This window comes from Crinia signifera, chromosome 19, assembly GCF_055691185.1.
Source record: "Crinia signifera chromosome 19, ASM5569118v1, whole genome shotgun sequence".
Classification (NCBI taxonomy): domain Eukaryota; kingdom Metazoa; phylum Chordata; class Amphibia; order Anura; family Myobatrachidae; genus Crinia; species Crinia signifera.
This window is the reverse complement of record NC_139226.1, coordinates 131094920-131238929: the sequence shown is the minus strand read 5'-3', so window position 1 is coordinate 131238929 and position 144010 is coordinate 131094920. Positions and strand designations below refer to the sequence as shown.

The window sequence follows — 144010 nt, the reverse complement described above, 5'->3', positions numbered from 1 at the left end:
CAAGAAGAAAGACTGCTGTTTTGTGCAACCAAGAGCGATGGACTCAGCTAAACGAGCAGGCAGTGACAGGCAGGCCGGTTAAGGTGGGCGCTGTGTGAATTAGTTGATTCATACACAGGAGATTGATGTCTGAACACCCCCGATATGTGTAAAAACTTCCATTTGCCCTTATTCAGATCTGATCGCAGTACAAATTTGTTTGGAAAATGGGCAAAACCATGTGCACTGCAGGTGGGGCAGATGTAACATGTGCAGAGTTACATTTGGGTGGGGAGTGCGGAAACTGAAATCTAAATTGCAGTGTAAAAATAATGCAGCCAGTATTTACCCTGCACAGAAACAAAATAACTCACCCAAATCTAACTCTCTGCACATGTTACATCTGCCCCACCTGCAGTGCACATGGTTTTGCCCATTTTCCAAACAAATTTGTACTGCGATCAGATCTGAATAAAGGCCATTGTTGCTATATTGTACACCTTTTATTCCGAAGGGGCCTACACACGGGGGAGATTTGCTGAGCATTCTAAGTGATGCAAGATTGCACAGAAATGTTCCAGTGCTGAGTGATCTATTAGAACACTGGCCCTGAGATTTATCCAGCATGCAGGATATTAATAGCTGGGGGATAGCTATGCAGGGGCCACACATCCATATGGCTGTTACACATACGGCGATGTAGGGTCATTTTCTGAGCAATCTAGTGAGATCGGTTAGAATCTGCCCATAAATGTGTAGGCCCCATAAGGGTCTTTATTTAGTCGTAAGACCGCAATAGCCAGCTCCTGCATCACACTGCTGCCAGGCGGCTTCTCACAGGGGTGGATTTACCAACATGCTGTTTGTCTAATCCACCAATGATCAGTGCTTTTGCTCCTTCGGATTTAAAGTAGCCATTGATAGAAATCTATAGCCAAGCAGGTTATAAATCCACCAATCATCAGGGGCTTCGACAAACCTCAATTGCAGCCCCTTTTTTTTTTTTTGTAACTATATACGTACATACGTTTTATTGGCCATGGTAGCGAACGCCATCTTAAAATGGCTTTAGGCTTCAATAGCTGGGATTTTTTTTTTTTTAGAGGGATCCAGATCATATTTCAGTCCGTATACAGCTTCGCTTTTGAAACCAGATAGTGTACTAATGCATTGGTGTGTGCGGAGGCTTAGTGGAAATTGCCTTGCTTGCACTCTCTTATTTGTCCGGTCAATCGCAGGGCTGTACATTGCTATCATTCTGCCATTCTGACTAACATAGGTGATTTTACTAGCTAGTCAGAATTTGCCTGGAAAATCACACCATGTGTACACTCCTTTTAAACTTATTTAGTACTTATCATTTTGTTTAACAATCTGTGTCCAAGCATGGTCATTTAGAAAATTGACTGTTAGCGGCCTTGAAGACAAACTTATTTACAAACATCCATAAAAAAAAAAAAAAAGTATATCTCTTTTTATTAGGATTTAACTTAATTGATTATAAATTAAGCTAAATCTTGTATCTTTACAAGAGGAACTCTTTCACAATATACTTGTAACATGCGTGCTTTTTACTGTGATCGTCTCCAAGCCGTGGTTCAGGACTACAATTTTTCTGTGAGCAAGTTTTCCCTTCTGTTACCTTTTTTCAGCATTCCTCCAGTTTCTAGGATCGGGTTTCTCCTGATCTGTAGCAATACAGGTACAGCACAGATTATATTGCACCTGATGGTCCCGTACCTCTTTTAATCTGGACTCATGAGGCAGTGGGATGAATTGGGGGGTGGGGGTAGTTGGGCTGAAGAAGAGCTCATTTACGCTGTGAGGTACTGTGTTAAAACAGTCAACAGGTTTACAGTGTTGATCCAATGTCCACCTGGTTCCTGTCGGCCTACTTGCAGCTTAACTCCACTGCTTACTTCTTACCATCTAAAAATTTATCAATTTTTACCTTTTTTACATGAGTTTTTCATGAGTTTTCTTTCAAAACCGACTTGTTCGAACTTTACCATCGCAGTGGACATAGAGAGGAATAAAATAGTGTGCCAGACGCAGCAAGGCACATAGCCCGAAGCATGGCGAACGGACAAGGTACACTTACACGGTGTCATGTCAGCAAAGGCCCTAAAAAAAGTGACTTGTGTTGACTTTTTGATTGTCAACCTAGACACTGTTGGCTTAACTACCCAATCCCCTCTGGTGGTGGTCTTGATATCGCCACTCATTTTTCTATTCCAATTTTGGATTTGTCTAATGCTGTGTACACACTTTTTGCACTATTGATTTTGGCTATATAGTCGTCATCGCACACCAATTAGTGCAAATTACACTGTATTGTGCCACATCCGATGCTGGTGCACAGCCCCTGCTTCAAGAAGCATGGCACCCACACCATCCCCCTCTCCCTGCCAGCCGACGCCGGCACCTTTTCCCTATCCGAAACTAAATAAGTGGCCGCCAATCGCACTGTGTATGCACCCACACAGTGATTTTCATTTGGAGGAATTTGTTACTATATTCTTGAATACGTTTGTCTTCTTCTCATCCAATTACTATGCATTTATTTTACTTCTGGATAACTACGCCTTATATAGTCATGTTTAAGATCAAAAGAGGGGGGGGGGGGGGAGAGAGAGAGTGAACAATCACTCAGTAGTGCTGGCTGGTTCTACCTGGGGATCAATTATCACATTCAATTCTCAATGTTATAATCCAATCATTTGAGTTTGGCTGCTGCCACCTTATCAGAGAGTTTGTGTTTCTCTGTAAAGCAAACAAGAAAGAAGTGTGTGGAAATGCTATATTCCCACTAGATGGCGCTGCCACACTCAACAGGGTTCTTCAATAAGAATCTTTAGAGAAGTGTTTGTACTTTATATTATTTAATAAACCATGGTATACATGATAAAATTAGAAATGCGCATTTCACATATAAAATATACACTCAAATAAGACGTACAACATATAAGTGGCTAGACACGGGCTGGCTATGAGGCTAATGACTGCATGTAATTTTTTATGAGACAATGAAGTTTTGCTGTGAGCAAATAGTTACCAGTCCACAGTGAATAGTCACACTTGTAGCGTGGGTGCAGGTACCAGATCCTATATCTGAGCAGGAACTGCTTAAGAATTTTGCAGTGGATGTCCACTCCTTTGACAGGAGTTCAGCTCCAGGTGCTGGTTCCGTCCCCTTGAATGTCCAAATCCCTATTGGGATATTTGTAATCCACACAGTAATGGTGACTGGCAATAATCTGGGCAGAGCAGGCTCCAGAACGCGTTTCTCCGCCTCTACTTGGTTCAGCGGCTTCCTCAGCTGGATGCCCTGTCTCCTTATCTGCCGGTTTTTATACAGTGTGGTTTCGCGGGCTTCCGCATTTTGCGGGTCACGCCTCACTTTCAGACTCACATTATGGCGGCCATCTTCTTCCGTGACTTCCGCATTCCGCGGGTCACGCCTCGTTCTTGTGCTCGCATTGTGGTAGCCATGTTTCTCTACCTTTTGTGTGTCAAGCCTCGTTTTCAAACGGCATTTGAAATGCGGAAGTCACGGAAGAAGATGGCCGCCATAATGTGAGTCTGAAAGTGAGGCGTGACTCACAAAATGCGGAAGTCGCGGAAGCCCGCGAAACCACACTGTGTATAAAAACCAGCAGATAAGGAGACAGGGCATCCAGCTGAGGAAGCCGCTGAACCAAGTAGAGGTGGAGAAACGCGTTCTGGAGCCTGCTCTGCCCAGATTATTGCCAGTCACCATTACTGTGTGGATTACAAATATCCCAATAGGGATTTGGACATTTAAGGGGACGGAACCAGCACCTGGAGCTGAACTCCTGTCAGGAGTGGACATCCACTGCAAAATTCTTAAGCAGTTCCTGCTCAGATATAGGATCTGGTACCTGCACCCACGCTACAAGTGTGACTATTCACTGTGGACTGGTAACTATTTGCTCACAGCAAAACTTTGTCTCATGAAAAATTACATGCAGTCATTAGCCTCATAGCCAGCCCGTGTCTAGCGACTTATATGCTGTGTCTTGTATGTCTTATTTAAGAGTATATTTTGTATGTGAAATGCGCATTTCTAATTATCATGTTTATTAAATAATATAAAGTACAAACACTTCTCTAAAGATTCTTATTGAAGAACCCTGTTGAGTGTGGCAGCGCCATCTAGTGGGAATATAGCATTTCCACACACTTCTTTTATGTTTAAGATCACTTGCAGCAAACATTAATCCTTTCATACATGAATTCTACTCCTACTTTTGAAAAAAACATTTTTGGTAGATTGTGAAGGTGGCACCTAGAACATGTACTGCTACATCTGAGAGGCTTGTCCTACAATGACTAACATCCAAATGTAAATCGGCTAAAAAGCAGTTGGTTATACCCCTTTCACATTGCCCTGCCAGGTCAGACCCAGGATCTCGATCCTGCTTCATGCGTTTTCACATTACATATTCGGGTTTAAACCTCCTTTTATAATCTGGGTCAATTTGCTGGGTTGGTTGATCCGAGTTATAAGCGTTGGTGCTTACACCTCGACCTGGGTCAACACGTCAACTTGGTTTGATGCGTGTCCCCACACAAAATCCCAGGTTATTTTTGCTAGTGGAAAAGGGGTATTCGCTACACCATTAAAAAGCACTAGCTGAAGTATCCAGTATTGTCCAGTTTTAAATCTTTAAGTTATCCATGAGTTGAACGTACTGTTCTTTAATAATTTGCTTAAAAGCTCTTCCAACACACCCATGAGGTGTCTGCTCAGTGTTGTATTTTATTTTTGTGTGTCGCAGTAGTCCTGATTCCCAGCTTTCCGTTCTGTTCAGAATTGTACAGTATTCCTTTTGACATTGCGAGATGGGTTAAAAGTAGGGATGCCAATCCTGGGGCATTTTTTCAATACCAGGATTCGGGATTGAAAAATGCTCAATCCCGGGATTCCCGTGATTGGCTTCCCTAATAATGAAGAACACCCTGGCCGCCCACATATTTACTTACATTTGCGGAGCCAGGTTGCTGAGTGGGTGGCGGGGCTGATTGGGTGGCTGAGAGCTGGATGCAGCCGGGAGCTGGGTTGGTAGGCGGGCTCATACTGCTGGGTAGCCGGGAAGGCTGGGTGGGAGGACGGACGGCTGAGGCGGTTGTGCCCTGCGCAGCGTGACCTCTGACCTCGGTAGGGGAGAAGCCGGGCAGCGTCTGAGCAAATGCTCAGACGCTGCCCGGCATTAGACTGCGCATGTGCAGTCTAATCCTGAAATCTCGGGATTGGAAACTTCAGTCCCAGGATTGAAATCCCGGCGTTTTGGGGGCCAAATCCTGGGATCTTGCCGCTCCTGATCCCGGAGTTGGCCACCCTAGTTAAAAGTTTTCCTCTGTTAGCAATGTTGCTATTCCAGGGGTGGGATGTAATAGCTTCCGAGTTTGGTGGCTGTGCGGTATGTTGGCCGAGCGCTGAGTTATTTTTAAAGGGGCAATCGCTTACAAGGCAAAACCAAGCCAGAGTTCTGCCTGCAACTGGCACAGCCGCCGAGCTAGGGTGTCATTACATCCCACCCCAAGGCTTTTGGGTACACCTATTTTGTCTTACCACCTCCATTTCTGTCAGTTATTTTAGTTAATTGGTTTGTGGTTATTTCACTTGCCATGCAATCGGGGTCTATATAGATGGTAAAGGGTCAACTTTTACGCATTGACCTATTTATTGTCTATCTAGACATTGTTGACCTCTCATCCGAGTACGTCGGAATGTGGTAGGAGTCTGACTCTGGGATGCTCGTGCCACTGATGGCTATTGAAGCGGGATATTAGATTTAGTGGTTCACGTACTAGGCTGTGATAAGGGATCTAAAGGAATAATGCTGAGACTATCCCCGTACGTACGGTATCGCTTTTCAATATGTACTAAAGTGATTTCTCTGCCTCGTGCCTGTCTGCACTGAGTGATAGATTTATGCTCTAGGGAACTATGGGACTGATTCCTACCTGATCGCTGATGGACAATCTTGCACAGCCCTCCGTTCAGGTAACTGCAACCCAGGTAGAGTGAAATCCCGCCCCCTCGTAAAATCTCGACGATTACTGGCCAGTTGCAAATCCATATGCAAATCACTTTTGTGATTTGTGCCGTCTGTGCATAACTCTGACTTCCACAACTCTGCAATAGAAACAGGCTGCTCGAGGTGCCCCCCCTCCCCCGCAAGCAAGGATATATCTAAGCGTACACATCCCCTTGCATGGAAATGCAGTGATTCACGCAGCGGGGGGTTCGGCCAGCATGTGGCATCTACCTGTGAGCTGTGCACATATGCAGCCTAGCAAACAGATTTGAATCCGGCCCTAGGGAACGCCTGTGACATACACAAACAGCGTCCTTATGTCAGCCCACTTGCAAGCGGTTTGGGAATCGGGTAATTGCTGAATTTTGTCACTTCTTAGCCTCGCGCACACATGCTACAAGATGCGCACATTCACAGTATTTCCATAATCGGTTGCCGTGCAGATTCGCACAGCTGAGATCAGGATTTAATAACCCCCTATAGCAGCACTAAGGGGGAGATGTACTAAGCCTTGAAAAAGTGATAAAATGGAGAGAGAGATAAACAACCAGCCAATCAGCTCCTAACTGTCATGTCACAGGCTGTGGGCAGGATACACGAACATCCGCGCCCCCACTGTGCAGCACATCGCCGGCTACTGCAGAGAGAATTATCCCAGGTGTCCTAACATATGCGATAATTATTGCAGAGCACAGCTTGTTGTGTTTGCGATGTGGCCGGCGATGCGCGGCGGGTCACGGCGGCTCCTCCCTCACCCGGCCGGATGCTGCTGCTGCGGGGCGGGTTCTTTTCCTCCTCCCTGCACCCGGAAGAGGATTTTACAGTGCAGGGCGGAGGAGGTCACTGCTCCGGGCAGCACAGCGCTGTGCTGCCCGGACACAGGTGTTGGGGCTTTCCATGCGGGGCGGCGTGAGTTTTGTTAAGACACCCATTGGCTTCTATGGCATATCGCCAGCTTTTTTCTGGCAATATCCCGCGCAGAGAAATCCTGCTGTGTGGGTTTTCCTGCATATTAAAATGCGGTAAATACCTGATAATGGGGTTTTTTACTGCATTTTTTGCATAGAGCATCCCGCCCTGTGTTTGAAAGATGACCGGTAGGAGCTGATTGGCTGATGCGTTATCACTCAAATTTATCACTTTTCAAGCTTAGTACATCTGACCCTAAGTGTCCCAGCTGGTACTAAAGACTAAGGTCACTTACCATCAGCTATATTGCTTCCTCTCACACACCCATACCTCCCAACTTGTTCCTCTTTTCGTGGGACAGTCCCGTGTCCCACACATGGCTTGCAGTGTCCTGCGGTGGGGGCAATTGGATGCTTCCCCATGTGTACAGCATCTATTCAGTGCTACAGCAGGGCCTCAGCTGGGATGTTGCTATAGGTGCTAAATAAATAAGTCAAATTTTATTGGTTTCTTTGGGCAACATCCCGCCGTGGCCATTTCCCTATTGGCCGCCAATTCGGGAGCCATGATTGGTTCCCATATGGTGGCAATTTCAAAAAAGTTCTTATTGGTGGCTGGATTGGCAACAATTTTTAAACGCCTCTCTGTCCATGTCCCTCCACCCCGCATACAGTCTGTGCCAGGAACCTAAAGGACGGTCCCTTCTCCGGACACCCAACTCTGCAGCTTGGCAGCACAAGGATCAGACAGTGGGTCCCTGTGTTGGAGGGAGCTGTGTCCTGCTAAGGACACAGTTCCCTGTCTTCCTGCTGCTCATACTCAGCTGGGACCAAACATGCTGTCCCAGGCGCCCAGCATTGAGATGCACAGGGCGCCACTGTACACTATCACACTGCTTCCAGCCCTTCGCCAGGCAGTATTCTTATCTGAGCCCATCTGCTGGCAAGAGAGTATTAGTACATTTGTGTCAATATATTAATTTTCACTTTGAATTTAAACAAAAAAAAACTTTATTACATCCACATTAAAATGTGTGTTGTGCTGAATACGCCTGAGACAGAAAACAGTTTTAGCTCTTGACCACTAGATGGTGCAATAACACAACAGAAATGGCATGCTTGGTTATCCTAGGCACAGCCAAATCAAACTAAACCACAGTATATCATATCACAGTGAAAACGAACTGAGGGCAACGTTTGCTCGGAACGGGGAGAGTTTGGGGGGGGGGGGGGGTGTCTGGGCATGCACTTATTTGTGCTTGTGCACACCCCCTGTGGATATGCCTTTGGCGCGTCTCACACGCGCCGAATCGTTAGCAAGGGTAGGGGAGGGAGCGGGCATGGGGCCCAGCGTTTATGCATGAAAATGCTGATTGGTCCCCTGGGAACGTAGGCGTGGCGTTCCCTGCTCAGGAAGAACGGCTGACGTCACATGACCTCAACACCCGCCCCGTCTTCGACGATCATAAATTTTATTTCCAAAAGCGCGACCATGGAATGATTTCTGTTCCCTTCGGTCACATGCGAGGGGATCTTCTGTTCTTGTACACATCCCCTTGCATCCTAGCGAGAGGATGGTGGCTTGCGGGGCAGGCGTTCATTGGGGCAATGGGTGGCGTTTATAAGTGTACACTGTCTACCGAGCGAGTGTGAATCAGGCACTATGTCCAATGACCTTTGATAAAGCTATTGCTTTAGCGAAACGCGCCAGTGACTTGCTGCATCTTCTTTACCCATTTTACCGAATGAGGAGTCCGGACCACCCAAAATCACCTACTCCTCACTGCTGGAGTTCTTAGAAGGTAGCGTCCTCTTGCTACAAACAACAAGCGAACCATCGTCTTCTGCGATACACGTTTAAGTGCTACACTGGATATCACACTACTTACTAAAATAAGAAGCCAGTCCTCAGAAGTGCTAGCTCTGCTCCAATAGGCATGTTGGAACCTTTGTCCATTATTAATGACCTGTGGTCCTGTCCCACCTTATGGATTTTATTATTGGTTTGTCAACTTCTAAAAATGATTCTGCTGCATGAGTCACTATAGCCAGGGTTGCCAACTTTTGAACGCTCCTCTCCGGGAGAAGCCCGGAGAGGAGACTTACAGCAGGAGTTTCGGGGGCGGGGCTTAAGCGTGCCGACATTAAGCCCCGTCCCATGAAGAAAAATGACCCGATATGCTGATCTTCACGGAGGGGCGGGGCTAAATGACGGCGATTATGACACTTTAGCCCCTCCCATGAAATCGGCAGATAGGATCATTAAATGCCGCAGTCAGGGGGGAGGAAGCTGTAATCGGGGGGGGGGGGGGGGGGGGAGGGTTGCCCACCTTTCCAGAGGGCCGGGAAGGTGACCCAATTTTCGGGACCCTGCCGGCCATTCCGGGAGGGTAGGCAACCCTGACTGTAGCATGTGCCATATTTTTATCTTTCCAAACAGTACTTTCTACCAAACACAACATTATGGTTTGTTGTTGTAGTATTCATATACTAGTGTAAAGCTCCTCAAAATGAAGGTTTCTGCAATGTAATGGGCAGCACGGATGGTGTAATGGTTAGCATTACTGCCTCACAGCGCTGAGGTCATGGGTTCAATCCCCAACATGGCTCTAACTGTGCGGAGTTTGTATATTCTCCCCGTGCTTGCGTGGGTTTACTCCGGGTACTCCGGTTTCCTCCCACAATCCAAAAATATACAGATAGGTTAATTGGCTTCCAACAAAATTAACCCTAGGATGACAGTGTGTGCGTGTACATGTGGTAGGGAATATAGATTGTAAGCTCCACTGGGCAGGGACTGATGTGAATGTTCAAATATTCTCTGTAAAGCGCTGCGTAATATGTGTGCGCTATATAAGAAACTGTTTATAAATAAATAAATAATAAATAAATGTATTTTCACATGCTGTGTCAACTCTTACTTTCACTTTGAGCTGTGATAGTTGTTGACCCACAACTCTCCACCCCACCCCCAGTCCCTATCTGCTCCTACCTTAGATCTCTGACTACACAGCTCCCTCTTTCCATATCCAGCACGTTTAAAACAGGTAAGTGTCCCTAAAAAAAAATCTGGGGGCCTTTGCAAGCAGGGGTGAGTGGTGTCACACAATTAGAGCATCAAGGAAGGATTTTCGGTACTTGTTTCCTAGAACGGCGCCCATCGCGGGCATCGCATGTACATCACATGCCATTATAATGGCATGCGATGCGACCGATGCGATGGCCGCGATTTTACATAGAAATGCATGGTAAAATGTAAATCGCGTCGGTCGCATCGCATGCGATGCGACCGACGCGATTACCGCGATTTTACATAGGGAACAATGTTAAATGGCCCAATTGACCCGATTTTACATAGGGAACAATGTTAAATGGCCCACAGACCCCAAATAGCCACCCTGAAGTGTGAAATGGCCCCCCCAATTGTTAACGCCACCCCACGATCAACGTCAACCCGAAGCGTGGCGAGCGCAGCGAGCCCACGAGGGGCGGCGGTACGCGTCCTCCGACCTTTCATACCCCCACTATCCACATTGGAGTGGAGTTGAGAATAGAAAGTGTGGCGAGCGCAGCGAGCCACCGAGCCCGAAGCGTGGCGAGCGCACGCGGAATACATGTTAAGTAATCCGTGTCCCCTCATGGGGCTCGCTGCGCTCGCCACGCTTCGGGAGCGTGTTCCGCGTCCCCTCGCTGGGCTCGCCACGCTTCGGGCTCGGTGGCTCGCTGCGCTCGCCACACTTTCTATTCTCAACTCCACGCTGACGTGGATAGTGGGGGGGTGAAAAGATCGGAGGGCGCGTACCACCGCCCCTCGCGGGCTCGCTGCACTCGCCACGCTTCGGGTTGACGTTGATCGTGGGGTGGCGTTAACAATTGGGGGGGCCATTTCACACTTCAGGGTGGGTATTTGGGGTCTGTGGGCCATTTAACATTGTTCCCTATGTGAAATCGGGTCAATTGGGCCATTTAGCATTGTTCCCTATTTAAAATCGCGGTAATCGCGTCGGTCGCATTGCATGCGATTTTTTGGCCTCATACGATGCGACCGAAGCGATTTTTTTCCCGTGGGCGCCCTTCTAGGAAACAAGTACCGGATTTTCCATATGGGGCATATTCAATGCTGCGGGCGAGCTATGACAGCGTATTCAACTGACCCCCCTGCATATGCCAATTCCTCCTCCCTACTTTAGCTGCGAGCCTCGCTGTTTGGGGGAATCCTCGCTGAAAAGAGAGAGCTGCCGGTGTAGGGGTTAAACAGCGAGAATCGCTTGTTTTCTGCAATCCCTGCTGTTTAACCACCTCGCCAGCCACACTGAATACGGGCCTATGTTTCCAGGACTGCAGGCAGACATTAAATGGCTGGCAGCTTGCTGATTGGAAGATGGCGAGAGCTATCCACGAATCATAGCGCTGACAGTAATGCACTGTATTGAAGCATGTGGATAGATGGCGCAGATGTATGGTATGTCATGATTTTTCTTCATTGGTTGCTGTAAATGGGTGTGTAGAAGCCCCAGTACATTGCTTTACCCTAGGCCTGTGGAGAGAAAATTAATTTGGAGTTTGGTTTTGTACTAATAATATCTCTTTTGTGCCAGTATCTAGATGAGGCCATAAATTAAGCATCCCAAGGATATTCTTGAACAACAACAAAAAAAATAAACCAATTCCATCTCTTATCTTCAATTACAAACTATCTTCGATTTACTAAGCTCCTTTCAGGTTCGCAATCATATCTTCTTTAGTGACAAATTCTACACTACATAATCTTGAAGGACAACTGGGTGGTGACACTGAGTAAGACATTTTGGGATAGTTTACAATATTTTCTCCATTTTTCAGGCTATGGCACTGTGGAGATATTGAGAACCTGCCAAACATGTTCATGCGGAACACTTAAAGTGCCAAGAAGCAACTTGATAAACCTAAGAAAAAAGGTCCTGATGGTGTAAGTGCATGGCAATTGCACGAGTGTCTTAAATTTCCTCATGTACATTTTGGGGATTGCAGTAGATTACTAAACTGTGATAAAGGGTAGAACCCTCTTTACACAGGATTTGGTGCAGGCGTCAGATTGAAGGTACAGTACAATTTTTCTGATGATATTCTAAATAGGAAACGATACTGTATCCACTGCGGGAACTGTGGTGAAGCTGGAGATCCAGAAGGAAGGAATGAAATAAGCATATGTCTGTGCTCTTCTAACAAGCCCACGCGCAAACCACCAAACCCCACGAATTACACTACAGGCTAAATGTTCTATAGACTATGTCAAAGCTGATGGTTCTTCAGCGGTTTCGCCTGTCGGAACCGTTCTATTGAAGATGGGATGTTGCCGATAGCAACCAACCAGCTTCTATCTATTATCTTCTAGAAGGTGCTAAATAAATTCAAAAGTAGAATCTGATTGGTTGCTAGGGGCAACCTCCCATCTTGAATTGAACTTCCATCTTATGTACCCGTATGTTCTGAGCAGTTTACACTATTCGTCTTGTAACAATGGAATGTCATAACTTGAATGATATGTATAAATATTATTCGGATGTATTTCTGTGGTCAGTCCAACCTATTGTCACAAAGCACACACCATTATAAGCAGGTGCCATGAACATAACTGTGAGTTCAGCGTAAATGTCCTCCACAGTCACCAAAGCTCAAATCAACTGAGCATCTGGTCGATGTGGCGAAATGGAAATTCACAGCATGATTGCCTGCTGTACCTCCCAACTATTGTCTTGCGGGAAGTGAAACCTGCCACATAAAAAGGGGGGGGGTCTTGGGTGGGAAGGAGATGACCCTGGGCAGAATGGGTGTGGCGTTGTGCCACAACCCCAGCTTTCGTCATTTTGGGGGAATGTCCTTTCCTCTACGAGCAGTTGGGCAGCCCCCCGCTCCCCTCTTTGCACTGATGCACATTTCATTTCTATGCCCAGGGCCTACAATACTGTTAAGATGGCATTGGCCAGGGTCCAGGACTCCTTTATCAGGCATCCAATCAGGAGGTTCAGGCAGCCATGTTTTACGCTCTTCCCACCCAATCCATCAATACATCGGCTATCATACCAGGTAGATTCGGATCGGCACAGGAAAGGCGAAGCTTGTCGCTACCTCCCCTATTGATGTGGCAAGTTTTTACAATGAAAATGTCTGTTATAAATAACTTCTTTGTATTATTCTAAAAATCAGATCGATATATTTCCCGACTTTATGTCCACCATGGTATGTATGTATACATGTATTTACAATAGCGTGCAAAAGTTTTAGGCAGGTTTGGAAAATATTATGCAAATTAAAAATGTTTTTAGAAACAAAGTGTTAAAAGTGTTGTTTTTATCAATTAATAAAATGCAAATTGAATGAACAGAAGAGAAATCCAAATCCAAAACACTCTTTATTTACCACCATTCATTTTCTCTGTGGAATGCCCTACCATCCACAATAAGACTATCCACTAGCCTCCAACCCTTCAAGCAATTCCTGAAAACTCACATTTGAATAAGCTTAGAGCTTACTCAGTGAAATGCGTCAGCTCCAGCATCCCATCTCTTTTTGGGAACGCCAGAGTTTCCAGCACCACAAGGAATCTGAAGCAGACCCTGAATTATTAACTTCCATCCAAGAAGGTGAATGATTGGTCCTCCGGATTTACTGCCATATTTGCTCACACTCCAGAGGTCTTTCCACCCAGAACATGAAAATCATCTAACACAACATTATGAGTGGACAGTTCACTTCTTGGGACTTTCACCCCTTTCAGGAACCTAAGTATCTCAATGGCCAGAATGGGAACAGGACTCCTTTAACCAAACTGCGAGTTAATGGATGTGTTTTAAGCTTTATATTATTATTTTATTGTCATGCATGGTACCAGATATATAGTTAAATAGCAACCCGCCCCTGCTTCGCTTGGGTACTTCACCGTTATTAGGCAAATGTACTTGTGCAAAGCAGGGGCGGTTTGCTAGTACAGTGTATATAAGTGGTATAATGAAAGTGACAGCAATGGCTCAGTAACAGGGCTGTGACAGTACAGAGGAAATTGGGTCCCCATGTTGGGTATCAGTGACAAAATAAGGCACCCACCCCTTCAGGTATGTGTCATCACAACAGCTACTGTCCCCCTCCCAACGTCTGGGCCTGGTACCTGGGGTACTCACCCCTGCTGTCTGGGAAGGGGAGTCACTCTACAGCCTCTCATTCCTCACTGACACAGTCGCTGCCATCAGCCCATCCACTTCATCCAGAAATGTGCTCCTCTGCCCTGGCCCCAAGCGCCCAGCTGCAGCCAGAAACACCACCACTGTGCCACATGAGCCACGCTGGCCAATCATCTGTGTCCCAGCTCTATCCCAGCAGCGCTGCTTCCCTTCCGCGAGACTGAGCACTGGCAGCAGCCAGAGAGGGAGAGTACGGACTGCGGCTGTTATCAGGTGTGCTGCTGTCACTGGCCCACCCCACTGCTCGCCAAGTCTTCTCAAACACTGCGTAGTCTTCTCCACAGTCTTCTCCAAGTCTTCTCCACAGTGATTTTTCTTGGACTTTATTCAGTAAAATCATTATTGCTCGGCTCCCATACGGGATAGGCCAATATATCTAAACCTTCCACGAGAACTGCACTACAAACATTTGTCCAGCAGTATTCAAGATTAGCTTGTTCAGACAGACAGACAGTCAGACAGACAGACAGACAGACAGACAGACAGACAGACAGACAGACAGACATGCTTTGGGGACTCTCTTTTATACTATGTAAGGATTCATTGGTTAATATATATTTTATTAAATCACCTCATACACCTAGCCAGTTTTGTCTATCACTGTAAAGGGCAACGAAATTTGCTGCACAATATCAGAAATAAATTATATATATCATAGAGTACATTAATGTGGTATATACAGTCAGAATAAATATAACATGCTTTATTATACATATATTGACAATATACTGCATTCCGGAGACTATGTTGTATTCACCCCACTGTACAATCTGGTAGATTATGCTGCATATATAGATTTTTAATAATGGGTCCAATGTAGTGTGTATTGGACCCAATTGTACCACAATTGGATATTATATCATGGTTGTCCTGTTCCATATATATATATATATATATATATATATATATATACTGTATATGTATATATATATACTATATATATATATACACTGTATGTATGTATATATATATATATATATATATATATATATATATATATATATATATATATGGAACCGAACAACCACAGTATAATGCCCAATTGTGGTACGGTGCCTAAACCTTATATATAATCTCCATATATATGGTGATCCGAAATTCAGTGAAGCAAAGAGAAGTTCATCCAATATTTGTTTATTTGGTTCTTAAATGAGTTGTCACAGGCAAAACAGCAGTAAAGAAATGTCCCAACGTGTTTTGTCTAGACAGACTTCATCAGGGGAACAGCATTAAAATCAATATGCATTGATTCTCAAGACAATTCTGATGGAAAAAGCTCCCTTTTCTTTTGGGAAATGGAAATTTCCTCACTCCGAACTTCAACTTAGTTCGCAGAAATAAACTTTGAAAATGTATGTGCTAGTGACATATATATATATTAGAGATGAGCGGGTCCGGATCTCCGGGATCCGACAGATCCGAATATCGCGATCCGAGTCTGGATCCGAGCCGGCTCGGGAGTTCCCGCCTAAATTCCGGACCGAAAACGAGGCAAAACGTCATCATCGCGCTGTCGGATTCTTGCGGGATCTGGATTCTATATCAGACGCACGAGCGCCCCGCCATCTTTACTCCAGCATAGGAGAGGGAAGAGGGTGGTTGTGCTCTGTGCTGTGTGCTGTGCTATAATAATAATATATTATTTTGCTGCTGCTCACTCGATTAGGGTCTGCAGGGGCTGCTGTACACAAGTCCAGTGTACAGGGGCTGCAGTGGCCAGTGTGACAGGGTCTGTACAGCATACCTCCCAACATGACCCTCTCCAGGAGGGACACAATGCTCTGCTTCTGGACTTTCCTCTTAATTTAGGATTGCCATCACCTGTGGTGACACCTTTCTTATTAGTTAACTTGTTCAAAAACAGGTGATGCCAATCATACATTTAGAGGAAAGTCCAGATGCAGAGCATTTTGTCCTTCCTGGCATGGGTCATGTTGGGAGGTATGGTACAGGGGCTGTGTTCAGTGTGACAGGGCTTGTGTCCAGTGTGACAGGGTCTGTGTCCAGTGTACAGGGGCTGTGTCCAGTGTACAGGAGCTGTGTCCAGTGTCCAGGGACTGTGTCCAGGGGCAGTGTCCAGTGTACAGGGGCTGTGTACAGAGGCTGTGTCCAGTGTGACAGGGCCTGTGTCCAGTGTGACAGGGCCTGTGTCCAGTGTGACAGGGGCTGTGTACAGGGGTTGTGTCCAGTGTACAGGAGCTGTGTACAGGAGCTGTGTCCAGTGTCCAGGGGCAGTGTCCAGTGTGACGGCTGTGTCCAGTGTACAGGAGCTGTGTCCTGGGGCGGTGTCCAGAGACTGTGTCTATTGTCCAGGGGCAGTGTCCAGTGTGATGGCTGTGTCCAGTGTACAGGAGCTGTGTCCTGGGGCGGTGTCCAGAGACTGTGTCTATTGTCCAGGGGCTGTGACCAGGGTAACGGCCTATGTCCATTGTCCAGGGGCTGCGTCCAGGGTGACGGGCTGTGTCCAGTGTCCAGGGGCAAGGTCCAGGGGCAGTGTCCAGTGTGACGGCTGTGTCCAGTGTACAGGAGCTGTGTCCAGGGGGGGCCAGAGGCTGTGTCCATTGTCCAGAGGCTGTGTCCAGGGGCTTTGTCCAGGGTGACGGGCTGCGTCCATTGTCCGGGGGCTGTGTCCACGGTGACGGGCTGTGTCCAGTGTCCAGGGGCAGTGTCCAGGGGCAGTGTCCAGTGTGACGGCTGTGTCCAGTGTACAGGAGCTGTGTCCAGGGGCTGTGTCCAGTGTGACGGCTGTGTCCTGTGTACAGGAGCTGTGTCCAGAGGCTGTGTCCATTGTCCAGGGGCTGTGTCCAGTGTGACGGCTGTGTCCAATGTACAGGAGCTGTGTCCAGAGGCTGTGTCCATTGTCCAGGGGCTGTGTCCAGGGTGACGGGCTGTGTCCAGTGTCCAGGGGCAGTGTCTAGGGGCTGTGTCCAGGGGCAGTGTCCAGTGTCCAAGGGGCTGTGTCCAGTGTGACAGGCTGTGTCCAGTGTAAAGTAAGAAAAATAAATAAAAGTAATAAATAAAATAAAAACACATTTTTAGAGGATGATGGAGGAGGAAATAGTGGGAGATCAGCAACCTGATAGAAGTGCTGAAGCTGCTACCACCAGTCATGACAAGGCCGATACCTCTTTGTATTTTTTGCTCTTTGGAGCATTTCTCTTTTTTTGGGATAGTTTATTAAACTGCCACCCTGTCTGCCCCTGCAGTGCCGCTCTGCTTCCAAGATGTGCCAGGTTGGAAGTGTAAGGTCCACATGTATGTGATGCCCACTGCTGTCGCTTAGCTTAGTCATCCAGATACCTCGGTATAACCTTTTGGCCCAACTACAGTAAATGAAAACAATTTTGTCAACTGTGAAGTGATCAAAATTGACTAGAAATGAGTGGAAACTAATGTTATTGAGGTCAATAATACTTTAGGGGCAAAAACAGGCCCCACATTCTGTTATTTTAGCCATTTTTAGCATTTTTTCATAAAAATCCAGATCCAAAACCCACAAGGGTGGTTTTGCCAAAACCAATCCAGATCCAAAACACGAAGGGAGATCCAGATCCAAAACCAAAACCCGAAAAAGTGGCCGCCGCACATCTCTAATATATGTATATATATATATATATATATATATATATATATAAACATGGGGGTTTTGGACACATCCAACACACCTTTCCTTGTGAGGCTATTTACCAATACCAGTGATAAAGATGGATATCTGTGCATCCAGGAATGGTAACAGCAAAAGCAAGAAGTTTCAATACAACCTCTTTCTCCTACATTTATAATAAGGCCTGCAAGTATCAATATAGAAAATATATACATATTTATCTAGCGAATAATATATATATATATATATAGATAGAGAGAGAGAGAGAGAGCGCACTCCATCCGTGTAGCACTCCAGACATTATAAAGAATTCTTCTATCAGCCAGTTTATAAGCAGTGTTTCAATGCCTTAATATAACAGCATTTTCATCAGGCTTATAAAGTCTGGAGTGCTGCACGAATGTAGTGCTCGCTCCCTCTCTCTCTCTCTCTCTCTATATATATATTATATAGATAAATATGTATAAATGTGTATATTTACTTTATTGATACTTGCACGCCTTATGATGAATGTTGCTATGACCTGGCTTAGACGTGTATATAAATGGTATTACACAGAGAGGGAGGGGGTGAGAGAAGTCTCAGACACTGAGAATGTCAGCTTGTGCTATGTACTGTGGATCTGCAGATCTGTCAGAGCTGTTTAGCTGCTGTCTGACAGATTGTCCTATTTATGTGTCATCAAGTGTACTTTTAACAAATTTGGGTCTTGTCTACAAGTAACCTAGAAGGCAGGCTGAAGTACAAGCAGGCGCCAAAGAAGGTTAAATATTATTAACAAATAAAGAAAGGCACATACTTTTAATGGAATGTGAGGAAGAGAAAAGAGAGAGGAGGAGGGATGGAGGTGCCGGTAGGCCGGGCCGTTTAACTGTTCAGCTTCCATTCGTGGTACCTACCTCTACAGACTATGCTCAGAGATGAGATATATGTACCACAGAAGGTATTGGCCCAGGGCCGAACCACTGAAATGCAGACATCAACAAATGGTTGCTGTGTATGCAGATTCCCCCCCCCCCCCCTCATCACCCTCAGCACAGAGTTGAATGCCGAGGGTAGGGGGCAGGGTTAAATTTATGCAAATCCCGGTATTTCTCATCATTTTAGCCCTGCCTCCTCTCCATAGACTCAGGAATCCCAGCATTCGATTGGAACAGGGGTGGGGTTTAATAATATCAGCATCTGTCCCGCCTCCCAAACTGCACGTCAATGTCTACTCACTGGGCTTTATCTGGAGAGAACACTAAGAAGAAGGTAAATACCAGTTATACCCCTTTCACATTCGCACACCCGGGTCACACCCGGGAATGTGTTCCCGGATGCTTCCTGGGACACTACCCGGGAATGTACCTTTTCACTCTGGCCACCCGACCCGGAATGAAGTCGGGTGGGTGGCGTCATGTGGAGGCTTGGCGGGGGCGGCGCTGGGAGCCATTTTCACTGCAGTGAACGGGATCTGGGTCTCGCTGACCCAGAATACCCGTTCACACTGACCGCATCCCATGTCGATTCTGGGTTCTACCCAGGTCAGGACCTGGGTAGAGATCCTGGAATGCTGAACACGGGATATTCGTCCTAGACTCTTTCACACTGAGCTAAAGCCCGGGTTGATGCGCGTTCATGTGCAAAAACCCGGGATATTTTTGCAAGTGTGAAAGGGGTATTACTAGTTGTCTGCAGACTTCATTCATACCCCTTTTAGACATAAGTTCCGCGATGAGCCATGTGATGCATCATTGGTCTGTCACATGGATTGCTACCATTACCAGGGCTATTCCCGCGACTGAACTTGGGTTGGCTGCAGTGTGAAATGCATGATTCAGAATAGCGGATTTTACAAGCACCAGGATGCATGACATGGGTCACGCTGGTTTGCCCCAGCCAATAATCCATGATCTCCACTTGGCATGAAAGGAGTATAACAAAATCCCGCCACTGCTACAGAGCTTTTCTTATCTCAGCCAATAAACACATTTCAGAAGTTATATCTGCTCGCATACATCTCACTGTCAAATATTTACCCATACATTTCCCCTAGACAACACCTTCTTTGTATTGAGATCCATCTAAGGATCTATGACGGTGAGACATGACTTTCTTGGAAGAAGTCTTGACACTGGGACAGAAATTTCTTGTAAGTGCCTAATGGTAACTTTGGATACATTCTGTCGTTTGTTTGGCCTGCCACTTGGAGAATATTATTGCCTCAGTTTTTAAATGGAAAACTGATACTAAAACCACTACACAGCTAAACATTTTAAAAACCACAACAATAACAGTTGTCTGGCACATACATATTTTGCTGAACACAAATAGAAAGGTTACATGAAAATGCTTTTCTATTAAATAATACTTTATAGATTAGAGAATATCAATCTATCTTTAATTGCAGCTGACACAAAGGGGGGTATTCAATGTCGGGGCCCAACAGCCGTGCACCTGTCCTGTTCTCTGACCGAGATTGTGCAGGCAGGAATCAATGTTCCCCGTGCCGCGGGTCAAGAAGGGGGCGTGGCCGTGGGAAGAGGCTGGGAATTGGCGAGCTGTGGCCGGAAGCTCGCCAATACCGGCCGTTCATGCCAGAACGAGCCCTACTGCTTGTGAAGTCGGGCTCGTTCTGCCGAGATCCCCTGTTCAATGCTGTCAAGGAAGACATGTGCCTTAGGTCCATTTGCTTATTTTTATTATTAGTCCAGTGCACATTTTGTACCGTGCATATAATGACTTCTATTTGAAGTGTGTCCTACAGTTTGAAACCCAACACTTGCACATTGCAACCTAAGGCACACTCCTTCACGCCTGTAAAGTCTGATTATCACAGCTCTGCACATACATGTTCATGAGGTGAATTAATATCAATGTGTTTGTGGTGAACTCCGAGCATAGAACGGTGGTGACTGATAACATCAAATATCAGAAAATCCTCCATCGTGCCTTTGGCTACATTTCCTGACGTGAAGAGTTTTCATCATCAGAATGTGACATGTAAAACTATTCTAAAGGCACATTTTTTGATGAACTTTACTCTAAAAGGAAATATGATATTTACAGTATATATATATATATATATATATATATATATATATATATATATATATATATAAAATATTGTAACAGGTTCGCCATTCAGACAGAACACAGCATGCAATTTCTGGTACTGGGAATGTATTTGATGGCATACATGCCACAACTCCACTTTACAGCAACATAAGGTTTATACAAACAACCAACAGTTTTTGGCCAAGCACCGCTCCTTGCGCATAATGTCTCAGTGCCTCCGGGCACTGGCAGTCCAAGTCACTGGCGCTATAACACTTGTCCCTGCTCACTGGCCCCTATCGAGCATCAGCGCCATAGGCACCAAACTGAACAAGGTTTAAATCCCTTTCCCTTCGTCCAGCGGCGTAACTATAAATTTTGCTCCCCCCTGCCATAAAGTTTGTGGCGCCCCCCGGGCTCCTCTCCAGCATGTTTCCCCAGCATGTGAAAGGAGAAGCTGAAGCAGAATACAACGCATCCCAGACCGCCCTAGCATGCCCATCCGCCCACCCATCCTGTACACAGTAGCCAATAGCCAGCTCTGTGTATAGTCAATTGAATCAGTAGGGGCATTTGTCGTCTCTGCCATGGCTGCACCTGGTCTGCGGCTGACTCACCTCCGGTGCTCAGCCAGTGGGCAGCGGCAGGCAGCAGCATGTCAGTGTGTCGAGCGGGTGCCGGCGCCCACACAGACCCCACTGCCGCTTGCTCCCCCAGTGAACCAAGTTCTATTACATGACTTCCCATTGTCGACCTAATGCTTGTGTTGCCCTTTCCAAACGTGTCTACCTTAGGCCTGATGACCTATTCCATGTGTCGACTTAAACTATGTCAACCTTTAGAGGTTGACCTCATGTATGTTGACCTTCATACTGTCGACACAGTGACCATATCCCCAAGCAACATGATACCTTATGCTCATACTGTCATCCATACCCATTGCTTCTATTCCTTTGTGTAACTCGCTACTGCTGTGTCTGATTCGTGTAGCCGTAGACCAACCCTTAGGCTCGATGTTCCTCGGTTTTGGCTGTAGCTGTGTCTGATTTGTGTAGTCGTAGACCAACCCTTAGCCTCGATGTTCCTCGGTTTTGGCTGTAGCTGTGTCTGATTCGTGTAGCCGTAGACCAACCCTTAGGCTCGATGTTCCTCGGTTTTGGCTGTAGCTGTGTCTGATTTGTGTAGTCGTAGACCAACCCTTAGCCTCGATGTTCCTCGGTTTTGGCTGTAGCTGTGCCTGATTTGTGTAGCCGTAGACCAACCCTTAGCCTCGATGTTCCTCGGTTTTGGCTGTAGCTGTGCCTGATTTGTGTAGCCGTAGACCAACCCTTAGCCTCGATGTTCCTCGGTTTTGGCTGTAGCTGTGTCTGATTCGTGTAACCGTAGACCAACCCTTAGCCTCGATGTTCCTCGGTTTTGGCTGTAGCTGTGTCTGATTCGTGTAGCCGTAGACCAACCCTTAGGCTCGATGTTCCTCGGTTTTGGCTGTAGCTGTGTCTGATTTGTGTAGTCGTAGACCAACCCTTAGCCTCGATGTTCCTCGGTTTTGGCTGTAGCTGTGCCTGATTTGTGTAGCCGTAGACCAACCCTTAGCCTTGATGTTCCTCGGTTTTGGCTGTAGCTGTGCCTGATTTGTGTAGCCGTAGACCAACCCTTAGCCTCGATGTTCCTCGGTTTTGGCTGTAGCTGTGCCTGATTCGTGTAGCCGTAGACCAACCCTTAGCCTCGATGTTCCTCGGTTTTGGCTGTAGCTGTGTCTGATTCGTGTAGCCGTAGACCAACCCTTAGCCTCGATGTTCCTCGGTTTTGGCTGTAGCTGTGCCTGATTTGTGTAGCCGTAGACCAACCCTTAGCCTCGATGTTCCTCGGTTTTGGCTGTAGCTGTGCCTGAGTTGTGTAGCCGTAGACCAACCCTTAGCCTCGATGTTCCTCGGTTTTGGCTGTAGCTGTGCCTGATTCGTGTAGCCGTAGACCAACCCTTAGCCTCGATGTTCCTCGGTTTTGGCTGTAGCTGTGTCTGATTCGTGTAGCCGTAGACCAACCCTTAGCCTCGATGTTCCTCGGTTTTGGCTGTAGCTGTGTCTGATTCGTGTAGCCGTAGACCAACCCTTAGCCTCGATGTTCCTCGGTTTTGGCTGTAGCTGTGCCTGATTTGTGTAGCCGTAGACCAACCCTTAGCCTGAGTTGTGTAACCATAGACCAACCCTTAGCCTTGATGTTCCTCGGTTTTGGCTGTAGCTGTGTCTGATTTGTGTAGCCACAGACCAATCCTTACTTTGAAGTTCCCCCATTTTTGGCTGTAAATGAGTACGCAATTGTGAATGATTTTCCGATGGCTCCGGTTGGTGTCTCTTTTTTTAATTTCATGGCAGCAGCTTCACTTGCAAACAATAGAAGTTACATAGCCTAGAAAATCTCAATTGCAAGTGTTTTTGCGTGCAAACATGAATTAGACCCATTGTGTACTTGGTGAATTATGTGTTATTACAAAATATGTAATTATAGATATTTATGGCGTGGAAACAAACGTACTCTACAAGTTACTGCAAACAAGGCGATTTCATAAGCAAAATTTTGTTTTATAGCAGTCAAATAAATGATTCCATTGTATTGCTTGGCATAGATTTGCCCATTTTATTGTCTATTAATTTTTGTTTTCAAATCATTTGGTCTCGTTTCATCATTTCCAGTTGATTCCACATTTCTTCAAGTGTAGTATTGTTCTAGCTTTCTAATTACCAGTGCCATACATTCCTGTACAATCTATCTCTTAGGATTCTAGCACCATAGAATTTACCTTGAAATGTTTGAATTGACTTATATGTACCTGCAACTGTCCGTGCATGGATTTAAAACGTTTGGAAGTTCAAAAAAAAACAAAAACATTTCTTCAATGAAGAGTGTATTTTTGTTCATTTTGGGCAAGTCACATTCCAACATTAACTATGAGTTTTTCTCCAGAAGACGGAAATTCCTGAGTATAGCGTAAGTTTACATATTTCTCACACTGCAAAACCAAGCTACCAATAATAGCAAAAAAGGTGCCTTTTTATTGAAATTGCAAAAAAGGGAATTTCTAGTAACGATACGTATTTTGTCTTTACACCAACAAGAATTACTTTGTACTGTAGTTCTTGCTTTGGCACTGATTCACCATTCTAAAGCCCAATTCTACGCATAGGATTTTATCATAAAAATCTGCACTTTTGAATGCATTTAAAAAAAAACACAAACAACTGAATGAATATTTTTGCAGTGCAACACATAAACTTAATAAATAACAAATTCTAATGGAATGACTAAATCAAGGTACAAGGCATCCAGTCAAGTTTATGGACACCCACACAATACCAATTTCCTTATGGACACCAATATTGGGAATTCTACAATACCCAGAGGGGAGCATCATAGGAACAAGTGGGACTTATAATAAGTATATTTTACATTGTCCTTCAAATACTTCACAAAATTGAGTACATTTTTTGGTACTTGTTTCCTATCTGGGCGCCCATCGCGGGCATCGCGTGTACATCGCATGCCATTATAATGACATGCGATGCGACCGACGCGATTACCGCGATTTTACATAGGGACCAATGTTAAATGTCCCAATTGACCCGCGATGACCACGATTTACCATAGGAAACAATGTTAAATGGATCAATTTCCCCAAATTATCATAGGGAACAATGGGAAATGGGGCAAAAACACCCCTGAACATAAAAATGTCCCCCCAAAAGTAGTTGACGCCACCCCACCATCAACGTGAACCCGAAGCGTGGCGAGCGCAGCGAGCCCGCGAGGGGCGGCGGTATGCGTCCTCCGACCTTTTCATGCCCTACTATCCACTAGGGCGTGGAGTGAGAATAGAATAGTGTGGCGAGCGCAGCGAGCCACCGAGCCTGAAGCGTGGCGAGCGCAGCGAGCCCCGCGAGGGGACGCGGATACCTTCACAGTTATACGCGTCCCCTCGCGGGCTCCCCAGGTGTCCATGGCGACGCGGACACCTGGGAAGCCCGCGAAGGGACGCGTTTACCTGTGAAGGTATCCGCGTCCCCTCGCGGGGCTCGCTGCGCTCGCCACGCTTCGGGCTCGGTGGCTCGCTACGCTCGCCACACTATTCTATTCTCACTCCACGCCCTAGTGGATAGTAGGGCATGAAAAGGTCGGAGGATGCGTACCGCCGCCCCTCGCGGCCTCGCTGCGCTCGCCACGCTTCGGGTTCACGTTGATGGCGGGGTGGCGTCAACTACTTTTGGGGGGATATTTCAATGTTCAGGGGTGTTTTTGGCCCATTTACTATTGTTCCTATGCTGATTTGGGTAAATTGATCCATTTAACATTGTTTCCTATGGTAAATCGTGGTCATCGCGGGTAAATTGAGGCATTTAACATTGTTCTCTATGGGAAAATCGCGGGCATCGCGTCTGGCCCATCGCACCCGATTTTTTATCGGCCGCGATGCCCGCGATGGCCCCGATTTTACCCCCGATGCCCGCGATTAAAATCGTGGGCGCCCAGATAGGAAACAAGTACCCATTTTTTATTATTAGTTTTAATGTATTCCTAACTCGCTTAATATATGCATTTATTAATAGCTAACTGTAAGTTAGTAGACCTCTCTAGAAGTGCTTCTTCTATACACAGGCCTCCTCCTCTCTAGAAGTGCCTCTTCTATACACAGGCTCCTCCTCTCTAGAAATGCTTCTTTAATACACAGGGCTCCTCCTCTCTAGAAGTGCCTTTTCTATACACAGGCCCCCTCCTCTCTAGAAGTGCCTTTTCTATACACAGGCTCCTCCTCTCTAGAAGTGCTTCTTCTATACAAAGGCCTCCTCCTCTCTAGAAGTGCCTCTTCTATACACAGGGCTCCTCCTCTCTAGAAGAGCCTCTTCTATACACAGGCGTCCTCCACTCTGGAAGTGCCTCTTCTATACACAGGCCTCCTCCTCTCTAGAAGTGGCTCTTCTATACACAGGCTCCTCTTCTCTAGAAGTGCCTTTTCTATACACAGACCCCCTCCTCTCTAGAAGTGCCTCTTCTATACACAGGCTCCTCCTCTCTAGAAGTGCCTCTTCCGTACACAGGCTCCTCCTCTCTAGAAGTGCTTCTTATATAAATAGGCCTCCTCCTCTCTAGAAGTGCCTTTTCTATACACAGGCTACTCCTCTCTAGAAGTGCTTCTTCTATACACAGGCTCCTCCTCTCTAGAAGTGCTTCTTCTATACACAGGCCTCCTTCTCTCTAGAAGTGCCTCTTCTATACACAGGACTCCTCCTCTCTAGAAGAGCCTCTTCTATACACAGGCCTCCTCCGCTCTAGAAGTGGCTCTTCTATGCACAGGCCTCCTCCGCTCTGGAAGTGCCTCTTCTATACACAGGCCTCCTCCTCTCTAGAAGTGGATCTTCTATACACAGGCCTCCTCCTCTCTAGAAGTGCCTCTTCTATACACAGGCTCCTCTTCTCTAGAAGTGCCTTTTCTATACACAGACCCTCTCCTCTCTAGAAGTGCCTCTACTTTACACAGGCTCCTCCTCTCTAGAAGTGCCTCTTCCGTACACAGGCTCCTCCTCTCTAGAAGTGCTTCTTCTATAAATAGGCCTCATCCTCTCTAGAAATGCATTTTCTATACACAGGCCCCTCCTCTCTGGAAGTGCCTTTTCTATACACAGGCTCCTCCTCTCTAGAATTGCCTCTTCTATACACAGGCTCCTCCTCTCTAGAAGTGCCTCTTCTATACACAGGCTCCTCCTCTCTAGAAGTGCCTCTTCTATACACAGGCTCCTCCTCTCTAGAAGTACCTCTATACACAGGGTCCTCCTCTCCAGAATTACGTCTTCTATACAAACGCCTTCTCCTCTCTCGAAGTGCCTCTTCTATACACAGGCTCCTCCTCTCTAGAAGTGCCTCTTCTATACACAGGCCTCCTCCGCTCTAGAAGTGCCTCTTCTATACACAGGCATCCTCCGCTCTAGAAGTGCCTCTTGTATACCCGGCTCCTCTTCTCTATAATTAACTCTTTTATACACAGGCCTCCTCCTCTCTAGAAGTACCTCTATACACAGGCTCCTCCTCTCTAGAAGCGCCTCTTCAATACAGAGGAATCCTCCTCTCTAGAAGTGCCTCTTCTATACACAGGCCTCCTCCCCTCTAGAAGTACCCCTATACACAGGCTCCTCCTCTCTAGAAGTGCCTCTTCTATACACAGGCTCCTCCTCTCTAGAATTGCCTCTTCTATACACAGGCCTCCACCACTCTAGAAGCACCTCTTCTATATACATGCCTCCTCCTCTCTAGAATTGCCTATTCTATACCTCGGCTCCTCCTCTCTAGAATTATCTCTTCTAAACATACACCTCCTCCCCTCTAGAAGTAGCTCTATAAACAGGCTCCTTCTCTCTAGAATTGCCTCTTCTATACAGAGGCCTCCTCCTCTCTAGAAGTACCTCTTCTATACACAGGCCCTCTTCTCTCTAGAAGCACTTCTTCTATACACAGGCCTCCTCCTCTCTAGAATTGCCTCTTCTATACACAGGCCTCTTCCTCTCTAGAAGCACCTCTGTGTAGAATTTCTATTTATGAAGGAATGTTCACCTTTCAATTTAGAGAAACTCCTTCTTCTATCTAACATTGTTAGAAATGAAGGGGGAATTTTGTCAAACTTTCCTCCCCATCAATGGCCGCTCACACAAGAGTGGTCTGATGGCTGCACATGGGCAGTAGCGGGGTTGGGAGATTTTTTTTCAAACTCAAATACCGGGATTGGAAAAAAATCACACGGGATTGGCATCCCTAGCTATGATCTATGCCGCTTGCAATATCACCATCAATGGTAACCTTCTATGGCAACCCCACTGATCCCTAGTCATGAGCGGTACCCTGTTCTGAAGAGCCTTGCCTCCTTCTACTCCCCTGCCTACAGTACAGAGCAGACGATGGATGAGTGATACCCATATACCTGGGTCACTGTCAACCAGACTATGATCCATATTACATTGAGAAAGGCTCAAAGGAGGAGATTAGAATGTTTCCCCTGGCAGTGTTGAGTAATCGCGCCCATTACCCGTGGGAAACAAATGTCTGCTTCCTGCCTCCTAAGGTGGTGAGCAGAAATGTGTGAAAAGTGTCCCCAAACACTTTTATGGGTGCCTGACTCTAAAGCAAATATTTGCATATCACCGACAGTCAATATGCAAATGAAGGTGTCCCAAGAACTTTTTTAATCGCGCCTACAGAGTCAAAAAAAGATTCCAGTGATGACTTGGTTTTCTAATATTACAAAGCTGCACCACTGTCACCCGCTCCATTTTTCCATTCTCGTTATACAGTTGTCCTGCACACGCTTTATACTAACCTAGACCCAGTGCAGTTAGAAACATACTAATCATTGAGAGGAATCCTATTGTCATATACCCAATGAATGAATACTCCAGATCCCAGACAGCAAGGGGGGATTTTTTTTTTACATGGGATGTTACAATGGGCAATCAATCAGAGACTACCTATTATCTTCCAGAACCGGCCTGGCCAACCTGTGGCTCTCTAGATGTTGTCAAACTACAAATCCCATCATGCCTTGCCACAGTTTTGCTATAAGGGAGTGTTAAAACTGTGGCACGGCATGCTGGGATTTGTAGTTTCACAACATCTGGAGAGCCACAGGTTGGCCTGTCCTGTTCTAGAAGGTTCTAAATAATAAAGTAGATTCTGATCTTGTCCATAGCAACATCCCATGGGAAATATAATTCCCATCTTATTACATTTCCCCCCAATAGTTTCTCTTCTTAGAGAATTTCATGGAAAGAATGTAGAATGATAAGTAAAGCCTGCGTATGATGCCAAAGGTGCGGGCCGGTGGTTATGAATCATTGACTGTACTGTATGTGTCAGGGGGATTAGCAAGACTTTGTGTATGTGTCAAATTTATAACAGATAAAGCACCATGACCTGGCAGGTTTTATTCAATTGTCAACATATAACGTGAGCGGAGTAGTCACAGGCTTAGCGTAGAAACATATATGTTGGGGCTGTTTGATACTTTGCAACTTTATTCAGAAAGAAATGACACTGGACTGCCTAGACAACGTAAATGAAAAATAAAAGTGTAACCAGCACATAAATTATTTGGAATTACCATTTTTTCAGCAATAAACATTTTATTTTGCGTCTATTGTCTGTGCATACTTGCCTTGAAAACTAGTTTCAGGGAGATTATAATTGGTAATAGAATTTTGCGAAGCGCCCCATTGAGTGTCATGCTCCACCCAAGGGGCGTGTCTAGTTCCGTATATGGAGAGATTGTGAAAAGAGATTGTGAACGTGGCACCTAGAAGCCGGGGTGTGAAAATTAAAATGACTTATATCCAAATGTAGATGAGCCCCAAAGCAGTAAGTAAGAACTATACTTGGTAAAGTGCTGGGAAGTGGTGCTGATGATTCAATGTAAATGTATCTATCTCTCATTCCTTTTTTGCCCAAAAATGTAACAGTGTAATGTGGGATAGGTGGAATGAGGGAGATTGCTAGACCAATGAGGGAGAGAGGGAGATCGCTGCTATGTCAGGGAGTCTCCTGCAGAATGCAGGAGGAGAGGTAACTATGATGTAACAGTGTAATGTGGGACAGATGACATGAGGGAGATTGCTAGACCAATGAGGGAGAGATGGAGATAGCTGCTATTTCAGGGAGTCTCCTGCAGAATGCAGGTGGAGAGGTAACTATGATGTAACAGTGTAATGTGGGCTAGGTGACATGAGGGAGAATGCTAGACTAATGAGGGAGAGAGGGAGATTGCTGCTATGTCAGGGAGTCTCCTGCAGAATGCAGGAGGGGAGGTAACTATGATGTAACAGTGTAATGTGGGCCAGGTGACATGAGGGAGATTGGTAGACTAATGAGGGAGAGAGGGAGATTGCTGCTATGTCAGGGAGTCTCCTGCAGAATGCAGGTGGAGAGGTAACTATGATGTAACAGTGTAATGTGGGTTAGGTGACATGAGGGAGATTGCTAGACTAATGAGGGAGAGAGGGAGATTGCTGCTATGTCAGGGAGTCTCCTGCAGAATGCAGGAGGGGAGGTAACTATGATGTAACAGTGTAATGTGGGTTAGGTGACATGAGGGAGATTGCTAGACTAATGAGGGAGAGATGGAGATAGCTGTTATGTCAGGGAGTCTCCTGCAGAATGCAGGTGGAGAGGTAACTATGATGTAACAGTGTAATGTGGGTTAGGTGACATGAGGGAGATTGGTAGACTAATGAGGGAGACATGGAGATAGCTGCTATGTCAGGGAGTCTCCTGCAGAATGCAGGAGTGGAGGTAACTATGATGTAACAGTGTAATGTGGTCTAGGTGACATGAGGGAGAATGCTAGACTAATGAGGGAGAGAGGGAGATTGCGGCTATGTAAGGGAGTCTCCTGCAGAATGCAGATGGGGAGGTAACTATGGTGTAACAGTGTAATGTGGGCTAGGTGACATGAGGGAGATTGCTAGACTAATGAGGGAGAGAGGGAGATTGCTGCTATGTCAGGGGGTCTCCTGCAGAATGTGGGCGGGTAGGTAACTATGATGTAACAGTGTAATGTGGGCTAGGTGACATGAGGGAGATTGCTAGACTAATGAGGGAGAGAGGGAGATTGCTGCTATGTCAGGGAGTCTCCTGCAGAATGCAGGAGGGTAGGCAGCTATGAGTATGTCTTTTGTGTACATATAGTTGCCCATCTGTGGTTTGCTGTTTTGTAATAATCTACTGTTGAGACTTACATCAACCCAATACTATGTGCAAAAGGCCAGATTAGCAAGCATAAGGAAAGACAAAATCCACCTGCAGTACTTGCTGATTTATCCATTCTTCACATAAATTAACTCTCTCTATGATGTTGTTTAAACTGGCTGAGCGTCAAATAGACATGAAGCCATAAAAAAGCCCTATACTTTTGTGACATGCTAGTGTCAATCATAGGGGGTTTGGTCTCCTAAATCAGGTGATAAACGTATCCTATCAGGAAGTGTTAGGAATCATAGGTGCCGATTCTGTGGGTGCTCAAGAGCCTGAGCACCCACGGAAATTGATGAGCACCCACGGGCCCGAGTCCCGCTGCTGGGCCGCCATATTAACTTGCTAATTTGCAGCTGCAGCACCCACATCGCCGGACCCGCCACCTGGGATACAGTATGCCGGGAAGAGTGTATTCTGTCCGTGGAGTACCTGCACTGTGGGGGCATTTATGTACCTGCACTGTGGGGGCATTTATGTACCTGCACTGTGGGGGCATTTATGTACCTGCACTGTGGGGGCATTTATGTACCTGCACTGTGGGGGGCATTTATGTACCTGCACTGTGGGGGCATTTATGTACCTGCACTGTGGGGGCATTTATGTACCTGCACTGTGGGGGCATTTATGTATGTGGAACTCTGTTGCCGTAATTTGAATATTGGAAACAACTGTGCTCCGTAATATAAATAGGTATTATTTTGTGGCCACACCCCTTTCCCATGAAGCCACTCCTCTATATTTTTGGCTTGAGCACCCACCAGCAAAAACATAAATCGGCACCTATGTTAGGAATAACCAGTATGGGGGGTATATTAACCCAGATCAGGTGACCCCTCTTTCTCTTGCCATCTTGTGGAAGCCCTCCTGCCCACCCTTAATTTATTTCATTTTGATTGATTTAGTTTTACCGTTGGCTATAAGCCAGTAGTCAAAACAGGGCATAAGCGGTCATAGTGGGGCACCACCTTTTGAATGGAAGGCGGGTGTGTCCTTCCCTTGCAGGTGGACAAAGGGCATTCTGATGCGGGAACGTCTATTTGTTTGCCAGAGTAAAGGGTGGTGGGTCCTGCTCAAAGCAGGTTATGCAGTAGTAGTCGGTGGCGATCCCCTCCTCGGTTTTTGTCTAATATCAAGTTGACTGGGCTGGCGTTTGGTAGCACCTTTTTCTTGCCATCCTCCCACACTTAGTTAAACAGGTCATCACATCTATAAATACTTATTGATCTTTTAAACATAGCAGTTAGTGTCCGTGTGATTATTTACTGTCTGCGTGATTATTTAGTGTTAAGCTAGCGTGTCGCAATAAGATAATGGGCGCCGTACAGCTCTACCCATTTCCTTAGTGTTCTGTGATTGGCTGTGCCTTAGGAAGCTAAGTATATAGGTGGCGCACACAGGATCTGCGTACATAGAAACCCGTCTGATCAGCTGAATCATTTTTTCCAGACAGTCGCAATCACACTTGCAGTTGCTCCGTCAAGGAGTTCTCTGCACAGACTGTTCGGAGGAGCGTGGGAGCTCCTCACTTCACATTCTGACGTAACCTGGCCACCAGTTTCCTCCTCTCAGCCCAGGATATGTGTGTGTGTGCATTTGTATGTATGTACAATACGTCTGGATTACCATTCAAAAGTTTGGGGTCACCCAGACGATTTCCTGTTTTACATGAAAACTGACTTTTATTTGTCAAACGAGTTGCAAAATGTATAGGACATATAGTCAGGACTATAGTAACAATTTTATTCTTCAAACTTTACATATGTCAAAGAATGTTCCCTTTGCAGCTTTTACAGCATTGCAGACCTCTGGCATTCTAGCTGTTAATTTGTTGAGGTTAATCTGAAGACATTTCACCCCACTCTTCCTGAAGCACCTCCTGCAAGTTTGATTGGCTTGATGGACACTTCTTGCGTACCACACGGTCGAGCTGCTCCCACAACAGCTCAATGGGGTAGAGATCTGGTGACTGCACTGGCCACTCCATTACACACAGAATACCTGCTGCCTGCTTCTTCCCTTAACAGCTTCTTCCCTTGCAGAACTTGGAGGTCATTGTCCTGTTGGTCAAGCTCTGTCCCCAGGGTATGGCATGGCTCTGCAAAATGGAGTGATAGCCTTCCTTATTCAAAATCCTTTTTACCTTATACAAATCTCCCACTTTACCAGCACCAACGCAGCCCCAGACCGACCATCACATTACCTCCACCATGATTATCCGATGGTATCAAGCACTCTTCCAGCATCTTCTCACTTGTTCTGTGTTTCATAAATGTTCTTCTGTGTGATCCAAACACCTCAAACTTCGATTTGTCTGTCTATAACCCTTTTTCCAATATTCCTCTGTCCAATGTTCATTTTCCCATATTAATCTTTTCCTTTTATTGGCCAGTCTGATATGGATTTTTCTTTGCCACTATGCCTAGAAGGCCAGCATCCCTGAGTTGCCTTCACTGTAGATGTTGACACTGGCGATTTGCGGGTACCATTTAATGAAGCTGTCAGTTGAGAACCTGTGAGGCATCTATTTCTCAAACTAGAGACTCTAATGTACTTGTCTTCTTGTTTAGTTGTGCTCTGGGTCCTCCCTTTTCTTTTTCTACTCTGGTTAGAGCCTGTTTGTGCTGTTCTCTGAAGGGAGTAGTGCACACTGTTGTAGGAAATGTTAATTTTCTTGGCAATTTCTCGCAGGGATTAGCTTTCATTTTGAAGAACAAGAATAGACTGTTAAGTTTTATATGAAAGCTCTCTTTTTCTGGCCATTTTGAGAGTATAATTGAACCCACAAATGTGATGTTCCAGAACCTTATAGTTTCTCTAATGAGCAAACCCATTTTCAGTTGGGCTAACATAATTGCACAAGGATTTTCAAGGGTTTTCTAATTATCCATTAGTATTCTAACGCAATTAGCAAACACAATGTACCATTTGAACACTGGAGTGATGGTTGCTGGAAATTTGCCTCTATACACCTATGTAGATATTCCTTTAAAAAGCGGATATTTTTTTAAAATGTATTTATAGTTTCTTATATAGGGCATACATATTACGCAGTGCTTTACAGAGTATAATTGAACATTCACATCAGTCCCTGCCCCAGTGGAGCTTATAATCTATATTCCCTACCACATGTACACGCGTTCGCAGACATTCTAGGGTTAATTTTTGTTGGAAGCCAATTGACCTACCAGTATATTTTTGGATTGTGGGAGGAAACCGGAGTGCCTGGAGTAAAGCCACACACGTACGGGGAGAATATACAAACTTCACACAGTTAGGGCCATGGTGGGTATTGAACCCATGACCTCAGCGTTGTGAGCAGTAATGCTAACCATTACACCATCCGTGATGCCCCCTTTGCAGCTTGTATAGTCATTTACCACATTGACAATGTACAGAGTGTATTTCTGATTAATGTAATGTTATCTTCATAAAAAAAAACAATGCATCTCTTTCAAAAATAAGGACATTTTTAAGTGATCCCAAACTACCCTTGCATATGCCAATGGGGTGGAAGGGGGGGGAGGGGGGTGTTAGGATAAATTCTACCACATGTTCATAATTTATAATAAGTGGGAACTGGCCCATTGTTCATGCTTTACTGCAATAATAATTTCTTTAAAAAAATGTGTGTTCAGGTGTACTCAGTTCTTAATGACAAAATTAACACCAGTTCAGATTTATCCGTATTTTTGTTATTGGTTATCCAAAACACATGATATTTGAGAGCCAATAACATGCTGTTTCAAAATCCAGGTAATTCTGGGTAAATCCGAACCTGCACATCTCTAATATTTTCTAACCTGTGTATTAGGTCCCAGCACTAGGCTGGTAATATACCAGGGGCAAAATGTAATAGAGGTACATTTTTTAGACATGTGCGATTATTGGTAAAAAAACGCTGCCAAAATTGCACGGTTTCCGAAAATCGCAATGTAATAGGGTGCGATTCGCAGTAAAAAGAGCGCACTTTTGGATGCGCATTCGCACATTTTGAAGTGGCGATTTTTAGTAACACTTCAATTCATATCCAGATGTTTTCCCATTATAAAGTATACAAATCAAACATGTAATAAGGTGCGATTTTTGGTAAACGTTACCAAAAATCACAAAAATATTAGACCAGGTTCTGATAGGCGAATTTGACAGAACCATGCTTTATATCACACTCAGCGCTGGTAACAGTTTCTATAGCGCAGGTTGCTAGCGTCTTTGGCTCAATGCCATTCTGCTCACGCACCCGCTAACCAACGTACGTTTCGCAGAGTAGCTGGCAAAGTTACTCTGCGAAACATACATTGGTTAGCAGGTGCGTGAGCTGTGTGGCACAGCAACACTTATGTAAATTGTATTTTGATTTCTGTTGTTAAGACCAGCGTATGGCCCCACAGCCCTTATCAGGGTAGAGGGTGTCCAAACATCACTGGCGTGTCTCAGATATCCTGGCAGGATAACGTACAGCCTGGACAGGAGAGTAACTTGGCTGCCTCATTATATCAATTCAGACTACTACCCCGTACTCACTTATGCCCATGCAGGTGAATGTGTAACAGACAGGATCAGTAGCACATGTGCATAGGATATTTATTTGACTAGCAGTCTGTGGCAGTTTATGAGGACAGAGCTAAAATTATTATCCATATCAAACGTAGCACGTGCTAGGTTCAACAGTAACAACCCGCATGCAGCTCTGTATTATTTATCGGTTATTACTCATGCCAGACCATATTAGATAAATAGACGACCACGTTCAAGAATTAACAGATATAAGGTTTATTACTAACTACCTTATCTCTGCTTACTCTGGAGTGGTGGCTAAGTGCTTATTCCCTTAACCCCTTCCTGACACAGCATGTTTTTGCCTTCCTGACAGAGCCCTTTTTTTCAAATCTGACATGTATCACTTAAGTGGGGATAACTTTTTTTTGCTTTTACTTATCCCAGTGATTTTGAGATTGTTTTTTCGTGACACATTGTACTTCAAGTTAGTGGTAAATTTTCGTCGATACAGTCTGTGTTTTTTTGTGAAAAATACCAAAATGTCGGAAAAAAATGGAAAATTTAGCAATTTGCAAAATGTTAAATTTTCTGCTTGTGAGACAAATAATCATACCACTCAAAATAGTTAATAACTAACATAGACCATATGTCTACTTTATGTTTCCATCATTATTTCAACTTCCTTTTATTTTTTTTGGACACTAGGAGGCTTACAATATGAATAGCAAATTTTCAAATTTTCAAGAAAATTTCAAACACTGATTTTTTTAGGGACCAGTTCAGTTCTGATGTGACTTTGAGGGACTTGTATGTGAGACACCCCCATAAATGATGCCATTTCAAAAACTGCACCCCTCACAGTATTCAAAACAGCATTTTGGAAGTTTGTTAACCCTTTAGGTGTTTCACAGGAATTAAAACAAAGTGTAGGTGAAATTTCAAAATTTCATTTTTTTTGCAGATTTGCAATTTTAATACATTTTTCTAAGGAACACAGTACATTTTACTAGAGAAATGTGACTAAAAATTGATTCCCCCAATTCTTTTGTTTTCATAAATATCCTATATGTGGCCCTAGTGTGCACGTTGACCAAACCACAGGCTTCATATTAGAAGGAGCACCTACTTGATTTTGGAGCCTCCTTTTTATGAGATTATTTTTTAGGCACCATGTAGGTTTCTAGGCACCATAAGATGCTAAAAGTTAGGAACCCCCCCACAAGTGACCCCATTTTGCAAACTACACCCCTCAGGGAATTCATCTAGGGGTATAGTGTACATTTCAAATCCCCAGGGGTTTCACCAATTGTGGTACAACTGGGCAGTGAAAATGAAAAATTAATTTTTTTACACAAAAATGCAGTTCTGGCTCCAAATTTGTCATTTTCACAAGGAATGAAGGAGACAAAGCACCTCAAAATCTGTGCCCCAATTTCTCCCGAGTACAGCAATGCCTCACATGTGACCAAAAAATACCAGTTGGGTGCATGGCAGGACTCAGAAGGGAAGGAGTGATTTTTGGATTTTGCAGCTCAGATTCTGGTGGAATGTTGATGGGTGCTATGTCGCATTAGCAAGACCCCCGAAGCACCAATACAGTGGAACCCCCCCACAAGTGACCCCATTTTGCAAACTACACCCCTCAGGGAATTCATCTAGGGGTATAGTGTACATTTCAAACCCCCAGGGGTTTCACCAATTTTGATACAACTGGGCTGTGCAAATGAAAAATTACATTTTTTACACAAAAATGCAGTTCTGGCTCAAAATTTTTCATTTTCACAAGGAACGAAGGAGACAAAGCACCCCAAAATCTGTGCCCCAATTTCTCCCGAGTATGGCAATGCCTCACATGTGACCAAAAAATACCAGTTGGGTGCATGGCAGGACTCAGAAGGGAAGGAGTGATATTTGGATTTTGCAGCACAGATTCTGGTGGAATGTTGGTGGGTGCTATGTCGCATTAGCAAGACCCCCAAAGCACCAATACAGTGGAACCCCCCCACAAGTGACCCCATTTTGCAAACTACACCCCTCAGGGAATTCATCTAGGGGTATAGTGTACATTTCAAACCCCCAGGGGCTTCACCAATTTTGATACAACTGGGCAGTGAAAATGAAAAATTACATTTTTTTTACACAAAAATGCAGTTCTGGCTCCAAATTTGTCATTTTCACAAGGAATGAAGGAGACAAAGCACCCCAAAATCTGTGCCCCAATTTCTCCCGAGTACGGCAATGCCTCACATGTGACCAAAAAATACCAGTTGGGTGCATGGCAGGACTCAGAAGGGAAGGAGTGATTTTTGGATTTTGCAGCTCAGATTCTGGTGGAATGTTGGTGGGTGCTATGTCGCATTAGCAAGACCCCCGAAGCACCAATACAGTGGAACCCCCCCACAAGTGACCCCATTTTGCAAACTACACCCCTCAGGGAATTCATCTAGGGGTATAGTGTACATTTCAAACCCCCAGGGGTTTCACCAATTTTGATACAACTGGGCTGTGCAACTGAAAAATTACATTTTTTACACAAAAATGCAGTTCTGGCTCAAAATTTTTTATTTTCACAAGGAATGAAGGAGACAAAGCACCCCAAAATCTGTGTCCCAATTTCTCCCGAGTATGGCAATGCCTCACATGTGACCAAAAAATACCAGTTGGGTGCATGGCAGGACTCAGAAGGGAAGGAGTGATTTTTGGATTTTGCAGCTCAGATTCTGGTGGAATGTTGGTGGGTGCTATGTCGCATTAGCAAGACCCCCGAAGCACCAATACAGTGGAACCCCCCCACAAGTGACCCCATTTTGCAAACTACACCCCTCAGGGAATTCATCTAGGGGTATAGTGTACATTTCAAACCCCCAGGGGTTTCACCAATTTGGATACAACTGGGCTGTGCAACTGAAAAATTACATTTTTTACACAAAAATGCAGTTCTGGCTCAAAATTTTTCATTTTCACAAGGAATGAAGGAGACAAAGCACCCCAAAATCTGTGCCCCAATTTCTCCCGAGTATGGCAATGCCTCACATGTGACCAAAAAATACCAGTTGGGTGCATGGCAGGACTCAGAAGGGAAGGAGTGATTTTTGGATTTTGCAGCTCAGATTCTGGTGGAATGTTGGTGGGTGCTATGTCGCATTAGCAAGACCCCCGAAGCACCAATACAGTGGAACCCCCCCACAAGTGACCCCATTTTGCAAACTACACCCCTCAGGGAATTCATCTAGGGGTATAGTGTACATTTCAAACCCCCAGGGGTTTCACCAATTTTGATACAACTGGGCAGTGAAAATGAAAAATTACAATTTTTTACACAAAAATGCAGTTCTGGCTCCAAATTTGTCATTTTCACAAGGAATGAAGGAGACAAAGCACCCCAAAATCTGTGCCCCGATTTCTCCCGAGTATGGCAATGCCTCACATGTGACCAAAAAATACCAGTTGGGTGCATGGCAGGACTCAAAAGGGAAGGAGTGATTTTTGGATTTTGCAGCTCAGATTCTGGTGGAATGTTGGTGGGTGCTATGTCGCATAAGCAAGACCCCCGAAGCACCAATACAGTGGAAGCCCCCCACAAGTGACCCCATTTTGCAAACTACACCCCTCTGGGAATTCATCTAGGGGTATAATGTACATTTCAAACCCCCAGGGGTTTCACCAATTGTGGTACAACTGGGCAGTGAAAATGAAAAATTAAATTTTTTACACAAAAATGCAGTTCTGGCTCAAAATTTTTCATTTTCAGAAGGTATGAAGGAGAAAAAGCACCCCAAAATCTGTGCCCCAATTTCTCCCGAGTACGGCAATGCTTCATGTGTGACCAAAAATGGCAGGACTCAGAAGGGAAGGAGTGATATTTGGATTTTGCAGCTCAGATTCTGGTAGAATTTTGGTGGGTGCTATGTCGCATTAGCAAGACCCCCGAAGCACCAATACAGTGGAACCCCCCCACAAGTGACCCCATTTTGCAAACTACACCCCTCAGGGAATTCATCTAGGGGTATAGTGTACATTTCAAACCCCCAGGGGTTTCACCAATTTTGATACAACTGGGCAGTGAAAATGAAAAGTTACATTTTTTTACACAAAAATGCAGTTCTGGCTCAAAATTTTTCATTTTCATAAGGTATGAAGGAGAAAAAGCACCCCAAAATCTGTGCCCCAATTTCTTCCGAGTACGGCAATGCTTCATGTGTGACCAAAAAATGGCAGGACTCAGAAGGGAAGGAGTGATATTTGGATTTTGCAGCTCAGATTCTGGTGGAATTTTGGTGGGTGCTATGTCGCATTAGCAAGACCCCCAAAGCACCAATACAGTGGAACCCCCCCACAAGTGACCCCATTTTGCAAACTACACCCCTCAGGGAATTCATCTAGGGGTATAGTGTACATTTCAAACCCCCAGGGGTTTCACCAATTTTGATACAACTGGGCAGTGAAAATGAAAAATTACATTTTTTTACACAAAAATGCAGTTCTGGCTCAAAATTTTTCATTTTCATAAGGTATGAAGGAGAAAAAGCACCCCAAAATCTGTGCCCCAATTTCTCCCGAGTACGGCAATGCCTCACATGTGACCAAAAAATACCAGTTGGGTGCATGGCAGGACTCAGAAGGGAAGGAGTGATTTTTGGATTTTGCGGCTCAGATTCTGGTGGAATGAATGGTGGGTGCTATGTGGCATTAGCAAGACCCCCGAAGCACGGTGAAATGATGAACCTAATAATCCATAGATGTGTGGTATATTTTAAAACACTCCTTTATACATAGGCCGGGTTTGTCGGGGCAAGTGTCACACTGGAAAATAGTTTGCTTTCTTATTCCCTTTTTATAGCAAACTTTGCACCTTTTTTGTGTCCTTCCCTTTTTTCCAGTGGAGGGGATTTCATCAGGAAAATGCTGCCCTGGTACAATACGGGGGCCAGTACTAGAAGTACTGGGGCCCTCTGCCTGCTGGTTCCCAAATATTAGGCCCTTTATGACTTCCTCTTGAAAGTGCATAAATGTCCCCCTCTGGCTGGTAGAACGGAATAGCACGTAAGCGTTATACAGTGCCATCTGGATGATATACACGGCCAGCTTCTTGTACCAGATTTTTGTTTTCCGCAGGGCACTGTACGGCTTCAGTACCTGATCTGAAAGATCCACTCCGCCCATGTACCTATTGTAATCCAGGATACAATTAGGTTTTGAGGTGTGGGTACTGGTACCTCGTACAGGGACGGAGGTGGTACTGTCTCCGTGAATTGTTGTCAGTATAAGGACATCCCTCTTGTCCTTATATTTGACCAACAACATATTTTCGGTGCATATTCCCCTGCTTTCACCCCTTCTCATTACTTGGGCAATGTGCGTTTTTGGGAGGCCTCTTTGGTTCTTGCGCACAGTACCGCAAGCTGCTGTACCTCTTGAACCAAGGGCCTTAAACAGGGGGATGCTGGTGTAAAAGTTATCCACATAGAGGTGATAACCTTTATCCAGGAAGGGGTGCACTAAATCCCAGACAATTTTTCCACTAACACCTACGAGGGAGGGGGGGCATTCTGGCGGTTCAATTCTTGAATCCTTCCCTTCATATACCCTAAACCTGTGGGTGTACCCTGAGGTGCTTTCACACAGCTTATACATTTTTATGCCATACCTTGCCCTCTTACTGGGAAGGTACTGGCGGAATTTAACCCTTCCTTTAAAATGTATAAGGGACTCGTCTATGCAAATGAATTTATCTGGGATGTACATCTCTTCAAATTTGGCACTGAAGTGATCAATGACCGGCCTGACTTTGAATAGCCGGTCAAAGGTGGGATCATCTCTGGGTGGGCACTGTGCATTATCGTTGTAATGCAAAAATTTAAGGATTAACTCAAAACGAGTCCGGGTCATGGCCATACGGTAAAGTGGGGTGCTGTACAGAACATCTGTACTCCAATATTGCCTAATTTCTGGCTTTTTTACTATGCCCATATGAAACACCAGACCCCAAAACGTCATCATCTCTACTGCATCTACAGGGGTCCACCTAGCAAATGATGACGTGGGGTTTTGAGCAATAAACTGCTGGGCATATAAATTAGTTTGGTCCACCATTAAATTTATAAAATCATCAGAGAAAAATAATTTGAAAAAGTCAATTTCTCTGAGACCTGTGGAATCAAATTGGATTCCTGGGATGGCCAAAAACTCAGGAACCTGGGGCTCAAAATTGTCTGGTGGTGGGGTCCATACGAGATCAATTATTGGGGGGGGGGTCTCAGCTGCTCTACGGGGGCGTCTTTGAGGGGGTCCCTCATCACTAGAGGAGGAAGAGGAGCTTAAGATGAATCCTTCAAATTCCCCGCTTGCCTCACTGGCTGTGTCAGAGTCAGAGGCAAGCATGGCATATGCCTCCTCCGCTGAATACATTCTTCTGGATGACTGGGATGACATTTGGGATGACATTTGGGATGCCATTTTTATTTTTGTGTTTCTGGTAGTGAAATGTTTCAACACGTGTATAGTGTAGGGGGGGTACAAACTTTATTTCAATGTAGTATGTAGTGTGTAGTGTGTATGTAGTGCAGAAAAAAAAAAAAAAGGTCCTGCGCCAAAAATTGAGCACAGATGTTGGTCAGTAACATCCGTCACTGAACAGCGCTCAAAGGCAACAGGAATTTGATCAAAAAAATTTGATCAAAAAAAATTTAAAAAAGACCCCACAGCACCCTCAAAAAAAAAAAAAAGATGATCAGTGATGCGACACTGATTACCAGTGAGGGGCAGCAGGTGCACAACCTTTGGTGCAACTGGCAGGTATATATAAAAAAAAAACCCCTGCACCCCCAAAAAGTTGCTGATCAGCACAGATATACTGATCAGCACAAAGGGGGGGGGTAGCAGACACAAAATATAGCACTCTCTATCACTCTCTGTCACTATCTCTCTCTATCTATCTCTCTCTATCTATCTCTCTATCTATCACTATCTATCACTCTATGACACTGCAGCAGCAGCACTGACAGTTATATATATATAAAAAAACCCTGCAGCCCCAAAAAGGGGGGGTAGCAGACACAAAATATAGCACTCTCTATCACTATCTCTCTATCTCTCTATCTCTCACTATCTATCACTATCTATCACTCTATGACACTGCAGCAGCAGCACTGACAGTTATATATATAAAAAAAACCCTGCAGCCCCAAAAAGGGGGGTAGCAGACACAAAATATAGCACTCTCTATCACTATCTCTCTATCTCTCTATCTCTCACTATCTATCACTATCTATCACTCTATGACACTGCAGCAGCAGCACTGACAGTTATATATATAAAAAAAAACCCTGCAGCCCCCAAAAGGAGGGGTAGCAGACACAAAATATAGCACTCTCTATCACTATCTCTCTATCTCTCTATCTCTCACTATCTATCACTATCTATCACTGTATGACACTGCAGCAGCAGCACTGACAGTTATATATATATATAAAAAAAACCTGCACCCCCAAAAAGGGGGGGTAGCAGACACAAAATATAGCACTCTCTGTCACTATCTCTCTATCTCTCTCTATCTCTCTCTCTATCTCTCTCTATCTCTCTATCACACTGCAGCAGCAGCAGGAAGTCACAAGAAGTCAGATCCAGGAAGCATCCAGCACGCTACAAGCAGTGATCAGGTGATCAGGTAAGGTATTTGCAAGGATCAGGTAAGTATTTGCAAGGATCAGGTCAGTATCACGGCAGATAGGCACGGTGACCGCTCTGCACGCAATTCCAGACCGGAATGGCGTCTGCAGCGCAGTCACCGTTAGTTTAAATGTCGCGCCTTGGCTGTGATTGGTCCGTGGGTCCCACGGACCAATCACAGCCTTGGGGGCAGGTGGGGTGAGGTGTCGTCGTCACCGATGACCCCCTCATGCCCCCTGACGCCCGGCGGTGATTGACACCTGTGTTACCGAGCGTCTGATTCGCTGGTAACACAGGAAAACGCTGTGAATGGCTGTTCACACTGAACAGCCAATCACAGCGATCGCCGACGGGGGGGCGGCATCGCAGCCCCCCCTGGGCATGCAGGGACATGTCTGCTGTCAGGGACAGCAGACATCGTCCCTCTGTCACTGCGTCTCTAGACGCAGTGACAGTTTAAAGTCATGACGTACATTTATGCCATGTGTCGGGAAGTACATCCCGACCATGACGTAAATGTACGTCAAATGTCGGGAAGGGGTTAAATATTATTACAAAAGTTTGTAACTGCAACATTGTTATTAACCGAGACAGCCAGTGATTGTTATTGAACAAAAAACAACATTGAAACCACATTGCCTTTCTTCAGCATTGTCACACCAGACCAAAAGTGAGACTCAGCTTTGTGTCATGAATTGTGAAGCTATATAGTTATTATTGTGAAATCATACACACATTTAAACTGAATAAAGTCCACTTTTAATAAATTCATTAAGACGCTGGTTCAAACTCTTTATTCATTATTTAAAGTGTAATCGAATGTGCCACCTGCCCGCCACCTCATTCTTTTAAAACACTGTCATTGTCTTTGTTATATCACTACGTGTTGTGTGAATATAAAATATTCCGCAGGATTTTATATAAGTCAATAAAAGTTAATTTTTAATTAATTTCAGGTGCACCACAACTAGGACAAACTTTTTATTTTTAGCTTGTGCTCATATTTTGTTGTCCCATGGTAGCACACCCTCATCCAATATGCCTATTTAGGTATGTCCACTATTCCTTGAGGGTCCACAGTTTGGATTTATGTCCTGTGCGATTAGGACAGATATGGTGCCAATCGCACAGGATTTCATATCAGTCCAACACATGACATACTGGTGCGCTGCACACATGAACGATCAGCCCTGCCTCGCCGATGGGCTGGTTACCCCGGCAGTGGGGCATACCCTGCACTGAGCCAGTCATTCAAAATTGCTCAAAATGGTCAGGCAGTATACCAGGGGAAACCTCATTGCTACTTTCAGCAGCATTGGGCCCTATATGTTCTACGGATCCTGGTGCAACGCACGTCCGGCACCAGTGTTAGTTCTGCCCTGACATACAGTTCTGTATGCAGGGGAAATTCACGAAGATAGGTGTTCTATTAAAAATGAGATGTTCAATCAGGTTCTAGATAACAGATAGAACCTGATTGGTTGCTATGGCAACATCCCATCTTGCACAGAACTTCCATCTTAGTAAATTTACCCCGCAGTGCCTTCAGTAGTGGCGACACTTTGCAATATGACTGACAATGCTTCTCTGGAAAAAAAAATTTGGTACTTGTTTCCTAGCACGGCCACAATCGTATGGATCGTGTACCTTTAAGTTAAGGTACACGATCCATACGATGGACCCGATTTCCTTTGAAATCAGGTCCATTTGGCCGGCTAGGACAAAATATCGGGGGCATCGCGTCGGTCGGGACCGTTAACAATGGTCCCGACGCGACCGACGCGATGCCCCCGATTTCCCCATAGGCTTCAATGTTAAAAAATATTTTACCATTGAAATCGTGTCGGGAAAGGTAAAATATCGGGGGCATCGCGTCGGTCGGGACCATTAACAATGGTCCCGACGCGATGCCCCCGATTTTTCCATAGGCTTCAATGTTAAAATATTTTTTAACATTGAAATAGTGAAAAATGTGAAAAATGTGAAATGGGCCAATATGACCCATTTCACATTATAGATGTCCCCGTCGTCACCCCACGATAGACGCCAACCCGAAGCGTGGCGAGCGCAGCGAGCCCGCGAGGGGCGGCGGTGCGCGTCCTCCGACCTTTTCATTCCCCTACTATCCACGTCGGCGTGGAGTTGAGAATAGAATAGTGTGGCGAGCGCAGCGAGCCCCGCGAGGGGACGCGTATAACTTCACAGGTATACGCGTCCCCTCGCGGGGCTCGCTGCGCTCGCCACGCTTCGGGCTCGGTGGCTCGCTGCGCTCGCCACACTATTCTATTCTCAACTCCACGCCGACGTGGATAGTAGGGGAATGAAAAGGTCGGAGGACGCGAACCGCCGCCCCTCGCAGCCTCGCTGCGCTCGCCATGCTTCGGGTTGGCGTCTATCGTGGGGTGGGGTGTACGCCGTTAAATTTGGGGGGGTTGGGAATATTTTACATTGAATCCAATGTAAAATCGGGTCCCAGGGACCCGATTTGCATTTCATTAAAAAAAAAAATCGGGTCCAAAATCGGTCGGTCGCGTCGATCGCATCGCATGCGACCAAATCGCATGCGATGCGATCGACCCGATTTTAATGTAAATCGGTGTGGCCGTGCTAGGAAACAAGTACCAAAAATTTTTTCACTGCCTTTCACGGCGGCAGTTACATAGTTTACGTAGTGGTGTATTGAGAATACCAATACAGCACTATGCTGCCTATGTAAACTACGTAAGTGGAGCCCTGAAAATACACAGGGCGGGATGTATTAACATACATCGCCGACCTTCGCACTGCAGCCGCCGCGATGCTGCCGCATATGTACTAACATATGCGGCTAGCATCGGTTTGCGGTGACGGAGACCCCCGCGATACCTGTGATGTGGGCTGCGGGGGTCTCCGTCACCTCCCGGCGGCTGGCAGCGTCCCCCTGCTTCTCCTCCTCCCCACTGAAGCCGGATGTCCTCCCGGCTGTCACACCAGGGGGGGAGGAGATTTTGGAGGACGGGGGGGGGGGGGGAGGTCGCGGACCCAGGGGGTGGCGATACCCAGCCTTGCTACACTCGCCACGCTTTATAGAGTCATCTCCACGCCAACGTGGATACTGGGGGTATGACGTGGATAGTGGGGATACGCAATTAGCGTAGTGCCGCTGGGGAGCAGGGAAACCATGTGATGCGCCACCAGCGACCATACGCACAGCGTCCGCCGCGAATGCCGGAGGAGGGGGACTGAACGCTGCCGTCAGAGAGTGATTGGGGATCGCCGCCAGGAGGAGGGTAAGTCTAAACCACAGCACCCAGCACCCTGCTCCTAGTGCTGCCTATTGTAGTTTCATGGCGCCGGCTACGCTGACAACGTAGCGTAACCGGCCGCCGTGAAACTACACAAGTACCTTTTTTTTTTTTTATAATTGTTCATATACAAAGTGTTATGTATAATTAGAATATTCTCTATTAAACTGGGAATCTTTATCTTGGAGCATTGTATCAACTTGCGTTTAATTATGAGTTGTGACACCTGAACATTTGTGGTTGTGGTTGGTTATTAAGGAATGCCACAGAACTGTTTATTGGATCAGAGTAATAGGTAATTGCATTGTTTTCATTGATATATAAAGAACATATTCATCAGTCGTGACCTAAGGAGAACTTTGTAAGTGTATCTACCAGCTCGGTGGTTTCTTTACACAAATACTTAAAAAGAAATACAATGTTTTGAATGTAAGTGTTGCATGTTTATAAAGGTGTATCTGCCACTCAAAATATCAAATCCTTTTGAATACCATGGTATTCATTTTGACTCAGTGGCGTAGCTATTAAATATGCGCCCCCCCTGCCGCAAATTTTGGCAGCGCCTCAAAATGGGGCGCATGAGAGTCAAAATCCCGATAGTCAAAATCCCGACTGGGTCAAAATACCGACAAGGACAAAATCCCGACATTTAAAAGTCAAGATAGCGTAGTCGGTAAGGGAACAAGAGCGGGAGAAGACAAGAACGAGGGAGGGTCCTTGGATGTGGGTCGGAGAGATAGTCCACTGAGGTAGGCCAAGAGAGGAGCAGAGAGAGAGGAGTTTGGAGGTGCCAGGATCAGCGGGGTTATCCAAGGAGATATTAAAGTCACCAAGAATGACAGAAGGTAGGTCAGAGGAGAGGAAGTGTGGAAGCCAGGCGGCGAAGTTGTCAAGAAATTGGGAGATAGGGCCAGGGGGACCTAAAACTGAACTTCCCTGTGCCAGAAGACCTGGAGCCGGTTTCTATTTTTGAATAGTTTTTATTTGATTTAATAATACATTTTTATTAATTAATAAACATTATATGTATTTATTTACATTATATAATATATATAACCCCTGTTAATGCACAGTGCTGAATGAAAGACACAATCGGGTACGGCAGCAATTAGAAGCACATACATCCTGACTTCCTTATCCAGGGGAAAACCTGTTGTGTTCTATAGTCCTCGCAGGGCTGGGGGTTCATTAACATGGACAATTAATTATTCTGCATGTAATGCGTGTAATATTTATTTATTTATTTGCAGTGTCTTATATAGCGCAGCAGATTCCGTTACAGTGTCTTATATAGCGCAGCAGATTCCGTTACAGTGTCTTATATAGCGCAGCAGATTCCGTTACAGTGTCTTATATAGCGCAGCAGATTCCGTTACAGCGTCTTATATAGCGCAGCAGATTACGTTACAGCGTCTTATATAGCGCAGCAGATTCCGTTACAGTGTCTTATATAGCGCAGCAGATTCCGTTACAGTGTCTTATATAGTGCAGCAGATTCCGTTACAGTGTCTTATATGGCGCATCAGATTCCGTTACAGTGTCTTATATAGCGCAGCAGATTCCGTTACAGTGTCTTATATAGCGCAGTAGATTCCATTACAGTGTCTTATATAGCGCAGCAGATTCCGTTACAGGGTCTTATATAGCGCAGCAGATTCCGTTACAGTGTCTTATATAGCGCAGCAGATTCCGTCACAGTGTCTTATATAGCGCAGCAGATTCCGTTACAGGGTCTTATATAGCGCAGCAGATTCCGTCACAGTGTCTTATATAGCGCAGCAGATTCCGTTACAGGGTCTTATATAGCGCAGCAGATTCCGTTACAGTGTCTTATATAGCGCAGCAGATTCCGTTACAGTGTCTTATAAAGCGCAGCAGATTCCGTTAAGGGTCTTATATAGCGCAGCAGATTCCATTACAGTGTGTTATATAGCGCAGCAGATTCCGTTACAGTGTATTATATAGCGCAGCAGATTCCGTTAGTGTCTTATATAGCGCAGCAGATTCCGTTACAGTGTCTTAATTAGTGCAGCAGATTCCATTACAGTGTCTTATATAGAGCAGCAGATTCCATTACAGTGTCTTATATAGCGCAGCAGATTCTGTTACAGTGTCTTATATAGCGCAGCAGATTCTGTTACAGTGTCTTATATAGCGCAGCAGATTTTGTTACAGTGTCTTATATAACGCAGCAGATTCCGTTACAGCGTCTTATATAGCGCAGCAGATTCTGTTGCGCTTTACAATAGTAGACAATGATAAAACAAACTGGGTTACAACAGACAGACTTGGAGGTAGGAGGGCCCTGCTGCAATCTTACAATCTATAGGGATATAGGAGGGAAACACAAGGATAGGCACCAGTAATAGCAGAGCAGTCCCACCAAGTTACAAGTCCAGAAGGGAAGCTATGTAATACATCAGTGCCTCAGAGGGTTATGGGTGCGGTATATAAATATGATAGGCTTGCCTGAAGAGGGAAGTTTTCAGGCAACGCTTGAAAGTTTGGAGGTTAGTGGAGAGTCTTATTGTGCGTGGAAGGACATTCCATAGGATGGGAGCAGTCTGATGAAAGTCTATACCCCAGCCACATGTCCTAGTGGCCCTGCGCCATCAGTGGGAGTCCCTGAATCTATGTCCCCTGTGCCGGGAGCCCTGGAGCCGGCCAGTTTGGGGTGGTCTGAGTTTATATTATGGGGTGTGTGCCCCCTGTTCTCCTGCTCCAGCCTCCCCCTCCCTTCTCACTCCTCTCATAGGCAATCTCCCAGAGCTCAGCACGGGGGCGACTGAGGACTTCTATTGCCGGTGCTTACTTTGATTAACTGTGGACAGGTATTCCAGTGATGTGCGTGGTCGGTGGTAGGAGGGCCCACACACGTAGATATATGAGATCCATTATGTCATGGCTGCAAAAGCACCCACGATGCACCCATGATGGGTCAGATTCAGATACATCCTATATTCAGCAGGTCCAACGTCCTGATCCGATCTGATGCAGGCCACGCATCAGATCCGATTGCATCTTTAGGCCAACAAATCAGGTGAAATTTCGGACGATTTCACCTGATTTATCGCACTAAAGTGCACGATGAAAGGCGTGTCGTGGGGTGCGGCTCAGAAGTGGGCAAAACTGGGCGAATAATTGGGGTTATTGGGTTGAAAATTAGTTGACAGCAAATTCTTCATGTTGCGAATGAAAACCCCCGCATCGCCTGTTCGCTCGGCCGCCCAATGGATGGCAAATTTCTCCAAACGTGTGAGTGTACTGGAATGGAAATACTAAGGCTGATTGTACATGGGCAAGTCTAGAAAGGGAAAATATTTTAGTAACCATCTTTAGGGGGTTTTGTTTCTACCAGTATGATTTAAAAAATGACTTCTGCCTAGCTAAATCTTGGGGCACATTTATGTCTTCCAGTAACGTATCGTCTAATGTTAGTTGCATACAACAACTCCTTTCTGCTGCTCTTCAGCTGGGAACACACTGAACGATATATCATTCAATCAACTGATATCTATATTGGTCACTGATCGGCGGGTGTATACAAATGATATGTCTTTGAACTAGGTCACACAGAGAAATATCTCATCAGCTGGGCTGCACAGATGATGACCAATATATTAGCAGGAATATTGGTGCATCATTCTTTGTATACCGGTATAGCCAACCCGGGGCAAGGGCCTAATGTCCCTGGAGCTGGAAATGTTCAAGGACCTATTGGAGGAGGTGAGACCAATGCCATGTAGCCATGTACAACCCATACACTGTAAGCCCCAATGTCTGTATAAATATAAAAGTACAAAAATTGCCTAACTGTATATTGGAATGAAATATTAATACTTAGGATTTATGCCCAACAATGTGGCCAGCTGTTATCATCATGCTGCCATGATGAGAGGACTATTTTTTTTATGTGAATCCTGGAGCTTCAGCTCCATCCGCCCCATTGGTAATCTGTCCCTGAGCAACCTGGCCAACACGCGATAGGTCGGCTATCCATCCTGTCAACAAATCGGCAGAGTTATGTAAATGAGCCCTCATCAGTGGCAAACGCATGATAGGTGGTTTCCAAATGTAATCCAAAATCACCCACTCTCATTGGAGTAAGTACGCTAGTCTGGGGGAGCATTAACAGCCCTGAAAATTGGTTGTTTTGTACACTGGATACTGTATGGAATACAGTATTAATATGTAACAGTACAGATGGTCTATAGCAGTGGTAGCCAACCCTAGCCCTCGAGAGCTACCAACAGTTCACATTTTACAGACAACCTAGCTGCTGCACAGCTGCACTCATTAATCACTGACACATTTTAAAAGATCCACAGATAAAGCTAATTAACTCACTTGTGATTCTGTGAGGAGACCTGCAAAACATGCACTGTTGGTTGCTCTCGAGGACTAGGGCTGGCTACCCCAGGTCTATAGTATAGGCTGTTTCAAACATTTAAATAAGATAAGTGGTCAGGAAAAGGTTAAACATATAATAAATAAATACACAAACATAATAGAACCAGTACTGCACTTTCTAAGTTCACAATCTCCCACTTCATGGTAAGGCTCCTGTCTCTTCCTCCTGGCAGCTACTCTCTGGCCATTGCAATGTTTGAGGGCTCAGATCCACATATACAGTAAATGTGGTAGAAGAAGCTGGTACAATGGTCATGTGCGGCAGCTCCGCTTTGTCCCTTACACTGCATGGTGTGGTGGCAGCTCTTGTAATCATATTATACACCAGTGCTATTGTTGTATTCATTTAAGGCACTTCCCAAGAGGAGGGGGTTTCCGGGCAACCAGAACAGTAAAGAAAGTAAACTGCAGCCTGCAGCAGTGGGAGCCCTGGAAAGTGGTATGGCGGCACCAGCGAGTGCCCCTTGCAGTGAGAGGCAATGTTCTCTGACTATGCAAGAAGGGGTGGGTTGTGTATGTGTTTGTTTGTATGTGTGTAACTGCTACTGCTGTGAGTATTGGGATCCCTGGCCAGAAGGAGCCCAGGCTTGCAGCATCCCCAGCTTGTGTGAGCCATCAGAAGGTGAGACCTTGACAATGGAGCCCTACCAACTGAAGCCATGATATGTGGGAGCATGACCAGACACACACATTTTATATACAGTATTTATATACAGGGTGAGGCAAAAAAATAATCCCAGATCCAGATTTTAAAGGTTAACATAAAAGGCACAGTAAATGCTATTAAAAAATGTACTACATCTAAGAATGCATGGAATAGTTTATTTTCAATTGGATGTACTAAACAGGTAAACTGTAAAAGCTTATGGATACGCGTAGAACTAAAAACGTATTTATGTAAAAGCATATGGATATAGTATAGAACTAAAAATATATGGAACTAAGTTTATGTTAAAAAGGATTTATAAATATAGAAACTTACTCTCCTAACTGCCCATATGTAAATTGGCAAAGCTGAGCGCAAAGACCGTTCCCATGGCTGTACCACAGATCTGTAGATAAAAGTGTTCTAAAGGCTTAAAATAATTATGAGAAAGTATGAATTCAATTAAAACATAAATAAAATCCTTATGTGCATTAGTGAGGTTGGGGACCTCTTGCTGGAATTCTTTACATTACTCAATTCCTTTCTCGTGATTGATAGAGAAGGCAATCTACCACTGCTCATATATAACCTTCTTTCCATTCTATACCCATAAGTACTTAAAAAAAAACCTCTGTTGCATCCTTAACCCTTTGAGTGCCAAGTCAATCTGTCAAAATAGATGTTAAAATTGCCAAGCAAACATTTTTTTCATCATAATGACCTGTCATGTTCTCCTTATATAGAAAATATAATCTTTTTTTGTACAAAATATTTCATTTGAATTTATATAACAAATGTGAGCGACTGTGACATTTTTAGCACATATTTTGAACATCTCACACAGAGATATTGGCAGTCAAAGGGTTAAGATATCATGTCAAATCTGGTACATATTTCTTCATAAAAACTTCCACATACTCAGAAATGTTTGATTTAAGTTAATCTATGGATTTTGGGCATAACGTAGACGATGGGTATGATTGGATCGAAAATGTAAAATTATCTGAAAATTGGCAACCCTGGCTAATAATCGGATGGCTAGCCATCGCTGGAAGTACGTGAGCTGAGTGACAGATGCTGGGTATTTGGGGGCAGCATGTCAGCATTTTTTGGGAATGCTCCAGAAAACATAAGCATTGCCCAGCCGTTGGGAGGGAGAGCCACTGATGTATGCAGTGGCCCCCTTCTTCCCTCGGACATCGCAGCACCCATTAGGTTTAAACTTACCAGGCTGCTGCGAACAGGGGAAAACCAATCGAGGGTGAGTGATTGTGAATGGTTTTCCCCCTGCGTGCATGGCTGCAAACATATTTCCAGCTGTGCACAGGGGTAGAGAAGACCCTGGTGGGACAGCATTTACCTGATCGATGGGCTGGGAAGATCTGGTCTGAACCAGGCCCTTTGTCATGAAGAGCTCTTACTAGAATTGGTCTCAAATCTTCTATGAAGTTGTATTGGGATCTTTTGATAGGTTCAGTGGCACACGCAGGGGGGGGTTTCTGATCACCCAGAAACCCCCCTAGGAGTCTAAGGGCCCTAGGCTGAAAACTGAGGGTCCCCTCTTTCCATGGGTACAAGAATTTAAAAAATCGGCCCTTGGGAACCGGAGATATCTGACTTCAAAGGAGTGGTCCCCATCCAAGCCTGTCAATAATTGCTCTTCCCAGTCAGATATTTCAGGTTCTGTCTGACTTAGAGTTTTTCTGAGGGTATATTCCAAAAGCTGGGACTCTCCCCCTTTGATGGACACTAGTAGCACTAGTTGTCTCTACTGTTCCGAGAACCTACTGTGTCTCTACTGTTCCGAGAACAGTGTCTCTACTGTTCCGAGAATATCAGCCTTCCAGCAGATGGTTACTGCTCCAGCTCCACACATCTGGTATGTAGTTTTATATACTCGTTAGCAGATTGCTCTGCCTCATGAACTCTGATCCCCAGTACCATTTGGTAGGTGGGATTCTCTAGTTTTTAATTCCATTAAAATCTAAGAAATCTATTTCCGGGAACTGGAGATATCTGCAGTCAAGCAAGCTGTCCTCCCACCAGAAAATTATGAATAATAAGCCCACTGCACTATACACCCCTCCTCTGCATATTAAACATCCTCTACCACCCTGGAAGTTATGTATCAGGGCCCCTTCATTCAGCCAAATGCCCCCTTCTCGCACCTCATCTCCCACCATCTGTGCAGTAAAGGGGAAATTAGTGGAAATTACTGATCCAGGCCATACATGCTGAGCGGTTGATACAATACCACCTATCACCCGCGGGACATCAAAGCTTCCCCCACTCCTACCATTGGTGTGTGTATAAATATATATATTTTAATTATTATTATTTATATACATTTGGTCTATCTATAATACTTTAACTGTCCCGGCATATACTGGGTCACCTAAGTGTCCATCTCTGTGCTTTGGTCCGCCCCTCTGGAAACCCCCTTCTGAAAATCCTGCGTTTGCCCCTGAGTTTTTCATATGATGAGGGGTCACTCAACAGCAGGATTGCCCCCTGAAAATCGTGTTCCCCTCCCTGCACCCCCGGAAAGGTGGGCAACCCTCCCGGATACCGGCGCCCCCACCCCGCATCTTCCCACAGCAGCGTTAATTTCCCACAATTACTGGCCTTCTGGGGGAGAGGAGGTGTGGGGCTAAAGATGCAAATCGAATTGCGGGATTTGCAGTACTATGGGGTGGGGCTTCATGACATCTACATCAGGCCTCACCCCCTGAAGTGCTGCTGAGAGTCTCCTCTCCGGACTTCTCCTAGAGGAGAGACTTTAAAAGTAGCAACCCTGCTCAGCAGTCTCAGCACCTCCTCTTCATAGTCTATCAGTTTATAACTACTAGTCCTCCTTTGTCTGCCTGTCTAAGCACTAAGTTTGTATTACTGCTAACATTTCTATGTGTTTTTTAATTATAACAGTTAGTATTTACAAGTCGGTTTATTCCCTGCTTTGTTTTGTTTTCTTCGTTCTCAGTTATTCCTGAGACTTTTCTTATGAAGTGTCTTTTTGATGTTAGTTTTCTGCCGAATATCATATTTATTTGTGTTTACCCATTAATGTATGAAGTATTGTACATATGTATAATTTATATTCTTAATTTGCCACATATGTATATTTATATTCTTAAAATGACTTTTATAGTAGAGAAATGGGTACTTTAAGATTGAGGGCGGGATGTTCTAACTTCTACATCTATCTGCCCTACTTCGACGGCTATCGCGTCCATACTAATCGCATATGCACTAACATATATGATTAGTAACGCAAAGGACAGCTCTTGTGATAAGTTTGGACATCCGGGTCTGAGACCCGGGAGTCCTTCTGAGCATGTGCAGAGTCACTGTGCCGGCCGCGGGGCATTCTGGGAGGAATCCGTGACAGATCCCTCACACAGCGCTGCGGAGAGAAGCCCATAGACTTCTACAGCTTATCTCCAGCAACAGATTTCCTCCGCAGTGGTGCCCCGACGCAGGAGCTTTAGTGCATAAGAAAATGCAGTAAAAACCCAGGTAACAGGGTTTTTACTTTATTTTAGCTTTAAAGCGTCTTGCCCTGAATTTGAAACTCTGCTAAAGTATACCTGCGCTAGAACTGTCTGCAATAATTACTTACTGTAGACTCCACTAACATGACTGCCGACTAACGTGGGTGGTCTCTGGTTGACAGACATGGCACAGTGATGGGGAAATGGCACTGTTGACTATGTTATTTTTCCGCACATGCGCTCAGCGTCCGGATTACCATGACGCAAGTGAATGTCTTGAAGGCGGAATTGACGCCCCCTATTCCAATTAGACTATAGAAATAAATATAGCACAGAGGGACTTGTTTATGTACTCATAATGATGTCCAGCTATTGAGAGCAAGAAGAAACGCCTTGAAGAAACCTTGATGCTACCATTTTATGTTGCAATGCATTGAGTAGTGGTGTGGATGTTTATGCTGGTGTGTGGTTATGCTGGAAAACTTCCATCAATGAGAACAAATTCACGGCCATATGATCTATAAAGTCCAATCACATTTGACAAAGCTCCTGCTACTGAAAACAGACCATGTTGACCCAGCAACAGGCCCGCAATTCAACAGTCCTTTTAAGACTGCTTCGAAATTTCCTGGGCTGGTTTTCACGCCCATTCTGCCCCTGCCATTGTCTTCCAGATTCATCTAACCAAGAACTGTAAGCCTAATTTTATAGGACCACTTTGGTTCCCCTAGTCCTATTGCTTATGCTTGTTAACTTTGTGTCTGATGACTGAAAGCAATATATAAGTATGTACTCTATTTTACTCTTTCTTCCTTTGTTTCCCATTTCTTCCTTCTGTATACTTTTGAATGATAAAAGTTCAATGAAAGCATTATTTCAAAATACAATCTTTTGTCGAGGCACATAAAAGACAGGAAGTGTGGTTGTAAATATCGGTTGTGAAAATTTCTGAAATATCCCAAAATACGTACCAGATGTCCATTGTATGCATAGATTGTGCATTATTTCTGCAATTTTTTGTATCAACAAACTTTTTGGGCAGTGGGAAATTGAAAACATGCCAAACACACAAATACGCTACCAAACATCATTACTGTATCAACCACTTGTTCAAGGTGCAGTCTTTCTAAAAGCTAAATATTGGTATATACAGTAAATCCTTTCTGAATGGTTGCTTGTCCCCATTTATTACCAAATTAAAGATCAATAACTGGGAATTTAATTCTAGATAGTTGATTTTGGCTTCAAACCAAGACATTCTATGATAGTCAAATTAGTGACTAATTCCCTTGTCTTTTACTGTATAATGTTGACAGTCCATCTAATGCTGACGTAAACTCCCAATGCATACCTTGAATAATACAATCTCCTCCTCTGTGCTTTGCCCTAATTCCCATTTCTTGCATCCACAGGCCTGCCAAAATGAAGCAGTTGCCATGACAGTGGCAAATGCAGGATTTTTAGAGGGGGATTTCCAAATGTAATTTCAAATCTCCCACTCTGCAGTGCATTGGAGTAAGTTCAGGAGCCTGGGGGAGTGGTAACAGCCCTGAAAATTGGTATTTTTATACAATGGATACTATGAAATACAGTATTAATATTTAACAGTACAGATGGTCTATAGCAGGGGCGGATCCAGGAAAAAATGACAGGGGGGGCACCAAGATAGAAGAGGGGGGGTGTTACTGGTGCCAGTGTGCATGCTCAGAGAGCAGAGAGAGAGGAGGAGAGCAGAGAGAGAGAGAGGAGGAGAGCAGATAGAGGGTGGGAATGGGATTAAAAATAGGCCCTGGCATTGAAAGTACGCAGGCCTACCTTGTTGTTAATAGGGAAGTATGTAGATGTACGCGCGCCGAAGGCACGCGCGCCGAAAAAGGGGGTGGGGCCACTCAAAAGGGGGTGTAATCTTGAGTGTAGTGTACCACACCATATACCACTTCTACACATTATGCAACAAAATAGTAGACCTCATTATACCCGCCACTTACACATGATGGAACACAGATGGAGCCAAAATTCACTAATGCAACACAGATGACGCTAAAGGGAAAGTGGAAAGGGGGAGGGGAGGGAGCAGAGCAAGATATAAGCGACACCCCTCTCCCCCTCCTTTCATGTACTGGAACATGGGGTATTAGATTATTGCCACTGTCACGATGCTTTCAAAGCCCTGGCTGACTTCACTCACTCTCTGTCTCCCCTTCTCTCTCTTTCCCTCCTTCTCTCTCTTTCCCACTCTCCTGGTCTCCTCTCTCTCTCTCTCTCTCTCTCTCCCTGCTTCCTCCCTCTCTCTCTCTCCGTCTCCTCCATCCCTCTCTCTCTCTGTCTCCTCCCTCTCTCTCTCTGTCTCCTCCATCTCTCTCTCTCTCTGTCTCCTCCCTCTCTCTCTCTCCATCTCCTCCCTCTCTCTCTCCGTCTCCTCCATCTCTCTCTCTCTCTCTCTGTCTCCTCCCTCTCTCTCTCTCCATTTCCTCTGTCTCTCTCTCTCCGTCTCCTCTCTCTCTCTCCCTCTCGATCTCCTCCATCTCTCTCTCCCCCTCCTCCATCTCTCTCTATCTCTCTCCCCGTCTCCTCCCTCCCTCTCTCCATCTCCTCTCTCTCTCTGTCTCCTCCCTCTCTCCGTCTCCTCCCTCTCTCTCTCCATCTCCTCCCTCTCTCTCTCTCTCTCCGTCTCCTCCCTCTCTCTCTCCATCTCCTCCCCCCCTCTCTCTCTCTCTTTCTCTCCGTCTCCTCCCTCCCTCTCTTTCTCTCCGTCTCCTCCCTCTCTCTTTCTCCGTCTCCTCCCTCTCTCTCTCCTCCCTCCCTCTCTCCATCTCCTCCCTCTCTCTCTCTCTCCGTCTCCTCTCTCTCTCCGTCTCCTCCCTCTCTCTCTCTCCATCTCCTCCCTCTCTCTCTCTCTCCGTCTCCTCCCTCTCTCTCTCCGTCTCCTCCATCTCTCTCTCTCTCCGTCTCCTCCATCTCTCTCTTTCTCTCCGTCTCCTCCCTCTCTCTCTCTCTCCATCTCCCCCCTCTCTCTCCGTCTCCTCTCTCTCTCTCTCTCTCCGTCTCCTCCATCTCTCTCTCCGTCTCCTCCATCTCTCTCTCCGTCTCCTCCCTCTCTCTCTCTCCGTCTCCTCCCTCTCTCTTTCTCCGTCTCCTCCCTCTCTCTCTCTCCGTCTCCTTCCTCTCTCTCTTTCTCCGTCTCCTTCCTCTCTCTCTCTCTGTCTCCTCCCTCTCTCTCTCTCTCTGTCTCCTCCCTCTCTCTTTCTCTGTCTCCTCCCTCTCTCTCTCTCCGTCTCCTCCCTCTCTCTCTCTCCGTCTCCTCCCTCTCTCTCTCCGTCTCCTTCCTCTCTCTCTCTCCATCTCCTCCCTCTCTCTCTCCATCTCCTCCCTCTCTCTCTCTCTCCGTCTCCTCCCTCTGTCTCTCTCTCTCTCTCCGTCTCCTCCCTCTCTCTCGCTCTCCGTCTCTCTCTCGCTCTCCGTCTCCTCCCTCTCTCTCTCTCTCCATCTCCTCCCTCTCTCTCTATCTCCTCCCTCTCTCTTTCTCTGTCTCTCTCTTTTTCTGTCGGTCTCTCTCTTTCTCTGTCTCTCTCTCCCCCCTGTCTGTCTGTCTCTGTCTCCCCTTCTCTCACACTCCCGTGTCTTTACCCTTCTTTCTTTTTCTCAGTCCCATGCATTCTTTAAAAAGGCCGGCATCCCGCACAGTCACTGAACTTGGGCAACAATGCATTCTGCCCCTTGTCTCCCCCCTTACATGATGTGTGGCTCAGCAGCATCGCTATCGCCTGATCAAATAGAAAATGCAGGCAAGAATATTTTTTCTTTACTGTGTATTTGGCTGTGGCTCTCGTGGCTAGCAGGATGTAGTTAGCCATCTCTCTGATGGCTTAACATCTGTACTTGATACACACAGTGCTCAGTCCAATTCGCCGGGACTGAGTGCACATGGCACTGTAATGACATTTTAATGACAACAGTAGGGGGGGCCCCGTTCAAGATTTTGCTATGGGGCCCACAGAGTTCTAGTTACGCCTCTGCCAGGGTTCCAAGAGGGGGGAAATGCATCCAGCTGTAGAGCCTCAGGACATGGAGAGATTGCAGGATCAAAATAGAGAAGAGTAGGGAACCCCTACTTTAAATTCCTCAGGGCCACAAGACAGGAAAAGTACAGCCGATGAAGTATCATCAAAAGTTGAGCAATGTAGTAAAACAATACAACTCGCCGGGCCACAGGTATGTATACACCGGAGGGAGAGGCCGCTAGGGTGTCTCAGTGGATGCAGGAGATAATGCCCCACCAGTATGTCCAAGCTGGGAAGGGTACCACTGCTCTGAAGGATATATAAAGCAGAATTTCAGGTGGGAGAGTTGGCAAGCACGTCCTTCCTTGCAACTTTTACTAAATACCTTCACAATCTCTTTTAAAGAATGTATTAATTACAGTGTTTTTTTTAAGGGGGAATATGTAAAATAGACTCATGGGACCAAATTGAGTCAAATGCAATTTTTTGCTATGTGCGGTTTTCAGGAAGAAAAAAAAATCTCACATTCAAAATCGCATCCAGAATTCATCATTGCAAATGTAATAGAAACATAGAAAACATCATAATTGCACATGTAATTGCAGGTGAATCGCCCAGTGTATGGGGGCATAAGGTGTACCTTTACACTAGAGGTGTATGACTTCATTGTATGAGCTGAGATCAGGCAGAGGGAAGCCCACAATCTCTTGTTAGTCATCCGCATTGGGGCACCATAAGCAGAAAGTTGTTTTTATTAAGGGTTTGTCAGTTTTTCCACTGATGAATGCCTCCATGTACTGAACAAGTGCCCCAGGACTTAGATGAGCAATCATTTGAAGAACAAGGGTTCGGGTGGAGGAGAATTCGATTCCAGTTTAAAAAAAAAAAAAAATTGTTGCTTTTTTATTTTTTTTTGCATAATTTCTTTAGGTCCCAGTGCATTTAATATGCCATGGGTCTGCTGGAGCTTGTACCGATGGCGTAACAATAGCCCCGCAGACCCCGCAGTCGCGGGAGGTGCTGATTAAGTGTGGGCGCCGGGGGGTCTGCGGGGCTATCATGCGCTGCACTGCTGCTGAGGCCCGGGACCAACCTTGCCCCTCTGTTCACCGCCGCTGGCACCGCAGATCTTCTTGTATCTTGTCTGCAGTCCGCGTTTCCTCCTGGCAGGCTTCTGTAATCTGTTAATGAAAATGACCATCACAAAATGGCCGCCCTCATACAGAAGACACTTTTTGAGGATGCTAGAGGAGAATTTGTTTGTAAAAAAGTGTAAAACCCATCTCGACCTAATGCTTGTGTTGACCTTTTCATGTGTCGACCTAAAGCCTGTCGACCGTCAGGGGTCAACCCAATGTATGTCAACCTTAATAGTGTCAAACTAACAACCGTATACCCTTTAAAGTGGCAGCATGTCGGTCTGGACGTACTGGGATCTGTAATGTGCCGGCATTAGCAAGCCATGTAACGCCGCCCACACAAATGCCCACCTCCCGCCGCCGAAGTCTAACTATGACACAACCCCTCGCATGCCGCTGCTGCAGGAGAAATCACTCGATGGTTGATGGCCGATGATTTCCCCTGCCTTCACAAATATAAGTCATTCTCAACTGACTATTTTTATTTGCGCCCGCTGGGCCGAAGGCCGGGCAGGCAGCTGATGTCATGTGCCCTCATACCCATGGGTACACCCAGCGTTTTCATGGGGATTCCCAACACATTGGGCGTTCACATAGTCCAGCACCCCCGTCCCTCCCTCCCCACTGCAAACATTCCACATCGATAATAACACAATCGTCTCACAGGCTGCAGAACTGCACTAATCGGTTTCCAAACCGATAGTCTCAACCATCGGTCCCAAGACAGTTATCTCCATTGACTCCCAGGCCAAAGTATCCTCACAGTCTCCCAGGCCACAGCATCCCCAATGGCTCCCAGGCCGACAGTTGTCACCACTGGCTCCCAAGCTTGACCTTTTACCATCGGTTCCCAAACAGATACTACACCATTGGTTACCAGATTAACAAAGACCTGCAGTTTACACATCCCGAAGTGTCAAAGACATCAGACACTAACAGCTGTCAGGGGACCAGGGCTGGGGGCCGCGACCTGTTTTTTGGGCGCAGCGAAGTCCAAAGTCCATTGCGGGACTCCCTTGGGAATACCACCTTGTATTAGTCGACACCATGTTCCCGCTGTTTCCTTGTGTGACACTACCTTTCCTCCTGTTGTATGCATTCCAGATTCATTAGCGCCCTGAGATTTCACTTTCCAGCGCCCTCCACCGGCCCACCAAGGTCACTGCCGGGAACAGAGAAGACCCCTGCACTGACAGTATGTAATATATGTGGTGGCTGCCTGACCCCGGGAATCAGCAGTACTGCTGTGTATCACTACACATGGGACACAGCACTGTCCTTCCTCTATAAGCCCAGCACCAGACACCCATTGGACAGTGTCACAGGATTCTATGGGAGGGCTTATACAGGATGGATAAGCAAAGTGCGGCCTCCCAAGTACAGTGGCAGGGGCTGGGATATAAGGGTGGATCAAAAAAGTACTACTATCACTATGGTAATTGTATTTATGAATGATGGAGGCAGCTAACTTCACTGCAAGTAAAATGTTTTAAAATTATAAAATTTGATAGTGTTTTGCCCCTTTTATTTAAAAAAACTGCAATTTTCGCCCCTTCTAGGTTGAATTTAGATTCAACCTATTCAATGAAAGTGCAGTTTTTTGGACCAGTCGCAAAAAAAAACGACATAGTCAGAAAACATGTGGTTCTGGGAATTACTTGCCGATCCATGTGTTTTTGTCGAAATTGTTTTCAACTGTTTTTTTTAGTCATGTTTCGCTTTAAAAATAAAACAGTTAAAACTGCATCGGTGAAACATGACTAAAAACCATCCGAAAACGGCCGCAATTAATTGAATAACCCCGTAAGTTTCACAATGTATCTATCTACCATTCATAAGGTAAGGTTTATAGGTACTCTTTACCTAGCACGGCGCCCATCGCGGGCATCGCGGCCATCGCATGCACTAAAAAACGGATGCGACGCGATGCCCACGATGCCCGCGATTTCCCATAGGGAACAATGTTAAAAGTGTGATTGGACGCGATTTGAGTGTTCAATGCCTCAATGCCCGCGATTTTTCCATAGGAAACAATGTTAAATGGGCCACAGAGCCCTAATAGTCTGAAATGGCCCCCACAATTGTTAACGCCACCCCACGATCAACGTGAACCCGAAGCGTGGCGAGCGCAGCGAGCCCGCGAGGGGCGGCGGTACGCGTCCTCCGACCTTTTCATACCCCCACTATCCACGTCGGCGTGGAGTTGAGAATAGAATAGTGTGGCGAGCGCAGCGAGCCACCGAGCCCGAAGCGTGGCGAGCGCAGCGGATACCTTCACAGGTAAACGCGTCCCTTCGCGGGCTTCACAGGTATCCGTGTCCCCTCGCGGGGCTCGCTGCGCTCGCCACGCTTCGGGCTCGGTGGCTCGCTGCGCTCGCCACACTATTCTATTCTCAACTCCACGCCGACGTGGATAGTGGGGGTATGAAAAGGTCGGAGGACGCGTACCGCCGCCCTTCGCGGGCTCGCTGCGCTCGCCACGCTTCGGGTTCACGTTGATCGTGGGGTGGCGTTAACAATTGTGGGGGCCATTTCAGACTATTAGGGCTCTGTGGCCCATTTAACATTGTTTCCTATGGAAAAATCGCGGGCATTGAGGCATTGAACACTCAAATCGCGTCCAATCACACTTTTAACATTGTTCCCTATGGGAAATCGCGGGCATCGTGTCGCACCCGTTTTTTTAGTGCATGCGATGGCCGCGATGCCCGCGATTTTTTACCCCCGATGACCGCGATGGACATCGTGGGCGCCGTTCTAGGTAAAGAGTACCGGTTTATATTTACAAAAAAAAATTACCCTTTTATTTACATTTAACTCCTCTCTCTCTAAAAAAAAAAATAATTAAGCTTCACCAAGGTAGACTTTTTTTTTTTTTTTTTTTTTGAATTCCTGGAATTTTCCTCATGTTGTCCCATTATTGGCACACCCCTGAACAGACAGGTTGGATTGCGTGGTTCTGTATTATAATTTTTAGGGTTAATATGAAACATTCTTCTTTCCTTATTTCGTTTTCCCTTTGTCAGTTTCATAAACAGTCGTTCCCCTCAGGTTAAAAAAAAAAGGTTTTATGGGTCATTAAAATGTGATTAGCATCTCTCTGGAGAAGGGCTGAACAGCTTATCAGCTCTACTTTAATAGGGCTGTTAAAAAAGCTAGGATTGACAGATGAGCAGGGAGAGGCCCCTCCCTCTCCCTCAAGTAGCAGCAACAGGAAAGAAGGATATATTTGGTGAAATGAGCAGCCCCAGAGAACAACTGCCAATTTGCAGTTGGGGAGAGACAGAGTGAGAGACACAGACAGCGAAGACTGGGACAAAGAGAAAAAAAATATTCCATCTCTCTGAAGAATCATTATAAAAGCAACATTTATCTAAGAAATCTGAAAGGAGATTATTTCTTCTTGGACCTTTTTGTTATTTTATGTGCAAAGTATTTCTTTGAGTTTTTTTTTTTTTTCATTGCATAGAGTTTTCTTTTATATATTGTACTGTCAGCTGCTCAACCAAGAAAGCAGAATTACTGTCCCGGTGCCAAGAAGGGAAATACATACTGTATAATACAGTGTTATATCTGTGAAAGGACATGTACTTTGTTTGTTCTCCAAATTAATGTTCAGCAGCTGCCAATGAGGACTGGATTGTGAACACTTCATCAGATACTGTATTTTATCCCAAAAGGTGGCATCAAGTTAAAAAGAAGATTTCAGCTACAGGTTGTGAATTTAGACAGTTACCGTAACAGATGAGGATGACTACTTATCAGCAGGGTGTCTGTGTCCTGTTGTCCACCTGATGGGTCCCCACATCAATCATCATTACAGAGGAGGATCTACACTGATGGGGCTCGATGCTGGAAGATGTGGGCTGAAATGTCACCCTAAACCTCTAAACAGCACAGGCTTTATAGTTGAGTGAGCTTTAATTACACTCTTTGGACTTTGAAAGAAATCCCCCCTTGATCTTGTCATGTGTAAAAAGACCTGGTGGAGTTAAGTTGATTTATGCTCTATCTTGACCCCTATTGTCTTGGCAAGTGCTTATCTACATAGGAGGATCTGCTTTCCACTTGCTGTATCCCACTCAGCCTCTACTCAAAGTACTTGGAGCTTTCCACAGATCAACTTTGTAAATTTTTGAAGGATCTATTCTTACAGGACATAATGAGGTGTTGCATATGGCTCCTAGTGGCCACCGTACTGTGCCAGCAACTTGCAATTCTCCGGGTCCTGGCAGCTAAAAAAGATCGTAAAAAGGGAAAAGACCCACACCAGTTCACTGATCCTTTTAATGTTACACTTTCCAACAGTGAGGAAGGACATGAACTTGACAAGGTATGTGAGTCACGCTAAGACACCTCACCACCTCTAACCTTCCACACAAGCCTGCTCACATCAGTGTTCCACACCAAAGGTGTCAAATGGTTAATGTAATTGCTTGACTGCCACAGGCTTCTTTGGTAACAAGGGGACCTCTAGCAGAGTAGAGGTGCAGGAATAATTAAACAAAAAAAAAGCCTTAAGATGTGCCAGAAAGGTATTTGGAGAAGGTTCGGAGAAGACCGCACCAGTGGGAGAATAGTGAGGGATTGGGTTGGGAATTGGGTGGTGAATGGGGATGGGGGGAGTGTCACATATTACTATCCTATTCATCCATCTAGTCCTATTATCATTATCAACTTTTGCAAAACTTTAAAGTTTAAATACTTTTGAGCCAAGTAGAATGTGGACAACATTCTTGTAGTACATCCACGATCCAGGGTCTCAGGACAGGTTTGTGTGTACGTAAAGAACATTTGACTTGTTAAGATCCAGAACCAAATTGTTAGTATTGTTTTACTAATACTCTATAAAAAAAACAAAAAAAAAACCATTTGTTGGTATTATAAGTGGGGCATGGAATTTAAGATGCTGAATGTACTTTTTGGTAGAAGTCATAGTTCAGTAAATACTTTATTAACTTCTCTAGGTATCTGCAAATTATTGCCCTGCTCATATACCCTTATACGAGATCATGTCAGCCTATAACTTCAGCCTTTGGTTCGCTTGACATGCTGAGTTTTGTAGTTCCCCAATAACTAAAGAGCCACAGTAATTAATGTTTCCCTGTTAGTAATATGTAGATGCATAATACTTATCAAGGCTCAGACAGACCAGAAATGAGATATGTATACCCTGGTATCCCTAGTAATCCTCCATATAGCATTTAAAGCATCAGCAAAGGATGTCCAGTATGTTGTTGACAGAATAGTATGACAGATAGCTGGGTCAAGTTCACTGCTGGAGTAGGTAAAACAAAACTACAGTATGTGACTATAAGCATTTGTTACTGTATTGTATCAGACTTAATAGAAGATGGTCCAACAGAGGAGAGATGTCCGTTAAGAGGTAGCTGGTCTGTAAAGATGGGGAGAAGGGCTATTTAGTGAACAGGGGATAATATAAAGAGAGTGCATGCTTGGCGTTAAGGGAGGTATAGCAAGAAGAGAGAGGTGTTTACGTTGTGGGAAGTGCAGGAATGTAGTGGAAACACTGGACTGAGACTTGTTGGTGTGACAGAGATGTTTTACATTACGTTGGAACCTGAGAAATGTCATGCCAGCCTCAACTGGGCAAACGTGTACACAAGACAGCTGCTGAGGTTAGGAAGGCATAGACACAGAAGGCAAATGTGTATAAGACTAAGAACGAGGGAGGTAGAGTTATAGGGTCTGGAATTAGAAGTAAGATCAGATGGGTGCATATCGATGTCAGCAGCAATGGGAACTGACAGGGCTGCCAGCATCGGTAAGTGCAAATAGCTGATTGCGGGGGGTGACAGCGATGGTGGGGGGGTTTAAGGGAGCTGGGCCATGCATTCTGCAGCATGTCTCTTGCTAGCGATATCCTCTGTCGTCCTGCATGTACAGACAACGGGGGACATTGCTAAGTACCATATATAGGATATGAACGAAAATATGATTAACAATGGTCATTATCCTGCATATCGTGCATTATATCATCTAGTGTGTACTCACCTTAATGAAGCATAAACACGGGGTCATTTCTGCCCCATTTCTAAGTGATCTGACTCGATCACGTGAGGCTCCCATACATCGAGGCGATTTCTTCCGATTTCGGCCGATTGCGACCAATTGGCCCGTTAAATCGGACCAAATCGTCTCTCCTCGACATGCCGTTGGGTCCGATGCGCGGTCCCAGCATCATGGGATGCATCGCGGGTGTCCCACGATGTGTCCTGCACGGCCGTGCCTCAGCCTGTCGCTCAGCACGGAGGACGAGCCGCCCCGTGTGTACGGGGCTTAAGACTCGTGATGTGAAAAGAATAAGTAGTTGTTGTAGAAATGAAATAGCAGAATATAGGAGTATATATAGCGAAAAAGATAGAAATACCAGGTACATATTATAATAACAGAAATGAATAGCAATAGGTGGTAGGGACACTATAAGAATGGAATTTGAAAACAATTAAATGCATCTGTAGGAACTATCTGTGCTGACAATGACATACAGAAAGGCAATTCCAGCACTTCTGTCCATGTGGGTTTCATTTAATAAGATAAATCTGATGTCTTTATTTTTATCTACAAACTCGGTATATGAAAGGAATGACTTATGTGTGGAATGAAGAGGACAGAGAATGCAGCATACCAGTGAGAGGAACAAGAGGGCAGCACACAAGGCTTTCACTGCAGGCCATCTAGAGCATCCTCTCCTGTCAGTTCTGCTTCTTTATTATCCATTGAAGTGTAATGAAAAAGGTGACAGGAAGCCTTCAAGTACAATCTGAATGAGTAGATGATATCAGAAGCAAATACTAACCTGTAGTTTACCCTACACCATTATCAAACAAAGCACTGGATAAATAAATTGTGTAAGCCCATCCCAATGATTTCACTGATCAGTTTGCACCCAGACAAACCATGTTGCAATGCAAGGGGTGCACAGGTAACTTCCTGTCTGCTTTTACATAGTGAGCTGAGCCATAAGGCATCACCCACCAATTAAATCTACCTGCTCATTTTAAATGTGCCACTTGTAGTGTAATACCCCTTTCACACTCGCAGAGCTGGGTCATACCCGGGAATGTGGTCCCAGATGCTTCCCGGGACTCTACCCGGGAATGTACCCTTTCACACTGCACTCAGACCTGGGATCGGCCCAGGACAGCCCCATTCACACTGATCCCGGGAAATCCCTGCAAATACATATGCATGTCATTAGAAATGGACTCCAGGGCTCTGAAAGATGACATCAGCATTTGTGAGCCCAAAAAAGCTCCAATCAGCAGCTTTTTTAAAGTTCCGTGTACCCAATCCTGGTTACGGGACCATTCACACTGACCGCATCCCGGGTCGATTCCAGAATCTACCCAGGTCAGTACCTGGGTAGAAATCCTGGGATGTTCATCACAGGATATTCTTTTAAGACCCTTTCACACTGAGCTAAATCCCGTGTTGATGCGCATTCATGTGCAAAAACCTGGGATATTTTTGCAAGTGTGAAAGGGGTATATCATGGTTTTTCGAGGTGCACAGATGCATCTTCTAGGTTCCCATCTGTAAAGTAGGATCACAGTACCCGCAGGTAACCTGTACTGACAGCAGCAGGTTATGTGTGGTACAGTAATTCTTGCAGAAGGACAACCCCTTGCTTCTTTACACATTAAAACAAAAGTCTTCTCATTTCAATATTCGTATCATCCAAATGTGCATATTGAGTTCTGAGTGAAAAATGTTCTTTGACGGAACCTGTTTCCTGGAAAGACCAGAATACAAGCATTAGGTTCACCTGTAGGTGTCACTATTGCTATTGCAATTAATTGTAGTAGACATTTTCCACAGTCAAAAATAGAAAAACGGACACCTTCAGTTCAGACTAGGTAAAACACTTTAGAAAGTAGAGGGACAGATTCTGAGTCAGACAGATCCCTTGGCATGGATGCAAACGTTGAGTTTTTGCATAGAGCATATGTGAATAGGGACATGGTGGGGATAGAACCCATGACCTCAGTGCTGTGAGGCAGTAATGCTAACCATTACACCATCCGTACTGCCCTGTATATAAAACACATGGTGGGGATAGAACCCATGGCCTCAGTGCTGTGAGGCGTTAATGCTAACCATTACACCATCCGTACTGCCCCGTATATATAACACATAGTGGGGATAGAACCCATGACCTCAGTGCTGTGAGGCGGTAATGCTACCATTACACCATCCGTACTGCCCCGTATATATAACACATGGTGGGGATAGAACCCATGAATGCTAACTATTACACCGTCCGTACTGCCCTGTATATATAACACATGGTGGGAATAGAACCCATGACCTCAGCGCTGTGAGGCAGTTAGGGTTACCACCTAGTCCCTTTAATTCCGGACACATGTTAATTACACAGGTTCTGTGGCAGTTTAAAATCAGGTGAAGTGGAGTCTTGAAGTCAGCCAGCCACAGAACCTGTGTAAGTAATATGTGTCCGGAATTAAAGGGACTAGGTGGTAACCCTAGAGGCAGTAATGCTATAACCATTACACCATCCGTACTGCCCCGTATATATAACACATGGTGGGAATAGAACCCATGACCTCAGCGCTGTGAGGCGGTAATGCTAGCCACTACACCGTCCGTACTGCCCCGTATATATAACACATGGTGGGGATAGAACCCATGGCCTCAGTGCTGTGAGGCAGTAATGCTAACCATTACACCGTCTGTACTGCCCCGTATATATAACACATGGTGGAATAGAACCCATGACCTCAGTGCTGTGAGGCAGTAATGCTAACCATTACACCGTCCGTACTGCCCCGTATATATAACACATGGTGGGGATAGAACCCATGACCTCAGTGCTGTGAGGCAGTAATGCTTACCATTACACCATCCGTACTGCCCCGTATATATAACACATGGTGGGGATAGAACCCATGGCCTCAGTGCTGTGAGGCGTTAATGCTAACCATTACACTGTCCGTACTGCCCCGTATATATAACACATGGTGGGGATAGAACCCATGACCTCAGTTCTGTGAGGCGGTAATGCTAACCATTACACCGTCCGTACTGCCCCGTATATATAACACATGGTGGGAATAGAACCCATGACCTCAGCGCTGTGAGGCAGTAATACTAACTATTACACCGTCCGTACTGCTCCGTATATATAACACATGGTGGGGATAGAACCCATGACCTCAGCGATGTGAGGCAGTAATACTAACCATTATACTGTCCGTACTGCCCCATATATATATACCACATGGTGGGGATAGAACCCATGAATGCTAACCATTACACCGTCGGTACTGCCCTGTATATATAACACATGGTGGGGATAGAACCCATGAATGCTAACCATTACACCGTCCGTACTGCCCTGTATATATAACACATGGTGGGAATAGAACCCATGACCTCAGTTCTGTGAGGCGGTAATGCTAACCATTACACCGTCCGTACTGTCCCGTATATATAACACATGGTGGAGATAGAACCCATGACCTCAGCGCTGTGAGGCAGTAATACTAACTATTACACCGTCCGTACTGCCCCGTATATATAACACATGGTGGGGATAGAACCCATAACCTCAGTGCTGTGAGGCAGTAATACTAACTATTACACCGTCCGTACTGCTCCGTATATATAACACATGGTGGGGATAGAACCCATGACCTCAGCGATGTGAGGCAGTAATACTAACCATTATACTGTCCGTACTGCCCCATATATATATACCACATGGTGGGGATAGAACCCATGAATGCTAACCATTACACCGTCCGTACTGCCCTGTATATATAACACATGGTGGGGATAGAACCCATGAATGCTAACCATTACACTGTCCGTACTGCCCCGTATATATAACACATGGTGGGGATAGAACCCATGACCTCAGTTCTGTGAGGCGGTAATGCTAACCATTACACCGTCCGTACTGCCCCGTATATATAACACATGGTGGGAATAGAACCCATGACCTCAGCGCTGTGAGGCAGTAATACTAACTATTACACCGTCCGTACTGCTCCGTATATATAACACATGGTGGGGATAGAACCCATGACCTCAGCGATGTGAGGCAGTAATACTAACCATTATACTGTCCGTACTGCCCCATATATATATACCACATGGTGGGGATAGAACCCATGAATGCTAACCATTACACCGTCCGTACTGCCCTGTATATATAACACATGGTGGGGATAGAACCCATGAATGCTAACCATTACACCGTCCGTACTGCCCTGTATATATAACACATGGTGGGAATAGAACCCATGACCTCAGTTCTGTGAGGCGGTAATGCTAACCATTACACCGTCCGTACTGTCCCGTATATATAACACATGGTGGGGATAGAACCCATAACCTCAGTGCTGTGAGGCAGTAATACTAACTATTACACCGTCCGTACTGCTCCGTATATATAACACATGGTGGGGATAGAACCCATGACCTCGGTGCTGTGAGGCAGTAATGCTAACCATTACACCATCCATACTGCCCCGTATATATAACACATGGTGGCAATTTAGACAGTAAAGGTTCCCCCTTCAGCTCTGGGCCCCCATAGCAACTGCACCCCTTGTACTTATGGCCTTGGTGGTACAGCTTCCCACTTGCAGATGTATGGAAACTTGCTTTAGCATAAAATGTTAAATCTGGATTCTGTGAGGCTCAGTATCGACCCAAAATGTCTATACCCTAAATCATGGGTCCTCAAACTGCGGCCCTCCAGATGTTGTGAAACTACAAATCCCAGCATGCCTTGCCACAGTTTTGCTATAAGGGAGTGTTAAAACTGTGGCAAGGCATGCTGGGATTTGTAGTTTCACAACATCTGGAGGGCCGCAGTTTGAGGACCCATGCCCTAAATGCTGTATTTCCAGGCATATACAGTGATTGCCCTTTTCAACACTACAGTAGCATTAGTTATACTGTCAGCCAGTGCCGGATAAGGGGGAGGGGGGGGGGCACATCTCCAGTTTAAACGGACCATGTAGAGAATCAAACTTGTCCCTTACACCATATGCGCATACAGGGGTGTCTCGGAGTACCTAGGAACCCCTTTCGCCCGCTGATCCATTAGCACTTCTAAGTGTGTATTTAAGCTGCGTGTTAGTATGCTATGTGTGCATATGTAAGGTGTGTGCATGTATGCTATGTGTGTATATATGTGTCTATGTATGTACGTATGTATGTATGCTATGTGTATGTATGTATGGTGTGTGCATGTATGCTATGTGTGTATATATGTGTCTATGTATGTACGTACGTATGCTATGATTATTTATGTATGTATTTATTTATTTACAGTTTCTTATATAGCGCAGCAGATTCCGCTGCGCTTTACAATAGTAGACAGTAATAAAAAAAACTGGGTAACAACAGACAGACTTGGAGGTAGGAGGGCCCTGCTGCAAGCTTCCAATCTATAGGGATATAGGGGGGAAACACAAGGACAGGGACCAGTAATAGCATAGCAGTCCCACCAAGTTACAAGGCCAGAAGGGAAGCTATAAAATACATAAGTGCCTCAGAGGGGTATGCATGTAGAACTTAAATATGATAGGCTTGCCTGAAGAGGTGAGTTTTCAGGGAACGCTTGAAAGTTTGGAGGCTAGTGGAGAGTCTTATTGTGCGTGGAAGGGCATTCCATAGGTTGGGAGCAGCCCGATGAAAGTCATGTAATAGTGAATGGGAGCTAGTGATCCGTACAGAAGAGAGATGCAGATCTTGTGCAGAGCGGAGTGGTCGAGATGGGAGATATTTTGTGATAAGTAGAGAGATATATGCTGGTGCAGTATGGTTAATAGCTTTATATGCGAGTAGAAGTGTTTTATATTGAATACGGTAATATACAGGCAACCAATGGAGGGACTGGCAGAGCGGATCAGCAGATGATGAGCGTCTTGCAAGGAAGATCAGCCTAGCAGCAGCATTTAAAATGGATTGAAGTGGTGAGAGTCTGTTCTTGGGAAGACCAGTTAGGAGACTATTGCAATAATCAATGCGGGATATAATGAGTGCATGGATAAGAGATTTAGCAGTGTCTTGTGTGAGATACGGTCGTATTCTGGATATGTTTTTTAGATGCATGTAACATGATTTGGAGACAGATTGAATGTGGGGAAGAAATGACAAGTCAGAGTCGAGGATGACCCCTAAGCAACGAGCTTGTGGGGTAGGGTAGATGGTCGAGTTGTCAACAGTGATGGAGATATCGGGATGGTAACTTTTCTTAGTTGGCGGGAATAAAAGTAATTCTGTTTTGGAAATATTGAGTTTGAGTTGGTGAGAAGACATCCAAAGTGAGATGGCAGAGAGACATTCAGAGACTCGGCCAAAACCACTGGTGACAACTCTGGGGTTGATAGATAGATTTGAGTTTCATCTGCATATAAGTGATACTCAATACTGAAAGAGCTGATTAGTTTGCCAAGCGAGGAGGTATAGATTGAGAAAAGAAGAGGACCTAAGACTGAGCCTTGCGGAACTCCGACTGACAGAGGTAGTGAAGAGGAAGTAGAGTAAGAGAAGCGAACAGTGAAAGAGCGATCAGATAGGTAAGATGTGAACCAGGAAATGGCTGTATCATTAAGACCTAGGGAGTGTAGTGTTTGTAAGAGGAGAGTGTGATCCAAAGTGTCAAACGCAGCAGAAAGATCTAAAAGAATACGCAGTGAGTAGTGGCCTTTAGACTTAGCAGTTACCAGATCATTTACCACTTTAGTCAGTGCTGTCTCAGTGGAGTGTTAAGAGCGAAAGCCTGACTGAAGCGGGTCTAATAGGGTGTTAGAGTTAAGAAAGTTTGTGAGGCAAGAGTAGACAAGCCTCTCTAGTTGCTTGGAGAGGCATGGGAGCAGAGAGATAGGACGATAGTTAGAGAGAGAGTTAGGGTCAGAATTCTTTTTTTTTAGAATAGGAGTTATCACTGCATGTTTGAGCAGAGGCGGAAAAGTACCAGTAGCAAGAGAGAGATTGCAGATGTTAGTTAAATGGGTACTTATGTAGTATCTGGGCTGCCGATTTCTAAATCGGGTCGAATCGGGCACATCGCATCGCATCGCATGCGACCATCGATGCGATGCGATGCGATGACCCGATTTTTCCATAGGAATCAATGTTAAAATGGACTGAGTCCATTTTAACATGGAATTCAATGGGAAAAAGGGGTCCTTTTCATACCCCTACTATCCAAGTGGGCATGGAGTTGGATATAAACCTGTGGCGAGCGTAGCGAGCCACCGAGCCCGAAGCGTGGCGAGCGTAGCGAGCCCCGCGAGGGGACACAGAATACCGGCCCCTCGCGGGGCTCGCTTCGCTCGCCACGCTTCGGGCTCGGTGGCTCGCTACGCTCGCCACAGGTTTATATCCAACTCCATGCCCACTTGGATAGTAGGGGTATGAAAAGGACCCCTTTTTCCCATTGAATTCCATGTTAAAATGGACTCAGTCCATTTTAACATTGATTCCTATGGAAAAATCGGGTCATCGCATCCGATGGTCGCATGCGATGCGATGCGATGCGATATCGCATCGCATCGCATCTGATTGTATGCCTTAACTTAAGGCATACAATCAAAAAATCGGCAGCCCAGATACTACATAAGTACCGTTAAATGTGTTTAATTATCAATTAGGAATTAATTGATTACATTTAAAAATAATCAATTTGTTATGAGGTTGGCTAATTGCATAAGTGTGTCATGTTGCAGAAGCATGAGTTCCAAATAGAGTAGGGAGGTTTGCGCACATACACCAACTCGGTGCGTGCGGTCAGCTTCCCGTCCGTTCGGACGCTGTAAGACCGTGCAGAATCTTAGTGTTCCCACCGCACACGCACGTTTGGCTGTAGTCCGAAGACACTCCCTCTTCTTAGAGACTCCGTCCGAAGGGATGCGGACGACCTGTGGGCGTGTGTTCTAATAATGTCCGCACGGCGTGGCGTTCGGTCAGTTCCGAAAGAATTCGTAACGGACCGCAATAACCAGAATAAGGCCCAAAGTGAGAATTTGGAGGTGGCATCTTAGATGTTCCACCTGTATCGAGTACAGTAAGGATGTCTTCCTCAAATCAAAGACATCCTTCATTTTGTGATAGGCAGAATTGGTGGTGACCCCTAGATCCTGATGCCCTAGACAGCTGCCTAAAGCTGCCCTTAAACCCATCTTTAAAGAACATTCTTTACCGATGCCAAGTTCCGAAATGCATTGCATTCTGGAGCTGGGTATATCCAAATGCTTAGTAGCCCCCATCGAAATTCGGGGCTGCTTTGCAGTTGGAAATAATGGGATTGAATCAAATATCTGCTGCAGTCCCCTTATGGTAAATCCTGGGAATCCTTGATATTTGTGAGTATCCGAGTAAAATAGTTTTTAGGGGTGATATCCCCCAAATATATTGTTTAAGAAATATGCAGCTTCATCTCTGATCATCAGCATGTTATTATTGAAGACACAACGTAATACAGATATCATCCTGTTGGTGTAACCTCCTTAAACTGAAAGCCAAAATCACAAATCCTCCACGTATTTCATGGCACCATTGAACTGTGTTTACTATTCCGTGCAGTCGTTAATTTTCTATCATTTGTTCTTAGCTATGAGAAATCCCTGGTGGCCATGGGCAAGGGCGTAACTACCATAGGTGCAGGGATGCAGCTGCTATGGGGCCCAGAGCTGAGAGGGGCCCACTTATAGGGGTATTCAATGCTGTGGGCGAGTGTTGACAGCGAGCAGAGCTTCCTGCTCGCTGTCACCACTCACCCGGACAGTATTCAACTCAGCCCCCTCATACGCCAATTTCCCCTCGCTCTATTTTTTGATCGAGGGGAAATTGGCGTATGCGTCTCCAGAAGCAGCAAGACTCGCGGCTAAATACAGCGAGTTTTCTGCACTAGCAGCGAGTCTCGCTGTTTTGGGGAATTCTCTCCGTCACAGGTGGATTTCCCCGGAACGTTGAATAGAGCGAGCGGCCGGCGCGGGGGTTAAACAGCGAAGATCGCTGGTTTTCTGCAATCCTCGATGTTTAACCCCTCACTGGCCGCTCGCCGTGGCATTGAATACACCCCTTAGTCTGCCAAAGTAATACATGCTATATACATTTTTCACGATTGGGTGGTACATAGGGGCCCTTACAAACTTTTGCTATGGGGGCCTATTAATATCTAGTTATGCCACTGGCCATGGGCCTTATTCTAGTTCACTCTTTCTGACAAAATCCTTCTTATATGGACAAAACTATGTGCACTGCAGGGGGGGGGGGGAGATGTAAAATGTGCAGAGATAATTAGATTTGGTTGAGTTATTTTGTTTCTGTGCAGGGTAAATACTGACTGCTTTATTTTTACACTGCAATATAGATCTCACTTTGAAGTAAAACCCCACCCAAATCTAACTCTCTCCACACAAGTTACATCTGCCCCACCTGCAGTGCATATGGTTTTGTCCATCTAAAGCCCCGTACACACGGGGGAGATATACTGTATTGCTAAGCTCCTGCGACCAGCGATTAGAACGGGGCTGAAAACAGGAGTGCGCACCCAGCGATTTATCGCCGGGGCACACTCCCATCACTGGCAATATGGTCGTCTGCGACCATATTTCCAGCGATTTCAGCCCCTATCGCCCCCGTGTGTAAGCACCTTAAGAAGGATTTTGTCAGAAAGAGTGAACTAGAATAAGGCCCCATGCCACAGGCCACAGGCCACAGGCCACAGGTCACAGGTGTATGATAATAATGAGGGGGAGACTCACTGAAGCTTTTAGGAAGCAGGGAATTCGCGTAATGGAAGCAAAATATGTGTATGTGTGCGGTAGTCACTGGGGGTGACAAGAAGTCTGTCTAGAAGGTGGGAAAGTGAGGAATGGTAAATGTTGGGCAATGAGAGATGTGTGTGATGATGACAGGTGTGTTTTCTGGAGACAGAAGGGGAAGATTGTTGAAAGATCCTTTGTCACTGTTTGATAATACCCTGTGCTAACCACGGGACCTTTCAGGATGGCTGAGACACCGCCTGCCCGTCACCCGACCATCCGAACGCCCGCCCCCATGCTGACGCTGATTCCCTGACGGAAACACACCCCCTCGGATGCCTCCGCTGCAGGAGAAATCATTGGATGGTCGCGACATTTCTCCTCGCGAATGATTTCTCCCGCCTTTGCAAACAAAAGTCAGTCTGAACTAACTTTTATTTGCATGTGCCTGAACGAAGACGGGGCCCCCGGCAGACATCGGCCCACCCATGTACCCACGGGAATGCCCAGCATATTCATGGGGACCCCGTAAAATGCTGGGTATAATCCCATGGGTGAGCCCCATTACCTCTGCCATCTGCCCCGGCCTGCACCGATGTTTGCAAACAGCTCAGCGACTGTGCAAGTGGCCAAAGCCATTCGCAAAGGGAGCTGCATATGCGCAGTCCCCAAAACTTCGGGATGACTGACTCAGAATGGCCCCTATAGGTTCATCCTTCTAAATTATTATTATTATTATTCATCTTATATTTACGAATTGCAACATGAGCTCTCATGGGACGAGATGTACAAAGCATTGAAAATTGATAAAATGTAGAGTGATAAACCACCAACCAATCATGTTTTTCAAACATGACCTGTGACATGGCAGCTGATTGGCTGGTAGTTTATCACTCTCCATTTTATCACTTTTCAAGCTTAGTACATCTGGCCCATGCTGTCAGCACAGCACATGCTGTAGTGTGCTGGGCTGCAGAGAGGCTGCTTCTGCTGAGCATCTACTCTTTGCTGTGCAGGCAGTGGCATAACTATTAAATTTGCGCCCCCCCTGCTGCAAATTTTGGCAGCACGCGCCCCCCCCCCAAGAAGGGTTAATAAACCCCCCAAACCCCCTTATACCTCTGCATAATGCCGGTACCTGGCGCATCTGTCTGCGGTCCCGGCTCCTGTTTTTAAGGATGCTAGAGGAGGCCTCCGCCTCCTCTAGCATCCTCAAAAACTGTCTGCAGTATGGGAGCAGCCATTTTCTGAGTGTCACATTTTTTATTAGCAGCAGGAACCAGGACCACAGGGAGAGCCGAGACCGCAGACTGATGCGCCTGCCGCAGGTCCCAGGCAGACGTCAGCGGGTAACAATAACTCCGCAGCCCCAACCTCCCCGGCGCCCTCACTTTCTCGGCGCCCTCACTTTCTCGGCGCCCTCACTTTATAGCCCCTGTGGGGCTATAGTTACACCACTGTATACAGGTAGGGGGTACGATCACACTGAACGCACTCACTCCTTGAATTGCACTGGCTGAAGGGCTCAAGTTGTCTCCTGGCTCGGCAGCTGTCTTTACTTAGAAGGGCGCCCACGATTTTGATCGTGGGCATCGTTAGTAAAAAATCTCGGGCATCTCGGGCATTGAATGCACTAAAAAATCGGGTGCGATCAACCGACGAGATGCCCGAGATTTCCCATAGGGAACAATGTTAAATGTCTCAATTGACCCAATTTTCCTGTTCAATGCCTCAATTGACCCGATTTTTCCATAGGAAACAATGTTAAATGGGCCACAGAGGCCAAATAGGCACCCTGAAGTGTATAATGGCCACCCGAATTGTTAACGCCACCCCACGATCAACGTCAACCCGATGCGTGGCGAGCGCAGCGAGCCCGCGAGGGGCGGCGGTACGCGTCCTACGACCTTTTCATACCCCCACTATCCACGTCAGCGTGGAGTTGAGAATAGAAAGTGTGGCGAGCGCAGCGAGCCACCGAGCCCGAAGCGTGGCGAGCGCACGCGGACAGCTGTGAAGCCCGCGAGGGGACGCGGATACCTGTGAAGGTATCCGCGTCCCCTCGCGGGGCTCGCTGCGCTCGCCACGCTTCGGGCTCGGTGGCTCGCTGCGCTCGCCACACTTTCTATTCTCAACTCCACGCCGACGTGGATAGTGGGGGTATGAAAAGGTCGTAGGACGCGTACCGCCGCCCCTCGCGGGCTCGCTGCGCTCGCCACGCTTCGGGTTGACGTTGATCGTGGGGTGGCGTTAACAATTCGGGTGGCCATTATTCACTTCAGGGTGCCTATTTGGCCTCTGTGGCCCATTTAACATTGTTTCCTATGGAAAAATTGGGTCAATTGAGGCATTGAACAGGAAAATCGGGTCAATTGAGACATTTAACATTGTTCCCTATGGGAAATCTCGGGCATCTCGTCTGTCGCATCGCACCTGATTTTTTAGTGCATTCAATGCCCGAGATGGCCGAGATGGGCGCCCTTCTAAGTAAAGAGTACCAAATTTTTTTTCTCTCAGTATTTTATTTTCCTAAGTGGGTGTGGCCACACCTTCTACAATTAGGCAATGACCCCAAAATGTTAGCACTGTTGGTCATAAGCAGAGATAGATCTTTTTATAAACTGTGTTGAGAGAAGTCCAGACATCCACATAAATACAGTAAGTACTAGATGACTAAAGAATCTAAAATGGACGTAACCATGGCCAGGGAGGGTGCAGAACCATGGATCCATTGTTGAAGGAAATCTTTCCTGGCATCTACTGCAATAAGTATTCTGGTGGCAGAAAGCATAGCCTAGCCCCTCCCCCTTACACAACATGTAAAACTCAATCCCCACCTCTGATTGGTCAGCTGCCCCATTATTAGCAGTGCAGAGATGACCATATATACTTTGTATTAAAAAAAAAAAAAAGAATTATTGATCAAACTGTGAAATGGGCCAATTGTGCACAAAATCTTCATGGGTGTACCCAAGACCGTCACTAAGCAGAACCCAGCACGCAAATCTGAAGAACGATGCAGGGAAATAATATTTTGCTTAGGGCTTTCCTTCTTGCCCCAGTCATTAATATGTGTCATTACATCTTAGGGTGACCAATGCATTATTTTCTTTGCGTTAATGCTCACACATACAGTAGCCCTATTTATTCATGATGATCAATGATTCAGCCTTCTAGATTAGGGATGGTCATCGATGATTAGAAATCATCAATGGTTTATGGCCGATGTCGAATAGTTTTGACATTGATGGTAGAGAACCAGATGGTTTCCCACCATCGATGTCAAGCTTCAACGAATAGTTTTGTTTTGATTTCCCCCCCCCAAGGGGCCGGGACACGGAGCATAGCTCCGCCCCCCGACACCCTTGAAGCCCCGCCACCGTGTTTTAATTGGAATACAGGCCTATCAACCCAAGAAAATGGATTACCGTTGATATGTAAAAACATCAACGGTCATCCATTGCATAGTTATACACTATCGATGGCCAGTTGCACTTCTGCCATCAATGGCAACCATTGATGGCAAAAGCAACAATGACCATCCCTATTCTAGATTCATACAAACGGTTCTCCCAGGTTTGGTATGCCCTGCGGCTCAGAGAACCATTGGCACATCTAACGTGTCTGTGTACATGAGCGCAGATAGGCCAGGCACATCAGACAAAATATTTAAATGAACTGGATAGTGTTTACCCTTATTAGTAAATGATATGTGTAGTAGTGAGCTTGAGTCTGAGTTACAGAATAAATGCCATAACAAATCTGAGTGTCGAATGCGATGTATAAATATTATCCCTTCAAAGAATTTTCAGAGGAGAAAAGTTTAAAAGATAAATCTGCCACTGTTTGGATAGGCACATTTCAGAGACCTTGCACAAAACGATCTTTCTTTCCCCGGGCAGGTGGGTGTCATCGGTGATTATTCTGGTTCATGTAGTATGAAAACGCAGAGTTTATAATAGCAACTCGGTCAGTGTAACAAGAAAACAAAGTTCCCCTGGGGATTCCCAAAGGGCCGCTGGGAGCTGGAGCGTGGTCAGTGCAGCAAGTGGGATTAGGAAGTGACAGGATGAAAGGGTATAGGGCGAGAGAAGTGGTAACACAGGGTGTTAGGAAAATAAGATCTCCATCAAATCTAAATACTTGTTTGAATGATGTGTGAATCTCAGCAATTACACCAATGAAGACAGCGTCTTGCGAGTTTGACATGTTAAGTGACCACAAGGTTGTGAGGGCTTTGATCTGAACCCCAGGGGTGTGGAGTGACGGTATATGATAGACAACTGGCTAGAGTGCAGTGGAGGCCATTGAGGTAACCAAGCGCGTACATTTAAGTCTTACAGTATCTCAGGCCAACAGAGCAATAATTGGTTACGGATGAAAAAGCATCTTTATAGCCCGGAAAAACTGTCTGTGATGTGATCTCACTATCTGGAAATAGGACATTATAATAATACACTGATTAAAAATCAAACAAACGAGGAAACACACTTTGTTGAGCTTTCCTGTTGCATAAATTGTGCTCGCTCCACAGTCCTGGACACTCTTTGTGAAAACTGAGTAAAGTGAAACAAGAAGGAGGCAAGATGCCTGCTGGGTAATGCCATTGGCATGGGCTTGCTAGCAATGGGATGACGAAAGTAATCAGCCATTTACCCATTTAGTCACAAGGGATTCATAGCTGTCTGCGGATGAATTCTGACCAATTAATTTTTCTAACTCTCATTATCAGCACGAGTCTGTACGTATCCCCGACAGGTCATGTTTACAGAATTTCTATCTGCTGAAACAGGTGGGATAATTACTAACCCATCTAAATAGGTCCACTCACCTGCATATGATAAAAGAAATGACCTGTAGGGGGTACATGAGGACTGGAGTGTTTTGGGCACCGCACCTTAAAATGGACATAAATGAATTGGAACAGGTACAGAGAAGGGGGCGACTAAGCTGGTAAAAGGTCTGGAATCACTAGAATACAAAGATACGCTAACCAGGCTGAGGGGGAGATTCTCTAAACAAGGAATGCGGTAAAACCCCCGTTATCGGGTTTTTACCGCATTTTGGGATGCTGTAAGCATCCCCCGCCGGGTTAACGTGGCGGGGGGCATCGCCAGAAAAATCTGGCGATGCCCCATAGAAGCCAATGGGCTTCTACCGCATCCCTCCGCCGCCCCGCGCCGACCCCCCGCCGCCCCGCGCCGACCCCCCGCCGCCCCGCATCGCCCCCTCCCCTGTGTCCGGGCAGCACAGCGCAGTGTTGCCCGGACCTGTGACCTCCTCCCTGCACTGATCCTCTTCCGGGTGCAGGGAGGAGGAGAGCCCGGCGCAGCAGCAGCAGCGCCGGGTGTGTGAGGGAGGGGGAGTTGCCGGGACCTGCTGGGACCCGGCGACTCTCACCGCAAAGGACAGCTCTTAACGCAAGAGCTGTCCTTTGCCTTAATTATCGCATATGTTACAACATATGCGATAATTAAGTATGCGATGGGCGGCGAAGGGGGGCGGAGATTCTTAGAGAATCTCCCCCTGAATACGTTATCACTGGAGAAATGGAGGTTGAGAGGTGATATGATTGGTATGTTCAGATACAGGATTGGGAATCATATGAAACTGGTAGATGATTGGTCAGTAACAGGCCTATACTTAGGACATGCGGCATGTACTGAGGCTCGAGGAAAAGAGATTCCGTACTGAAGTAAGAAGAGGATTCTTCACCATTAGAGCAGTAACATTCTCGAACTCATTGCTGGTGGGGGAGGTTACAGCAACTACTGTTAATAAATTTACATCAGAACTGGATGCATTTTTGCCAATGAGGGAATCCTATAGATATGACTTACTCAAGTCAGTAGTTACAAGTCAGATAGGTTGAACTCGATGGACTAATGTTTTCAGCCTTAATTACTATGTTAAATACTGGTCTGACTGATAAAAGAAGGAAAATAATCTCTGTTAATGCTGTAAACTAGTAAATATGTACCATGCAGTCAATAACTCCATTAAACTATTTTACTATCTGACTTTATGATGCTGATTCTGAGTCATATGCAGCCGTGTACCTATGTGGGTTTTATTGGTGGTTGCCCATATGCGACTTTATGCCGCTTCCCAAGCGTCTGAGTGTGCACGGACGGAGATGCCAACTTGTAGTTTCCATAAATGCAGAAATATGGAACATGTTTAGACACGCCATTGGATCACCTTTGTGCGCATACTGTTACTGTTACCTCCCAGTCATGCACTACATTTGCAGTACATTTTGCTGTGCGTATTATAATTTATTATGACAACTCATGAATGTCGCTCCCCTGCAGTGGTGCAAACCAGAATCAGACCTTATCTCATGACCTTCTCCGATAACCCAAATAAAAAGATGCAATTTGGTTTGTGAAGAGAAGATTGGGCCTCACGTATGAAAATCAAGGCACATGTATTTCCCGGGATGCAGTTGAAATCCCGGCGGTCGGAATCCCGGTGGTTGAAATCCGGACGCCGGAATCCCGACAGCCGAAATCCTGTCACTTTCTCCCTCTGTGGGTGTCCACGACACCCATAGATGGAGAATAAATAAGTGTGGGCCCGCTGCGTGGCGAGCGTACCGAGCCCGAAGGGGGGGGCGATCCACATCCCCCTTTGTCGGGATTTCGGCATCGGGATTTTGACCGCCGGGATTCCGACCGCCGGGATTCCGACCGCCGGGATTTCAAACCAATGCTTAACATACAGAATAGGACAATGCTAGACAAGATGAAAGTATTCCAAAACTGGATATTTCCATTTGTTCAGTTTGATAAATGAAACAAAATATTGCTTAGTGGTGATCCCAATTCGGAGGGTGGTAAACCTTGTGCGACACTCAGAGTAGGCTGTAATAGAAGAATGTATGCGACTGTAGTTATGTTTGACTATACAATTCCATCCAATGTATTCAATTTTGGTTTGAATTTTACTTTAAATGGACAACGATGCTACCGGAAATTTATAAATAACTTTCCAAAAAGTGTTCTGATATCACTTCATCCTACGCCAGTGGTTCCTAAACTGTGTGCAATGGCACCCTGGGGTCCCTTAAGACACTTGCAAGGGTGACAAAAAAATATGTGGACAAACAGAAGCGAACCCTGTCCCTCACAACTGACCTCGTGGAAGACATATAAACACAGTTTACTTGATTTTATATTTCTTCTACATACTCTCGGGAGCTATGACTCAAAAATTTTAGGAACCACTGTCCTAGGCTAAATAAACAGTTGTATTCTTACACCTGGGAGTTGCTCTGTTCAGATGGTTTTCCTCTGCATTGCCGCTCCTTCTCAGTGTTGTATTTATAATGGGTGCAACTGACCTTAATTTGGTCCATTCGCTCCCCTGCGCGTTCGCACAGAGGAGCGATGATGTGTGACTGCGCACGTTCAGCCGCTTGGGGCGAGTGGGCACGGCAAATGACTTGTTCGCCATCCCAGTCACACCTAGCAGTGTGGGCGGGGGGTGTGGGGCAGCGGTGAGGGGTTGCACCCATGGGAACGTCCAGTGATTCATGGGCATTCCCAGCGATTCATGGGCGTTCGTGACGCTAGTGCGGGGGATGGGCAGCTGACGTCAGTGGATGTCAGCTGGCCAGACACTTCATGTACGGGAGAGACCATCTAATCATTTTGTCCCTGCACGCAATACTACAAATGGATGTTTATGGGGATATTCGGCATGCAAGGGGGAGGGGGGGGGGGGGGTTGTGCTAGTGGCTTTTAAGGCACACGCAAAGCTGTGAATGTGAACCGGAATAAGGTCCAATGTGCAAGGGCCACTGAGTCCCAGGGGGGCCCACACCATACACACTGTACCCCTTCTTTAATACTTACCCCCTGGTGTCTCACGATGAAGGCAGCAGCGCACCATTTTCCCAGAGGTTGGTGCATGCGCATTAGAGTCTGCGCTAGGTGGCGGGCGGGTGCTGCACCTGGCAGAGAGGAGGGGGCCTGGCCGGAAGAGGCTGCACACAGGTCGACTTCTCTCTTAAATCTCCCTTGGTCCTTCTCATTATAATTTGAGCACTAGGTGGCGCTGCTTTATTACTGAGGAATATTTATAACCAGCGGTGGAATTACAGGAGGTACAGGTTGTTCCTCCAGGTGTCTGCACTCCCAGTGGCCCCTACTGTATGCTCTGTTCTGTAAACAGAGGAATGGAGTCCTCTTCTAAGTGGCGCATGTAAAGAGCATGCTCAGCAAAGAGCAGAGCAGGGCCTGGGAGACCCCTACTGATACTTATGTATTATCTGGGCTCCTGATTTTTTCATTGCATGCCACTACGTAAGGCATGCGATGCGATTTTTTATTGTAAAGACCCGATTTTTAATTGTATAGTCAACCATGGGTGATTTCATACCCCCACTATCCAACTACGCATGGAGTTGATTTTATATAGTGTGGCGAGCGCAGCGAGCCACCGAGCCCGAAGCGTGGCGAGCCCCGCGTGGGGACACAGATTACTTTACATGTATTTAGCGTCCCCTCGCTTCGGGCTCGGTGGCGCGCTGCGCTCGCCACACTATATAAAATCTACTCCATGCGTAGTTGGATAGTGGGGGTATGAAATCACCCATGGGTGACTATACAATTAAAAATCGGGTCTTTACAATTAAAAATCGCATCGCATGAATTGTTTGCCACTATATTGCATGCGATGCGATGAAAAAATTGGGTGCCCAGATATTACATTAATACCCCCCTACTTATCTTTGGCAATAGGGACTTGCACTAAGTATGAGAACAAACATAAGACTTTTTTTTCTCTCTTGTACTTTATCTGCTTGTTTGATTTATATAATACTGTTAAGAACAACAGTATTCCATCACAAAAGGTGAAATTGCCTGCTTTGATTTCTCTCCATGCTTGAGGAGGTTATAATCTGCAGGGACTAGACTTGAAGTGTAGATTTCAAAGTAATTGGGAGGTTTAATACTCTCGCATGCCGCAATGAAGTAGCTAATTCCAAAGGCCGATCTGCCGATATGAAGTTTCTCTATAGTCACCAGTTCTCAGTGCTCTGGTGATAGATGATATTTGCTGCTTGGCTCAGGCGCAGAAACTTTCTGGCAGCTAGAATCACAGAATATGCTAATTAATTGTACCCTGGTAGCTACAGTCCTCAGGATACAAATAGTAGTGATTACCGCACATCATCAAATGCTCTAAAATAGATACATTTTCATACATTACATGCAACTATATCTTATAGGTTGCTTTATATGTTCCCACGGATGTATCTAGCCATTTGAAATGGAGTTTGCCTAATGCTGGATTCACACTGGCCGATGTATTGGCTGTTCAGTTGAACAGCTGATATATTGCTGGTCCCTCGTCCTGTGTGTACTATTGATATATCTGACATAGTTCACAGACACATCAAGTCTGTGATGTAGCGTAGCACATTGTGCAGTGTGTATTGGCGATCCGCCAATTGCCTGTGCACTCGCTGCACAAGCCAGCGGGCAATTGTAAATGTCTGCCCAGTTGTGATGTCAGAATGCACTGCTTGATACATCTAGAGATAGATTTAACTGCAGATTTATCACCTTGAAAAAGATAGCAACACGTTAGACCCTGAGAGCCTTTTTTTTCCCTTTTGCATCTACTGTATATGACCCCATGGGGGAGTGAAACAGAAGAAGAATATGTAATCAGGAGTCTCAAAAAAGAAACCTTGAAATGAGGAACCTACCACATAGTTATGTGAGTACGGTCCGCACTCATTGATTACATCACTTACCTGCGAAGTCTGACCTCACAGGTCGTATTCACCTTCTTTATCACATGTGGTGTTTCTGGCTTATGAAAGATACCTTTATATGCACGTCTATCCTTCAGCATAGGGTACGCATCTATATTCCAACTCACCTGTTTCTACCATCTGGGTATAAGACATAATAGACATTGGCATATTTTTGTTTTACTCTTTTTGTGAGAATCCATGTCGTTCGACCATCGGGAGTTACATAAAGAAACCTTGATATGAGAAATATTATTGTCAGATTTGACAGCATGTTGAAAATGGGAACATGCGTCACTAACGATATAGTGAGTACACACTGAGCGATATGCACAATAACATCGAATAATACATTGCATATAGTGTGTACCTAGCTTAAGGCTGGGTACACACTTGGAGGATGGATTTGTTGGCTGCCCAAAGGTCCGACCGATCCAAAAATGTGGTAGAAGACTGCATTTTAACTGCAAATAGAATGGCACCTTTTTTAATGGTATAAAGCAGTGCAATGGGGGATTTCCCTGTAGTCAAGAATTAACATCAAAGTAATTACCAGTACCTGGTGAGCATGTGTATGTGGAGGGCTTACTATACTTACACATGATTATCCATGCTCCTCATCGGGTTCCGGTAATTACTGTGATGTTAATCCCTACTTCAGATCAGCCACTGTAAAACATTGCTGAAATCTCCGGTTGAGAAGTTGCCAACTATGGACATCAGCTGTGTATATCCTGATCTATATATAACATGTCTGGTGGCTGCTTAATGAAATGTACAGCTATGCAGGATGTATGTGAATTAATCGCAGTGTGACAAAACATCTTGTGTAATTCATATGTGATTGTATAAATATGAATGTGTAACACTAAGGCTAAAAAAGTGATGATCCATTATTTGGACAATATGTCAATGTATCATTGTGCTGGTATTACCAGTGGCAGTTTACCATTGTTCTGAGATTCCAAGTGTCGGTGTAACATTGTGCTGGTATTACCAGTGGCAGTGTACCATTGTTCTGAGATTCCAAGTGTTGGTATATCATTGTGCTGGAATTACCAGTGGCAGTGTACCATTGTTCTGAGATTCCAAGTGTTGGTGTATCATTGTGCTGGTATTACCAGTGGCAGTGTACCATTGTTCTGAGATTCCAAGTGTCGGTGTATCATTGTGCTGGTATTACCAGTGGCAGTGTGCCATTGTTCTGAGATTCCAAGTGTTGGTATATCATTGTGCTGGAATTACCAGTGGCATTGTACCATTGTTCTGAGATTCCAAGTGTTGGTATATCATTGTGCTGGAATTACCAGTGGCAGTGTGCCATTGCTCTGATACTCCAAGTGTCGGTGTATCATTGTGCTGGTATTACCAGTGGCAGTGTGCCATTGTTCTGAGATTCCAAGTGTTGGTATATCATTGTGCTGGAATTACCAGTGGCATTGTACCATTGTTCTGAGATTCCAAGTGTTGGTATATCATTGTGCTGGAATTACCAGTGGCAGTGTGCCATTGCTCTGATACTCCAAGTGTTGGTGTATCATTGTGCTGGAATTACCAGTGGCAGTGTACCATTGTTCTGAGATTCCAAGTGTTGGTGTATCATTGTGCTGGAATTACCAGTGGCAGTGTACCATTGTTCTGAGATTCCAAGTGTTGGTATATCATTGTGCTGGAATTACCAGTGGCAGTGTGCCATTGCTCTGATACTCCAAGTGTTGGTATATCATTGTGCTGGAATTACCAGTGGCAGTGTACCATTGTTCTGAGATTCCAAGTGTTGGTGTAACATTGTGCTGGAATTACCAGAGGCAGTGTACCATTGCTCTGATACTCCAAGTGTTGGTGTATCATTGTGCTGGAATTACCAGTGGCAGTGTACCATTGCTCTGAGATTCCAAGTGTTGGTGTAACATTGTGCTGGAATTACCAGAGGCAGTGTACCATTGCTCTGATACTCCAAGTGTCGGTGTATCATTGGGCTGGTATTACCAGTGGCAGTGTACGATTGCTCTGATATTCCAAGTATCAGTGTATCATTGTGCTGGTATTACCAGTGGCAGTGTGCCATTGCTCTGATACTCCAAGTGTCGGTGTATCATTGGGCTGGTATTACCAGAGGCAGTGTGCCATTGTTCTGAGATTCCAAGTGTTGGTATATCATTGTGCTGGTATTACCAGTGGCAGTGTACCATTGCTCTGAGATTCCAAGTGTTGGTATATCATTGTGCTGGAATTACCAGTGGCAGTGTACCATTGCTCTGAGATTCCAAGTGTTGGTATATCATTGTGCTGGAATTACCAGTGGCAGTGTACCATTGTTCTGAGATTCCAAGTGTTGGTATATCATTGTGCTGGAATTACCAGTGGCAGTGTACCATTGCTCTGAGATTCCAAGTGTTGGTATATCATTGTGCTGGTATTACCAGTGGCAGTGTACCATTGCTCTGATACTCCAAGTGTCGGTGTATCATTGGGCTGGAATTACCTGTGGCAGTGTACCATTGCTCTGATACTCCAAGTGTCGGTGTATCATTGTGCTGGAATTACCAGAGGCAGTGTACCATTGTTCTGAGATTCCAAGTGTTGGTATATCATTGTGCTGGAATTACCAGTGGCAGTGTACCATTGCTCTGATACTCCAAGTGTCGGTGTATCATTGGGCTGGTATTACCAGAGGCAGTGTACCATTGTTCTGATACTCCAAGTGTCGGTGTATCATTGGGCTGGTATTACCAGTGGCAGTGTACCATTGTTCTGAGATTCCAAGTGTTGGTATATCATTGTGCTGGTATTACCAGTGGCAGTGTGCCATTGCTCTGAGATTCCAAGTGTTGGTATATCATTGTGCTGGAATTACCAGTGGCAGTGTACCATTGCTCTGATACTCCAAGTGTCGGTGTATCATTGGGCTGGTATTACCAGTGGCAGTGTAACATTGTTCTGAGATTCCAAGTGTCGGTGTATCATTGGGCTGGTATTACCAGTGGCAGTCTACCATTGTTCTGAGATTCCAAGTGTTGGTATATAATTGTGCTGGAATTACCAGTGGCAGTGTACCATTGTTCTGAGATTCCAAGTGTTGGTATATCATTGTGCTGGAATTACCAGAGGCAGTGTACCATTGTACTTGTAACCCAAATGTCAGGGTTTTCCAAATGTTAATGTTCTATTGTACTGATTTTACAAGTGTCCCTCGGTACTGGTATTCGAAGCATCAGTGAAGAAGCTGGTCTTGGTATTTGAAGTATTAATGTACCATTGTACCAGTATACCCTTATCCAGGATTTATTCCAAGTGTTGTTATACAGTTCCATTGTGCTGCTATTTCAAGTGCTGTACCATTATGCTGCTATTCCAAGTGTCGTTATACCATTGTGCTGCTATTTCAAGTGTCGTTATAGTATAGTTATGCCATTGTGCTGCTATTCCAAGTGGCGTTATACCATTGTGCTGCTATTCCAAGTGTTGTTATACTATTGTGCTGCTATTCCAAGTGCTGTACCATTGTGCTGCTATTCCAAGTGTTGTTATACCATTGTGCTGCTATTCCAAGTGGCGTTATACCATTGTGCTGCTATTCCAAGTGTCGTTATAGTATAGTTATGCCATTGTGCTGCTATTCCAAGTGGCGTTATACCATTGTGCTGCTATTCCAAGTGTTGTTATACTATTGTGCTGCTATTCCAAGTGCTGTACCATTGTGCTGCTATTCCAAGTGTTGTTATACCATTGTGCTGCTATTCCAAGTGGCGTTATACCATTGTGCTGCTATTCCAAGTGTTGTTATACTATTGTGCTGCTATTCCAAGTGCTGTACCATTGTGCTGCTATTCCAAGTGTTGTTATACCGCTGCTATTCCAAGTGGCGTTATACCATTGTGCTGCTATTCCAAGTGGCGTTATACCATACCATACCTCCCAACTCTGCCATGTCTGCAGGCGGGACGATGCTCCCGCGAGGCCACGCCCCCATTTTGTCGCTATGGGGGCATGACCCAGAGGCTCTGTGAGCCTCTAGCCATGCCCCCAGCCCCCTGGCTGCGGGAATAGATGCTAAAATCGGGACTGTTGGGAGGTATGGTTATACCATTGTGCTGCTATTCCAAGTGCTGTACCATTGTGCTGCTATTCCAAGTGGCGTTATACCATTGTGCTGCTATTCCAAGCGTTGTTATACCGTTGTGCTGCTATTCCAAGTGGCGTTATACCATTGTGCTGCTACTCCAAGTGTTGTTATACCATTGTGCTGCTATTCCAAGTGGCGTTATACCATTGTGCTGCTTTCCAAGCGTTGTTATACCGTTGTGCTGCTATTCTAAGTGGCGTTATACCATTGTGCTGCTATTCCAAGCGACCGATCCGATTTTTTAATTGAATCAAATGTGAATAGGGTCCCTGGGACCCGATTTTACATTGGCTTCAATGTAAAATATTCCCTAGACCCCCAATTTTACACCGTAAACCCCACCCCACGATTGACGCCAACCCGAAGCGTGGCGAGCGCAGCGAGACCGCGAGGGGCGGCGGTGCGCGTCCTCCGACCTTTTCATTCCCCTACTATCCACGTCGGCGTGGAGTTGAGAATATAAAGTGTGACCCATTTCACATTATATATGTCCCCGTCATCACCCCACAATTGAAGTGAACCCGAAGCGTAGCGAGCGCAGCGAGCCCGCGAGGGGGGGCGGTACGCGTCCTCTGACCTTTTCATTCCCCTACTATCCACGTCGGCGTGGAGTTGAGAATATAAAGTGTGGCGAGCGCAGCGAGCCACCGAGCCCGAAGCGTGGCGAGCGTAGCGAGCCCCGCGAGGGGACGCTTTTAACTTCACAGGTATACGCGTCCCCTCGCAACGCTTCAGGCTCGGTGGCTCGCTGCGCTCGCCACACTTTATATTCTCAACTCCACGCCGACGTGGATAGTAGGGGAATGAAAAGGTCGGAGGACGCGCACCACCCCCCCTCGCGGGCTCGCTGCGCTCGCCACGCTTCGGGTTCACTTCAATTGTGGGGTGATGATGGGGACATATATAATGTGAAATGGGTCATATTGGCCCATTTCACATTTTTTACTATGTGAGATGGACTTAATCAAGTCCATCTCATCTTGTGCCATTATAATGGCACAAGACTGACGCGATGCTCCCGATTTCAATGTTAAAAAATATTTTAACATTGAAGCCTATGGCAAAATCGCGGGCATGGCGTCGGTCGCGTCGGGGCCAATGTTAATGGTCGCGACCGACGCGATGCCCGCGATTTTCCCTTTGCCGGCAAAATGGACCTGATTTCAAAGGAAATCGGGTCCATCGCGGGCATCGTGTACCTTAACTTAAAGGTACACGATGCCCGCGATTGTGGCCGTGCTAGGAAACAAGTACCCCCTAGAGACTGGCAGCCCCCGGCTCCCCCCGTAGTGGTTGTGGTGGTGGTGGTGGTTGTGGGGGGGGGTCTGCATATTTTCCTGGCCTCATCATTTCTGATGGCAGCCCTGTTCTCCTGTCCAAGGCACAATTGACTATATAAATCCGTTTTTGAGGCTAAAGTTATTTTGTCCAGCCCCAGTAGATGTCACTGTCGCCAGGGAAGCAATGCTCGCTGGGAAGAATGAGATCCTCTATCCCTATATGTGTAAATCAGCTGCAGTGGCAAATAATGATGTGACTGTGTGCACTCACTGTGCCACCTCTGCTAAGCTGCTGTATTAAGCTACATGTCCAGTAGTATAGAACCCTGGCAGCATCTGAATTGGCAGCCTCACTTCGGTGCCTCAACTTGAAGCTGCCAAAACAAAGACGATCCCAGCCAGCTAGAGTTGGGACTGCTTCTGCATGCCATAGTAATTAAATAATCTCTGTGCAATGGGGCTCTTTCCAACAGTCATTCAGACTTCACAACAGTATTTGGGTGGAGAGTGAATTACTGTTCGACTCCCATAAAATCGGGCTGAGAAGATATATTTATTGTTAGTGTGCGATTCCATATATCTAACAGCTTAATCAGCGCTCCAGGGCTAGAAATGAGGAAACAATACAGTGCTGATAGATTTTAACTTCATACAAAATATTATGTACAGTAGAAAAGATGAACTTGCTAAATACTTTATTCATTCACCCTTATAATGTGCATTTTAAATACTCACATGCTGCCTGTTCCTGTAATGAACAACTAATGATCATATTTATTTCTTTATTTACTTATTAACTATCATTCAGCCCAATACGGGGCTGAGGAACATTTCTGAAAAAATGCAAAACGGTTAAGTTAAAGTGTGTGTGAAGTGGTTGGAGGCAGAGTGGGAGGTGTAATGGTTACCATTGCTGCCTCCCAGCGCTGAGGTCATGGGTTCCATTCCCACCATGGCCCTAACTGTGGCTTGCTGGGTTTCCTCCGGGTACCCTGGTTTCCTCCAGCACACCAAAAGTATTCTGGTAGGTTAATTGGCTTATCAAAAAACTAGTCCTAGTGTGTTCACCTGCGCATGTACAGTACATGTGGTAGGAAATATAGATTGTAAGTTCCACTGGGGCAGGCACTGATGTGAATCAATTTCACAAGCCCCCTTTAATCATTAACATGGTAACTGCTGGACACACTTTCCTCAAGGTTATAGTTTACTAGTTCCCAGTTTGTTAAAATTAAGGGAAAATGTAACAATAATGTTGGCGACTGCGTTCGACCAAACAAGATATTTTTATAGTTGACTAGTTACCAGCCCAATTTTGGAAAAACTTGATGGTAATGCTGGTCCTGCCTGAATGGAGCAGCGATGACTCTATCTGCTTGATTACACTGGACAGCTAATATTTGAAACAGTGGTTCCCAAACTCGGTCTTTAAGAACCCCTAACAGATCATGTTTTCCACCCCTCACAATTTTTGGTAATTGTAGCAACATCCTGTCCGCTTCACTTGAAAGCGGACATCATGGGGGAAATTTACTAAAGGAAATTTGTAAAAAATAGGTGTATTTGTACCCAGAAATACACTTATTTTTGACATTTACTATCCCAAAAATACGGCAATTCGTATTCGTATTGATAGCACATCAATACGACTACGAATTGCCGTATTTTCGGGATAGTAAATGTCAAAAATAAGTGTATTTCTGGATACAAATACAACTATTTTTTTTACAAATTTCCTTTAGTAAATTTCCCCACATGTGAGAGATCTGCCTACTCTTTAGGGCTGTGGGGAACTACCCCAAAAATCGATAGCCTCCTGTAGCTTCCGGAGTATAGGCAAATATGGATTAGAAGAATGTGGTATGACAGTTACCTACCCTCCAGCATTCTTCAGGAGACTCCCTGAATTAGCAGCAATCTCCCTGTCTCCCTGAAGGATCTAGCAATCTCACTGATTTCACCTAACCTATATTCTGCAGTGGTTACATTTTTTGGGAAAAAAGATGTCTGAGATCTATAGATCCAATGCAATTGATGCATCTATACATCTATCAGTGACATGCCCTGCATTGATTATTTATAAGGCACTTGATCCCTATGGCTACATCCATTATTAATAAGGTTTCTTGTTTAAAACACAATACATGAACAGGTCATGACAGGTATAAAATGTCAGACTAATTTAATTAACTTCTATGAGGAAGTCAGTAGGGGACTGGACTTAGGGAAATCTGTTGATGTAATACAGCTTGATTTCGCTAAAGCTTTTGGCACGGTACCTCATAAAAGGTTATTAATGAAACTATTAAATTTAGGGTTAGGAGATAAAATTTGTAATTGGATTAAAAACTGGTTGCACAATCGGGGCCAGAGAGTGGTGGTAAATGGCATACATTCCAGCTGTGGTAAATGGCATACATTCCAGCTGGGGTAAGGTGCAAAGTGGAGTCCCGTAAGGTTCAAAATTCGGACCCACTTTATTAAATATTTTCATTAATGATATAGGAAGTGACATAGTCAGTACAGTTGCAATATTTGCGGATGACACGAAATTGAGTAAGGAAATTAACTCAGGAAAGGACGTGGAAACACTTCAAAGTGACTTAATTAAACTGGCAAGGTGGTCGGAAAGGTGGAAAATGCAGTTTAATGTAATAAATGTAAAGCAATTCTATACTAAATGGAGTTATTATAGGGAATTCTGCTGTAGAGAAGGGGGTCATCATAGATGAAAAATTAACCACACTGAATATGTATTCACTGGAGAAACGGAGGTTGAGAGGTGATATGATTAGTATGTTCACATACAGGATTGGGAATCATGGAACTGGTAGATGATTGGTCACTAACAGGCCTATACTTAGGACACGCGGGCATGTACTGAGGCTCGAGGACAATAAATTCCGTACTGAATTAAGAAGAGGATTTTTCACCATTAGAGCAGTAACATTCTGGAACTCATTGTCGGTGGGGTGATTACAGTGACTACTGTTAACAAATTTGAATCAAAACTGGATGCATTTTTGACCACTAAGGGAATCCTATAGATATGACTTACTCCAGTCAGTAGTTACAAGTCAGATAGGTTGAACTCGATGGACTAACATCTTTTTTCAGCCTTAATTACTATGCATGTTACTATGTATCAGTGTCTTTTCTTCAACAAGTAAAGTAGATCTTACTGACTCTTTTGGGGCTCATCTACATGTGGATGTAAGTCATTTTATGAGTCAGCTGTAGCAGTACATGCCCGCACCTCTGATACTACTTTCAGACCGCAAATGCCGTGTCGCACACGGGATTAGGACACGGGTCCCATCCCCAGAGCAACACGGCAATGCGGTCTGAAAGTTCCGACACCAACACGGCATATTGCCGAGTCGGTGACGTCACATGGGGCGGTGCTGGGCGGCGGCGCGTCATCGGGGGCTCGGGAGGAGGCAGTACTTGGAGCTGACAGTGCTGCCTCCTCCATACTGTGAACGGGACACGGGTCGCTCGACCCAGGCACCCGTTCACACTGCACTTGACACGGGTCATAACCGTGTTTAACCCTGGTCATTACCAGGGTTGAACACCCGTGTTGCTCGACCCGTGGTGGCCTTTACAGACCGCACCGTGACCCGTGTTTAGGCCCCGCGAACACGGCAATAAGCCGTGTTCGGAGTGCGGTCTGAAAGCGGTATAAGTGCCACATTCTCCTTGAGATGCTTTTTTAAAAGTAGGCGAGTATGGGAGATTGTCAGCTATGTACATAGTATCCAAGGGTAGTAAATTGTATTGTAAGCAATACATTGTATGCAAAATGACCGCATAGTATGTATCACATTCAATCTAGATGCCAGGAAGCTGGCGGGTCATTTAAAGTGACATAGAATGCGTGATCTCGCCTTAGGGTATGGGGGCCTATACTACGAGTTGCTGTACAATTGGAAAAATACACCGAAATAAAACCAATACTGGGGATTTGCAGTGAGAGAGGAAAGAGAGCATATATTCTATAGGAAAGAATTACCACGTGTGGTCAAGGGCGCTATCATCAACTGTTGGAAGAATGGAATTGGGAGGATAGGGGTATAGCATAACTTTGCCTAAAGAGGTGAGTGCTCAGGGAATAATGCTCAGGAAATGCTTTAAGGAACTCATTGTAAAACTGGGAATTACACATTGGCATATGGGAGATTTTGTTGACAGTTATATCGTCGACATGTCAACATTACAACCATCGTCATCATTTCGCCACTGCTGAAATGTCTACATGATTAGAATGCTGACAACATGTATCCCCTGTTGTTGGTGGAGGGAAAGGGGGATCCCCCTGAATCCGGGAGGATTGCCTACCTTTCCGGGGGGCCAGGAAGAGGACCTGATTTTCTGGACACTCCCTGCCATTCCGGGAGGGTAGGCAATACTGGTCTACAGACCTGCAGCGGATGTATCACCTTTACAATTGATATCAATACGTTGAGTCCAACTTCAGGAACCTTGGCGGTTGACAGTAGTAGTCTTGGTTAGTACTTGGATGGGGGTCCACCTTGAAACACCAATCACTGCTCACTGCTAATCAGAATGATTCATGACGGATCCTGCTGTGCTTTCAATGTAAGCAAAAACCTATAACCCTGTTCCCTAATCCTGTGCTGTTGGTTTGTGCAGAATGACGACATTTCACATGTTGAAATTCTGCAGATTCCAACGTTCAATGTTAACATTTCATAAATGTCAACATCATAACTCAACGTTGTAGTCCAACAATACATGATTATTGCATCATTTTAACCCCACCCCCTCTCCACAGACTTAATGATGTGAGAGCTGGCCCGGCCCCTAGAGCGTTCCGCCGTTTATTCCCCTCTAGACTGAAAGCTAGCAAGGGACTGCAGAAGTGGAAGATTGTAGTGGCAATAATCTGGTTAGTGGAAGACTAGTAAGAAGATTGCAATAATCAGTGCTGCTGCTCCTGGCAGAGAGAGCTCTCTGCATATCACAGGCACCAGCAGAGGGAGCTACTGAGCAGCAATGTAGATCCCCAGCAGCTTACATGACATGACCCCAGTAGTGATTGATGTCCTCCTGCCCTCTTTTAGTTAGTGCTGTGTGATGTGTGCATGCACCTTCGCCATCATTCGATGGTCACCGACCATTAAATGATGTGGACGGAACCCACAAGGCTACGAATGGATGCTACTGTGTACTGGGTTTGGTGGACTCGCAGGGCTGCAAATTTGCAGCCTTGCGAATCAACCCGAATAACCCCCTTAGTGTGTGTGTTTGTGCGTATATGTATGTACACTACCGTTCAGAAGTTTGGGGTCACCCAGACAATTTCGTGTTTTACATGAAAACTGACTTTTATTTATCGAATGAGTTGCAAAATGAATAGAACATTGTCAAGACATTGGCAATGTTATAAATAAATGATTTTTATTTGAAATAATTATTTTGTCCTTCTTTTATCAAATAATGCTCCTTTTGCAACAATTACAGCATTGCAGACCTTTGGCATTCTAGCAGTTATTTTTTTGGATTGGCTTGATGGGCGCTTCTTGTGTCCCATACAGTCAAGCTGCTCCCACAACAGCTGAATGGGGTTGAGATCTGGTGGCCGTGCTGGCTACTCCATTACAGACAGAATACCAGCTGCCTGCCTAAATAGTTCTTGCATAATTTTGAGGTGTGCTTTGGGTAATTAACCTGTTTCAGGAGTAAATTGGCTCCAATCGGTTGTTGTCCACAGGGTATGGCATGGTGTTGCAAAATGGAGTGATAGCCTTCCTTATTCAAAATAGCTATTACCTTGTCCCAATCTCCTACTTTACTAGCACCAAAGCACCCTGGACCATCACATTACCTCCACCATGCTTGACAGATGGAGTCAGGCACTCTTCCACCATCTTTTCACTTGTTCTGCGTCTCACAAATGTTCTTTTCTGTGATCCAAACACCTCAAATTTCTATTTGTCTGTCCAGAAAACTTTTTTCTAATCTTCCTCTGTCCAATGTCTGTGTTCTTTTGCCCATATTCATTTTTTCCTTTTAGTGGCCAGTCTGAGATATGGTTTTTCTTTGCCACTCTGCATAGAAGGCCACCATCCCGGAGTCGCCTCTTCACTTTAGACGTTGACGCTGGCGTTTTGCGGGTACCATTTAATAAAGCTGCCGGTTGAGGACCTGTGAGGCATCTATTTCTCAAACTAGAGACTCTGATGTCCTTGTCTTCTTGCTCATTTGCACATTGGGGCCTCCCACTTCTCTTTCTACTCTGGTTAGAGCCTGTTTCTGGTCTCTGAAAGGAGTAGTACACACCGTTTCTCGCATAGAATAGCCTTAATTTTAAAGAACAAGAATAGATTGTCAGGTTCACATGAAAGTTCTCTTTTTTTCATTTTTTACAATGTACAGTATGCAAAGGAATTGGGATGTATCACACATTGGTAAGAGATTAAAGAGGCCTACACACAGGGAGATTTGCTGAGCATTCTGAGTGATGCTATATTGCTCAGAATGCTCAGCAAGATCATTCAGCACACAGCGATGTGTTAGCGATGTGCGCTGAGGAATCTGTCAGGGCCAATGTTCTTCGGTGAGAACATTGGCCCCAACCGGCGATTAAGTAGATTTATCCAGCATGATGGGTACTAATTGCCAGGCGATAGCGGTGCATGGGCCGCACATCGCTATCTAGTGATCTAGGTCTAGTTAGATAGCTTAGAAAATGCCCTGAAATTGGCCTGTGTGTAGGCCCCATAAGATCACATAAAGGGGGGTGGGGAGGGGGGGGGGGTTTGAGCAGCTGCTGTTTAGACATAGGGGAAAATGAGGAGAAAACTTTGGTGGTGGATAAACAAGCAGAGAGACAAACTGACATCTGCGTGAGAATCTCTCTATAGAAATCCAATCCAACTATTGAAGACATTGAAAATGCACAAAATAAGAACAATTAACCAGAAGGGAGACTTTTTGTAAAGACATTTGCCATTAAATAATAGGTATAAATGGGTAACATTTATATAATAAATGCAATAAAATAATAAAATGTACTGGCTGGGCTGCCATCAGGAATTTTGGGGCCTGGGACTCATTTCTAGTCCGGGCCCCGTGCCCCCCTCTCCTCACTTGACTAACCGTAACCCGGCTCCTTCTTTCCATCTCCTCTTCCGCTGAGCTGCAGCCCGGAGGTTAAAAAAGGGCCGGATTCTTCAACTCAGGATGCCAGCGGCCAATTAAAATGCAGCACCAGCTGGTGAGCCAATCAGAGCTTGCATACCGGCAGCCGCTCTGATTGGCTGCTGGTACGTGAGCTCTGATTGGCTCAAAAACCGGTGCAGCATTTTATTTGTCCACGGGGTCCTGGGTTGAAGACCTGCTTTGTTCAGCACACTGAGTGCAGCGGAGGCAGTCGGGAGGGTTGCGGTGGGCAAAATAAAGCAATTTCCATGATTGCATTTGGGAGCAGCCCTATATTATATTTTTTTATAGTGTAATTTACTTTTATTTTGTTGGAACAAAGTCTATACCTTCGCGCCTGATAGTTTTTGTTTCATTATGTCGGACGTTTGCCTGTCGCCCAATAGCGGCCAACCTATTGACTGTCTACCTATTTACGGTCAATCTATCAACCGAAACCAGTGGAATCATTAGCTGAGGATGCATCCAGACCAGGGTGGCCAATCCCATGATCGGGATCGACGAGATCCCGGGATTTGGGGCCAACCCACCCTCTTCATGGACAGCCACCTCCCAGAGGTACTGCGCACTGCCGCACCCGCCCATGTAAGTAAATATGTGGGGCGGCTGGGGTGTTCTTTGAATTAGGAAAGCCAATCCTGGGAATCCCGGGATTGAGCATTTTGCAATCCCAAAACCCGTGATTTAAAAAATGCCCCGGGATTGGCTTCCCTATTCCAGACCTTCACTGGTAGCATTCGCGATATAATATGTGGATACTGACTTTGTACAACACAAGTATTAAGAACAAATATGTAAATTAGGTACAATGAAATTTAATAAAACAAATAACCTGTGGGATAGGCTGGTTTGTGAACTCCACACCACTGAATTGCAAGAAACCTCTAAACAGTGCTGGAGAGGTGGAGTCACCTTGAGAAAGCCGTGATATCAGCGAAACGCGACGGTAGCTGAGTGGGAGCATACTGCCTAATTCCATTTGCCATACATGTTACATCTGCCCCACATGGTTTTGCCCATTTTGAGAACAAATTTGTACTGTGAATCAGATCTGAATAAGGCCCTTTGTTTCCATAACATTTAGAGAAGTACAGGCAGAGCATCTAAAACAAAGAATATAATAATTACATTCACCAGCAACTTCCTGTATCCGCTTCACAACTGAATTTGCAAACAGCCAATTAGTATCTAGGAATGGCAACCAGCATCATCAAGTGTCTGCAAGTGTCAGTTTCATGCAAATCTACATACACTGATATTCGGGTGGGGTGATAGCGCACCAACAGTGGGAATTCCTACAGTCATTAGTCTGACATCGGAATCCCATCTGCTCGGACTCAGACAGCGGTGCAAGCGCAACGAAGCCCCTTGCGGCTGTGCTGCGCTCACCACACTACAGGCTCGGTGGATCTCGCCGCTTGCCACCTATTCTTTTCTTCCTCTATGGGGTCATGGACCCCCACGAGGGAGAATATCCCCTGTCAGTCGGGATCTCCACTGTCGGGGTTTTAGCAGCGGGGATTCCGACGTCGGTGTAATGACTGTCAGAATCCCGATCGACAAGAGATCATCCGGGATCCCCTCATATCCGTTCTCCCTCTTCCCCGGGCATGATCAGAATTATGTTGTGCTTTTGACAGCATTTTCCTCTGCCCCAAACCCCATTGTAGGTATACAATTTATTTTAACTATTTGTACCAAATATAAATGAAAATTTATAGAATTGAATTCCCGTCTAGAAGTCGCTGCAAAGACAAAGACTGTTTATTGCATATATTGCACAAGCTGAATCTTGGCCTTGCTTTTTTGCTCGCTTCACCAGAACAAATCATTGTTGAGTTTTTTTATTATTAGAAATAAAATCGACGTTTTTACAAGCACAGCGGTCTTGCCCAATGGCTATTATTCTCATTGCTGTGTTTTATTACATCCTGTTTGAAGTGTGGCTGGCACATACCACACCCTCATTTCACTAATGGGGAAAGCACACTTCTGCAGGCACTAGCTGCTGCTCAGCCCGTTAACCTCTCCCAGCCCATAGACAGAGCTCTATTCCTGTGTCCGATAGATGCTATAGTAATAGAAGAGAACGATGTGGGGGACTTTGAGTTGGAATAAGGCCAAACACATAGTTTGGGATTTAACACATAAACAGTTATCAGATGCAAACTCTTCTGTATTAAACTGCACTCAACAGATGAGGGACGTGGCTCTACGGCATGCCAGACATCTTCTTTATGTCTCTCTATGCCAAAATGTTGGGCGTGAATGGTATTGGGAAAGACACCGTGGGCGCAAGAAGCTTTGCCCTTATATGGTATGATTTCAGTAAATGTTATTTCTTCATAATTAAAAGAGTTGGCACCTTGGTTCCTAGAGGCATAAAAAGGTGTTGTTTTTTTTACCGAAGGTGCCACTTAGAGAAGACTTGCCAGGTTGGTAGACTCCCCGCCAACTAGGGCTTGTTTTACAACCAAGTGACAAGAATTTTCATGTGCACTTGATATTATATCATTATGTCCTTGCTAAGGAAATGTGTGTAATCCGCTATTTTCTGTCGCGGGTGTGATCGCCATCCCCTGCATTATCCATACAATGACAATACAAGTCTGGTATAAATGGCTTGGCAGAGTTGGGTGACGATTTCTGGCTTGATTTGTTTTGCATTTTTACTTTTGTGTTTTAATTTATCGTGGCCAAAATTCATTGTTTTATTCATCGCGTTGCTCAGTGTTTGATATGACTTGTGAAAGTGCTTTCTTCCTTTTTCTCATTGAGTGTTGAGATACGTATGCAATGTATTTGTGACAGCTCTAATGTAGATTCTCGTTAGTCACTAATTAACTTCCGTATAAATTCCATTATCCAGACCCCTACAAGCTTTACATTAAGGGAAGCAGGGAAGGAAGGGTTAAGAGAAAGAATGGGGCACAAAAGTACAAAACAGAGAGCACGCCTACCCCTCAATCTATCCTCGCAATACTCAATGGGGGTTGTTCAGATCCAGAAGCAGTTTTGACGGGATGGGTAAAGTACTGATTATGGCAGGTCCTGCAACCTAGCACACAGTCCGGCATCAGACTGTCAATAATTGACAGTCTGATGCCACGTGGAACAGGGGGATGGTGGCAACAGACTCCAGTGTTCCGTGCAGGTGTGTCTACACCATTTAGGGATATTGAAGAATGATCTCTGTGGTTGCACTGTGATTTCCTTGCCTCTGCGATGGGTGACTTGCACCTCCCCATGGGTAAGTGAGTGATCTGATGCTGTGTCCTAGCAAGCAGGTCAGAACCCTACTGCACCACGAGGCATCTGCTTGTAATACACGCCTCCTGCTGCATTACTATACAGCGCTATTACTTCCAAGGAAACAGAAGATGCAGCAAATCTAACTGCACCTGGATAAAGCACAGTATAAATAAGAAGGGCAACCGAGAGGGGGGGGGGGGGGGCAGGTACTAATTACATGGGCCCAGGCTTGCTGGAGGGGTCCAGTAGGGCCCCTGGTCAGACCCCTCCCTTCCCCCGCCATCCCTCCCGGGTAGCAACAGCAGCACACACTTCTACAGCATTTGCTGTGCTGACAGCAGGCTCAGCATGAGTGTCTCACTGACAGCGTGAGAGGTCATGCTGAGCCTGCTGTCAGCACAGCACATGCTGTAGGTGTGGGCTGCTGCTGAGATTACAGTTTTTAGAGTTTTCTTTCACCTAACATTTTGGGGGCGTGGCCTAAGTGCAGGATGTGCCCACACTTAGGCCACACCCCCAAAATTTTACTGGCGCCCCGCATTCCTCTCGGCTGCCCTGTAAATAAGTGATTTAGGACAGTTTACTAATTTGCGCTCAGGGATAGAGTTTATATAGGAATTCACTTTTCCGATTTTATAGAATTGGGATATATTACTGCCCATCATACCACTTGTCAAGTATTTCCTCTCTTTGGATGTTTTCATTACCGCTTATTAGGAGTCCAGCACTTATTACATTTATAGCTGCCATGGACACCTCATTCCTTCTCAGACATAAGCTTTGCTCCTTGGCGGGCTTGAAGTGTTACAGGATACAGAAAAGGCATCGCAGACAGGTACCTGTTGTTTTCCGTGCTGAGGTTAGGTGGAATCAGAGCCCACTAATTAAAGCATGCAGGAGGACAAAAATTGTAGCTAAAATAAATAGTATTTTGAGTTGACTCTACGGTGCCGGCATTTTACAGTTCTTTTAATAGAAATATATTTTTTTGCTGAAATTTGCATTTTTTTCTACTTGAACTGAACACATTGATAATGACTTGATTGGTAGTTGTACATTACGGTAACTTTTTAACAATTTTTTTTATTTGGAAATGACACAATTGAATACAGAATTGAAATTGTTCAACATGTTACATCAACATGGTAGCAGATAAAAAGAACAATGCATCAGCAATAGGGATGAAGGCAATGGAATGAGGTATAGGAAGAGAAGAGACATCCTGACAAGGGGAAATCTATAACAAGGAAATAAATAACCAATGGACAATCAGGAAATATCAATGGATAATTAGATAACGGGAGTCTTTACACCTTGTGAGGGATCCGGTTTGTGGAGAATAAGGAGTTGTTATGGAGAAGGAGGAGGAATGGGAGAATTAAATGTAAACTAGGCTTCCCAAATAAGGTTGTATTCATCCTTCACCTTGCCTTGGAGAAGACAAGTGATTCGCTCCATGCAGGAAATTAACCAAATTTTGTACAAGAGGGGAGGTGGGGAAAAATTTAACCTTGGAGGATATTGCAGTGATTAGGAATATGTGAAATATGTTTATTAGTGTTACATATCAGCAGAGGCATCACTAGGGAAGTGCAATCCACACCTGTGTGTCACCTTTCCAGAGGGTGACACAAAAATGCCAGCTCCTCCTTAGTGACTGTGAGTCTCAGGGGCAACCCAGCATTTGCTGGAATGCTGGGCACCCACCAGAGGGACCAGAAACCCTCTTCAGGTATGTGCACCATAGAGGGGCCATTAGCCACACCAGACGTCACTGACCCAGATGCCTCCATAACGGAGCCATCCTGCGAAAGCTGAGACAGTTGGGAGGTTTGATTTGGGTTCATGATTTGCTTCTATGGAAACTACACCAAGCCATCCTGCCAATCAAAGTGTGAGGTTGTGACACACCCCTGTCCTCTCCTTTATAATGGGGCCTGTTCTTTACACATCCTCTCTAATGGTTGGCCAAACCTTTGGGGTGGCTGGCCACACATCCCCTCCTATTGGGCCCCTACCACTACTAACTTTCCATTGGTTGGTTGAAATACTACATGGTACCAGAAGCAGGGATAGTCTGAAACATATAGAGAATTCGGGGTAGAATATTCATCTTTACACAACCAGAGATAGTATTCTTCTCCATGCATGCAGGTCGTTGTGAATGCCACAAATGAGAGATTTTCTGTGTGCAAGGAATAGTAGAAAGTATTAAGGTAAACTCCTTAAGTGTTTTATTTGTTTGTTATCTAAAATTGTAATTATGCGATGAGACTGAGCTGAGCAGTTTTATGGTATTTAGAGTGCTAATCATTGGTGCTAATTATAAAGTGCAAATACAATAGAATTGTTCCTGCTAAATGGTATAAATAACAGAGACGTGATACAGTAATTGAAATCAAATATATTATTAATTGTCTTAAATCACCCACCTTTATTGAAATAGAATTTTATTCATTAATAGTAATTGAGCCACAGACAGAACATTTTGTCGCAACACCAGCTGGAAGTCAAGGCATAGTAATTTAAAAAAGAAGGTTCTACAGTAAGGACTCACTAAAATCTTATGTTCAGGAGCTTGCTACCTGCTAACATATGATCCAAAAGCATTGAAAATCTAATAAATGGCCTTGGAATTAAACGTGGCATTTTCTGACACCTTTACCACAGGTGGGATTCCTTAAACAAAGCCAGGATCCCAGTACCCCAGTCCATCCCTGTTCAAGTTAACTACAAAAAAAATGAAAACATTGTGTGCCATCATATGCTACCGCAATAAACTCTGCTCCTTTATGTTACAAGACGTTCATGTTTATTAGGGCGATATCCTATTACCTGCGTTCGATGAACACAGGGGATAGTTTTACTTGGGGATATTTAATTAGCCCCGATAGGTTGTCAGGATCTACGGCTTATCAGGGATTTGTTTTACCTGCCTCAGACAGGTGAAGCATATTCCCCAAAAAGAAGCCCCCGTTTTAGCAAAAACAGGGGTGCAGCATTGCAAAAACACACAGGTTTCCAAAGCGAGTCTTTTTATCAGGTGATCCAATGAGAAAAAAGCAAAAAAACTACCGTTTTTCTTTACTGAAGTTTTAGCAGGGTTGCATACCCTCCCGAAAATCGTGTCCCCCTACCGACCCACTGGAAAGGTGGGCAACTCTCCCGGATACCGGTGTCCCACCTCGCATCTTCCACGCGGCTGCGTAAATTTCTCGGGGGTGACATCTACATCAGGTCCCGCCCCTGAAGTGCTGCCGATAGCAGGGCTGCCATCAGGAATTTTGAGTCTGGGGACTAATTTCCACTCTGGGCCCCCCCTCCTTACTTGACTTACCGTAACCCAGCTCCTGCTCCCCCATCTCCTCTTCCGCTGAGCTGCAACCCAGAGGTCCCAGAGTGCAGGCTTCTTCGACTCAGGATGCCGGCGGCCAATTAAAATGCAGCACTGGCTAGTGAGCCAATCATAGCTCGCGTACCGGCATCTTAATTGGCTGCCGGCATCCTGGATTAAATAAGCTTGCGCTCCGGGGCCTGCTTTCAGTGCTTTGTTCAGCGTACTGAGCGCAGCCAGCGGAGGCACTTGGGGGGGTTGTGGTGGGAAAAATGAGCTGTCAGGGCCCTTCTAGAGTCCAGGGCTGTACCCAGAGCACCCCCCTATTGGCAGCCCTGGCCGAAGTCTTCTCTCCAGGCTTCTCCCCGAGAGAGGACTTTAAATGTAGGCAATCCTAGGTTAATAGGATACCCCCCTTACTGAAGAGAAAGTGGTACATTTCTATATATGATGTGATATTTGCACTGAAGTGATTACTGTAACATGTTGTTGAAAATGATTTCCTGTAATTGGGTTTTTTTTGTGTTTTTTTTTAATTACTTTTCCAATACAGATCCATGAGTCTCCAGGACCTGAAAAACCAGATCCTGCCTCTACATGGGTTATTTTCAGAGATCGAATTGATGTTGGGGCGTGCATTAAAAAGAGATGTAAACCCAAACCTAACTCTGTAAGTATCTTGTGGTTGCTAAGGGAATCCAAATGGCAATCCTACAGTAATTGGTATAATCTGTACTACAATATTATACTCACAAGGAACATTTCTTTGGACATTTCTTTGGATTGTATTATATTTATTAATATTATAGACTGTCCACAAGTTATTCCTCAGTAAGATTGGGCATTGATCAGTCTGCATATTATTAATTTGACCCATTTGGTAGAACATTTTGTGACAACTCACCCTTCACTCCAATACTAACTTATGCTGATGGGATATCACATATTCGGCCTGATTCTGGATCACTTGCAAAAGAAAATTCTCTCTCTAATGGACAAAACCATGTGCACTGCAGGTGGGGCAGATGTAACATGTGCAGAGAGAGTTAGTTTTGGGTGGGGTTTGTACTTCAAACAGATTTCTATATTGCAGTGTAAAAATCAAACAGACAGTATTTACTCTGCACAGAAACAAAACAACTCACCCAAATCTAACTCTCTCTAACTCAGATGTTACATCTGCCCCACCTGCACTGCACATGGGCCCTTATTCTGATTGAGTCGGATGGCTCCGAATGCAGACGGACGGCCGATGGTTGGTGTTTGCGCATATGCGGAGGCGTATCTGCGCATGTGCGAAAGCCTTGCACGTCCGAACACGGTGTGAATTCCAGGCAGAAAATAGTCGTATGGAACCATCCGAGCAGAGGGTGGAGAGGGGCGAGAAGGGCTGTTTGGTCTCATTAACATATGCATACGCCCCGCGTTTCATGGGCGTTCTCATGAAAACACTGGGTGTACGTATGGTAATCCGGCCGTGACGCACGTGTGGGGGGCGGACAGCTGACATAGCCGGATGCCAGCTGCCCGCCCATATCCCTGCTTTCACACGGAAAAATGTCCGAGTGGTCTGAAGCACTCGGAGCTGTCTGACCGTTCGGTCCATCATTCGATGGTCGGTGACCATCGGAGGATGAGGGAGGTTCCCACAGATGGAGGAGGTGTTCACATGAAACATCCACTTGCGATCCGTTCGCTCGGCGTCTTATCGCATTCGGACGGTGTGAGCGATCCGTGCGGTAGGCGGGGCTACGAACACTCGGTGGCCGTCCGAAATATGCATCCGTCCGAGTCAACTAGAATGGTTTGGTCCATTAGAGAGATAATTTGCTTTTGCAAGTGAACCAGAGTCAGACCCATTGTGCGTACTACGTAATTTATTCAAGTTTATTTTGTTTGTCTTCATTGTTACCAATTTTTTTAAATGATCAATTTATGGGAATAAATGTTACATTTTGATTTTACTTATGCACATTTTATAATAGTTCTATATAGTTCTATACTATAGCGCTATAGTAATTGGCCTTTATATAAGCTTTACTTTACCATGCCATAGTTACTGGTACCAGTTATCCTGAAACACCGTGATACATTCACTTATATGGGAGTTCTACTGAAGATGGGATGTTGCTCGTAGCAACCAATTATATTTTACAGCATCTGGTATCTTCTAGAAGGTGCTAAATAAGTAAGCAGTGGAATATAGTTGGTTGCTACGGGCAACGCCCCAACTTAGTAAATTTACCCCACTGAATCTGAGAAACTGTCTACATGACTCATTGTGACCTTTTCATGTTTTATCTTCAGAAACTTTCTGGGCCACCGGGCCCACCTGGACCGCAGGGCCCTCCTGGACCACCAGGAATGCCTGGAGCTGAGGTTACATATGAAGTTTTGCTGCAAGAGTTCAGGCAGATGCTGAAAGGTAAATTAAGGATATTGGAATTATTGGCATCACTTCAGCATCGCGTATGTGTTGTGGAAATTCATTCATACTGTACCATGGATAATATCACCAGGGCCGCCGAGAGGGGGGGGAGCAGGTACTATTTACCACGGCCCGACATACCTCTCAGCGGCCCTGAACATCACAGAGATGGGGGCTACCGGTCAGCTAGTCCTATCAGGGCTGCCACCTTCAGTCACTTAAGGGGAGTTTTATTAAACCTTCCACAACAGACGATTTTGGCTGTCATTTTATAGAATGTATAACATAAGATTGTCTTCATCCCCCTCTAAAGTGTTATTCCAACTGGGGCAATGCCCATAAGGACTCTCCCAATGATCAGCAGAGTAGTCACTGTACATGTGGTGTGGCCAGTGCACATTTACCCTTTGAGTGATAAGTGAATTTGTCAAAATAAATGTGAAAATTGCCAAGCAACATTCACAGATGGAGCCCCTCTCGTTGTTGCCCGGCACCCGCCAGAACGTCCCCTCTGGCAAGTGCCGGCAGAGAGGGGCACGCGCGTCCCAGTCTCTCGGCAGCTGGGCAGTGGGTCCCTGCCCGTCTCTACTTCAGGGAGCAGGGGTGGGGGGGGGGGGTTTGGGCGGTGGTGGGGACCGGCTCTGTCAGTGGCGGATGGCGGCGGGGAGCTCCGTTGCCACGGGGCGCACAAGCGTCGCGTGCGCCCCCTGGCGGGGGATGGCGATAGTTTCACCAGCCCCTGCAAGAACAAGGCCGGCTCCATATGTATATGCCATTAGAATGAGCGGTAATGTTTACTTCATATAGGAAATATTATTTTTTTACACTAAATTTTGTAGTTGAATTTATATAACAAATGTGAGCGACACTGGCATTTTTAATGGATATTTTGAATATCTCGCACAGAGATGTTGGCACTTAAAGGGTTATTATGATGGCCATACTTACATCACTGACAGTTTTGGTTAGTAGTGTATGATGCCAATACTATTTCCATGTGAACACTGGTTACGCTAAATCAGTGGTTCTCAAAGTCGATCCTCAGGACCCCACACAGTTCACATTTTCCAGGTCACCAGACAGGTGCACTCATTACTGACTGACACATTTGAAAGATCCACAGGTGAAGCTAATTATGTCACTTGTGATTCGGTGAGGAGAACTGCAAAACATGCACCGTGTGGGGTCCCAAGGACCGACTTTGAGAACCTGTGCCCTAAATACTCCCACCACTCTTCTCCATCACTTCTTCACTGCACAGAGGCCAAACAATACATTTTGGTTACTGAGAATGAGAATGCTGCGATAAGCAGAAAAATCAGCATAACATTTATTTTCACTGTCAGTATACTTTCATTTTACTCAAATTTCCATCTCCTTGTTCCCTAGAGGCCACAGAACGGCGTTTGGTGTCTGGAGATGCCTCTGATTACACCAGCGAGCCTCCGCCGTTAGTGCTCCCCATCAAGGACCTCTATCCGTACAGGCGGATAGATGAAGCTTTTCATTGCCGTCTTAAAGGGTCGGTAATTGTGGATAAAAGGACATTGACGGAGCTTCAGAACTTTCAGCTGGTAAGCGATGTACAGAAAGGAAGCGAAGGGAGTTTTGCTTCTTCATACACGCTTATAACTATATTGAAATAAACACAACCAAACCAAGTGCCAAGTCATGGGCCTCTCAGCTTGTCAGTGCTGTTCAAAATGGTGGTCACATGATTCTGTTGTTCTTGGCCAGGTAGACTCTTGATACTGAAGGGTAGATTTATTAAGCTCGGTGAAGTGATAAAGTGTCTGGTTTTTATCACCAGCCAATCAGCTCCTATCTGTGAAGTTACAGGCTTGGTTTGAAAAATGACAGGTAGGAGCTGATTGGCTGGTGATAAAAACCAGACCCTTTATCACTTCACCGAGCTTAATAAATCTGCCCCTGAGTTCCCTAACTGGAGATGAGTAACATTAGGATTTTTGTGTTGTATTAGAGCAAAGCGAAACTAATTAATTGTCTGTTTTGACCCATCAGGTGATCTTAGCTCAGTGAGTGCAGGGCTGGGTTACATTTAGTGGGGGCCCCAGGACAGCTAACTTGGTGGTGGCCCCTAGCAATACAATTGTGAATATGATATGCTGGTGATGTTATTAAAAAGTATAATGTGTGAATAGTATCAGCACAATAAATGTGCTAAACCCCATTTCACTGCCCATATTCCACAGTTATCCCCTTGCTGGTGATGCAGCAGTGTTTGACACCCCCCTCCCCCCACCTTCATGTGTGGGGCCCCTGACTGACCATTTGTTAAGTGTATATTGAGCTGAGGCAGCTAAGAAGAAGATTCTCAGGAATATCGGTCACACGTCAATATATGAGTAATAGGCACAATCTCCGATAATATAGTGTATGCAGTTGTGGTTATTGTAAAGGGCCACATACACGATGCGATTTTGGCTCAATTTTACCCGATTCCGATGAATCGGGCCAAGGAATTGGGTGAAATCTTCTCAAATCGCACATGTATGACATCCAATCTGCTGCGAGGGTCGGAGGTCGGACCTGCTACCTGTCAAACTTCTGACTCTGCCCCCCTCCTGGGGGGGGGGGTATGGGATCGTATACCTTACGTCACATGCAGATGGACTGCATACGATGTACGTCCTGGTTCCAAAAATACGGGGGACAAAAAACTGGGGGTCCGCCGTAATTTGGAACCAGCATCGGGCTCCAACCATCCGTGGTGTCATGCCACAGCCGGGGACACTTTTTACATAAGGCCCCCCGGGCCGCATCATGCTCACCTTGGCAGGTCAACCCGTCCAGGGCTGTCCTCAGTGTCCATGGACGGTGGACGCCGGGCTGATAGGCATTAAAGTGTAAATAAAAACAATTGCTTTTACAGGTGAACTACAAGTCCCAGCAGTCCTCCCCCACATGCTGGGACTTGTTGAACCACAAGTCCCAGCATGCTGGGCATTAATGGGCCCCCTTGCACTTGTAGTCCAAGAGTCCGGGGCTGGTTTCAGAAATACGCACATGTCCTCAAATTCGCACATTTTCATGACAAAAATTTGCATCACATCCCTCTTTTTTGCCGCAAATTTGCATCTAATTAAATATGCAAATTTGCGGCAAAAATGCAATTTTAAAACGATTTCGGAAAATGCAATCAAATCGAATCACATTAAATCTCGCCAGAGGTTTCTCCCTATTTGCAAGACTAAACTACAGTATGTGATGTTCTGCTTTAATTTCAGCCAACGGCTAAAGGCTCCTTTCTCCGGGGTTCAGGGATGAATCTGACAACCGGCCGATTCACGGCTACTATTCCTGGGATCTACCAGTTTTCTGCCCATATTCATATAGGTGGGTAAGCTAAGCATTTTGCACGTATATGGTGAGATTGGCAGCGATTGTATCTTTTGATGCTCACAACCAAAACATAGTCACCCACGACCCACCTGTTTCAGTTTTTTTTCGTAAAATACTTTTTTTTAATCTTATTGTTTGTTAATAATTAATTAAGTAACTATTCATAAAATGTTGATATAATACAATTTTAGAAATTAATATATTAAACTTGAAGTCTACAGTGAAGTAACTGAAGAAAAACATTTTTATTAATACACAGCTGAATAATGGATAATGAATTTTCCAGCTACATAGTTACATAGTCAGCAAGGACAATAAAAGAAAAAATTCCATCCCGTTGAAACGATTCTTTTATGAACTTGTTGTGTTGAACCGGAAGACGGTAAAATAAAACACCAGCAAGGCAGCTACCAATTTGTCGTAAAATTATTTCTCCCTGCCCAATAAAATAGCAGTCAGATTTAATTTCTTGCATTCCCCTTATATATGCAACTTTATAGAAAAAAATTATTGATGATTGTTGCCAGGCATGCTAGGGGCAGGATGCACTAACGGGAAAATGCGATAAAAACCCATTATTGGTGTTTTTACCGCATTTCCTTATTCTCTAACCTCCCTCCGCAGGGTCAGAGCTGCGGAGGGTATTGCTGTAGAAGCCTATGGGCTTCTTACCGCGGCGCTGTGTGAGGAATACACTCCCAGCTTGCCCCGCAAGTGGTGCGTCACTCTGCACTCCCGGAAGTCCAACACCGGAGCCGCATCGCAAGGGACAATGAGATTAGTAACATTGCAAAGCCCGGCGGAGGGGGGGGGGGGGCAAAACGGGTGGCGGATGATAGAACATCCCACCCTTTGCCTTTAAGGTATGTTTAGCTACATAACAGCCTTGTTACTACATAACAACCACGTTCACTTCTTAGAACTTTGGAAGATTTTTATCCCAATGACGTTTTAAAGATTCTGAAAGCACGCAGCCAATGTTGGTTGTTTCCTGTGTAATTCTTGCTTTGTTCTCTATTGTGAGCATAAACAATTGTATTTATCACTTACATTGTTCACTGTTGTTTGTAGATCACAGTGAGATGAAGAGTAAGGGGCAGCTGCGTCCACGTGACAATGTGAGGGTCCTCATATGCATTGAGTCTCTGTGCCACGGCTACACGTAAGTATAATATAAGTCCTATTCTAACAATTGTTGAGACACTAATAGGGAAATTTACCCATTGCTGTCCATTCAATTTCATTCACGGACAAGACGCGGTGGTCAGCCGAGTTGACGTTTTTCTGAGCAGCAAGCTCGGCCAAGTTCAACCGTACAAATGAAAAGACCATTGATAGAACTGGTTGTAGGTGATCTTCAGATATACAACCATTCGTATGAGCGATTTCGGCCACGTGAATGGAAAATACTGCACCTTTTCCATTCGTATTTGCAGAAATACCTCAATGCTTCCACAAGGGTTAAAATAAAATAAAAAATACGGCATGGGGGTCCCCCCTCCCGAACACAACCAAACATGGTCTCTTTGAGCAAGTCCTGGTTTCTGAAATACTGGGGAAAAAATTTGTGTGGTCCCCCTGTATTTAAAAAACCAGCAACGGGCTCTTGGTCCAGTCCTGGTTCCAAAAAGATGGAGGACAAAAGAAGTAGGGGTCCCCAGTGTTTTTGAAACCAGCACCTGGCTTCAATAGTCAGCAGGGTGATGCCACAGCCAGAGGACATCAATTAGGTAAGGTCCCAAGGTTATAGCAGTAACCCTGTGACTGCTCAACCCTGGTCGGGGTCCCTTGGGAAGTTGGGATACCCTCAATAAAAGGGAATATGTGTCATACTCTCATTTTTGCTGGCGATGCGCCAGAATCTGGCGGAGAGGCGCCCCATCTGACTGAGACGCGCGTGCGTCTCACACGCACACGCGTCTCAGTTTCCCGTTGGCGGGGGGATGGGAACCCTGTCCGTCTCCACTTCAGGGAGACGGACAGGGTTAGGGGGGGTGCAGCGAGGCGGCGCGGACACGGGGCGACCATCGGCGAGGTGGGGGGGACCCGGGGAGAGCCCGTTGTAAGGCGACGAGCGTGCATCTCGTTCGCGTACGTCCCCTTACGGCGGCTGGCGGGGGATGGCGGATGGCGAATCTTCCGCCATCCCCTGCAAGAGCGAGACCCGCGCTATCTGTAGGTATATATTCTTTGTATTATTTTAACCAAAATTACAGGAGAAGCACTGAGATGTTAATGTGTGGCAATATTAGTGCCCTATTTCATTTTCAGAACAATAATAGTGCTCTAGTTAATATTATTCACTATAGTAGTGCCCTGGTTTGTTTGGTGAACCATTGTAGTTCCCTAGATTATATGATGTCACATTGTAGGGCTGCCTGTACACATTCTGCCATACAGCATACCCAATATACATTATGACATACAGTTTCCCCAATTCATATAATGCCACATTCATATGAGACCACCACACTTGGAATACTGTGTTCAGTTCTGGGCACCGCACCTTAAAAAGGACATAAATGAATTGGAACTGGTACAGAGAAGGGCTACTAAGCTAGAAATAGGTCTGGAATCACTAGGATACAAGGATAGGCTAACCAGGCTGTACTGTATATGTTATCACTGGAGAAACGGAGGTTGAGAGGTGATATGATTAGTATGTTCAGATACAGGATTGGGAATCATATGGAACTGGGAGATGATTGGTCACTAACAGGCCTATACTTAGGACACGCGGGCATGTACTGAGGCTCGAGGAAAAGAAATTCCGTACTGAATTAAGAAGAGGATTCTTCACCATTAGAGCAGTAACATTCTGGAACTCATTGCCGGTGGGGGTGGTTACAGCAACTACTGTTAATGAATTTACATCAGAACTGGATGCATTATTGGTCACTAAGGGAATCCTATAGATATGACTTACTCAAGTCAGTAGTTACAAGTCAAATAGGTTGAACTCGATAGACTAACGTCTTTTTTCAGCCTTTATTACTATGTTACTATGTTATGTTACATTACGGTGCCCCCTGTACATATGACATAAATTCATGGCACAGTTAGAGCCATGGTGGGGATAGAACCCATGACCTCAGCACTGTGAGGCAGTAATACTAACCATTACACCATCCGTACTGCCCCGTATATATAACAAATGGTGGGGATAGAACCCATGACCTCAGTGCTGTCAGGCAGTAATGCTAAACATTACACCGTCCGTACTGCCCCGTATATATAACACATGGTGGGAATTGAACCCATGACCTCAGCGCTGTGAGGCAGTAATGATAACCATTACACCCTCCGTACTGCCCCGTATATATAACACATGGTGGGGATAGAACCCATGACCTCAGCGCTGTGAGGCAGTAATGATAACTATTACACCATCCGTGCTGCCCCTTATATATAACACATGGTGGGAATAGAACCCATGACCTCAGCGCTGTGAGGCAGTAATGCTAACCACTACACCATCCATACTGCCCCGTATATATAACACATGGTGGGGATAGAACCCATGACCTCAGCGCTGTGAGGCAGTAATGCTAACCACCATCCGTACTGCCCCGTATATTTATAACACATGGTGGGGATAGAACCCATGACCTCAGCGCTGTGAGGCAGTATTGCTAACCACTACACCATCCGTACTGCCCCGTATATATAACACATGGTGGGGATAGAACCCATGACCTCAGCGCTGTGAGGCAGTATTGCTAACCATTACACCATCCGTACTGCCCCGCATATATTACACATGGTGGGAATAGAACCCATGACCTCAGCGCTGTGAGGCAGTAATACTAACCATTACACCATCCGTACTGCCCACTTGCAAACAACTTGCTCGTGACTTGCATTCACCTCTGATTCAGGCTGTATTGTTCTAGAAATAACCATGATTGTAAGTAACTTAACATAATGTCTGACAGCTTATTATTTAAATAAAATTAGTTTAACAGGTTTTAACCCCATAACATAAGTTTTTCAATACAAAATAGTTTAAGCTGATTTATAATGATGATAACTCAAGTGCTGGTGTTCATATTCTTGGCACAGAACTTTCTTATTGCCTGCACTATTTTTCACATACGTGTTTTTGGAATATTAAATCATGAATTGTGTCCTACATCGATATTCTGCCTGTGGAACATAAATATTCGATTGTGCCTTGTTATTTATAAAGTGTTGTGCAGTTCCGTCTGTACAAGAAATGTCATCCCACAATGATCCAGAGAGTGTGATTTGGAAATCTTGGAAGTTTTCACTTCAATTGTTTTTTTTTGTTTCGGAATAGTTTTCAGAGAAATCTTGGCACTCTTTCAATCATTCCTATAGAAATATCCACAATTAAAGTTCTAGATCATCTAGAAAGGACATCTGCTTAATCCCTTTGTTTTCTCCTCCTGCACAGAATGTGTTAATGCGCATTACAGCTACATTCTATTTGAATTCATATAACTGTAACATATAATAAAAACTCAGAATAATTATAGAAAAGTGAGTTTACAGGAAAGTCTAAAAAATGAAAAATATGAGTGCCAAATGTCTTTTCAACATATCGCCATATTCACCTTCCCAAAATCACCCCCTCAGGTCCTGCCCCCTCCTCCTGTTCCTAGGTAGGTATGCCAAGTCAAAATCAGGTTTTGCACTTGTACCGCTTTCGCCCTGCTGTCGTCAGTGTGATCTCATGCCCTAACAATGTTCCGTTCGCGTCTTCTTCTGCCCACCCGCCTGGCACTTGCTATTTCCCAGCAGAGTTTGTTCCCCTGCATCCCTTTCCAGTAAACTGTCTTTTTTATTGTTATAAAGGACCTAACTGATATTATGTCTCAAGAGAGAAGGAATTGTCAAGGAACTGGAACAGTGCCGAACACCTTCACAAAACATCCCTTGCTGGTGCCAGTAGTTGCTGAAAGTACGCTGCGTAACAAACAATTAAAACGAATGATGTGCACAATACAGCTGGAGACGTAGAGATGTCTCTGAGAACAGATTCCTGATATCTGCACGTAGGTGTATATATATATGTATATAGCCAAAATAGCAAGAAATCACTCTAAGTATTTTTACAACTGCACGGCGGCAGTCTAAGCAATAAACGAGAAGACACTGGTACAGTGAAAAATCAACATTTTGGGCGGGTAGCCCTTTATCGTCTTGATAAAGGGCTACCCGCCCGAAATGTTGATTTTTTACTGTACCAGTGTCTTCTCGTTTATTGCTTAGACTGCCGCCGTGCAGTTGTTAAAAATACTTAGAGTGACTTCTTGCTATTTTGGCTATACTTCTCCCCTGCGAGACAGAAGAGCACCTAAGACTTTGCACACCTTCTGCTCGAATGCCGGCTCTCCTGCTTGCATATATATGTATATATATATATATATATATATATATATATATATATATATATATATGTAGAATGGTAAAACGTCTGCGCCTCCAGTGTTGACAAACAAAAACAGTTTGTGAAAATCCTTAAAGTTCCTTATATATACGTACTGATAATATTGTGAAGTCTCTCATGTTAGAAATATCTTTCATTCCAATATTCTCCTTTACTCTATCTTTCACTCCAATATTGGAGTGAAAGATATTTCTACGTGAGAGATTTCACAATATTATCGGTACGCATATATAAGGAACTTTAAGGATTTTCACAAACTGTTTTTGTTTGTTAACACTGGAGGCGCAGACGTTTTACCATGCTACGCACATTTCTATGGTCCTATGGAAATTAGGCCAATTTGAAGACTTTTGCGGGCGGCACTCACAGAGCTTCACAAACAATAAACAGGAGCCGGGAGACTCAATCCGAGGATTAACATTTTAATCTAATTATAGATTTTCAGCAGAATGAGTCGATTGTGATGGAAGTCTACAATTAGATTGAAACGTTAATCCTCTGATTGAGTCTCCTGGCTCCTGTTTATTGTTTGTGAAGCCCTGGGAGAGCTGTCTGCATTGGCTCCACATATCATTAGGTATGTACACAGGGGGACATCAAGGTCATACAATTGTAGAGAGTTGCGATTGTAGTGTGCTATGCGTTTTGCACTTTACAATGGTGCTATGTGATTTTGCCACTAGCAAAGCGATGCGATTTGTATTTTGTAAGACATATAGGAAGTCAATTGGAAACCATCTACACAGGCAGGAGATGGCGCGGTGGCAGAAGGAGCACTGTCTACTGGCCATCAACAACATTAACACTTGGCTGGAACTTAAAGGGCAGTTCACAGTGTCTGCTCTTCAGTTGTCAATCTCATAATGCTTCAATCAACTGCATAACATTACAGGCAACTTAGACTGCTTTCACATTGCAGAAATGGGTAATGACACGGTATTCTTAAATGGGACTTTAAAACGGGTCTGAGCCTTGAAACCTTTCGCATTGCAGGTGAAAACCGTTTTAAAAATCATTTAATACCATTCAAACATTCAACCCGTTTAACCCCCAAGGGACACGTTTCAAGCCATTGAAATAGAGCTGTTCAAACTGCCAAAAAAACGGCTTTAAGACGTGTAGGACTCTGCTTTTTAACCGTGTTGAAATACCGGTTAACTTTAACCGGTAAATCAACTCTGGCACTTTCACATTGCAGCCTTAAACGTTTTAAAATGGGGAAAAAACGGCAATATACCGTTTTAAAAGTGCGATGTGAAAGGGGTATCATTAATACCGTAACCCAACCCAACCCTCCTGTTAACATTTGTAATTGCACTTTACAACATACAGTACATAGATATTTATTATTCAGTAAGATATTGTTTATATAATGTAAGAGTTTACCATTTTTACAGATGGGGGAAATACAAAGTTTAAATTAGCATGTTAAGTAGTAGTAGTAGTAGTATGTTTATTCACTAAATGAGTCGCTGCTTCAATGAACATTTTTTTCCATAAGCAGCAAATACTAAATTCTATCAACTAGCGAATCATCTTGTCAAATGAGAAATACGACCATAAAGGGTTATATTCTCATTTATGTATTTTCAATGGAATATTGTGCAGAAAAAATGTAAATAGGAGATTGAGAAACAATTCATCAAAGGAAAATTCTTAATGAAGGTTCTAAGTAAGAAGTTCAGTGAAACAACTGATAAAGGAGGGTTCAAATCTACTAAATACAAACAATGCAGAATAAAGAAATATCAGGGTTATCTAAGAGGCTAAATTCAATAGTCATAGCATCAATTTATAAAGAAATATTTGTTGATTAAAAAAAAAAATTTAATTGACGTTAACAGCTAGAAAATGTGTTTTGATCACCAAAATAAATATATAATAATAATAATAATAATAATAATAATAATAATAATAATAATAATTAAAAACACTCCTTAGAATAACCATGAGGGCAATAACCAAAAAAAATAAGCAAAATTGGTTAATTTTGAGTAAAATGGAAAAGATTATAATTGTTTTGAGATTGTGACAAGTTGGTAGCTTGCTAGGGTTTCTAATACAGAAAATACTATATTCTAATTTGTTTGATTTTTATAATTTAACCCCTTCATGACAGAGCCAGTTTGTGCCTTCATGACAGAGCCCTTTTTTTCAAATCTGACATGTCTCACTTAAGTGGGGATAACTTTTTTTTGCTTTTACTTATCCCAGTGATTTTGAGATTGTTTTCTCGTGACACATTGTACTTCAAGTTAGTGGTAAATTTGGGTCGATACAGTCTGTGTTTTTTTGTGAAAAATACCAAAATATCGTGAAAAAATGGAAAATTTAGCAATTTGCAAAATGTTAAATTTTCTGCTTGTGAGACAAATAATCATACCACTCAAAATAGTTAATAACTAACATAGACCATATGTCTACTTTATGTTTCCATCATTATTTCAACTTCCTTTTAATTTTTTTGGACACTAGGAGGCTTACAATATGAATAGCAAATTCTCAAATTTTCAAGAAAATTTCAAACACTGATTTTTTTAGGGATCAGTTCAGTTCTGATGTGACTTTGAGGGACTTGTATGTGAGACACCCCCATAAATGATGCCATTTCAAAAACTGCACCCCTCACAGTATTCAAAACAGCATTTTGGAAGTTTGTTAACCCTTTAGGTGTTTCACAGGAATTAAAACAAAGTGTAGGTGAAATTTCAAAATTTCTTTTTTTTTGCAGAGTTTCAATTTTAATACATTTTTCTAACGAATACAGTAGATTTTACTAGAGAAATGTGACTAAAAATTGATTCCCCCAATTCTTTTGTTTTCAAAAATATCCTATATGTGGCCCTAGTGTGCACTTTGACCAAACCACAGGCTTCATAATAGAAGGAGCACCTACTTGATTTTGGAGCCTCCTTTTTATGAGATTTTTTTTTAGGCACCATGTAGGTTTCTAGGCACCATAAGTGCTAAAAGTTAGGAACCTCCCCCACAAGTCACCCCATTTTGCAATCTACACCCCTCAGGGAATTCATCTAGGGGTAGAGTGTACATTTCAAACCCCCAGGGGTTTCACCAATTTTGGTACAACTGGGATGTGAAAATGGAAAATTACATTTTTTTACACAAACATGCAGTTCTGGCTCAAAATTTTTCATTTTCACAAGGTATGAAAAAGAAAAAGCACCCCAAAATCTGTGCCCCAATTTCTCCCGAGTACGGCAATGCCTCACATGTGACCAAAAAATACCAGTTGGGTGCATGGCAGGACTCAGAAGGGAAGGAGTGTTTTTTGGATTTTGCAGCACAGATTTTGGTGGAATGAATGGTGGGTGCTATGTTGCACCAATACAGTGGAACCCCCCCACAAGTCACCCCATTTAGCAAAGTACACCCCTCAGGGAATTCATCTAGGGGTATAGTGTACATTTCAAACCCCCAGGGGTTTCACCAATTTTGGTACAACTGGGCTGTGAAAATGAAAAATTACATTTTTTTACACAAACATGCACTTCTGGCTCAAGATTTTTCATTTTCACAAGGAATGAAGGAGACAAAGCACCCCAAAGTCTGTGCCCCAATTTCTCCCGAGTACGGCAATGCCTCACATGTGACCAAAAAATACCAGTTGGGTGCATGGCAGGACTCAGAAGGGAAGGAGTGTTTTTTGGATTTTGCAGCTCAGATTCTGGTGGAATTTTGGTGGGTGCTATGTCGCATTAGCAAGACCCCCCAAGCACCAATACAGTGGAACCCCCCCACAAGTCACCCCATTTTGCAAAGTACACCCCTCAGGGAATTCATCTAGGGGTATAGTGTACATTTCAAACCCCCAGGGGTTTCACCAATTTTGGTACAACTGGGCTGTGAAAATGAAAAATTACATTTTTTTACACAAAAATGCAGTTCTGGCTCAAAATTTTTCATTTTCAGAAGGTATGAAGGAGAAAAAGCACCCCAAAATCTGTGCCCCAATTTCTCCCGAGTACGGCAATGCCTCACATGTGACCAAAAAATACCAGTTGGGTGCATGGCAGGACTCAGAAGGGAAGGAGTGTTTTTTGGATTTTGCAGCACAGATTTTGGTGGAATGAATGGTGGGTGCTATGTCGCATTAGCAAGACCCCCCAAGCACCAATACAGTGGAACCCCCCCACAAGTCACCCCATTTTGCAAAGTACACCCCTCAGGGAATTCATCTAGGGGTATAGTGTACATTTCAAACCCCCAGGGGTTTCACCAATTTTGATACAAGTGGGCAGTGAAAATGAAAAATTACATTTTTTTACACAAAAATGCAGTTCTGGCTCAAAATTTTTCATTTTCAGAAGGTATGAAGGAGAAAAAGCACCCCAAAATCTGTGCCCCAATTTCTCCCGAGTACGGCAATGCCTCACATGTGACCAAAAAATACCAGTTGGGTGCATGGCAGGACTCAGAAGGGAAGGAGTGATTTTTGGATTTTGCAGCTCAGATTCTGGTGGAATTTTGGTGGGTGCTATGTCGCATTAGCAAGACCCCCCAAGCACCAATACAGTGGAACCCCCCCACAAGTCACCCTATTTTGCAAAGTACACCCCTCAGGGAATTCATCTAGGGGTATAGTGTACATTTCAAACCCCCAGGGGTTTCACCAATTTTGATACAAGTGGGCAGTGAAAATGAAAAATTACATTTTTTTACACAAAAATGCAGTTCTGGCTCAAAATTTTTCATTTTCAGAAGGTATGAAGGAGAAAAAGCACCCCAAAATCTGTGCCCCAATTTCTCCCGAGTACGGCAATGCCTCACATGTGACCAAAAAATACCAGTTGGGTGCATGGCAGGACTCAGAAGGGAAGGAGTGTTTTTTGGATTTTGCAGCACAGATTTTGGTGGAATGAATGGTGGGTGCTATGTTGCACCAATACAGTGGAACCCCCCCACAAGTCACCCCATTTAGCAAAGTACACCCCTCAGGGAATTCATCTAGGGGTATAGTGTACATTTCAAACCCCCAGGGGTTTCACCAATTTTGGTACAACTGGGCTGTGAAAATGAAAAATTACATTTTTTTACACAAACATGCACTTCTGGCTCAAGATTTTTCATTTTCACAAGGAATGAAGGAGACAAAGCACCCCAAAATCTGTGCCCCAATTTCTCCCGAGGACGGCAATGCCTCACATGTGACCAAAAAATACCATTTGGGTGCATGGCAGGACTCAGAAGGGAAGGAGTGATTTTTGGATTTTGCAGCTCAGATTCTGGTGGAATTTTGGTGGGTGCTATGTCGCATTAGCAAGACCCCCCAAGCACCAATACAGTGGAACCCCCCCACAAGTCACCCCATTTTGCAAAGTACACCCCTCAGGGAATTCATCTAGGGGTATAGTGTACATTTCAAACCCCCAGGGGTTTCACCAATTTTGATACAAGTGGGCAGTGAAAATGAAAAATTACATTTTTTTACACAAAAATGCAGTTCTGGCTCAAAATTTTTCATTTTCAGAAGGTATGAAGGAGAAAAAGCACCCCAAAATCTGTGCCCCAATTTCTCCCGAGTACGGCAATGCCTCACATGTGACCAAAAAATACCAGTTGGGTGCATGGCAGGACTCAGAAGGGAAGGAGTGATTTTTGGATTTTGCAGCTCAGATTCTGGTGGAATTTTGGTGGGTGCTATGTCGCATTAGCAAGACCCCCCAAGCACCAATACAGTGGAACCCCCCCACAAGTCACCCCATTTTGCAAAGTACACCCCTCAGGGAATTCATCTAGGGGTATAGTGTACATTTCAAACCCCCAGGGGTTTCACCAATTTTGATAGAAGTGGGCAGTGAAAATGAAAAATTACATTTTTTTACACAAAAATGCAGTTCTGGCTCAAAATTTTTCATTTTCACAAGGAATGAAGGAGACAAAGCACCCCAAAGTCTGTGCCCCAATTTCTCCCGAGTACGGCAATGCCTCACATGTGACCAAAAAATACCAGTTGGGCGCATGGCAGGACTCAGAAGGGAAGGAGTGATTTTTGGATTTGGCAGCACAGATTTTGGTGGAATGAATGGTGGGTGCTATGTTGCATTACCAATACAGTGGAACCCCCCCACAAGTCACCCCATTTTGCAAACTACACCCCTCAGGGAATTCATCTAGGGGTATAGTGTACATTTCAAACCCCCAGGGGTTTCACCAATTTTGGTACAACTGGGCTGTGAAAATGAAAAATTACATTTTTTTTACACAAAAATGCAGTTCTGGCTCAAAATTTTTCATTTTCACAAGGAATGAAGGAGACAAAGCACCCCAAAGTCTGTGCCCCAATTTCTCCCGAGTACGGCAATGCCTCACATGTGACCAAAAAATACCAGTTGGGCGCATGGCAGGACTCAGAAGGGAAGGAGTGATTTTTGGATTTGGCAGCACAGATTTTGGTGGAATGAATGGTGGGTGCTATGTTGCATTACCAATACAGTGGAACCCCCCCACAAGTCACCCCATTTTGCAAACTACACCCCTCAGGGAATTCATCTAGGGGTATAGTGTACATTTCAAACCCCCAGGGGTTTCACCAATTTTGGTACAACTGGGCTGTGAAAATGAAAAATTACATTTTTTTACACAAAAATGTACTTCTGGCTCAAAATTTTTCATTTTCACAAGGAATGAAGGAGACAAAGCACCCCAAAATCTGTGCCCCCATTTCTCCAGAGTACGGCAATGCCTCACATGTGACCAAAAAATACCAGTTGGGTGCATGGCAGGACTCAGAAGGGAAGGAGTGATTTTTGGATTTTGCAGCTCAGATTCTGGTGGAATGAATGGTGGGTGCTATGTGGCATTAGCAAGACCCCCGATGCACGGTGAAATGATGAACCTAATAATCCATCGATGTGTGGTATATTTTGAAACACTCCTTTATACATAGGCCGGGTTTGTCGGGGCAAGTTTCACAGTGGAAAATAGTTTCCTTTCTTATTCCCTTTTTATAGCAAACTTTGCACCTTTTTTGTGTCCTGCCCTTTCTTGCAGTGGAGGGGATTTCGTTGGGAAAATGCTGCCCTGGTACAATACGGGGCCCAGTACTAGAAGTACTGGGGCCCTCTGCCTGCTGGTTCCCAAATATTAGGCCCTTTATGACTTCCTCTTGAAAGTGCATAAATGTCCCCCTCTGGCTGGTAGAACGGAATAGCACGTAAGCGTTATACAGTGCCATCTGGATGATATACACGGCCAGCTTCTTGTACCAGATATTTGTTTTCCGCAGGGCACTGTACGGCTTCAGTACCTGATCTGAAAGATCCACTCCGCCCATGTACTTATTGTAATCTAGGATACAATTTGGTTTTGAGGTGTGGGTACTGGTACCTCGTACAGGGATGGAGGTGGTACTGTCTCCATGAATTGTTGTCAGTATAAGGACATCCCTCTTGTCCTTATATTTGACCAACAACATATTTTCGGTGCATATTCCCCTGCTTTCACCCCTTCTCATTACTTGGGCAATGTGCGTTTTGGGGAGGCCTCTTTGGTTCTTGCGCACAGTACCGCAAGCTGCTGTACCTCTTGAACCAAGGGCCTTAAACAGGGGGATGCTGGTGTAAAAGTTATCCACATAGAGGTGATAACCCTTATCCAGGAAGGGGTGCATTAAATCCCAGACAATTTTGCCACTAACACCTACGAGGGAGGGGGGGCATTCTGGCGGTTCAATTCTTGAATCCTTCCCTTCATATACCCTAAACTTGTGGGTGTACCCTGTGGTGCTTTCACACAGCTTATACATTTTTATGCCATACCTTGCCCTCTTACTGGGAAGGTACTGGCGGAATTTAACCCTTCCTTTAAAATGTATAAGGGACTCGTCAATACAAATAAATTTTTCAGGGATGTATAGCTCTGCAAATTTGGCACTGAAATGATCAATGACCGGCCTGACTTTGAATAGCCGGTCAAAGGTGGGATCATCTCTGGGTGGGCACTGTGCATTATCGGTGTAATGTATAAATTTATGGATTGCCTCAAAACGAGTCCGAGTCATGGCCATACGGTAAAATGGGGTGCTGTACAGAACATCTGTACTCCAATATTGCCTAATTTGTGGCTTTTTTACTATGCCCATATGAAACACCAGACCCCAAAACGTCATCATCTCTACTGCATCTACAGGGGTCCACCTAGCAAATGATGACGTGGGGTTTTGAGCAATAAACTGCTGGGCATATAAATTAGTTTGGTCCACCATTAAATTTATAAAATCATCAGAGAAAAATAATTTGAAAAAGTCAATTTCTCTGAGACCTGTGGAATCAAATTGGATTCCTGGCATGGCCAAAAACTCAGGAACCTGGGGCTCAAAATTGTCTGGTGGTGGGGTCCATACGAGATCAATTATTGGGGGGGGGTCTCAGCTGCTCTACGGGGGCGTCTTTGAGGGGGTCCCTCATCACCAGAGGAGGAAGAGGAGCTTAAGACGAATCCTTCAAATTCCCCGCTTGCCTCACTGGCTGTGTCAGAATCAGAGGCAAGCATGGCATATGCCTCCTCCACTGAATACATTCTTCTGGATGACTGGGATGACATTTGGGAGGACATTTGGGAGGACATTTGGGATGCCATTTTTATTTTTGTGTTACTGGTAGTGAAATGTTTCAACACGTGTATAGTGTAGGGGGGGGTACAAACTTTATTTCAACCCGGGGGGTATGTAGTGTGTTGTGTGTATGTAGTGCAGAACAAAAAAAATACTTTATACAAAAAAAAAAAAAATGAAGGGGTTAAAAAAAAAAAAAATTGAAGGGGTTAAAAAAAAAAAAAATGAAGGGGTTAAAAAAAAAAAAAAAGGTCCTGCACCAAAAATTGAGCACAGATGTTGGTCAGTAACGTCTGTCACTGAACAGCGCTCAAAGGCAACAGGAATTTGATCAAAAAAAAAAAAATAGATCAACCCTGTGCCGAAAAAGCTGATCAGTGATGTACGTCACTGATCAGCGCACAGTGGCCACAGGACACCCACAAAATCACAGTGTGTGTAAAAAAAAAATTAAAAAAAGACCACACAGCACCCACAAAAAAAAAAAAAAGGTGATCAGTGATGCGACACTGATTACCAGTGAGGGGCAGCAGGTGCACAACCTTTGGTGCAACTGGCAGCAACTGACAGGTATATATATAAAAAAAAAAAACCTCTGCACCCCCAAAAAGTTGCTGATCACCTCAGATATAGTGATCAGCACAAAAGGCGGGGGTAGCAGACACAAAATATACACTCTCTATCACTCTCTGTCACTATCTCTCTCTATCTCTCACTATCTATCACTATCTATCACTATCTATCACACTGCAGCAGCAGCACTGACAGTTATATGTATAAAAAAAAAACTGCACCCCCAAAAAGGGGGGGTAGCAGACACAAAATATACACTCTCTGTCACTATCTCTCTCTATCTCTCTATCTCTCACTATCTATCACTATCTATCACTATGACACTGCAGCAGCAGCACTGACAGTTATATATATATAAAAAAAAAACCTGCACCCCCAAAAAAGGGGGGTAGCAGACACAAATCTCTCTATCTCTCACTATCTATTACTATCTATCACTATCTCTCACTATCTATCACTATCTATCACTATGACACTGCAGCAGCAGCGACAGTTATTTATATATAAAAAACCCCTGCACCCCCAAAAAGGGGGGGTAGCAGACACAAAATATAGCTCTCTCTGTCACTATCTCTCTATCTCTCTCTATCTCTCTCTCTATCTCTCTATCTCTCTATCACACTGCAGCAGCAGCAGGAAGTCTCAGGAAGTCAGATCCAGGAAGCGTCCAGCACGCTACAAGCAGTGAGCAGGTGATCAGGTAAGGTATTTGCAAGGATCAGGTAAGTATTAGCAAGGATCAGGTCGGTATTCACGGCAGACAGGCACGGTGACCGTTCTGCACGCTATTCCAGACCGGAATGGCGTCTGCAGCGCAGTCACCGGTAGTTTAAATGTCGCGCCTTGGCTGTGATTGGTCCGTGGGTCCCACGGACCAATCACAGCCTTGGGGGCAGGTGGGGTGAGGGTGGGGTGAGGTGTCATCGTCACCGATGACCCCCTCATGCCCCCTGACGCCCGGCGGTGATTGACACCTGTGTTACCAAGCGTCTGATTCGCTGGTAACACAGGAAAACGCTGTGAATGGCTGTTCACACTGAACAGCCAATCACAGCGATCGCCGACGGGGGGGCGACATCGCAGCCCCCCCTGGGCATGCAGGGACATGTCTGCTGTCAGGGACAGCAGACATCGTCCCTCTGTCACTGCGTCTCGAGACGCAGTGACAGTTTAAAGTCATGACGTATATATACGTCATGTGTCGGGAAGTACTTCCCGGCCATGACGTATATATACGTCAAATGTCGTGAAGGGGTTAATAGTTTAATATTCCTCGAATGTGATGCACAACACACTGTAATCTACCATATAGTGGTAGAAACTCGACACTGGAAAATTCTATAATACAGAAAAAGTATCTAGTCCAAATATAGAATAAGAAGTGTAACCTTTATATACTCCGGTGAACACGGTCATGTTTATGCCAGTAATCAGCAGGAAATATACAATTCACTATTGGAAGCCACAAGACAAGAATGTATTAAATCTTAACATAATACAAAAGTGGGAAATTAGTATTTTAAAGCTGGGAAACCCACAAACATTTCTGAGTTATACTGACGTCAGTTAATTGAGTTGATGCAAAAAAAAAAAGGACGATTTCGATGTATCTTTCTTTACAAAACACAGACCGTTCAGCAACCTCTTGTATCTGGTACATGGTGGTCTGCTCCCAGACTACCCACGTAAATGACTATTGCAGTATCCTTGGCTGAATTAATTGATGAGGTAACTGCAATAATAAATGAAGTGGGAAATTTAGCAGAGTATTTTGTATCAGGTGAAAGAGGTTATGTTGGATGGTCTGGAAACAAATTAATGGGGTAAACTAGGTAAAATGCGGTCCTGAAGTCCGTAAACAACACAGTGGATACTGGACACTTTATTTCCGCCTCCTGATGGTATGCTGTGTACTGGAAGAATAATGTTCTGTAATGTAGTTGGAATGTGAAAGTGTGACTGTAACGCCTAGCAAACAATGGAACAAGTGAAACTCCGTGACATCCAATATTGGCCCAGTGCAGTCGGTTTGGGTCACAGTATCTTGGCGGAACTGTAATGTGTGCTTCCACTGACACTGGTATATAGTGTTTTATAATTGCACAAGATATTATCAACACCTACGTAATTGGAACAACAAGTCTGTGAATACCAAAGTTTGGAATGAAACATTTTTGTTTTTTTAAGCTACTGTATATTGTAAATTGAATGTAATAGTGCTAAAAAGTGCTAAACAAATATTATAGTCTGACTCGAATGGTGTGTACACACGGTGAGATCCCCTTGCTATTCGACTTAAGATTTGAGTGCTATGCAATCTTTGCTATCTCTGTACTTTTAACATACAATTCATGCTATCTACATTAAGGTGCCCATACATGCACTGATTTTGTCTGCTGTGCATTTTGAACTTCAAGCTGCCATGCGATTTTGGCACTTGAAGTGGATGCAATGCGATGTACTGTACTTTGCGGGTGCGATGCGATCTTAACCCTTTTTTTGAATGTTTTTTTTAAGAGTTTATAGTTAGCTAATGGACATCGCATCGCATGTACTACAAAACTGATGCGATGTAGCACAAAAGTACTGCCTGCAGATACTTTTTGTGCTATACAATATTGTACCGCGGGACCAAGCATCGCATCGCACCCCCCCGAAACACGGTGCGATTATCGCACATGCAATGCATTTTGAACTATAAAAGTTCAAAACACATGCGATAATCACAGCGTGTATGGGCTCCTTTAGATTTGCACTATATAGTCATCGCTGCCCTGTCTGTCTGGGTTTCGATTTGTGCTGTGACGGGAGCGCGCATCGGGATCGCAAGGTAAAAAACCTGTGCGATCTGCATACGATCTGCATGCGATTTTGACTATATAGTTAAAATCTAATGTCAAATCTCATCGTGTGTACACAGCACAAGGCTACTAGTAATCTATTTTAACACTATTATTTACTAATATTACACTTACTAGCATTTTTTCATCTAGGTAACACCTTTTGACCCTTAGCTTTTGCCTCTTATTAACTCAATAACACCTCAGTCTCTTAGTAGTATATGAGCTGAAATTTACTATTAGGTGTGTTTGGGTGTCTTCAACAATATTTTCTAGACTGTCTAGAGATATCTATCTATCTATCTATCTATCTATCTATCTATCTATCTATCTATCTATCTGTCTGTCTGTCTGTCTGTCTGTCTGTCTGTCTGTCTGTCTGTCTGTCTGTCTGTCTGTCTAAAGATTAACCTTTAACATATTGTTTTTCAGAAATTATAATTACTTCTGACAATGGGCGGTATTCAATGTGAATACCTGCGAGGTGCAGCGAATCCTTTTTAGGATTCGCTGCACATTCGCCACGTTCCGGAGCCGGCGGGCTCCAGTATTCAACGTGTCAGGGGCTCGCTGCCCCTGGCTGGCGAATATGAGCTCCTGCGGCGTATGCCGCAGGGAGCCTGAGGACGGTGCCAGGCAGAGAGATGGAAGTCTCTCTGCCTAGCCCAGAACGTTTGTGGGGGTTAGGTGGGCTCCCCGGGTGCCAGGCAGCACAGGCTGCCCCCCGGGGGTGCCAGCAGGGGACCTATATTCACTATACCCGATCGTAACGATCGGGTGCAGTGAATATATGAATATGTAATGAGCGGCTCGGCTCCGGCGCCCCCTGCTGGCTAACAGCACATGAATAAAAATAGCATGCCCCTCTTTAGAATAAAATTCCTGATTTTTTTACACCAAATGTAAAAAACAAAACACTTTATTTTAAAAGTTCACATTCCACTTCTCCATAAAAAGATAGCGATTGCTACTCGGTGAATCATGGCGAAAAAAACCTTCAAATGTATTCGCCATGTGGTCATTGAATAGGGCGATTCACCGTTTTTGTCAAAAATTCGCCAAACAGCACAAATTCGCCATAAAAACCTGGCGAATCAGCCTCATTGAATACCGCCCAGTGTATGGTATATGAATGGACGTATATGTGCTATATTTTTGCTCCAAAGGACTTGGATTTTTACGGAGCTTGTGAGATTTTTTTATGTGTTTCTGTGTTACTTATGTGCATATGTTTATCTAATTGGGATTTCATTTACAAATATTGTTTCTTTTGTATTGGGATATCTAATGCATTTCAATTAACATTCCATTTGCACTGAATTGATTTTTTATAGAGGTGCCTGTTTTTTGTTTTGAACCTATCCCCCCATTTTGTCCTGGCCTAAGTGTCACTCCAAGGAATCAAGTGAGCCAAAGACAGCACTTGTTTCATAAAGAGGGTGGGGACAAGCAGTTGTCATTTATCCTCCCCGGCTTTTTTTGTGCATGTCCAATAAAAGCTATCTTTCAAAATAAAACAAGGCTATAGTACATGCACAAAAGTGGTTCATTAATCACCACTAAATGTTTAAAGTCCTTTAGAGGCCATGTCCTTTCCCATTAAGCCAACCTTAATTCACAAAGCATTGCAAGGGGAAGGATTGACAGTACACAAATAACTTTTGATCATTACAGTACATGTTGAGTATTCCTTATCCAAAATGCTCGGGACCAGAAAATTTTGGATAACGGATTATTCCCTATTTCAGAATATTTTTATATTTCAATGATGTATCTTGAGGTATCTTGCATTTATGTTGTACAAACACATCAAACACATGAAATACACAGAAATATATTTTATTTGTGCATAAAACAAGGTTTCAAAACATGAAACAAAGTTTGTGTAGTATCTCAGAATGCTGAGCTATCATTGTCTTGCACATATTTAGTACCAGTTACATATCATGTCCTCAGTAGTGCTGTACAGATGTCCCCAGTAGTGCCAGTTACATATCATGTCCTCAGTAGTGCTGTTACGGAGGTCCCCAGTAGTGCCAGTTACATATCATGCCCTCAGTAGTGCTTGTACAGATGTCCCCTGTAGTGCCAGTTACATATCATGTCCTCAGTAGTGCTGGTACAGATGTCCCCAGTAGTGCCAGTTACATATCATGTCCTCAGTAGTGCTGTTACAGATGTCCCTAGTAGTGCCAGTTACATATCATGTCCTCAGTAGTGCTGTTACAGATGTCCCCAGTAGTGCCAGTTACATATCATGTCCTCAGTAGTGCTGGTACAGATGTCCCCTGTAGTGCCAGTTACATATCATGTCCTCAGTAGTGCCAGTTACATATCATGTCCTCAGTAGTGCCAGTTACATATCATGTCCTCAGTAGTGCCAGCTACATATCATGTCCCCAGTAGTGCCAGTTACATATCATGTCCTCAGTAGTGCTGGTACAGATGTCCTCAGTAGTGCTTTTAGCAACAACAACAAAAAAAAAATTTTCTTCACTTTCTGGAATGTATGGTTTTCGGAATAATTTGGATAACGGATATGTGGATAAGGGATGCTCAACCTGTACTTTTGGGAACCACACTGGCAGAACATACCGTCTCTGCCTTAGCAGATATTCCTAGTGTTTCCTTTCCTATAGAGGCCAATGTATTTTATAAGTGTGTGTGTTTTTTTCCCTACAATGTTTTTAAATGTTTTCTTGTGAATGTTTTCCATCTGTACATGCATTCTATTTTTGTTTGAGTCAAGCATAAAGAAGTGTATTCAAAATGTGTTTGCAGTTCCTAGGCTGTTACAGAAGAGTTGGTCAATCAAATGCCTGCAGATGTAACGTAGTATTGGAGTTACACAGTCATATTGCTGGAAGTGGTTGAGTACAAGCAGGGGCAGATTGGCCCGCCGGGAAACCAGACCATTTCCCGGTGGGCACGGCCCAACGGTCCATAAAACCGGGGCGGCCGCGCTCCTCCCTGGGCTGGCTGGGCTGCGGCACTTTGCCCAAATCCAAAATGGTTGCGGGAGAGCTGCTGCACATGCGCGACAGCACACAGCACCTCCCATGGGCCTTTGCAGAGCTCTTGAGTGACTGCTCTTGGGCTTCATTCTCCTCCCTACTGTTGCTGCCCGCATGCATGCGCAAGCTTGAGGTATTCAAAACTTCAAGTGCGGCGGCAGCGGGCTTCCAGCTGCTCCCGTTCCCCCTCCGCCCAGCTGCAGAAGGTCCGCCCCACTCCGCCCTGCATCTAGAGCCATGGTCCTTCTCTCCCAGAGACACCGAGCAGAAAGCTAGGGCGATGCGGCTGGACAGTGAGTCAGACCCGAGCAACAGCAGCAGGTGACACCACCATACACCACCACCACCCTGCATTACATACACCACCACCACCACCTACATAACAATCTCCCCCCCCCCCCCCCCCCCCCGGGATGCTCAGTTGCTCATCTGGATCATCTCTGTGCTCCTCCCCGTGGCGATGGTAGGCCCCTAACTATGCTTTTGCTTGAATGTCATGTAGTTACACGCACATCCCAGAGAGACGATCTGATTGTACCAGGTGATCCAGTCCATCACAGCCATGGGGGACTGAGCCGAGTGATGGAGGGCATCAGCAGCCAGAGCTAGATTGGAGTCGGATCCCTTTGTCTCTAATTAATAAGATCACCGGTGGTTCTGTCTCCTCCTAGCCATGCCCATGTGTACTGAGCATGCCGGACAATACCCACCCCCTTCCTCACGGTTACTGATAGCTAAGCTCTGAGCCTCACAAAAGCGGATGGGGCCTTGAAGTATTAAAGAACCATCTGTAAATGGCCCAACACATCGCTTTGCCCCCCCCCCCCCTCCCCTTAGTGCCAGTCTGGCCTTGGATGCATACAACAAATGATTATTATTCCCGCGTGTTAACACTGCTGAGTACTGAACACTGTACGTGTATTTGTGTTTTAAAATAGAAAAAAGGACCTAGCTGCTGTTTCCAGCCACTTTGTCTTTTGCTGCGGAGGCAACATTTTATATTAATTGCGCTGAATTTCACCAATAGCTGGATTTTTGTCTGGCATGTTTGTATGTCTTACTATTTTACTACTCAATCTTTCCTTCCAAGGAATGCAATTATTGTAGTGAAAGTGATTCATTGTCCAGACAAAAATGTTGTGGTACGACTGCAAATATTTAGAAATAACATAACAGAAACAAAAAAAAAAAAATCCCCATTTCTACATAACACCTAAAGGAGTCCAGGTAAAAGTTGTTTGAAATAAGCCAATGTTATTGTTTCAAAATGCAAAATGTTCTAGACTGGAATTTTGAAAGCAAGTTTTTCAGTTAACAGTTTCCCGTCATCTTTAATGAGTTTATTTACTGCCAGGGAGCTTCTTATCCCGAGCTCCTGCGCATTTCACAGTTGGTAATTAGTGGGAGTGAGTGGACACAGTGTCATCATGCTGGAAGAATCTCAGGCAGAAGGATGCATGTCAGGGCTGGATTGTGCCTGGCATTAAGCACTGTACACTAGTAACATACTGGCTCTATCAGTCTAATTTCTCTGTTCTCTAGTCACTCAATTCTAACAAAGCCTCGGGGAGTGCAAAGGCACCGATTGCAAATGATTACGACTAACTCTTTCATTCCTGAATAGGAACAACTTCCAAATATATAAGAGTTGTGCCAGGGGCGTAACTAGTACTTTGTGGGCCCCAAAGTCACTACATTGGCCCTTAGAGGGGGGCAGAAGCGAGAGTGTGGGGAGTGAGAGATAAAGGGTTTGATTTAATTAGGCATGCAGTGAATGGCGCCAGAAGGGAACTCCTAAAGCGCTATTATGTTGGAACCGTTGGTACCGGCAATCAGCCGCTAGGCTGTTTGCGCATAGCGGCATTTCCAACATAGTTTTGTCAGATTTCTGCTCACACCCCTCCACAAAGGAGGTCTCCGGGTAAGAGAGAGCTTAAAGGAGAGGAGCAAAAAGAGTAAGAGAGGTGGTCAGGGAAAGAGAGTACTTCATGGAAAAAGAGGGAATGGGAGAAAGTGAGTGTGTGAGAGAAAGAAAGGGGAAGGAGCAAGAAAAAGGGGAGAGGCAAGGAGTGGGAGAGGGTGTCAGGGAGAGAAAGTGGTAGAGGAATGGAGTGAGAGGAGGTGTCAGGGAGAGACAGGGAGTGAGAGAAGGTGTCAGGGAGAGAAAGTGGGAGAGGAATGGAGTGAGAGAGGGTGTCAGGGAGAGACAGGGAGTGAGAGAGGGTGTCAGGGAGAGACAGGGAGTGACAGAGGGTGTCAGGTTAGCTATAATATAATTGGTAATAAAGAGTGTGTTTTGTCATAGAGTTTCTGAAGATTTTTAGAGGGTCTGGATAAGTTCAGGACTTTGGGGTGAGAAGGATGTACCAAGCCAATGCGATGCATCCTGACATCTACTGCATACATAATGCCGGAACTTGTTGGGGGTGAGCACAGGTGCAAAAATATAATTTGGGCCCTCGTCCTCGACTCCAAATCAAGTTTGCAATTTGCCACTCAGCAGTGGGTGGAGGTCATGGGCCCCTTAGTCCTTAGAGGTACTGGTGCAATGCACCTGCTGCACCGGTGGTAATCCTACCTTTGCCACTGAGTGTGATTCTGTATATTAAGTGTTTCAGTGAAGAAGCCGCAGCTTTTTTTCTGCTCTGTATACAGACTCAGTAACACACAAAATACAGGTGTCATATATCAAATTAATCATCACAGTCTCCTTGGATGTCCTAGTCGCATCCACTTTTGGCATAAAAAGACCTGGCAGAGTTGCATAGGGTTTGGCACCGCTAGTACTCTGCACAGTGTATGGAGGCTAGGTGTATAAGGATACACTAAAGGAAATTTGTAAAAAATTGGTGTATTTGTATCCAGAAATACACTTATTTTTGACATTTACTATCCCGAAAATATGGCAATTCGTATTCATATTGATAGCACATCAATACGAATACGAATTGCCGTATTTTCGGGATAGTAAATGTCAAAAATAAGTGTATTTCTGGATACAAATACACCTATTTTTTTACAAATTTCCTTTAGTAAATTTCCCCCTTAGCACCACACTGACTGTACACAGTGGTGCAAATTCCAGGGACATTGGAGGAGGTAACTGCTGGACTCCAGCTATCGAAAGGGCATCAAGAATAGGAGTTGCTGTACTAGAACAGATCTCTCTCCATTCATTTTAGAGATTTGCTGAAGAATCTCAGTGAGCAGAAGTTGTTTTAAGCAAATGTGCTAATCATTATAATAAAACTTTTATCGGGGTTTATCAAAGCTTGGAGAGAGATAAAATTGTGAGATAATGTACTAATTAGTATGCCCATAACTGTAATTTTTTATACACAGCTTTTAACACGTAAAGGCCCCCATACACTAGACTGGACCCGATTTCCCTAGAGATACCCCAGCAGCTCCCTAAGTGGGCTCACATACAATTTGGTACTTGATGTGCCTTTTTTTACATAAATTGCATACGATTTATCGTATGTAAAAGGCCTCCTAGCGAGCTGGCAGGGGAGTACAAGTGAAATCGTATGCGATACATCGCAGGTGCTAAAAAGCATTTGCAATGATCCGCTGAGGGGTACTATTCCAACTCATCTTATGTTATCTGCCTGACAACCTCCAACTGATCCAATGTGGGCGAGACCGCGCATCGGATCGGATGTCAAACACATTCGATTTGGGCCGATTTCACCGGTCCGATCCATCATAATTGGGTAAAATCGGGTGTATGAGGGCCTTAAGGCAGAAGCTGATTGGCCCAAAATGAAAGATTCCTTATTGACACAATTGGCTGCAATATGGAATATTTATTCTCCCTGATGTGCCATTGGTAAGTCACTAGACGTCGGCACATGTACAAGCCGGAGCCACTGAGGGGGAGGGGGGGCTATTTTGCCTTCGGGCACCTGGTATGAACTTATGCCGCTGACTGTACATATGACAAAACATTGATATTCATATATTATTGTACTTGTGTTTTCTAGGTCAATAGAAGTCATTGCTGGATTGGAAAGTAACAGTAAAATATTTACTGTGCACATCCAGGGATTGCTACAGTTGCAGGTGGGACACATTTGAAAACAGTACATACTTGTTTTAAAGGCACAGTAACCTCAAAATGATAATTAATTGCCTCATCATTCCTACCTCCTGTAAGTTTATATAGCTTTTTGCACATAGCAATGCATCCCATCCACTGGCATCATACTCACCCTAATCATTCTACAAATATCCCTTTCTCTTAGGCCTTTCTCCGGTGAGAACACTGACCCTGACGTGATGTAATAGATTTATCCAGCATGCTGAATATTAGTCGCAGGGTGATAGTGAATCGTGAGGCCGTGCATTGATAATGCTACGACCCCTACACACGGAGCTACTGTACGTAGGGGCATTTTGTAAGTGATCTAGTAAGATCACTTAGAAAATGCCCTGAAATCGCCAATGTGTAGGCCTCACTAGTGCAGGCCCTCCAATTACAACATTTATCACATCCCCAGATTTAGGGTATTCAATTTGAGGGTCACGGCAGTCGAGCTTGCTCGACCGCTGTGACCCAGTCCCGTTCTCGGTCAGCTCGACCGAGAACACGCAGGCGGGATTCAACGTCCCGCTTGCCGGGGAGCGAGAAGGGGGCGTGGCCGTGAGTTGCGGCCGGGAAGAGGCGAGCTGCGTCCGGCAGCTCGTCACTTCCCGGCCTTCTCGGCAGAACGAGCCCGACAGCTTGTGATGTCGGGCTCGTTCTGCGGAGATACCCTGCTCAATGCTGTCCGGGAAGACAGCATTGAATAGGGCCCGGTGGGCATCTCCCCGACGGGAGATGCTCGCTGGTAATTGAATACCCCCCTCAGAGTTGATATTACAGTCAGTACTCAACTGAGTATTCAAAATCCAAACAGTTTTATTTAGTAGGTCTTGGGTTTATTTTAGTGCTCTCAGACATTTTAACACTATTCCGAATTCACCAACGCAAATATTTAATTACACGCCCTTATAAAATGTCCCTATAGGTGGAATGATGCAACAGATTTAAGGCCAGGGGTAGACTTTCTATAGCTTCTAAAACATGCCAGTGGTTCTGTTGCCCACACAGACCTACCAGATGCTGTCTCTCACTTTCTAGCTGCTATATAGAAATGATAGGCACACTTTCATTGGTTGCTATGAGCAACCCACATGAATGTTCATTAGGGACAATGTGTCCTGTTTGGGGAGAGATAAAGGGGGTTATTCAGATTCAATTGGTCCCCCCGCGAGTTCGCATGGGGGACCGATTGTTTGTGACTGCGCATAGGTTTGAGTGGGTTGCCCTTGGTGGAATTGCACGGCTTAAAAATTTGCAGCCTTTTGAGTAAACCAGAACAAGGGCCAAAGTGTCAACCAATCAGCTACTAGCTATTGTTTTTTAAACACATAAAAGGCAGAAGCTGATCAGTCACGCTCGCGGGGATGCACTTCAATAATCAATGATCCACTGTGTTCAGGTTTTAAAATAGTTCAACATTTTTTAGAAAAATAAAACATAATTCATTCAGATATTTTCACTGCTAGGACCAGACATTTTCGATAAAGATCTCTCATTCCTTTGCGGAGTCAGACTACTACGCATTAAAATGAAATATTGTTAAATCAGCCGTAGCTCCCGTTGACTTTGAAACTGAAGAATAGCAACAACAGACTCTGAAATAGGTCATGAAATTTGATGAATAACCCCCTTATGATCTCTAACTGTCCTTTTTATTTATAGCCGCTTTGCGGCAGCAAAATATTTCTCTTCATTCACAGTTTAGGTTTAACGCACCTTGTAAACTTATATTATTTTTTCCCAGGATGCTGTTCGGTACGGTATTTTGTTTTTGCAAGCGCCCCGCGTGGCTGATCTAAAAAGAGGAATCCTTCAGCCTTTGTTTATTTGACTCTTTTCGTTTCGTTGGAAATCTTGGAATCATAAAATTCTGCAAAGCCGACCTTTCTTCGGTTACTTTTCTGGAACATTAGCAGTTGTCTCCATGAGGCGGCTAGAAATGACTGTTATTGTTTTTGGACTGCCCAGACACCATCCAGTGAGCCATTAGATATCCACTGCGGCAACGGTTTTTCTTGTGGATGAGCATCTTTAAAATAGTTTTATTTGCTGCTCTGCCTTAGTTCCAAGAACCGTGGTCTAGGAACTGTTTTTATAGCGACAGTTTATAATAGCAATGAACTGTGTACATGTACCGTATGCAAATACCGTGTTAGACGTGTTCATTCAATAGTCAAGAGATGTGTACACAAGGAGTTATTTTACCGAGAAGGTTTATATGTATAGGCTAATGTGCCTTCAGTGCTCATAACAAAATGGTTTATTTAAAGTGTTGAAATTTTGGTTAACAAACAAACCTCCAAAGAAGGAAGGAGGAGAGTTAGTGTTGTCACGTCTCCAGTGGAACTTATAACTTTTCATATCTCCAACCAAATAAGAACCAGCCTCCTCTTCGTGGCTACTCTCCATCCGTCTCCTGGATGTGTTTTGAGCATGTAGCCAGAGTTCTGAGTCTTGCGTTTGCGGCCTATTGCAATTACCCGGCAATTGCAGCCTGACCCCAATTCACACCACCCGCAAATAACTGGTTTAAAGCTTTTTAATTTGGGAATTTGCGGTAAAACCTGGATTTTGTGTGGTGTGAAAGGGTCAACGCGGGTCTTAAAATCCCGGCTCACCGACCCTGGTCAGGAGCAGGGTCAGAGTGCTTGGATTTAAGACCCCTGTTGATCCTTTTACTCCAAAGATAAATCCGGGTTTTTCAGCAAATTCCCAGGTTAAAAAGCTTTAACCCGGTAATTTGCTTCTCGAGTGAAAGGGGTATAAATTCAGGCCCATTGTCTACAGATTGCTTTTCTACAAATAGTGATATTTTTCCCAACCAAGTTAAATAAATGAAAAAGAATTTGAGACAATTGCAATCAGTGCTTTTCAAATCTATCATGGTGCCCTTGTGATAGTAGCAGCAACCGTCCCTGGCTGATATATATATATATATATATATATATATATATATATCTATCACTGTAACTCAGCCTACGGTGAGAATTTACCCATGATTCCTCTCTTTTTCATGCACATACAGTATATTTGGCAAAATGGCGTTAGAGATTTATGTACCTCTTTTGCAGTTACTCCAATACAAGGGTATACATTTTGTCTCCTCTCCCACATATTGGGCCTTATTCTAGTTCACTCTTTATGACAAAATCCTTCTTAGATGGACAAAACCATGTGCACTGCAGGTGGGGCAGATGTAACTTGTGCAGAGAGAATTAGATTTGGGTGGGGTTTTAGTTCAAAGTGAGATCTATATTGCAGTGTAAAAATAAAGCAGCCAGTATTTACTCTGCACAGAAACTCACCCACATCTAATTCTCTCTGCACATGTTACATCTGCCCCCCTGCAGTGAACATGGTTTTGTCCTTCTAAGAAGGATTTTGTCAGAAAGAGTGAACTAGAATAAAGCCCATAGTCCCTGAGATGTAAGTTGTGCCTCAGTCACAATTATTGTCACACATAGCTTTTTTCTAAGTCATCTGCCTAGATTGCTTAGAAAGAAAGCACGGATTCCTCCTCATGCACAGGCCATAGTGATTATGATGAGCGGTCCCGAGCATCACCATCGTCTGACTAGATTTATAGTCATGCAGAATAAATCTAGTTCGATCACCAGCCTTCTCACCAGAGAATACACTGGTCCGAACAGATCGCTCAAAACACATCGCTGATGCATGAGGCTTTAATGTCGCTGAGATGTACAGTGTTGGGTCACAGTCACACTTATTATCCCTGAGATGTAAGTTGTAGATAATGCACACTTCCTCTAAAACCCCAGAGTAGTTTATTGAAAATGTAAAGGTCACAAACCATTGTAAGATCTGTGCTAAGATAATCTTGATTTAAAAATGAATATTTATGTGATGCAAAGTGATGTACTGAGTTGCTAACATAATGGGTAAAATTCAATAGGATGAGAGGTTCAGAAAGTGAGAGATTTGGTAAGATCTCTCCATTTTTTTTTAAAGCGGCAATCATTTACACTGCCAGTTTGATTTTGCAGTGTAAATGATTGCCGCTTTAAATAAACTGGAGAGTTCTTACCAAATCTCTCACTTTCTGAACCTCTCATCCTATTAAATTTCACCCAAAGTTCATGTATGTTCTTCACTAGGTTATCCTAATAATTCCCAGGATGATTTATTTATATTTACCCGTCCACTAATTATTTCCGTTTTTGTTACAGAGTGGTCAATACACATCTATATTTGTAGACAATGGTGCTGGGGCACCCATCACTGTCCAAAATGGGTCTGATTTTATGGGCATTTTCATGGGACTGTAGACAAACCAGGAGAGAGATGAATCCAAGAACAGCAAACATCGGACTTCACACATTCACTTACCTGCAATGGAAGAAGCTTTCACCATATCTGTTATCTGGGACCTTCCTACATTTACTGCTCGGCCTTTGCAGTGCCAGGATGAATATGATGTAGGCCCCTAACCATGCCTGCTGCTGCTTCTCAGCCCTCCGTGTGGCCACAGAGGCCTACAACGCCTTCTAATGTTTCTATTGCGCAAAACATTGCAGACCCCTTTGGACGTGGAAGGGTTAATATTTACACGTTGGACAATGTAAAGAAATTAGTCCTATGTAGGAAACTTGTCCTCTTTTTCCTTAGTTACTGGCTTTTGTTTGGCGTGTGTTCTAGAGAGCTGGGAAGGTGGACCCAGAACCGGAGAGAGTCTAGAAGCAGCTACTGCACCACAGATGGTCTGCCCTGTCTTCCGTAGACTGTCGGGCTGTAAACTACTCACAGAACCTTTGGAACACGTTAATGATTTATTTTCTAAATGATTGAAAGAAGAAGACTGTTCATTTGTAATGTCGCAGGACTGACGGCATTTGTGATGTCAGATGACTAAAAGCAAGCATTAGCATGGAGTACCCCATTCAGGACTTGTGTGTCAGATTATAAGCAATGACCCTTTTTTGTATCTTATAAAGTATTGCATAACATGGCTGTAATTTAATAAAGAAAAATTCACATTACTCTATAACACCGACAACAGATTTAATGTTCCGAATGGTGTGGATAGATGATTGGTTTGCGTGACTGTGTGATTTTCATGCTCAGCTAAATGATTGGTATGATTGGTATGATTGGTATGATTGGTAAGAGATAAAGGACAATGTATAAAACCCTCTTCAAATTTACAACATTCTAACCCTGTGGTTGTCAAATGGGGTCTTCAACCCCAGCAGTCCAGGTTTGCTTTTGCACAGATGGTACCTCTAATTAACCGCTTGAGTGGTAGGTTTTGCTGGGCAGGACAAACCTACCAGGGCAGGTTACACAGCAACTTTGATAAGAATTTTCGGTACTTGTTTCCTAGCACGGCGCCACCGATTAACATTGGAAGGCGTCGGGTCTGAAAAATCGGTCGCATCGCATGCGACCAGACCGCATGTGAAGCGACACGACCGACCCGATTTTTAATTGTACAGCCACCCTGATGGCTGATTACAATGTGAAATGCCCCCCCCAGACCAGATTTTTAATTATATACCCACCTTGATGGGTAATTACTATGTCAAATGCCCCCCCCCATTGTTAATGCCACGCCACGATCAAAATCAACCCGAAGCGTGGCGAGCACAGCGAGGTAACGCGGATTACTTCACGTGTATTCCGCGTCCCCTCGCAGGGCTCGCTACGCTCGCCACGCTTCGGGCTCGGTGGCTCGCTGCGCTCGCCACTCTATCTACAATTAACTCCACGCCGACATGGATAGTGGGGGTATGAAAAGGTCGGAGGATGCGTACCGCCGCCCCTCGCAGTGCTCGCGGTGCTCGCTGTGATCACCACGCTTCGGGTTGGCGTTGAACGTGGAGTGGTGTTAACAATGGGGGGCATTTGACATAGTAATTACCCATCAGGGTGGGTATATAATAAAAAATCGGGTCTGGGGGGCATTTCACATTGTAATCAGCCATCAGGGTGGCTGTACAATAAAAAATCGGGTCGGTCGCGTCGCATCGCATTCCATTGTAATGGCATGCGATGCGACCGATTTTAAAATTGTATAAAAACGTCTTTAAACCCCGGAAATCAGGTCGGTCGGGTCCCATGGCATACCTTAAGTTATGGTATGCGATGGGACCCGACGGGCGCCGTGCTAGGAAACAAGTACCAAATTTTCATTTAGTCCATGCCACATTGGATTACTAGTAAGAAGGCTTTGGCATCTACTGTAGCTTGCACAAAGTTATTTTAAGCGTAAGAAGAAAACCTACAGTATCCCTTGTGTTGCTTATACAGGCATTAGGCTTACATTGGTCAATATCTGTTCCATAGAAAATATCTGTCTGACCATTTGTCCGGTACGCTATCTAGGCAGTATGGACCTTATACAGGTCTGTTGGGAAGGCAGTATGCGTTCGAATGGAGGCGATGACGAACAAACTGCTGGGCTTGCTCATTTGCATATGGGAATGCCCAGCTTTCTTGGGCATTCATCCATTCGCATCCCTTTGCGAACATACGCGCCTTGTAAAGGGTGGGCCGGTGTACCACCATTCGCAATACGGGATCTGGTCGACTCACAAGGAAGGGAATTCGCATCCGAAAGAATTAACCAGAATAACCCCCTATGTGGAGACTCTCCCTGTAGGAACATTTACTGAACGGGTTGGGATCATTTGGTCTACAGCATGATGGCCGACAGTCATTAGGTCGACACCATTAGGTCGACATGGGGAAAGGTCGACATGGGTCTAGGTCGAAATAGGAATAGGTCGACATGGTTCTAGGTCGACAGGTCATTAGTTCAACAGGTCGTTAGTTTGACAGGTCATTAGTTCGACAATGTCTATGTTGAAAGTCAAAAGTATTTTATTCTCCCACCACGGCCTAGTGGATGGTAGGGCATGAAATACCGCCTGTCGGCACATGACGGCTCAAAAAAACAGTGAAAAACCCCATGTCCACCTTTTGACTGTCAACCTAGACACTGTCGAGCTAATGACCTGTCAAACTAATGACCTTTCGACCTAGAACCCTGTCAACCTTTTCCTATGTCGACCTAGACCCATGTTGACCTAGAACCAGGTTGACCTAATGACTGTCGACCATCATGCTGTAGAACAAATGACCGTATCCCTGGCTGAACATGTGTGGGTGCCAGCACAGAGCCTCAAGGTAAAACAATAAATCACTTTCTAGTTCAGAACCGTCTAACCTTACTTGCGGATAACCGCGCATGGTCAATTATGCAAATGAGGTGCACGCATTTTGAATCCTGGCAGTGAACAGATTATGTAAGCATTTTGTGTGTTCCCAAAATGTTGTACTATAATTTGAGAAAATTGTGGAACGCTCTGAAGTGAAATCTATAGCTGGATATTACGAGACATGTGTTTTCTTTCATTTTTTGCGTTCTGGTACATTTTGTAGAAACCTTCGTGATTGGCACAGAAACCCCGTTTAACCCTTTAAGTGCCGAGGGAATTTGTTGGAATAGGTGCGAAAATGACCGAGCAAACCTTTTTTATTAACCCTTCGAGTGTTGAATGTTGCTGTGAGAGATCTACAAAATATCAGTTAAAAAAGCGCCGGCCACAGCGACTGTTCTTTTTTTTTAAATATATTTAATGAAACCTCAATGAATTGACTCGGCCGTATTTGTATTTATACTACAAGAACAGTCGCTGTGAGTGATGGTGGCATTTTTAGCAGATATTTTGAGGATTGCTCACAGCACTCCGAGGGTAAAGACTAGAGCAGCAGCAATGTAATGGGTACTGACAGATTGAATCACCTTATGTTTGCTACAACAGGTTGCACCCGTAGTAGCTCCATTGTTGGCGCTTACCAGGGGAGGATCCAGAGGAGGTGCCGCAGCGCAGTTCAAAATTCAAACAGGGGAGGCACAGCTATTGCCACTTCAAACTGACTCACTGACAGTGTGTGTGACTCCCCTACTCCCCTATATGAATCTTGTACTGTGCTGCAGCCCCACCTCTGCAACCGCTACAGGTGCTTACTGCATATGAGCAGGGCTGCCATCAAAAATTGTGGGGCCCAGGACTGACAAAATTGGCAGGGCCCCCCTCCCGCTTGTGGAACCCCTGATGTGCCTGGTGAGACCTCTGGGGTCTGCAGCACTGGCCGCACACTACTCAGCCTCTACATTGTGCCAAGTGAAATGATGACAAATTATACTTGATATACTCCAATCCTGGGCCCCCTTTCTTGCTTGACCTGGGACTGGAGACCCTGTAGTCCACCCCATACACAAGACACTGCAAAAACTTTAATCCATGCTCTCATCATCTCACGCAGTGATTATTGCAATAGTCTCCTTATTGGCCTTCCCCAGTACAGACTATCACCACTACAGTCCATCATGAATGCAGCTGCGAGGAAAGCCAGATGTTCATTGTCTGCAAAGCTACTCTGTCAGTCACTTCATGGGTTACCTGTATTCTACCGTAGCCAATACAAAATTATTTTACTTACACACAAAGCCATAAACCAAACTACACCAACATACATGTATTCTCTTATCTCAACATATCTTCCAGCCCTACCTCTACACTCCTCACAAGATATACATCTCTCATCCACACTCATTACTCGCTCCCATTCCCGACTGCAGGACTTTCTTCGGGCTGCACCCACTCTGTGGAATGCCCTCCCAAGCACAGTAAGACTCTCCTCCAGTCTCCAAACCTATAAGTGTACCCTGAAAACTCATCTCTTCAGGCAAGCTTATCAAATTCCAGAACCAGTCATAGAACCTTGCATTCTGGTAGAATCGATGCAGTAAAGAATACAGTATCTATCCTTATGTATCAATGCCTATTTCCCTATAGATTGTAAGCTTGCGAGCAGGGCCCTCCTACCTTTTGACTGTCTGTAAATACCCTGTTTGTTGTATCACTGTCTCCTTTGTAAAGCGCCACGGAATATGCTGCTCTATGTAAGAAACGGTTAATAAATAATAAATAAAAGTGAAGATTTGATTTAAATAGTGTCACTTTATATCCCGATGCCATACATTAAAGCAACTCAACTCAGAAGCCAAGAACTTGTCAAGTCATTTCAATAAGTTATCTAGAAACAATGGGGTAGATGTATGAACCATTGATCATGGGAATATGCGCTATCCCTGTGCGTTATGGCAGGGGATATCGCTTCGGGTGTTTAGCGGGAAGCGCTACGGGTCTCCTGCCTCTTCAGCAGCGCTACGTTTGGTACACTATCGCCCTGTGCTGGCCAATGTATCATCCTGCTTCATATATTCTCTTGTTCCTCTTTGTTCCC

General features: G+C 44.8%; 1 protein-coding gene across 1 annotated transcript; it reads left to right on the top strand.

The window, feature by feature from the left end:
* The first annotated feature begins 63023 nt into the window (after positions 1–63023).
* Positions 63024–139694, top strand: C1QTNF12 (C1q and TNF related 12). Its single transcript, XM_083162070.1, has 8 exons — positions 63024–64061; positions 105001–105117; positions 106755–106872; positions 108265–108449; positions 110124–110232; positions 111310–111400; positions 134637–134715; positions 138925–139694. The coding sequence occupies exons 1-8, from the start codon at positions 63891–63893 to the stop codon at positions 139021–139023; spliced, it is 969 nt and encodes a 322-aa protein (XP_083018196.1). The 5' UTR covers positions 63024–63890; the 3' UTR covers positions 139024–139694.
* The last annotated feature ends 4316 nt before the right edge of the window (positions 139695–144010 follow it).

Coding starts and splice junctions, on each gene's coding strand:
- C1QTNF12 (XM_083162070.1), top strand. CDS start 63,891: ATGAGGTGTTGCATATGGCTCCTAGTGGCCACCGTACTGTGCCAGCAA. Junction 105,118..106,754: donor GTAAACCCAAACCTAACTCT/GTAAGTATCTTG, acceptor TTTTATCTTCAG/AAACTTTCTGGGCCACCGGG. Junction 110,233..111,309: donor TTCTGCCCATATTCATATAG/GTGGGTAAGCTA, acceptor TGTTGTTTGTAG/ATCACAGTGAGATGAAGAGT.